Source organism: Prunus avium, chromosome 2 (genome assembly GCF_965620075.1).
Source record: "Prunus avium chromosome 2, drPruAviu1.hap1.1, whole genome shotgun sequence".
Classification (NCBI taxonomy): Eukaryota; Viridiplantae; Streptophyta; class Magnoliopsida; order Rosales; family Rosaceae; genus Prunus; species Prunus avium.
The window spans coordinates 37,624,061-37,764,278 of NC_142285.1; the positions used below are offsets into that span (position 1 = coordinate 37,624,061).

At 38.4% G+C, this 140,218-nt stretch overlaps 14 protein-coding genes, 1 long non-coding RNA gene and 1 pseudogene across 25 annotated transcripts; 9 read left to right on the forward strand and 7 right to left on the reverse strand.

Moving 5' to 3' along the window:
• The first annotated feature begins 4,562 nt into the window (after nt 1-4,562).
• On the forward strand, nt 4,563-10,366 carry LOC110767522 (phosphoglucosamine mutase family protein). Of its 3 annotated transcripts, XM_021971091.2 has the most exons (18): nt 4,563-4,732; nt 5,522-5,746; nt 6,010-6,076; nt 6,203-6,386; nt 6,808-6,860; nt 7,027-7,115; nt 7,303-7,539; nt 7,801-7,865; nt 8,005-8,065; nt 8,150-8,267; nt 8,341-8,422; nt 8,524-8,596; nt 8,669-8,730; nt 9,040-9,135; nt 9,305-9,459; nt 9,559-9,655; nt 9,760-9,837; nt 9,906-10,366. In XM_021971091.2, the coding sequence occupies exons 1-18, from the start codon at nt 4,726-4,728 to the stop codon at nt 10,014-10,016; spliced, it is 1,860 nt and encodes a 619-aa protein (XP_021826783.1). In that variant the 5' UTR covers nt 4,563-4,725; the 3' UTR covers nt 10,017-10,366. The 3 variants fall into 3 exon arrangements, with proteins under 3 accessions (XP_021826783.1, XP_021826799.1, XP_088103890.1); XM_021971107.2 differs by lacking the exon at nt 5,522-5,746 and having other exon boundaries at nt 4,568-4,732; XM_088247764.1 differs by lacking the exon at nt 4,563-4,732 and having other exon boundaries at nt 5,528-5,772.
• Nucleotides 10,367-10,600: 234 nt separating this feature from the next.
• LOC110767540 (Acyl-CoA N-acyltransferases (NAT) superfamily protein) lies at nt 10,601-13,361 on the reverse strand. Its single transcript, XM_021971117.2, has 3 exons — nt 13,084-13,361; nt 12,330-12,726; nt 10,601-11,156 (listed from the first exon to the last, which is right to left on the reverse strand). Exons 1-3 carry the CDS (start codon nt 13,277-13,279, stop codon nt 10,868-10,870), a joined length of 882 nt encoding a protein of 293 aa, XP_021826809.1. The 5' UTR covers nt 13,280-13,361; the 3' UTR covers nt 10,601-10,867.
• A 423-nt stretch (nt 13,362-13,784) lies between these two features.
• LOC110767785 (Zn-dependent exopeptidases superfamily protein) lies at nt 13,785-20,227 on the reverse strand. 2 transcript variants are annotated; one of them, XM_021971440.2, is made up of 13 exons: nt 19,804-20,227; nt 19,472-19,710; nt 19,021-19,177; nt 18,491-18,568; nt 17,768-17,842; nt 17,556-17,675; nt 17,032-17,196; nt 16,384-16,906; nt 16,092-16,248; nt 15,590-15,699; nt 15,266-15,378; nt 14,387-14,744; nt 13,785-14,255 (listed from the first exon to the last, which is right to left on the reverse strand). In XM_021971440.2, exons 1-13 carry the CDS (start codon nt 20,113-20,115, stop codon nt 13,927-13,929), a joined length of 2,736 nt encoding a protein of 911 aa, XP_021827132.2. In that variant the 5' UTR covers nt 20,116-20,227; the 3' UTR covers nt 13,785-13,926. The 2 variants fall into 2 exon arrangements, with proteins under 2 accessions (XP_021827132.2, XP_088103889.1); XM_088247763.1 differs by having other exon boundaries at nt 19,472-19,697; nt 19,804-19,945.
• A 956-nt stretch (nt 20,228-21,183) lies between these two features.
• Nucleotides 21,184-23,534, forward strand: LOC110767904 (CASP-like protein 5A1). The gene is made up of 3 exons (XM_021971572.2): nt 21,184-21,581; nt 22,129-22,261; nt 23,061-23,534. Exons 1-3 carry the CDS (start codon nt 21,358-21,360, stop codon nt 23,250-23,252), a joined length of 549 nt encoding a protein of 182 aa, XP_021827264.1. The 5' UTR covers nt 21,184-21,357; the 3' UTR covers nt 23,253-23,534.
• A 481-nt stretch (nt 23,535-24,015) lies between these two features.
• Nucleotides 24,016-28,499, forward strand: DCP2 (decapping 2). Of its 2 annotated transcripts, none has more exons than XM_021971677.2 (9): nt 24,016-24,173; nt 24,845-24,953; nt 25,259-25,410; nt 25,684-25,811; nt 26,068-26,163; nt 26,889-27,041; nt 27,437-27,540; nt 27,630-27,697; nt 28,064-28,499. In XM_021971677.2, exons 2-9 carry the CDS (start codon nt 24,874-24,876, stop codon nt 28,246-28,248), a joined length of 966 nt encoding a protein of 321 aa, XP_021827369.1. In that variant the 5' UTR covers nt 24,016-24,173; nt 24,845-24,873; the 3' UTR covers nt 28,249-28,499. The 2 variants fall into 2 exon arrangements, with proteins under 2 accessions (XP_021827369.1, XP_021827373.1); XM_021971681.2 differs by lacking the exon at nt 24,016-24,173 and adding an exon at nt 24,190-24,345.
• A 4,952-nt stretch (nt 28,500-33,451) lies between these two features.
• Nucleotides 33,452-36,733, forward strand: LOC110767366 (putative aquaporin PIP2-5). The gene is made up of 4 exons (XM_021970894.2): nt 33,452-33,912; nt 34,129-34,424; nt 36,015-36,155; nt 36,266-36,733. The coding sequence occupies exons 1-4, from the start codon at nt 33,606-33,608 to the stop codon at nt 36,383-36,385; spliced, it is 864 nt and encodes a 287-aa protein (XP_021826586.1). The 5' UTR covers nt 33,452-33,605; the 3' UTR covers nt 36,386-36,733.
• A 4,047-nt stretch (nt 36,734-40,780) lies between these two features.
• On the forward strand, nt 40,781-43,043 carry LOC110767442 (uncharacterized). Its single transcript, XM_021970984.2, has 2 exons — nt 40,781-41,270; nt 42,854-43,043. The coding sequence occupies exons 1-2, from the start codon at nt 40,979-40,981 to the stop codon at nt 42,886-42,888; spliced, it is 327 nt and encodes a 108-aa protein (XP_021826676.2). The 5' UTR covers nt 40,781-40,978; the 3' UTR covers nt 42,889-43,043.
• A 363-nt stretch (nt 43,044-43,406) lies between these two features.
• On the forward strand, nt 43,407-44,833 carry LOC110767729 (caffeoylshikimate esterase). Its single transcript, XM_021971361.2, has one exon. The coding sequence runs from the start codon at nt 43,677-43,679 to the stop codon at nt 44,676-44,678; it is 1,002 nt and encodes a 333-aa protein (XP_021827053.1). The 5' UTR covers nt 43,407-43,676; the 3' UTR covers nt 44,679-44,833.
• A 138-nt stretch (nt 44,834-44,971) lies between these two features.
• LOC110767717 (WPP domain associated protein) lies at nt 44,972-48,780 on the forward strand. The gene is made up of 4 exons (XM_021971350.2): nt 44,972-47,756; nt 47,844-47,970; nt 48,071-48,172; nt 48,317-48,780. Exons 1-4 carry the CDS (start codon nt 45,142-45,144, stop codon nt 48,380-48,382), a joined length of 2,910 nt encoding a protein of 969 aa, XP_021827042.2. The 5' UTR covers nt 44,972-45,141; the 3' UTR covers nt 48,383-48,780.
• Nucleotides 48,781-49,555: 775 nt separating this feature from the next.
• LOC110767426 (uncharacterized) lies at nt 49,556-52,478 on the reverse strand. 2 transcript variants are annotated; one of them, XM_021970965.2, is made up of 8 exons: nt 52,301-52,478; nt 51,951-52,188; nt 51,448-51,838; nt 51,074-51,211; nt 50,814-50,973; nt 50,576-50,729; nt 50,152-50,292; nt 49,556-50,019 (listed from the first exon to the last, which is right to left on the reverse strand). In XM_021970965.2, the coding sequence occupies exons 1-8, from the start codon at nt 52,459-52,461 to the stop codon at nt 49,825-49,827; spliced, it is 1,578 nt and encodes a 525-aa protein (XP_021826657.1). In that variant the 5' UTR covers nt 52,462-52,478; the 3' UTR covers nt 49,556-49,824. The 2 variants fall into 2 exon arrangements, with proteins under 2 accessions (XP_021826657.1, XP_021826665.1); XM_021970973.2 differs by having other exon boundaries at nt 51,951-52,185; nt 52,301-52,476.
• A 14,268-nt stretch (nt 52,479-66,746) lies between these two features.
• Nucleotides 66,747-68,228, reverse strand: LOC148296979 (uncharacterized). Its single transcript, XR_015833386.1, has 2 exons — nt 66,933-68,228; nt 66,747-66,855 (listed from the first exon to the last, which is right to left on the reverse strand). It is a non-coding gene; the product is annotated as an uncharacterized LOC148296979 (long non-coding RNA).
• A 5,984-nt stretch (nt 68,229-74,212) lies between these two features.
• Nucleotides 74,213-75,405, reverse strand: LOC110767624 (putative cysteine protease RD19D; annotated as a pseudogene). The gene is made up of 3 exons (XR_015834032.1): nt 74,988-75,405; nt 74,692-74,815; nt 74,213-74,574 (listed from the first exon to the last, which is right to left on the reverse strand). The product of XR_015834032.1 is annotated as a putative cysteine protease RD19D (transcript).
• A 22,697-nt stretch (nt 75,406-98,102) lies between these two features.
• LOC110767549 (patatin-like protein 6) lies at nt 98,103-104,382 on the forward strand. Its single transcript, XM_021971128.2, has 3 exons — nt 98,103-99,651; nt 101,274-101,569; nt 103,440-104,382. The coding sequence occupies exons 1-2, from the start codon at nt 98,521-98,523 to the stop codon at nt 101,541-101,543; spliced, it is 1,401 nt and encodes a 466-aa protein (XP_021826820.1). The 5' UTR covers nt 98,103-98,520; the 3' UTR covers nt 101,544-101,569; nt 103,440-104,382.
• Nucleotides 104,383-109,275: 4,893 nt separating this feature from the next.
• On the reverse strand, nt 109,276-116,013 carry EMB1144 (chorismate synthase, putative / 5-enolpyruvylshikimate-3-phosphate phospholyase). The gene is made up of 13 exons (XM_021971140.2): nt 115,585-116,013; nt 114,875-115,025; nt 114,414-114,490; nt 114,226-114,284; nt 113,889-113,972; nt 113,707-113,799; nt 112,753-112,833; nt 111,952-112,083; nt 111,738-111,840; nt 111,513-111,607; nt 111,341-111,406; nt 109,898-109,982; nt 109,276-109,698 (listed from the first exon to the last, which is right to left on the reverse strand). The coding sequence occupies exons 1-13, from the start codon at nt 115,730-115,732 to the stop codon at nt 109,541-109,543; spliced, it is 1,332 nt and encodes a 443-aa protein (XP_021826832.1). The 5' UTR covers nt 115,733-116,013; the 3' UTR covers nt 109,276-109,540.
• A 978-nt stretch (nt 116,014-116,991) lies between these two features.
• Nucleotides 116,992-125,360, reverse strand: EMB1997 (para-aminobenzoate (PABA) synthase family protein). 5 transcript variants are annotated; one of them, XM_021971588.2, is made up of 14 exons: nt 124,749-125,360; nt 123,604-123,896; nt 123,064-123,195; nt 122,529-122,596; nt 121,989-122,053; nt 121,729-121,795; nt 120,724-120,984; nt 120,510-120,644; nt 120,048-120,365; nt 119,657-119,736; nt 119,343-119,445; nt 119,000-119,082; nt 117,815-118,432; nt 116,992-117,660 (listed from the first exon to the last, which is right to left on the reverse strand). In XM_021971588.2, exons 1-14 carry the CDS (start codon nt 124,820-124,822, stop codon nt 117,180-117,182), a joined length of 2,778 nt encoding a protein of 925 aa, XP_021827280.2. In that variant the 5' UTR covers nt 124,823-125,360; the 3' UTR covers nt 116,992-117,179. The 5 variants fall into 5 exon arrangements, with proteins under 5 accessions (XP_021827280.2, XP_021827274.2, XP_021827284.2 ...); XM_021971582.2 differs by having other exon boundaries at nt 120,048-120,376; nt 120,510-120,636; nt 124,749-125,358; XM_021971592.2 differs by having other exon boundaries at nt 120,048-120,376; nt 120,510-120,636; nt 123,604-123,993; nt 124,623-125,358.
• A 5,330-nt stretch (nt 125,361-130,690) lies between these two features.
• LOC110767604 (putative serine/threonine-protein kinase) lies at nt 130,691-133,407 on the forward strand. Its single transcript, XM_088248685.1, has 5 exons — nt 130,691-130,757; nt 130,951-131,277; nt 131,512-131,752; nt 131,869-132,019; nt 133,060-133,407. The coding sequence occupies exons 1-5, from the start codon at nt 130,691-130,693 to the stop codon at nt 133,405-133,407; spliced, it is 1,134 nt and encodes a 377-aa protein (XP_088104811.1).
• The last annotated feature ends 6,811 nt before the right edge of the window (nt 133,408-140,218 follow it).

A 140,218-nucleotide genomic window follows, 5' to 3' on the forward strand; every position in this document is an offset into this window, starting at 1 on the left:
TGGTGACCAATGTATAAAATGCATATATTATATTGTAAAATTAATAGCATATATTATTATTATTAAACTTACTTACACATATACTATAATGTACATATATACATGTATATACACATAAATATATCATATATGTATATATATATATATATATATATATATATATATGTATATATATACATACACATATATACATATGTAATATATATAATATACATATACATATATACATGTATATTATTATTATAATATACCCATATACACATATACATATTAATATTATAATAATAGCATACGTGTATATATGTAATATATATTATAATATAATATACATATATTATACATATATTATATATATAATATAGCATACGTGTATATATAATCAGTTATTCTCTTATCCGGATGTCCACACGTTATTATCGTGCGGATCCTATTGTAAACAGGCAGGAAAACAAAGAGGGGTAGTACAAAATACACTGCGTCCGCACGATAATAACGTCCGGATGTCCGCATAAGAGAATTTCTGTATATATAATATACATATATATATGTATATTATATATATACACGTATGCTATATTATATATATAAATGTATATACATGTATATATGTATATTACAATATATATAATATATTGTAAAATACATACATATATATATATATTATAAAATACATACATATATATATATGTATGTATTATACCCATGTATATATTATAATATACATATATACACCTATATACACATATATTATATATGTATAATGTATGTATATATATATATATATATATATATGTTATATATAAATATATAAAATATACATATATACATGGGTATAATACATATATATATATATGTATTTTATAATATAATATATATATATATATGTATTTTATAATATAATATATATATATATATATATATACATACATATGTTTATATTATTTATAATATACATATATACATGTATATACACATACATGTCACATATATTATAAAATACATATGTACACATACATAATATATGTATTTATACATATATACATATATACATATACATAGATAGTTTTGAAATAAAAAATAAAAAATCTAGTCCTAGTCCAAGCGTACACCAAACGCAGGATAAGTGTTATCCAACTTAGACCAAGCCAAGCCAAGCCAAGACAGTCCTTAAGCATAGTCCATGCCAAGACAGTCCCGTGTACCAAACGAGCCCTTAGAGTTTTATTTTTCTGGCTTTACACTCTAGGGTTTCGATGGCTAAAAAAGTTTCACATGACCTAAAATTATAGGCTTTTTCTTAAAAGAAAAAAACAAAAGAAAATCTTGGCTTTTTATTTATTACCTTAACCTTTTATTCATCCACAAAGGGCAAGTTCTGCAAGAAAACCATTTGGTGAGGGGGTGGGGTGGGGATTCCTTGTGCCTCACTGCAAGGGGTGTAGCTGAATTGCCCTAACAAGAATATGCTTGAGAGGATGATGTTTCCCAAGTTCTCGTTATCAAATAGCATAAAAGATTAATAGTGTTTTAAAAATAAATAAATAAACTGTCATTTTTTTCATTGTAGAAGTTTTCCTAGGTGCTATATTCTACCAAAATAACGTGACAGACCTCTGCCCGACTCGCTATGATTTGTTTTGAATGTATCATGAGATAGAATTCTATGATTTTATAGCATTAGTTTTGTCATTATTGTTCCTCCCTAAGTTTACTTGGTAGAGATTTGAATTTCTTATTTAGTTTAAGGCACCTAAAACACGCTTGATGATCCGTTGATTCGCTCAAAATAGATGAATGTAGCAAAGTCAATGGCATATGCATCTTTTTGTTCATAATGTGCACTTATGAACAAATAGATGAATGTAGTAGAGTTATTATAGTGTACTTTTACTACTTGTTCAATTTCTAAGTAACCAGACTACCAGACCTAAACCTTAATTAGCCAACCTCAGTCCTCCCTCTTCTGATGTCGACCACTTGGGTATATTCCAATTCAGTTCACCACAAACAAGACTCCTTTGTAAATTGTTTATGGTATTATTATCTTCAAGACTTCAACCAGAATATGTGGTTAGATTAAAGGGTTAAGAAAGAAACTTTGTCATTCTTTCTCTTCGTATAAGTTTTTCATGGTGCTTTTTTTTGTGTCTAATTTCTAGGTGCTATATTCTACCAAAACAATGTGATGGGCCTTTGCCAGAGTAGCTATGATTTGTTTTGAATGTATCATGGGATATAATTCTATGATTTATAGCATTAGTTTTGTAATTATTGTCCCTTCCTAAGTTTACTTGGTAGAGATTTGAATTTCGTATTTGGTTCTAGCTAGGAACCTAAATACGCACGCTCTAAACGGATGAATTTCGTATTGTTTATAAGATAACATTACATATATAGTTATTATAATTATGGTTCAATTTGAAAGCTTAACCTAGATTAGTATCTACTTAAACGGATGACTATCATACCTAAATCTAGTATGGGCAGTGAGTCTTTCTCCTTGCATCCAAGTTCAAATTCCCTTATTGTAGATTAGAGTAATTTACAGTAATTTAGATTATTACTTATATTTAATAATAAAATATAATTAAAAAAACCTTTATCTTGGGCAGAAGAGTCAAAACATCTAATTGGAACAATTAATTAGCATAAGATTTTTTTGTTCTAAATGATTGGGTTAGCCAACAGCCACAGAGCAGCCCTCGAGCTAGGCCCTCATTTCATTGAACTTTATTTTGGGTCGAAAACTCATTTCATGGATTAACCCAACCTCAGTCCTCTCCTCTTCTGATGTCCACCACTTGGGTATATTCGATTTCAGTTCACCACTTGTTTATGGTCTTATTATTATAGACGACACCTTTAGAAGATAGAGTGGATAACTCTGCATTCAAGACTTCAACCAGAATATGTGGTTAAATTTAAAAACCTACGTTTTAGCATTGAAACATGACAAAAGGTTTTTCTAGACATAGTTTGTCCTCTTTCCAACAAGTAATGTTATCGTAAGCATGGTCTTAAATATCGATAATATCCCCGATATTATCCCGATAATATCTGATTTTTGGGGGTCCGATATTTTAACAACTAACCATATAGTTATCGTCAATATATCGATATTATCCCGATATTATCCCGATAATATCGGAAAGATATTTTCAACACTTTTATGAATGATTTGGTTAATATATCGAGATATTATCGATAATATCCCGATATGAAACTCAAAAAATGTAGAGAACTGAAGTAGCTCATTGAACTGATTTGGGTACTCTACGGAAAGCATGTCTCCTAGAGTAATACAAAAGTAGCTCATTGAGCTAATAAACAAAGCATGTCTAGCCGACAGAATGCTCACATGCTTTTACAAAATGGATAAAATATAAAACTTAGCTTTGGATTCCTGGCTTGGTTTACAAAAAAATGGATAAAATATAAAACTCACCAACGTTTTTTCAACTTACATTACTTACCCTACCATTCAACCACTCACCTGCTTTTACTTACCCTACCATGGCAGTAGGCGGGCAGGACCAGGAATTGGTGCCATAGGGAAGAACTATACTCGTAGAGAAAGAGGCGAGGGGACATTGTCAAGTCAAGAAGATGACTCGTTATCTATAACTTCGGACTCTGTTGGAGTAGGAAGTAGTAACTATGGTTATACTCATAACCAACCATTTCCCTACCCTTCATATCCCATTCCTGTTGGGATGGAATCAAGTGACACATGGAAAGAATTCGAGACTCAATCTTCAAATGATTTTGCTTATGGACAACGTCAACCAATCTCGGATCCATATGGGTGGCATGTTAACAATTACATGGAAAACTATTTTGGGGATTTATCATTTGATGACTACTCTTCAAAATATACTTACTCTACACATAGAGATGATGAAGATAGTGAAAATTTTGAACTTCATAGGAACTCTATGTGGTACTAAGTCACTCATGTATCTTACCATGCAATGTATAAAGTGTAAAATATTGTAGTAATTCATTATATATAAATGATTATGGTGTGTTTAATCTTCTTTCATTAATTACTACATATTTCTACACTTACGGTGTTTGTCAGCTCGCTATATAATCAACTTAAATAAATTAAATCCATCATGCAATGCATGTCCTTCCAATTTTTTGTGATAAACTAATAGATAATTGACTAAATAAACATCCTACAAAGTTTCAATAAAAATTTCCAAGTTTTTCTTACAATTTCCGTGGTTTTTATTCAATTTTTTCCGATACCGATAATATCCCGATATTTCCTGCGATATTTCCGTGTTTTTTGACTTCCGATACTTCCGATACCTCCGATATTTAAGACCATGATCGTAAGGAGGTTGTAGCTTAAATATGGTTGTATTTATCGTGCACCCGAGATTCTAAGTTCAATTCTCCTCTTTAATTATCACTTGTATAAAAAATAAATAATCTTATCTAGACACCAACGTTTATTTTTCTTTTTCGGTACATAAAACACCAACTTTATTTCAAGTTAAGGAGATTGTTGGTGGTGGATAGTGTGTTGTTGAAAGAAAAACAATAAAATAATTGACGGGAACTTGTAGGCAAATAAAGTACAACAAAATAAAACGTAATAGCCAGCTGGCGGTGGCCAAATATATGCATTCACCAACTCTTCCACGGTGTTCTGCTTGTATCCATCGGCTTCTTCGCCTACCTCTCTGAACGAGCGAGCGCAGTTTGGGTTATGAAATGGAAGGTGAAAGTTTTGCTTCTTTCTGTGAAATTTCAACTAATATCCATTGTCATAACTTTCCCATTTCATAAATATATCTTCTTTTTTAAAGCTCTTCTTTGCTCTGTGGCTTTGCTTTACGACAGTGACGATTTTGATTCATGATCAATTCACTTCTTTCTGGATGTACGTAATTAGACAATATAAAGTTGGGTCCTTTAGGAATTAAGTTGCCAATTGATAGTTTGAAGTTCAATCCTAGCAGCTAGATTATTGAACATAAACCTGGTGATTGGTTTTTTTTTTCTTTTCATAAATTTGAATCTGAAGTTGGTTTCGATTAATGCTTAATGAGTAGAATTAGAATATTGATAAAAGAAAACAAAAGCAGGCATTCAATAGTTATTTTAAGTTGTGAACTGTGTTTGACAATTCATTTAAACTTCAAAGAAGATGATGGCAATTCAAACTCTCCTATTCCAAATGTTAGTGCTCCTATACTGTGATTCAGAATACCAAATATTGCAGTTCATCGTATTGATAAAGAACTAATTTTAATGAAATTTGGAGATGTGTTTCAAGGCTCAAAGAAACCTTTAATGCGTTATTTGTCTGTCATTTATGTGGTAGTCATATGCTAGACCCTAAATTTGCATCAAAGGATTGGAGATTGCTGTCTTATAGTCTGAAATGATGAATAACAAACAGCTATTTACACTCACGGGGAAAAAATGCAAGAGAAATAACATAATAAACTACCTTGATTAATATTATGACCGTGAAAACTGATAAAATTGTAAAACTTCTATGCAGCAATGTCAGGGAAGATTATCGAAAATGTTTCTGTGTCACAGTGCTACCAACTAAGTAGGAAGTTCAACACCCATTATCAAAGGGACAACTTTGCCCCTTTTATGCGCAACATGCTTCCCTTCCAGCGAGGGAAGTTAGCATGGACTGCCATTCCTTCCATGCAATTGCGCAACTTCTCAAAATACCAGAGCAGTTTTGTAAACCGAAGAACTGTTCACTGCAACGGTCTGTTCTAGACTCTCATTATCAAGGTTGATATCAGATGCAAAATTAGTGTTCTAGACTTCCTTAGAGTACTTACTCTTGTATTTTATGCTCATCATAAAAAAAATCATTTCTTTGGCATTGGGGGCATTTTTATTTAGTTGTTTTGACAGCCCAGGTTGCAAGTGAAATTTTTTATTTTTGGATCTCTTACCAACTTTCCCATTATGGTTCTATAATTGTTACCTTTTAGATTATTATATGCATTTGGGATTTTCTTGCAGCTGCTCCATCTACCGCTGCGGTGCCAAATCTTGACAAAGTTGATTTTCTGAAGCTTCAAAATGGAAGGTGACAATTGATGCCACCTACAGTGTTCTTCCAATTAAAAAATTTCTAACTTTCTGGGCACATCACAGCTTTAATAATTATTGATCTGATATATATTTCTTTGTGCACTGATGTTCTCATACACAGTGATATTCGAGGTGTTGCTGTTGCTGGTGTTGAAGGAGAACCACTCAATCTGACTGAACCTGTTTCAGAAGCAATAGCGGCTGGTTTTGCTGCATGGCTATTGGAAAAGAAAAAAGCTGATGGCTCACGACGTTTGAGCATTTCTGTTGGCCATGATTCTCGAATATCTGCGAAAAAGTTAGAGGCATGTCCTAAATTTGGATAAGATTTTAGCAATAAATTTGTAAACTTAAACATGACAACTATTGTTTAAATTGGAAAAACAAAGAGAAAATAGATGTTGGGAACTTGAAATTGCAGGTTCATTAGAAGAGGACCCATATGAAAGTAAAAATCTCTTGTTTGTTATGTTCATCAAGCATAGTTGTCCTGTTTAGGTCAAAATGGGTGTACCGAAATTTAGTTTCTGTTTAGCAACCTGTCTCATATTTAGTTTCTGATAACTTTCAATGTTGTACGAAATTTAACAGAATTAGACTTTTGGAAAGATACTTTACTGGCCTCTATGTGCTAAATATTTCAAAAACATATCTGGAAATTCTTACTGATAACCATTTTTATTTAAGTATTGACCATTTGGTTCAATTTGATTAATTATTTTCCAGGATGCAATTTCACGAGGAATTGCTGGTGCCGGTCTGGATGTTGTTCAATATGGGTAGGTGATGAATTTCTATTATTTTATATTGTTGATAAACTCTATTACATCTGCAAAAGTAATGACTATTTGGATTGAAAGTCATGTTGCATGAAGATGGCTTATGTATGACCAGTTAAGTGTTGATTGCTCCGGATATTGATCAAAACTGTTTTCCATTATGTAGACTGGCATCCACACCAGCAATGTTTAATAGCACAATTACTGAAGATGATGCTTTCTTATGTCCTGTCGATGGATCTATTATGATAACAGGTACGGTACACATGTTCATGAGCAAACTATGTGATATCATGCCACTTAGAGTTCCAGTCTTGTTGTTTCTCCATAATGAGATATTGCAGGAGCAAGTTCTGGCATACTTTTGGAGATTTGATTTTTTCTTTTCTATAAGTTTGGATTCCCCTGATGTAAAGTCTAATATATTGTATTGTTTCAACAGCAAGTCATTTGCCTTACAACAGGAATGGGTTCAAATTTTTCACAAATGCTGGAGGGCTCGGGAAAGCTGACATTAAAAACATCTTAGAGCGTGCTGCAGATTTATATAATAAATTTACAGCAGAAGGGTTGACGAATTCAAAAGGAAAAGCACTTGCGTCCGTAAAGAGAGTTGATTACATGAATGTATATACATCTGATCTTGTAAAGGCAGTTCGCAAAGCTGCAGGAAATATAGGTACCAAGTCTATGAAATCGTGATTTTGGTAGAAATATTGTGCAGATCATCTCTTCATCCCTAACATGAAGTGTGATGTTGGTTATACTTGACTTGTTTGTTCAGTATCCAACACCCTTAGCTCCTGCATCTATAGAAATTATGTTACAATTAATATTTTATTAGGATTCTTCCATTTAATTTTCTGTGATCACCACTTTCATTGTCCTTTCATTTAAAAGACTGTCCTTTCAATTGTTTTGTGCTGTTATATAATCTCAGAGAAGCCACTGGAAGGGTTCCATATTGTAGTTGATGCAGGGAATGGAGCAGGAGGATTTTTTGCTGTAAGTGTTCTTATTTTGGATATTGATTTTTTACTTCATGGCTGTAACACTCTACTGATAGCCATTTATACGGCTACCATAGTAAAAGGGAGCTAACTCCCTATCAAGTTGATCAAGTGTATTATTTCAATGATATCAGGCAAAAGTGCTTGAACCTCTTGGGGCAGTCACTTCTGGTAGTCAGTTCTTGGAGCCAGATGGTAATATTGATTATTGAACGCTGGAATATTTAAGTTGTTTATTCAGGGATCGGAATTTTTTTTTAAAGTTTGTTCTTGGTTCAGGTATGTTCCCAAATCATATTCCAAACCCAGAGGACAAAACAGCAATGAAAGCTATCACCCAAGCAGTCATTGATAACAAGGCTGATTTGGGGATCATATTTGATACAGACGTCGATAGGTAGTGTTTCTACTGACCCAGAAAACCTTTTTACTCTATTTGGTTGCCTCTTTCTGATAAGTGTTTCTTTTAGATCCGCTGCTGTGGATTCAACCGGCCTTGAGTTCAATCGTAATCGTCTCATTGCCTTAATGTCTGCCATTGTTCTTGAGGAAGTAAGATATGTCTTCTTATTTTCATCAAGGCTCTTGTATTTCAATATGACATTTTATCTATTTCCTCTATTTATGACTTTTTTTTGGGTTATTTTTCCTAGCATCCTGGAACAACTATTGTTACAGATAGTGTGACTTCAGATGGTCTTACCACATTTATTGAGAAGAAGCTTGGTATGAGGAAAACTGAAAATGGTATACTTCTCTTATTGTATTGAATGACTGATAATTAGCAATTTCGTGTAGGGGGGAAGCACCATCGTTTCAAAAGAGGCTACAAGAATGTCATTGATGAAGCTATTCGTTTGGTGAGAAGACTGTCTAGTTATCTTGTTCACACCATTTATGATTTATAAAAACCAATAAGGAATAGAAGAAGACCTTGCATCCAACTCCCAGACATGTTCTTTCAAATATTCATTTTTTATTTTGTTTCTGTTCCTTTTGATCTTTGCATAGTATTTTCCTTATGCATATTGTTTTCTTTATTCTAAACATGCATGTAAAATAAACTGTTATATCTCACCTTTCTTTCTAGCGAGCATTGTGTTAATAGTTCTTGTCTGATTGTGTATTCTTTTTTGCTTTTCAACTGAAGTATAAGATATTGATTACAGAACTCTGTCGGTGAGGAATCTCATCTGGCTATTGAGACTAGTGGCCATGGAGCTCTCAAGGAAAACCATTGGCTTGATGATGGTGCATACCTCATGGTAAGCAATTAATGTAAAACTATAGTAGGGCCTCCTTTACACGTTGGATTGATTGACATACAATCCCATGTGATCTATGAAATTTGCTCATAAATCTTTGTCTTTTCTGGTGGGGTTTGTTGCTACTGCTCCTGCTGTTTGAATTTACCCTCTATGGCATTATGTGCAGGTCAAAATTTTAAATAAAATTGCTTCAGCCCGAGCTTCAGGGCAGACTGGTGGCAGCAAAGTTTTGACAGGTCTTTTAGAAGGTCTTCAGGAACCAGCTTTTTCAGTGGAATTGAGATTAAAGATAAATCAAAGTCATCAAGATCTTAAAGGAGGGTATGCTACTAAATATGAGACTTTCTTTGAAGAGTTTGTTCTGTGCGTCTATGTGCATGGTTATTTGCTTTGTAATTGCTGATAAATTGATGCTTCTAGATCTTTCCGAGACTATGGAGAAGCAGTATTGAAACATTTGGAGAACTATATTGACTCGGATCCAAAGCTTCAAAAAGCACCTGTTAACTATGAAGGGGTAAGTTTCTTTATGGTTAATGTTGACTTTATTGCGACCGTTTCCATTTTGGTTAGTACTTGGTATATTTCACTCATGCTCCCCCAACTTACTCTTGGAAACAGGTCCGAGTTTCCGGCTATGGTGGTTGGTTTCTTCTTAGACTCTCACTTCATGATCCTGTACTTCCCCTCAACATAGAGGTAGGCATAGCTCATCACTTGCTATCATTTCTAAATGTACTGCAACTAATACAATTTTTACACTGCAGGCACCAAGCAACAATGACGCTGTGTTACTTGGAAATGTTGTGCGAGCTGCTCTGAAGGAGTTCCCAGCTTTGGATACATCTGCTTTAGACAAATTTGTCCAAGCATCATAAACTTTAGGTCTATTCAAGTTGGAAATCCTTCGGCATCTTCATGGCTCGAGATGTACTTCCTTTTGTACGGGCGTTCTGCAACTTTGGCATTGGTTGTTACTTGTTAGGCACCACAGAATCTTGAAGACATTTGTCCACGAATGGTACTAGAACCCACTGTACAAAAATTGAGTTTACCTTACTTTTAGGTTTTGAGTTATAAACACGTAAATAAAGTGGAATTCTAAGTGGCATCTAGTGAGATTTGCTATCTGCTTGCCCATGGTAATAAGCTGCAATTTTGATTTGGTTTCAATACGAGTCTTGAGACATTACTCTATGTTTAGTGATCATGGCCTCTTTTTTCTTTATTCTCTACTTTTCAGATTTTGAGTACTAGAAACCTCTTTTTAGTACCATGGTTGTCCTTGGTTTTGGTTTGAAATCTCGTCCCCGTTGCCAAGGGTTGAAGAAAACTAATTATTTTTTATTATAAGAAAAACTGCAATTTTGTGGCCATCGTTAGGAAGATCATTTGGTGCATATAAAACCAGTCGTGTAATAGATGATTTTGGAGGGTGGTAGAAGTATATCTTCACAACATATGAAGAATGGGGGCAGGGGTGCCCATACCTGCCCCACCAAATATAATCTTCCCGAACTTGTTGCCAGGGCTTTACAAATTAGCGTTGATCCAACAAAAAATACAAAGTTATTGACAGAGTGCAATGCCACTAGACTTTTAGCCACACCCTTTTGCTTCCATAATTTATATACAACCTATGCTCAAACATCCTATTTCTTTTTTGTTCTTCCTTTCGGCGTGCCTTTCTTGTCCGTCTTATTAGTTCTTCGCGTGTTCTGAAAATAGTCTAAGTAGCAGCCTTGGTGTTCAGAAGCTTCATCATGAAGTTGAACCTAACATCCGGAGCAGTCTTTGGCTGGGGCCAGTTTGCTCCTTCAGGCACCTTAATGCTTCTGAAACCCTGGCCTTTGTACAGCTTTATAGCCCCAGGATTGTTTAAGTCACAGTGCAACGCAATGGCACGGCAATCCCAGCTCCTGGCTTGAGCTTCTGCCTTTGCTATTAGCCTCTTAGCTATGCCTCTTCGTCGAAATCTCTCCCGGACAGCAACATTTGATACGTATGCAACTCCAGTCCTGCAATTAAAACATCCATACATTTGTGTAAATAAGAATATATGCTAGATGAACCTAGTTTCAGAAATATATATTGACCTCAAATGAAACTTGCCATACTTTATAATGAACATTTAAAGTCAACGAGTAAAGGGGTTGTTTTCAACTAAAATTGAACTCTCATATGTTACGACTGAATCACATGCTTAGCTCTCTCTTTTATTTTTGAGGCCGATGGTTGTTCTAGGCAATTGGGGTTAGCCACCCCCTTATCACTTCCAAAGTATCAGATGATCAGAGAGTTCTTCCCACTCTCAGCAACTAGCTTTCTGACAGTCTGGAAGTATAACTCAATACGTATGCACACACAAGAGAATAATATTTGAGCTGCATCCCACTCTCAGCAACTAGCTTTCTGACAGTCTGGAAGTATAACTCAATACGTATGCACACACAAGAGAATAATATTTGAGCTGCAGCAGCTGATGCACTGAAGTGAACCGGACACAGCCATACATAAATGGATATGGAAGGAAACAGGGTGGGGGTGAGGTAGAGCTTGGCTTGCCATCCCATCCTGATACCTTTTCTTATTTCTCTCTAATATTCTCAACGCATCTCTAATATTCTCTCTATGCCCGCATCAAAATATCTTATTAGCACACATAACATTACAATATAGCATAAACACCATAAATCAAAAGGAAAAGCAAAATGGAAGACTAAGCATAAAAATATTCATATATTTATATTTATAAGACTACTCTAGGTTCCAGTGAATATTTTGGAGTAGAGCCTCTGTTTGACAGTGAGTAACATCCATAAAACGGGCAAGCTGAAGATCCTGGGTTTGAACCTCAGTAATGGGAGGGGACTAGTATTGGAGGTAAAAAGAAGTATGGGGAACCAAATACTTCCAATGCAAGGACTTGACTTCGTCCAGCTGACGAAAGCTATCTGTGGTTCCAGACTAATCAGTGAAGAACACAACAGATGAATAATCTAACCAAAGTTGAAGATCTTGTTCTTTCCGCTTTTAACTAATAATTGTTTGATATTACAGGTCAGAAAGTTATTTCACTTACACAAGGTCAAGAAAAATGTATTTTCATCAGCTTCATCTTACTTGCAAACTAGATGGCTGCACGAGCTTTAAATGGTAAAGAAAACCTCTTGAAAGTGCAATGAACTCACCTTCTTTGCCGGAGAGGTCCTTTTCTAGGAAGAAAATCAGCAACAGTATCCACTGTCAATATCCCAGCCACATACCTCCTATTGAGACTGAACTTCCCATCAAAACCACCAATCTTGAAATCTTCACTCCCAAAGAGAAAAGTCTCATCAACAGAGTTGCCAATGACAGCAACGAGACAAGTCCTTTTGCAACCATTTGGCAAAGAAAATCCGGCTAGCATCGCTACCAGCCGGTCAATCCGCAGAACAAAATCTAAAGGGAAAGAATATTCAGGGAAGAAAGAGCTGCAGTGAGTCTCAGCCACCTCCCAACAGTCCTCTAACCTGGCCTCCCGGACAACAATCTCGGGAGACACTGTTGGAAATAAATCAGCCACTTGACTGGCTCTGCATACTCCTACAAGCAAAAACAAGAATTATCCAAATGGGATTTCAATACCCAAATTCCAATTTGAGTATATAATGGACAATCATTCAGCTCCACTATTTCTTACTATAAAAAGATCATTTTTTTTCCCTGCTCTAGACCTCTGTAAAATTGCCATAAGAAATCAGAAAAACCCAAAAGGAAAATGAAATCCAATCCTGATGATCATTCATATGTACATGTGTCTGCAACCCCATAGAGAAGTCAACACAACCAAAATTGACAAAAAACCCAAAACTGCCAACAATAGTTCACATAAACCAACATAGTCTTACATAGAAATTGAAGTATATATGTAAAAAAAGACAGAAACTTGGGTGTACCCACCAGATTTGGAGAAGGAAAGAAAAGAGAAATCATCATCCTCAGTGGAGGTGGAGGCAGGAACCCTAGAAGAAGTAGAAGTAGAAGTAAGAGGAAGTGGGTTTGGTCTCTTTAGGTTGAGACTATTGAGAAAGGTGGTTTTGGAGGAGCTGTTTATGGAGGTTGTGGATACTGATATTCCCAACGGTATGGTCCGCATTTCTTGGACTCTGTGTTTTGTGTCTCTCTCCCTATCAGCAATCGCAGATTCTTTCTTTTCGGGTGTTTGTTTCAGTTATAAGACTTCTGAGGGGCACCACTGTTGTTGACGCCAAAATTAACCAAGTTACCGAACCTTCCCTCCACACGTGTGCTGTGTGGGAAATGAATCTCTGCTTCTTTCATTTCACTTCGGGTAAAAGTTAAAACCCATGTGTTTTTTTACTTCGTTTTGGTAAGCGGATAAAATCCATGTTCTGTGGTGTAAGTTTAAGCCTGTAAATGGTGAAGATATTGTTGTATCATAAGAATGTTTGCAGGTTTCACATGCAAATCTTGGATGCGAACAGGTAATGCCTGTACTCGGACAAAAAAAAACAGGTAATGCCTGTACTCGGACAAAAAAAAACAGGTAATGTCTGTAAGGAAACCAAAGGTTTTAATGGCATTTGGATGATTGTGTATTTGGAGCATCATAGAATTCACCATCTCTTTGCCACCAACTATATTAAAAACCCATATCATTCAATAAATAAATAAACTTGTGTGGCTGCTTATACATAATTCATTTTCTTTACTTGAATCTGAAAGTTCCTATGTAATTGGAAGTTTGTAAGTTACATTCCTGGGGTATGAGATTCAACGGACCTAAAAGTTAACAGGAAGGTTACTTAAAAATGAAAAGGTGGTGGGGGACGTGGACTTGCCGAACAGTGAACACCAAGGAGGAAGCTTAGAAAGAACTCTGTCAACTTTAGGAGTTACTATGTCCATATCAGTTCTTAACTTTAGAAGGGGAGTGCCCTCCTCTCTCTTCCCTTCCACCTTGTGATCCAACCGAGTAGAGTTTTTCATCCAGAAGAGTGTCAGACCGAACTTCGTTGGTGCATTCTTTCCCCCGGAAAACTGCATAATGTGCCACCCATCTACACTGCTCATGTCACCATCCAAAACCAATTCCTCTGAGCTTCCTGCATCTGAGGTTATAAAAACTTGAGAGCGCTAAAACAAGAGGGAAGTATAAAACTAAGTGGTACAAAACTGAACTCTTCAGCTTAGCACTCCATTACAAACACGAGTATCAAAATTGCGAGATAAAATAATGTACCTTCGAATGTGAAATCTTCTATTTCATCAGCATTGATAGCAAGAGTCCATCGTGTCGAACCTTTTGTATCAATTAAAACTTGTGTTATTCTTTCACCACCACGAGTATCGCTATCGACGTGCATTATGGGAACATCTGATTCACTCCACCCACTGTCAGTGTCATCAAAGGTCCAGCAACTGTATTTGACTGAAAATGTTACCAGATCAACAACTTTATCTCTACCGCATCTGAAACCTTCATTGATTTGCTCAACCTCCTTTGTCAATTTCCCGGGGGTAGAAGAAAACAGAGACACATATGATCTAGGATCTTGTTTTTCATCGAAGCTTCTTGTCATATCTACAACATGAACAACCTGAGAACAATAAAGTATTTATAAATGAATGGTTGCACAGACATAAACTCACATACCGAGGGTAATCGCTAGAAAGCTCCAACACCCTAAAATATGTTGTGTAATCAAACCAGCAGTATCGACCTCATTTTTCAATTTGGGAGCTATTAATGACAATCAAAACCACTAAAATTGTCTTCACTGAAAACAATCAAAAGCACTAAAACTGTGTTCATTGAAAAGTATATTGCCTTACCCGACAACTGTTTGGGTTTTCTGTTATTGAAACCCATTGTGAAAAGTTTATTTGCATTGGTCATGCATTTTTCGTTTTCTACAAACACTGAAGATGAAAGCCTCAGCTCAATATATTTTAATTTATGTATCTTAATTTCTTTTAAAAAGAGACCGAGACTTTGTCAGAACGGAGTCATCTCCAATTAACAGGACAAACAAAATAATCCCAACTAGACTTTTTCATTAACATCATGAGTTACACCGAGGAAAACAGCTTTATGAGCTAGGTCGTAACAGAAACATACATTTACAGCTCTGGATGTGTCTTTGGTAAATGGTGGAACGATACCCAATGATACAACAGCAAGTGAGAGGCCAAACAGCAAGCAAGTTGAAAGCACAATTGATTTCTTGGCACCTAGAGAGAAATTGCGACAAATCATACTAGTTAATTTAAATATAAAACAAGGCGGTGAATTTATCTCCTCAAAAGTAATTCAATATAAAATGGCACTATACACTCGACTCGAGAGCTCAACTAAACTGTAAAAACCCAACTTATTTAATTCAATATATTGCACCATCCACTTGAGAGTTCAACTACAATGTAAAAGGAGATAAACAGAAACCTGGAAGATGAATATATGAAAGGAGATAGACCAAAGTCAGGCACATGACAGCAGCAACATAAATGGCAACTATAACATTCCCCAGCCAGTCAGGAGTGCCACCTGGGTTCCTGTAAGCAAATACAAGGAAGGTACATAGTTACTTTTCCAAACGTATGGAGAATTAAGCAAAAGCACTTCAATTTTCAAAGTTGGTATGGAGAGATCACACTGAGGAAAAACAAAAACTGAGGATGTCAGCTCGCTGAATGTGCAAAAACCTACAAAGAATTGCTTACACAAACAGACCATGGAATTCCATCATACACAAGGTATCTGATGACACCATGAGTTGTGGCTCCGCAGGCTTTCATAATAACCATTGTTTCATTTCCAAATATATATCAAGTGGCATGGACTGTAAAATTGTCCAAAAATACTTCTCACAAACGTGACTTCGAATAAATCCACTTCTTAAGAGTTATATCATGCTTGTGGATTACTAGAGAACCACAAAATTTACCTGTCAAGTCGAACCACAGTCCCAATTATCGTTCCAGCCAGCCGAATAAATCCGCCAGCAGAAATTAATATTGGTACAGCTAATCCTATCAGCAGGGTTGCAAGTTTGAGTGGCTTGGGAAATCGAGCTGGAGTTAGAGTCGCCTCAAGAAAGCCATCTGAATAGTAGTGTACAAATAGTAGTGTACAAAATTAGTTGAAAGCAAATCCTAAACGAACAAACATGCTTCTCATCAAACACATGGTTAAATTGAATATGGGTCAAGCTAAGATGGCAGTGAATATAAACTCACATGCGAATGCTGGTGGAACCAACCAAAAAAGAGCCAAATAAGACGATCCAATTTTGTAATAGGTTCCCAAAATGAGGAGAATGAGCCACTGAAGAGATCCAGATTTATAGAGCCATCTTTCAGCCTCTGATTTAATCAAATCAGCTTGAATAACAGGTGAGATCTGTTTCTTCTTGGCGTATACATTTGACAAATGCGTGTGCAGAACAAGATAACCCAAATATTGACCGGTTAATGCCCCAAGAAGAGCAGGAGCGGCAAATAACCCGACTACCAGCCATGGGTTTGCAACATATGGCACTGGTGAAGAAGATATTAGGGGTATAATGAAAGCAGCAAGAACAGAGAAACTCAATGCAAATATCCACATAAGGATAACACTCAAACATGACAAGGCCAATGAAATTGCAGCAGGATAACCACCCATAAGCAACGATGTAGTCCATATTAGAAGTGATTGAGCTATCACTGACTTATGAAGCATATTTGCAAAGCGTTGGCGATAGACAACCATATACGTTCCCTAGGATTTCCACAAGGGTTAGAATCACATTGCAAACTTGAACTATTAAGGTCTCAGGAGGCCGCATGATTGAAACCAAAACCATCTAAGCAAAGAAACAAAGAAAAAGAAAGTAAAGAAAATACCAAAATGTCAAAATATACAGCAGTGCTCTGGCCCTTATTATCCTCTTCTACCATTGTATTGACTTTTGGAAGATGAGAGGATGCAGCAATCTTAAGCAGAAAAGCAAGCATATTTTCTCCAAGATGTTGAAGAGATCCTAATTTAAGAAGCTCTAATTTGTCATTCTGCAAGATAAGAAAAATATAGAGAGTAAACAATGAATTCAACTTGGAAAACCAACTTAAGTCCCAGTGCCTTTCCCTATTGGCAGGTTGTTAGTCGGTGTCCATTTTTGCAAGCAATACTCTTGGTTAACATTAATAATTAAATACATGGAACCTTAAACCCATTCCCGTCTTCAAAAGCAGATAAAGCTACATGTAGGACATGTGGGCTAAGCACTAACTAACGTACTAATTCCTTACTGTAAATCTCACACGTCTAATGAGAATAGACTTGGGATCTCCTTTTTAAAATATGAAATGCAAAAAGAACTTTTCCAGATATTCCAAAAAATAGGGGCAAAAGGGAAGATAAATAAAACCTTTGTATGGTATACTGCAGTATTATCAGCGTAAGCAAAGTCAAGCCCTGAAAGACCAGCAACCTCTCTGTATACTTGGAAATCTGTTGCAGATTTTATGGCTCCAGAAGAAAATATATCCTGCAGCACTAAAGTCACTGAGATTTGAGTATTTTTCCCAAGTACATACACATAAAAACTATATAAAAAATATCAAAAAAATAATTACAAACCTGTGCTAAAATTTGGCCAGATGGGTATTTTGCTACTGCGGCAAAAGTCTCGATAGGCCAAGGATCAGGACCAGCCTATCAGATGAAGAAATATTCATAAGGGAAAAATTAAGCTTAAACACATTTTGATATGTATGACTCACTTCAAAAGAATAAGAAGAGACAGATTTAAAGTAAAAAGATCACATCAGTCATTTACAATACTTCTTTGAAAGTAGAGTACGCTATAAACTCCTAGTAATAGGACAACCACAAGGGAACGATCTGATCAATTCCATAACATGATGAAGAAGCACTTTGAAATTTACACTGCATGAAAAATGTTAGACGCAGCCTAACACGGTTATAGGTAATTGTGTTTAAATTGCCAATACCAAGGCACTTGCTGACATCGAAATTGAAAACCAAGTTTAAGTTACAAGCCCCTATTTTCTCTATTAGGTTCTCAGATACATGGAAGGCACAAATCAACAAGAGAACCCAACTTAGACACGGTGATAGTATAATTTTATATGTATAATGTCATGAAACTAGAAAAAATTGCAATTTCATCATGTCCTACAGTTTGTGGAACTAGAAAAATCTGACACCTTAACACGCCCCAACTGATACAGCTTCTATGGAGGTCATTTACCTAGAATATACAGTATCAAGCACATATAATCATATCTCATAGGACATGTAAAATTGCAACAATAAGTGAATTCTCATTACAAACCTTACCTGAAATATGCCAGACTTCCCTCCAATACCCATGGCCTCCAAATCAATAGCCAGACGAATCGATTTACTCCATGGATGCTGCACCAATAAAGTCAGAAAGAAATGTGTAAGAGATAAGTTTTAAAAAAGACAATTTTCCAGAACAGACAGAGATACAACATATTTACACAGAGTAAAACTGCTTACTGAAAAAAAATATATATATATGCTTACTGAACTTTATAATTTAGATCTTCTGTATCTTAGAAACTGATGCATGAACTAAACAACTTTTTCACTGTGTGCTTGTGTGTTTCTGTGTTTCTTAGAATACAAGTAGATGATCAATTTTAATCATTCAAAGAGAGATTTAAGTCTCGCATATGACTAAAATTTCACAATCAAACAACATTAGGCATCTTACACTAGAAAATGGAATAGAATGATTGTATAACCTCATCATATAAAGTATTTGGCTATAGCATAGAACAATCCCGCTCGGCTGCTGAAGCTGAGAGAGAGAGAGAGAGAGAGAGTGTGTCCATATTTACCTGAGTTATAAAGCTATGAGCACCATTTAGACCCTCCTCCTCCCCAGTATTAAACAAAAATATAACAGCATGCTTAAATCCATGAGCCCACTGGGAAATTCCACGAGCAAGTTCCAACATGACAGCTACACAAGAACTGCAATCTCCAGCCCCTCCCCTGAAACGTGTATGATAATTTCCTCCAAGTGTCAAATAAAGACTCTAAGACTTGTAATTGTGGGAGCTTAAAGGGTATGCCATCAAATTCAGCTAGTGAAAGTATGCTCAAAGGCCATGACTTGAACCTAAAACTTACAACCTATATTGAATTGAAAATCCAACAAACCATGTAGTTCTTATTCACACAATTTGCCAACATGGTATTTCAGCTTGCAACAAAGTTCATCACTTTGATATGGAAAAACCAAAAAAGCAATGTAATTTGAGATTCAATAAGATGAAGAGAGCATACGTTGAGAAGACAGTGTCAATGTGAGAAGATACCAGAATGGCATTATCTACTGCTTCCGGTGCATACTTTGGCAAAATTCTTATAATTATGTGATTTAGATCCGAATAAACAAGTGTTCTGCCCTTAAACAAGCCACCAGCCATACGATTTGCTCCTGATTTGGCAGTGAACGAGTCCACTTCGACATCAACCTCCCAGTGAGCAGTTTTCTTGATCTTCTCAGCTTCTGCCAAAACATACTGTGGTGAAAACCCATGTTAAACCCAAGATTGATTTTTTTTTCACAATAATGCAATAATTATGGAATTCATGAGGCAATAAGAACTAAGAACCTGGAGAGCTAGATGAAGAGCATCAGAGCCAACAGAGTGAGGACCCAATTGGGTCAACGCCTTGACGTGTTCCAGTGCAGAAAACTCAGAAAAGCCTCTCTTTCCTGCCTGCTCAGCTGTCAGAGGCGCAGGCAGGCTCTCGAACTGGTAATGAAAAACACCCCAAGAGCCGTAGGCGATGGCCAAGAACAAGGTGAGCCAAACAAAGGGTGATCTCTGAGGCCTCTGTGCAACCCATGAAGGGGCAATTGGTTCTTCACTCACTTCTGGTTTGGTGGTCGCTGCTGACGTGCTCTGGGGCCTCCGTCGCATTGTGAACTCTCGTCCAAATATCTAGAATTTTTGTGATTGGAACTTGAATGCAGTCTGTACTCTGTACTCGACAATACTCTGTATAAATCTAAAAGTCAGCTATCCTTTTTTTATTCGAATGTGACACGCTTTAAGTGGACCGGATTTTAATCCTTATAAGATCAGAATTCGATGTAATTAATTAGTGAAATATGAACTATGATATCAATTTCATAATTTGATTATGATTTGTATTCTATGATTTTCAACTATATTTTTCTTTTCAATCCAACTCCTCATCAATTCAATTACTTTTCATCCGATTACGAATTAATAAATATATCATCAATATGCCTTTTATAAGAGTGATAAAGAATAGGGAGAATGGAGCACTCATCTCCTCAGTTGCATATTTGAGTTAAAAAAAGAAACTCTTAATTGAGCCTTTTTTTGGGTTTAAATTAACTCCTATTTCTCCTGCAATTCCTTGCTCAAAGAAGAAAAAAAAGTTATTACAAGGTAAAATTAATTTGACTGGATGATAATGATATGATTTTTTTTGTATAGTTTTATACATACTATTAATGATGTATTCCATATGAACTTACATATTAATGGATGTTTGGTGTAGAGTACTCGCCTAATCCTCTAGGATTTTGTCCCGTTTTTTGTACTTGTTACCCTTTTGTCCTCATTAATAAAACACTATCGCTCTTGTGTTTCAAAAGACAAATTACTTTATATTGATCTAATTTATAGGGAGGAAATTCAAACTTGAATGCAAAGGACACTCTGACCTTATTTGTAATTTGTATATAATTGATATTGACAACATTTTAATCGTGTCTAGGTCTATAAAGGGACAAACTTTTAATTTAATGGTAATTGGATATGAATTGATATGTTGAATATATCCATATATAGGACTGCTAGGTTAGAACTCTCTCTTTAGGGCTGCTTCTACAGAATAAGCACTTTTATTAATGTTTTTTGAAATTGGTATTAAAAATTCAAGTGAATTCTAGAAATTGATTCATAAATGTGCTTCTCTAAAAAAAAGCACTTTTATAGCCAACGTAATTTAAAAGAAAAACACTCTCTTTCATTTGTCAAATAGCTTTAAACCCTTCCACAAGCAAGCAGAGTAAAACAAGACGCAGAAAAAGGAGGACGCTTGTAAACCCAGTCGTCTCTGCGTCCTGTCTGAAACGATAAAGGAGTGAGCTTTGGCTACTCTGAAGACTGAACAATTAAAAGCAAAATATGGTGAACGCCACTTGCCCTTCTGTGCACCCAGTAGAAGCGCCACCGCCGCAGACCCATGGAGAGCCCCAAAACCCGATGCCTCAGGGAAGAATGAACGACATACCGGGCATGCCGGGTACACGTGGAGGCCTGACCTTGCGCCTCAACCAGTTCGTCTTCGCACTCGTCGCCGGCTGCGTCATGGCTTCCACCCATGCAACCTCCACATACACCATCTTGCGGTATCTATCGATCTCTCTGGTTCTATTCGATTTTAAATATGTAATTTTTACTGGGTTCTCCTGCTTCTGTCATATGATGCATTGATTTTGCTCCTGCCATGGATTTTCCTTGTTTTGCTTCATTGTGTTTGTTGTGATCTTCTTTGGTTTGCTGCTTTGGAGTGTGGGATTTCTGCCAAATGCTAAATTGCTTGTTGTTGTGGATTTAATGCATTATGTTCGTTTTTACAAATATTGAAGCACTTTTTTCTTGAGAGATGGGTGATTTACAGTTCAATCAAACACACCACAACTCCTGTCAAAACGCTTTGATTCATGAAAAGAAAGAAAGGAGGAATTAGTATACATTAATTCTCTGTTATGTCTAATGTTTTTGAAGCCACCAGTTCCTTTAATTACACTTTTTTCTGCCGCTGAAAATATCTTCATGATGCCCGGGGAAGTAATATTATGCTGTTTTAGTTTTAAATGGGGAGTGGAATCACTTGATTCTCTGTTCTCTGTTTTCGTAGAATAACATGTCCATGGTTGGTGTTTGGTGTTTCAGCTACTTTGTTAATGCTGTCAGCTTGCAATGCTTATGGAGCCTTTCTCTTGGCTTCGTTGATTTATATGCCATTTTAGTAAAGCGCAGATTGCGAAATCCCAAAGTTGTCAGCGTGTTTGCCGTTGGTGATGGGGTAAGAAACAGTTCCTTTGGAGTTTTAACAAATTAAGCTTCTATTATGAAAAGGAGAGGAAGCCATGGTTGAGTGGCTTATGAAACCATGGAAAATTTCTGATACTCACTACTGTAATGTTGTCTTGTCTCTACTTTTTTCCAAATTATATTCGATGCTATATATATTGGAATTGGATCATGGAAATCATTTTCATCCAAATGGAAGTTAGGGACTATTTTTAGTCGTCTATGATCGTGTTATCTAGTATCGAAGAAAGTCAAAATATACTTTTCGTTTTAAAATGCAGGCTTTACCAGCTTCTGCATCAAATTGAATGGAACTAGTTAAGTTATTTTCCAGGCATCAAAAGTCTTTGTGCATGGATATAGATGTTCAGTTATGGTTTTTCAGGTCACTAGTGCATCTGGGAGGCACCTTGTAGAAGAATAAGCTTAACAAGTGCTAGACTAAATTTCTGATGGTATGATTCAAAGGTCCGTTGAATGTGAGAGAGGGATACTATTTGATAGCCTTTCTAACTAATTATTATGTGTAAACCTAGCATTACTTCTGAGAATTGATATCGTAGTTTCGAATGGATGACAAGTTTAATGGGGTCAACTCCTTTTGTTTGGGAAAGGTAAGAGGGAAATGATTTCCATGTTCTTTCTTTCGGCCTAGAAATGATATCTCTGGTCAGAAGGGGCCATATAGCTATGGCTTTAGGAACTATTGAGCCAATGACAAATGCATAGGCACTGGCTGTTTGCATATTTGTATCAACTCATTTCTTACATTTTCTTAATCCTAACTGCAGATCAGTTCCACAATCACATTTGCCGCAGCTTCTGCATCTGCTGGTATCTCAGTCCTCGACAGCAATGATTTTCACTCTTGTATACGCGATCGTTGCACAAGGTATCAGGCATCTATAGCTATGGCCTTTCTGAGTTGGTTTGCTGTTTCATCATCATTTGTTCTGAACTTCTGGACGTTGGCATCCAAGTGAAGTCATTGAAGGTTCAAAGGGATTTTTCCCATTAGGTTTTTGGCAGAATTTCTTAAGGTGGTCTTTGATGAAGTGCCTAAGGAAGCTCATAAATTATATACGCATGATAGATTTACCATATGGAATTATATCTTTTGCACACCATAATTAGTTTTACATACATGACTCTGCTGAACGTATTGCTTTTAAAGTTATTTCAGATCAAATTTAATACAGAAGAATGTCAAGCTTGTTTACATACATGTCAAGCTTTTCAAGAAGATTATGAACCCAACAGAGTCATGAGCCACCTAAGACAATCAAGTTATAAACGATTGTTCAACACGAACACGACATGATTATTGTATGCGTAACGTTACATGACAAGTATAATCTGTTTATTAATCAGACAAGTGCAATCTATTTGTTAATCAGATTGAATTGGTGATGTTTGTGTTTAACATGAATAACTTGTTTACAACTCAACACGATTAACTGTAAAGAATAATATGCCCGCCCTACAATAAAATCTTGTTTTTAGTTTTTCTTTTAATTGTAAAGAATAAACTCATTTTTTTATGTCGAATAAAGAATACACAGTTGGTCCATCATAAAAATGGGATGATTCACTATAAACAAATAATGATGATAGAAGAATATAAAAAATAAAAATAAAAAAATATTTTTTTTATTTGTCATTGCAGCCCTTAGCCATGATTGAAATATGAAGGGAGGGAAGTTGAAGGTGGCTTCTTCATTTTTAAAAGGATAAATTTAGTTTTAAAAATTACAAAAATATTAGACAATAAAAATGGGGACATAATAAAGTGTAGTCTTTTGGGCTTTACCACTCCCACAGTTTCCAGCTTCAGAAATCTTCTTCAAGTCCCTCGCAGAAACTTAACAATTGAGACCAGAAGTCCCTCGAAGAAACTGAGCAAGGTATAATCTTTTTTCCTTGAATGCCCTTAATCTCTCTCTGTTCGATTTGGGTTCGTTTACTGGAGCGAGATCTCGACCACTGTAACGTCCACGTTTCGTAAGCACTGGGCTGGTGGTGTAGAAGTTTCTTACGATTCTGAGAGACGGGAATTCTAGGTTGAGTGGCTTTGAGGTGATTAAACTGTCGAAGAGACTTCCAATTGCATATATTTTGCCAAGTCGATTTGATGATAAAGAAATTGATTGAATCTTGGTTGTATAAATCAGCTTCACTTGGCTTAGCTTACTTAGGTGATTGTACTGAAATCTAGGGCTCTGGGCAGTACAAATGTTGTTTCTCATTACGAAAATTGATCTCCAGTATTATAATTGTTCAATTTGGTCTATAATTGTATGATGAATGCATGAAAAGGCTAATTGGTTTATACCCAAGAAAAAAAATAACTGCCAGTATTTTCATAAATGTCACGAGGGAGTGTTTCTAGAGATGGTAAACATGGGTGTTGGTGCATTTTTTCAAACAATTCTTATTTACTGAAGCAAATATGAAGCATGCCTAATGCACATCAGCCATCACTAGTATCTTCAATTAAGGGCGCTTTTACTATTTAGAAACTTGGAGCATTGCCTGGTTTACTCACATTTACATTTGGTTTGCTTGTGACTATCAGAAACCAAACAGGGATCAAACAGGGAAGCCATGTCTGGCCTCCCTCGGTCCTCCAGTGCTCCGCTGAAGAACGGTCTTCCTCCCCAAGAACTGCTGGACGACCTCTGCAGGTGTGCAACAATAGATGCCCTTTTCCTATTTAGTTATTGTCTTCCTCTTCTCTTCTCTCTTTGTAGTGCTGAATCATAGGTCGAATAAGTGATTATAAGCTTATTTTTGAAAGTATGTGGACTGTGTAATTTATAATGCAATAAGCTTTTCATTTATACATCTCTATATCATTTTCTTAATACAAGATCTATTATCTAATCACCAATTTCTTCCTCTCTGCCTCCTGTTGCTTACAATTTATCTTTGTTATTCTGACTCCATTTGATATGGATCTGAATCTTTTTCTCTACCAATTTCCTTGCAGTCGGTTTGTTCTCAATGTTCCAAAAGAAGACCTGCAATCATTTGAGAGGATTTTATTTCTCGTGGAGTATGCTCATTGGTTTTATGAGGACAACTCGGTGGAGAAAAATCCATCGCTGAAGTCATTTAACTTGAAGGAATTCACTTCCTTATGTATCCTGTGCAGTCTATTAATGCTATCAGAGTCAAAATTTCGCTTCATGTTTTTTATATGTCACCACACTAAACCAAAAACATTCTATTCCTGGATTTCTTGTAGGACTTGCATAATTTCTCATAATACTCTGGAAGTATTTTTTGTACATGACATCATATTGTTTATTTCATTCAGTCTCTCATACCCCCTTATCCATGCTTATCTATTTGTTATTCCCCTGGTACTCCTTCATTCATTGGTACATCCTTATTTTCCTTAATATATTGCAGTGTTTAACAGCTGTGATGTTCTTAAACCTTATGTTGCCCATATAGATGACATATTTAAGGACTTCACTTCGTACAAGGTTAAGGTTCCTGTAACTGGAGCCATTATTTTGGATGAAACCTATGAAAGGGTGAGGATTTTTGTCAATGATTCTATAACTCCAAAATTTGACCTTTTTTAAAGACAAAATGAGTTTTCATAGGATACTCTCCTAATATGGTAAACCATTTGCTATTTTCAAACATGACTACTGGTTGATATCATAAGTTCTTGTTATGAGCATGCACAAACTTGTGTGTGAGGTGAAAATTTGGTCAACTATTGGAGCTTTCTTGAAGCAGTCTGATTTTTTCACTTGTACTAATTTACATTTGTCCAATTGACAGTGCCTACTCGTGAAGGGATGGAAAGGATCAAGCTGGAGTTTCCCACGTGGAAAAAAGAATAAAGATGAGGAAGACCATGCATGTGCCATCCGAGAAGTAAGATTATTTCTTATGGAGTTTTCTTTCTTAATCCAGTTCAATTTTTCTTCCTGATATTTACAGTGAGATTTCACAGCCCTCTCCAGTGAAGTTGACAATATTGTAAATGATTTTTTTAGCTCTCTAAGTTCTTATTTAGGTGCGTAATAATTGTTATACAGATAATAGATGATATATCTCTACATTTCTCTATGCCACTGTTGATGTGTCATGAAGGTAGAGGTGGGTGGTGTGTGCACAACTAATACGTTCAATGTTGCGTATATGCGCATGCATATCCATGTTCATCTTCTTGACATAATGAGATCTCCTTCTGTTAGTCAGAGCTGACAAAATAAACTACATGTGATATGGCTTGGGGATTTATATCATTCAATAACAATGTTCTTGTTGTATACTTTTGTGACACATTAGGAGCTTGTATGGGACAGGAAATTTTTTAGAACCCAACTTTTCCCCTAACTCTCTCACCTGTAGTAGGACCGATGATGTGGTGGGACTCACTCTTTGCGATAGATTTGGGGAAAGGATTGAGAGAATAGTTGGGTTTCACATAATCATCCTACGGTTATTGCGTATTTTACTAGGAAAGTTACTGGATGAATGAAACTTTACACCAGTAGGTCTTGTTGCATCATTTTTTTCCCCTCTGAAGGCGTGCACAACCTAGACAGATCTCCCCCTTCTATTATAAATAACCTGGTTTTTTGTTGTGAACACAGGTCCTTGAAGAAACAGGTTTTGATGTGACAAAACTACTTAACAAAGATGATTACATTGAAGCCGTATTTGGACAGCAAAGGGTGCGGCTCTACATTATTGCTGGTGTGAGGGAGGATACTGCCTTTGCACCACTCACCAAAAAGGAGATCAGTGTATGGGGTTTATAATGCATCAATGTTTATCTACGCTTTTTTTGTGTGCATAGATTTTACATTTCTTGGTGTAATTTATTCAAAGGGAAAACCAGTTGTAGTTTTAATTGTAGGTTATACTTTGGGGATAAGATATTGATCACTCAAAATATGGTATACCATCATGGTGGTCTGGATTTTTGAAATTTGTATTCCTAACATTTTCATAGAGAGTTTGTAGAACAACTTGCAGAGTTTTGTCTCCTAATTAAAATTTTAATTTGTTTTCTTTTTATTGGCTCTGTGACCTCTAAGTTTTTAATAAATGTCATCATCATCGTTAGATAGACTACATAACTCTTGTATCCTGCACGTTATCATAGGTTAAGCGCACAGCTTTTGTTATCTGTTTGCAGGAAATCGCATGGCACCGACTGGATGACCTTCAGCCTGCAAGTAATGATGTGATATCTCGTGGTATCACTGGCCTCAAGCTTTACATGGTGTCCCCTTTTCTAGCGTAAGTTTTCTTGGTATATAAATTTAATTACTTTCTGAAGTGTTTCAACATTTTTTATAATGTCTAATAGGACCAATTTCTTCCTACAGATCATTGAAATCCTGGATTTTAGCACATCAGTCCGCAATTGCTCCAAGAACTGATATGCCACTGAAAGGTTCTTTCCCTCCCTTTGAATTCTTTTGGTAGCCTATAAGCTTCAGGCATATATTAAAGTCGTGGGATAAAAAAAGAAAAAAGAAAGATGAATGATACAAAAGCTTGGAGAAACCAAAGCATATGAACATGAATAGTTTGCAAATGGATCGTGGTTTTCTTATCCATATAGGATACAATAGCAGTGGTATATTTTAGTATACAGTTTGTCATAGTTGAGCACCTAAATTGAATGCTCTGATGTTTCCATGATATGCACGTTTACATTTTTGTTTTGATGGTGAGTTGTCTTTGATCTTTATAAAAGCCCGGATTTGTCGGAAAAAATTTCGGCTTCCCTGATGAACTTTGTTCTCATCTTCCTTAGGAATCAGTATGTGGAAAGCAAAGAACAGCTTGATAGGGAGTAGCAACATGATAGTGGAGAGCCAATCAACTAAACCCGAACCTGATGTTCATCCTCCTGACACAGGACTTGGCAAGAGTTTCAGAAACTTCAGGTTTGACATTGCTCCAATCTTTCAAGCCATTGAAGCTGGTTTCCGTGCTTAAGCGCAACTTGCTTCTTGTAAAGTGGTTTAAATTCACATAGCTGGGTTTCCCCATTTCTCATGTATTACTAAATACTATAGAGTTGCGCTCATGTCAGATGTACATCATTTGGGTTAGGTTTTCAGTTGTGGGTTTATGTATATTTTGTATAGAAACCCACGTGTTTTGAAGGACAGAATTTTCAGTTGAAAATTGGATCAGAGATTCAGAGACAGATGGATGAATGAGAAAACCAGATTTCTGAAGCAAAATGATTTGTGCTCTTTCACTATGACAGATTGGTCTTCTGCTTTGTCTTCTAGAAACATTACATCTGTGAATGGTGTTCACTTAAACCAGTCTACTGCTTTCTGAATTACATTAGCCATTAGATAGAAAACCGACCATAATAGCCTTTTTGTTTACCTCCATAATGAAGGTGCCGACAATTGTGAAAATTTATATCGTTCTGTAGATATGCATTTCTGTATACGTTTGAACTTTGAAATGAGCTTTTTATGTGCTTGTTTATGATGTGATCCATGTGGTGATAAATACAAGCGACTGGTTTTTTTATTTTTTTATTTTTTTTTATTTTTTTATTTTTTATTTATAAATTTAAATTATTTATTTATCTGTGGCATACATTCTCCTTGGACTACTTTTTGAATGGTTTATTCAGCTGCTTTGGAGTTGCGGTGTTGGCCATGTGGCTCATGTTCTTCCTGTACACTATATTTCCTTTTTGGATTTGCTTTTACCTCAATTTCGACCAAGTTCTTGGCTTTTTCATCGAACAAGATTTATCTGAGATTTCCTTTCCCATTCATTTTTTGTCTGGGTTTGATCCTCTTGTTATGTAGAATTGACTGCAGATGTCATCATCTGCATTATGGACCCAACATACTTGAACATGCTCATAAGGCAGCCCCATAGCAATAACGTGCTAGCCTCACTCACTATGGTTCACGTAATGAGAGAGACAAAATGACTCATGGGACTCTCCAATAGAAGTCTATCGATCCATTTTCCGGATGATTCAAAGCAGAATAAAATGAGTACATGAATTGCAAAACCCGTGCTACATAGGATTAATTAATGAAGTTTGACATTATTCGCTAGTGTTAGTCCAAGGATTAGACTGTCAAGAAAGCTCTTTCTAATTCTTTGGCCACCACAAAGAAAGATGACCTAGAATAATCTACAAGAGGTCCAAAAATTTATGTTCGCTTATTAATATTAGTGGGGCAAATCACAGTCCTTCCTATTAGTTGATGCCCCACCATGCATGAAGAGTGCAGCTTTTTTGGACTCTGTATAGGCATGAATTATTATGTGTACGGTTCCTTTGATGATTTTGAAGATGCCTATTTGGCTTTGCTTTGCTTTCTTGACAAGGGACTTAATTTGTGTTGCAAATTTATCTGAATTTTCGATGCATCCCACCTTTTTCTTTTCTCCTTCTTCTTTTTCAAATGTTGGCTTCAAATTTATTGAGGTTTCTTTCCCTAGTGCTATAGACTTTTGTCAAAATAGCTAAAAAGACGTACCTAGTATTTTTCTTATGGCTTTGCAAGAGCCGTTAGTCATTATCTGTAAAATCATTGATTGATTTTAGACCTAATTGCAATAATTAATACAGTCCTGATCTCTTGGACCACATGAGTCCAAGAGATTATGGTCACCCACCGTTGGATATTAATCTAATGGTTCAAAAAAATTTCTTAAAAGGAGTGTAAGAGTAAGCGAACCATTAAATTTATATCCAACGGTGAGTGACCACAAATCTCTTGAACCCCTTTAATCCAAGAGATCAGGACTGATAATTAATATGTAAAAGTCCAGACAAAACAAGATCAATTGAAGCATAAAAACTTGTATGAAAAGAGAATAACACTATTCTTCTATTTTCAACCAATCACAAACTGACACGTTAAAAAGTTATCTCACGTTATTCCGTATTTCTCCAATTGAAGGGGTGTGAAATCTCATTAAAAATCCAACGGCCCATAAATCAACTTGAATTATTTTATTAGGAAAACTAACCGTCCAATTCCCGAGCAATGACGAAATAAAACTAAAATCGGACGGCTGATGGGATATGTCTGGCCACGTGGTCAGACGACCTTCTTCCTCTCACTGTCTTTAAACGAAAAAAATTAAATAACAAAGGAAAAATAATTTGGACTGTGCCGTCTTGTACAGGAATAACGGGAAAACCGGTGGGCCCTCATCCGTGGCATGCTTTGATTCGTTTGGCTACTAGCTTGAAGAAAACTGGTGCGGTCGACGGGGATGGTCGGTCAGTCCATCATCACATCATAAACGTGGTTTTTGTGCTCTTTTGATTTTATCAGGAAAATTATCAACAAATTTTAAAAATAAAAATTATTTATGCATCCCTTAATCTTTGACTCTCAACTCAATTTTAATTAAAATATTTTTATATTTGTTTTTTTTATTTTATAGAAATATATATATTTGTTCTGCAATTGATGTTATTGACAGCTTGAATGAACATGATTTTTTGACCAAACCAAACAAAAGAGAATCAATTTAAATCATTGAGCCTACTACAATATCTCTCTAAGAAATGAAAAGAAATAAAATTATTGGCTTTAAGTCATGTCTCTTCGTTTTTCTCTTTTGGGCTTCAATCATGTCGTTGGTGGTGGGGGGGTGCTTCTCCTTCACTTCACATTCATCACCAGCTTCATTCTTTTCAATCTTGTCATTTTTCCTTTACAGTCTTTTTCCTAATCCTTCGATTACTCTCTTCCTTTAAAGTAAGAGCACGTTGGCTTTAAAATTGTACTTAAAGAGAAAAACTTATACACTTCTATTGCATTATCCGCTCATACACCTGTTATTAACGTTTGCTTAGGTGTAATGTAATGGCATGTGTGCTGGAGGTTGAGGCTATCTGAAATTGCTTCGCTGGCCGACCGCCCAATGACATATGGCTTGATCTGATTTGTTCCTCTATGGGTGTCTGTCTCTGATTCGTATTCGAATCCACATAACGTAAGCATTGTCTGCTAATCATAATCAATAAATAATCATGGAGGAAAGGATAATGGTTAATTAGTGTGACACTGTGAGAGGCCAAAAAGGTCTGCGGCTCTCATCGCTGTGCTCATTTCTTTAAACACTGAGAAAAAACGTCATCAACCCTTTTTTTTAATTTTTTGTTAACGCCGTTTTATTAAATTAGCGTTTTCTATTTCTGGTAACATGGAATATTAGTCCCATTACCAACCCACTTTGTGGAGCCGAATAATTTAATAAATAAATTGTGGAAACAAAGTTAAAATAATGTGCGAGGAAAGGAGGTGCTCTTTTAATAAATTTTTACTTTAATTTTTTATCATTTATAGTTTCTTTCATATGGCGTAAATAAAATTTTCCAAAATTTATCCCCAACGGTCATGAAATGTCGTTTTCTCATTGAATACGATATTTCAATCTACCATCATAGTTGGCAATTGGTAATGTCTTGTTCTATGTCTCGAAACACACATCTTCCTCCCACCCATATTACAAGAGAATTTTGAGTTAATTTCCTTTCCTATATTAGAGAAAAAGCATAAGATTTTTATTTTATGTGTGTACAAAAGATGAATCTACATAAAACATTTCATGTATTTATTTTCTTTGATTTTGTCATCGTGTATAATATGGTGAAAGAAACAAAAACAAAAAGTGCATGAAATGGTAAAATCAAAGTCTTTCAAACGTTACGAGAAGTTTTTGAAAGTAAAATTTACTAGTATATGTCCATCCATACAAATTATAACACGTAAAAAGTCTAAAAATTGAGTTTAAGATATTGGTAATATAAGACGTATTATAATTTAAATGGAGAAAAACCTTTCATATATCATGTTCCCACATGGATAAATAAACAAAATCTTTAGGATTGAATGAATAATAATTAATTATGAGGTGCTTTTTTTTTCGGTGGGGGAGAGAATTATTATATGATGAACTGGAAAGTGACGTGGTATGCCGTGTGTTTGTGTGCCTCTTAGCCCAACCCAACCCAATATCCAGCAGTAAGCCTAAAGCAAAAGAATGGGACCCACTCTCCCGCTGCTATGCCGTGTGTTTTATTAACGTTGAAGAACCGCCAAGCCATCTCCAACCATCCATTTGTCGGCCTAACTTAGCCGATTTCGCGGTGAAGCAAGACGACCATCCAGCGGCCCATCACCACGTGATCGGCTTCTGGACGTGTGGCTCACAGCCCCCCACGTGTCACTCCATTTCGAAGCTTATTTTGACCATCGACAAATATTTATTTACGTGCGTTTTTGGTCGTGCGTGGGGGTGGGCCGTCTGCGCCCAGCAGCAGCAGAGTCCGAAGGACAACAACAGTGCTGTCTGCAGCGTCGGCTGTCAAATACAAGGACTACTGTTGGGTTTTGGCCCGTTGCGAGTCACTACTACTCACTGAGTCATTTTGAACGCGCTGCACGCCCTCTTGCCAAAAAAATTCTCTTTATCATCATTGAATTCTGAATCATGCATGTCTTTCTTTTTCCATTTCTGATTCGAATAAAAGCATTACACATAAAATAAAGGATTTTGAAAGGTAATATTCATATTTCCTGCAAATTACTGAACATAATTCATCAAAAACACAAAAAAAAAAAAAAAACTGTTATTTATAAAAATGTAAGAATTCCTACTTGAAAATATTTTCCTAAAATAAATAGTAGTGATAAACAAGGTTCATAACTTTTTTTGTCCTTTTCGCTAGCTATAATGGCATATGAGGTGCCTTTTATTTATTTATCAATATAGTATTTAGACCCCAAAAAACATGTAACATAAGAAACCTCACACCAAGTCACAATTTAAGACGACAATTAACTTGATAAATAGTCTATGTTTCACCGTTTAACATCGTAAGTATCTTACATTGCTAAATAGTATCGGAAGCTTAAAATTTCATCATCTTGAAAAATGATGTTTTGGGGGGAGGAGAGATTTCGAAAGCAACATTTCTTATATCTTTAAGAAGAAAAATCTTAGATTGTGGTAAGTGAGTGGGAAGCACAAGAAAGAGAGAGGTGAAGTAAGTGGGAGGTCAGGTGGCCCCAGTAAAAAGTCAGGCCACATAGTCGGTGAAAGCCAAAGAACACACTAAAATAGTAGGTGGGTTCTGTCCAGAAATTTCAAATTGCAGTAATTAATCCTAATCCCTCACCCATATATACCCCCTTCTCCTCACTCTCTCACACACCAACACCCTCCCCTCTCTCTCTCTCTCTCTCTAGAAATTTCAAAAGCAAAGACTCTGTTTTTCTTTAGCCTCAGCTCCCCTGCTTCTCTGTTTCTCCCAAACTCTCTGAAGCTTTAGCTAATTAAGCTTAATGGCCAAGGACGTTGAAGTTGCAGAGAGAGGCTCTTTCTCAGCCAAGGACTACCATGACCCACCTCCTGCACCACTCTTCGATGCAGTGGAGCTCACCAAATGGTCCTTTTACAGAGCTCTCATAGCTGAGTTCATAGCCACTCTTCTTTTCCTCTATGTCACTGTGCTTACTGTGATTGGGTACAAGAGCCAGTCAGATACAACTGCCAATGGTGACGCTTGTGGTGGGGTTGGGATTCTGGGTATTGCTTGGGCCTTTGGGGGCATGATCTTTGTCCTTGTTTACTGCACTGCTGGGATTTCAGGTCAGTTTTCGTTTCTAAGTTCATCATTTTGCTTCTAAGTACAGAAATAAGCTAAAAAGCTGAACTCTTTGCTGTGCGTTTTGTGTGATTTTGTTTGTTTATGTAGAAATTAACTAAAAAGCTGATATCTTTGATGCGGCTTTTGTGTGGTTTCGCTTGTATATACACAAATTAATTAAAAAGCTGATGTCTTTGATGTGGGTTTTGTGTGAACAGGAGGTCACATTAATCCTGCAGTGACATTTGGGCTGTTCTTGGCTCGCAAGGTGTCGCTGGTCAGAGCTGTTTTGTACATGGTGGCTCAGTCTTTGGGGGCTATAGCCGGTGTTGCTTTGGTCAAGGCTTTCCAGGAGAGCTACTACACCAAGTATGGCGGTGGAGCCAATGAGCTCAGTAAAGGCTACAGCAAAGGAGTTGGGTTGGGTGCTGAGATTATTGGGACCTTTGTGCTGGTTTACACTGTGTTCTCTGCTACTGACCCCAAGAGGAGTGCTAGAGACTCCCATGTTCCGGTACATACCTTTCTTTCATCACCATTTGCTATTTCTTTTCTCTGATAGCTTCTCTGGTTTTTGCTACAAAATGGTAATTAGACAAAAGAAAATAAAAAAAAACAGGGTGGCTGAGAAAAGAAGAGAGAGAAATTAGTGTAGTAGTGTTATATGGTTTAGTTTTGTAGAACACTTTTTCTGCTATGTAGATCTATAAACATGTTTCTGGGATTTTCATTTTTGTTTTGATATAAATTTATTTTTTAACTCATTTTAATTTGGAGAACATAGTTATTTGTGTAAGAGAATTGAGAAAACTTGGTCACATGTTTTAGTTTTTGAGATTTAAAATTCCTTCTGAAAATGCATTATTTATGAGATGTATTATTGCATAGGAAAACAGAGTACCTTTGTGTTCTTGAGTTGAGTGCATTATTGAATTTGTATTTTTATGTTGGACTGTATTATTGAATTGACTTGGTACAAAGACTTTAAGCTTCATTGAATGTCGAGCCTGTATTTGCTTTAACATCTTGTGATAAAATATACCCTCATTAAAAAAATACACACTATTACACGGTACAATAGTAATTATATGATTTGATTCATATATAGATGATAGTCTAAATTATTCTAATTCGGTATAAAATCATAAATAAGCTCTACCAAGGATTGCCAAGCATTTGGTACTGAGTTTCCTCTTACGTTTTTAGTAACAAAACGTACCAGAAGTAGGACCAAACTGAAGGCGAACACACTCTCTTCATAAACTGGACTAATCAACACATGTGATTTTCTTAATTTTATATACTGTGTAAATCAAAATAACGTTGTATACTTGTGTTTTCGGTCCTTAATACATATATAAATGATAGTGCCCTTGAAATGATTATAAAAACCAAAATTTCTTTAAAGGGAAATCCGTGAAAGAAAAGTAACATTTCTAAACACCAACATGTCCCTAATGTCTTGACCAAAAAAAAAAAACCATGTCCCTAATGAGTAGGTTCATATCGTGCGCTGCCCAAGTGGTTTTTGTGGCTAGAATTTTAGGGCAACACAATAGATGCCAAGGGGAGGTCACCTAATTTTGTTTGCTTTCAACAAGTTGATTCTACTTTTTCAGTTTCTTCTGCCCACCTTTTGGCCTTTCCATTCATCTTGACGTGCTCTGCCCTCTCAAGATGGTCTTACCTTAACGTCAAACTGTGGGTTCTTCCTACTATTCCTGTAAAGTAAAACGTCTTTTGAGTGCCATTTGAGGACCATTTAGGTATTATCTTAATAGTTAAAGTTAGATCAGTGTCTTAATTTGTTTCCTGTATCACAAAGACAAAGTTCAGAATAGTTTCCACATGATATGCTGAGTCACATTTATGAATGAAAGGTTGTCGAGTTTTGTTTTTATTTAGCTCACGGGGAAGGTCCTTTGGTACTGTTTTAGTCCATTTTCTGTTCCAAGTGTGTTGTTGCTGATTTTGGTATTGTAGATTTGACTGTAAGAATAGACATCCATCCACTCAGAATTTGTTTTTATGAATATGAAATGAGAAAAATAATATTATAGTTTATGAAGCTGATAAAATTGTACTCTGCTGTGAATTTTTAAAGGTTTTGGCTCCACTGCCAATTGGGTTTGCTGTGTTCATTGTTCACTTGGCCACAATCCCAATCACTGGCACTGGCATCAACCCTGCTAGGAGTCTTGGAGCTGCTGTCATCTACAACAAAGACAAGGCTTGGGATGACCAAGTATGTATATAATATTTAATCACTTTTATTTATTATTATTATTTTTCTAATTTTAGTTTTGTGATATTGTATCTTATGTGTAAACTTTTCCTCCATCTTTTTGTTTGCAGTGGATTTTTTGGGTTGGACCCTTCATTGGTGCAGCCATTGCAGCCTTCTACCACCAATTCATCTTGAGAGCAGGAGCTGTCAAAGCCCTTGGATCATTCAGGAGCAACCCCCATGTTTGAATATTTTCAGAGACGCCATGAATTGAAGTTGCTTCCTTTGTCATGGTTAGGGTGGGAAACAATGGAAGAAGGCATCATGGGATTTGAAAAAGAATAAGTTACAATGGCTAGTATTTATTATTTGTGCTTTTATAACGGCTAGTATTTATTATATGTGCTTTTAGCTTATGCTTGTGTATGAAGGTTTCTTTTTCTCCTCTCTCTCAATTTCCTTTAGAAAGAGGGGCTGAGAGGGTCATTAAGTTGTAGATACAGTCAGGTTGAAAAGGAGGAGCTTTTTGTACCCCTTACTGCTTCTCCAAACACTTGCCTTTGAATTTACTTCAATGTCATTTTCATTTCCATCTCTCCTCCTTTCTTCTTTGTACCCATCATGCTTTCAAGAAAAGTTCATACTATTTGGTCACTTCTGCTTGCTGTATAATGTCTCAATGAGCTTGCACAAAAAAATAATTTGCACCCAAAAAAAGAAGGTAAATATAATAATAACACCACCAACAGGACCTTGACTTGCAAACTGATGATCTCAAGTTCAAATTCCATAGCACCTTCATAGTCTGTGTGAGGAAGCTCATTGTAGTTTAGATTATCGCTTGTATTAAAAAAATTAAAATCATATATATACAGATTATAATAACAACTCAATATATAATCAGATAAACAATTACGTTTGAGATGTGTGCGAAGCATAAGCTTGCAAATCATTGGGAGCCTAATACTTCCCACATGGACTCTCTCTCTGCTCCATTTGTCAGTTGGCCCAAAATACTAGACCTCGCAGGCTTCTCTTTCCTTCTACACTCTACTACTTTCAACCCTTATCCCAACAACACAATCAAAATCCCATATCTGTCTCAATCTCTCCGCAAATTGTGCCTAACTATTCTAAGTTTTTATATAATGATAACTTATTAGACAAGACAATATATTTTTTCTATGTATGTGACAACAATGAGAGTATATGAGAATTTAGTAGCTTATGGAACCTCGATAACATGAATGTGGGGATCCTTTAATATTTTATTGCTCAAATAAGAATACTTATTTAAGCTATATTTTTTTGGAAACAATATGCTTTGTCTAAGTTCAATTGATAGATGTGAGGGCTTGTAATTCAGTGTGATTGATCAGTTAGTTACCGTAATTTTTTTTTCTTCCTATTTTTAGATATAAGCAAGGTCTAAAATATCGATAATATCGACGAAATATTGAGGATATTATCGTTTTTTCGGGTCTAGGATATTTTGGAACATATCCATACACATATCGTATAATTGTCGATAATATCGGAAAATATCGATGTCAATAATTTCTCACACACTTCAACAACATTTGACCAAAATATCGCGATAATATCGATAAATATCGAAAATATCGCTATATTAGGGAAGAAAAAAAAAAGCAACACTCACGCAAAGAAGATTACTCGTTATCTATAGCTTCAGACTCTGTTGGAGTGGGAAGTAGTAACTATGGTTATACTCAAAACTAACCCTTTTTCCTACCCTCCATATCTCATGCCTTTTGGGATGGAATCAAGCGGCTCATGGAAAGAATATGAGACCCAATCTTCAAATGATTTTGCTTATGGACAACGCCAACCAATCTCGGATCCATATGGGAGGCATGTTAACGACTACATGCAAAACTATTTTGGAGATTTATCATTTGATGACTACTCTTCACAATACACTTACTCTACACATAGAGATAATGAAGGCAATAAAAAAATTGAACCTCATAGAAACTCTATGTGGTACTAAGTCACTTATGTATCTTACCATGCAATGTATAAAATGTAAAATATTGTAGTAAATCATTATAAATAAATGATTATGGTGTGTTTAATCATCTTTCATTAATTACCACATATTTTCTACACTCGTAGTTTTTGTCAACTCGCTATATAATCAACTTAAATCAGTTAAACTCACCATGCAATGAATTTCCTTCTAATTTTTTTTGTGATAAACTAATAGATAATTGACTAAATAAATATCCTCCAAAGTTTCAATAAAATTTTTCAAGTTTTTCTTACAATTTCCGTGGTTTTTATTCAAATTTTACCGATATCAATAGTTTCTCGATATTTCCATTGAAATTTCCGTGGTTTTAGACCACTGATATTTCCAAAACCATCGATATTTTAGACCTTGGATATAAGTAATATGAGTGATGAGGGCATTGAGCACACTGATGTTTACTTATCACGGGTATTGAAATTCTTGACTTTTATGCGTTTTCAAACATATAATGAATAAAAATTTATGCATTTACTAACTCATAATGAATCAAAATTTATGCGAATTTTATGTTAAAATCTAGCTATAATCAAATAATCTCAAAATTAGGAATGAGATCAACTACTCCCATTCCTTGATTTCCCTCTCTAATTTTCCTGATTCATGATTTCCCCCAATCATGGTAAATAAACATAATCGGAGTTGGTTCGATCATGGTAAGTAAACATAATCGGGAGTTGTTCGAACCAGTCAAGTCTAAGGAGGGACGCACCTATCAGCTATTTTTGCCTCCGAAGTGCAAAACCAAAGTGGGTCATATGGCCCATATCTTCCATCTCGTATGCAGCTGGAAAAGGCTGGAACCCAACAAGTTTGAACATGGCCTAAGTAGCTAGAAGAAGACAGTTTTCTGGGTCAAGCGAGCTATAGGCTAAGGCTATAGCTAGCTGAAAATATCCTATCCTATCCTAACCTAACCTGATCTCACCCACTTCGAGTTCGAGTTGCCATTGGATCTCTTGCGAGAGACTTGGCTACAATCCAAGAGCTCTTCCTCAAAAGGACAAACAATGACATCGAAGATAAGACATGTATGCCGTTATTCACACCACCCTTTAGATAAAAGATTAGCCAAAATGCCAAAATTCTCATTCTTTGTGGTAAGAATCTATGGCTGAAACGTACCAGAAACATCTGCTATGTGCATATATGTATATACGTTTTCTATATTACGATTAGCTACGCTTATGGATAGTTCATTTTTGACCTAATCGAGTGACCATCTAGACACAAAATTGGTTGTCCGCAAATACATCCCACCGTATATAAATAAATGGTCACATTAATAGACATACCTATTCCAATGACCATATTTTATAAGCAATGGTGCAGTGGTGTGCACGCTTCTATGATTGCTTCTAATAGCACGGCATGCATATTATCTATACTTCAAAGTCAAGCAACAGCTACCACTTCCTCTTCATCAGTCCTAATAAAAAACCCATTTCAGCAACTAAGATATCTACACTTCAATTTTTTCCAACAAATTAAGGGTGAACAATATATCACTCTCTATCATATATGGCACCCATCACCACCCTTGTCTCCTTCATTCTCACTCATTTTGGGTTTCTCTTGAGCCCTTGGACACCCGCATTCCACAGTTTCAGGTCTGAAAATCCTCCCGTTGATCTCTACCCTCCTCCCGTTGGTCTCTTCCCCTTGGCTTATGGTTTTGCAACCATCATGTAATCTTCTTCAGCTACCTGCATTCTTGTTCGAGATTAATGTTCATATATATGCTCGAAGTTCCACCTGGGTATGTTCAAGTTCAAGTTCAAGTTCGAAGAAGGCTAGTCTTTTGGTTTTGGAGCTGCGATGGCATGGTGTTTTGAACTTGTGATTTAGGCAAATATCAATTGCTTAGCATGTAAATGTATTATATATGCACCATATATCCTTATATTTTCACAAATTAAGCTAATCGGTCTCCGTTGTCTGTAATACATTTCAGCCTAAGTTTTACTGTAGTAGTGTTGTTTAATTTAACTTTGAAGATATGTTGATTCCAAGTTTGACAATTGTGAGTTTAGAACGACTATCTGCTTTAAGCATAGAAGAGGATGGAGTTGCCTAGAAGAAAAGCAATTAGAGCATAACTACTACACACCCACCCTCTAGCATGTGTCAACATTCATCACCCTCTATTTTTTTTTTTTTTTTGAGGAAATTTTGTATTGAAAGGGGCGATAATATACTAAACTCACACACACTACACAGATGTTAGGACTCGAACCCAGAACCTTGTGTGAGGGAGCAATTACTCCAAACCACTACACTAGTGGGTCATTTGCCTTCGCCCTCAAACTTTACTTGTGACGAACATATGCATTTATCTAACAAACTAAAGTCATTGCACATCACTACACACCATCCTCAAGCCTCATTCACTCCATAATTCATTTGTTAAAGAAAAATTTTCATTTGACAATGACGAGAGTGACTCAACACCTAACGCGTGAACAATTAAATGGATGAATCATTGAACCCCTCCCACAACCCCCTCATTATAGAATTATATTCTCAGGAACCCAACCACAACTTCAACTCCAACTAGCCCAACCCAAAACATCCACATGCCATACCCAATAAACCCACAACTTCAAAGTAATTGAGTTAAATCAAATAGAAACAATCTTAATCAAAGAATTGAAAAAACAGAGCCCATGTCTTCTCACGCACAAAGCTGCCGTTCGAAGAGGAACTTACGTCCCTCTTCTTCTTGTTAAAATAGTCTTCTCCATTCTCTCGTCTCTTGACCATCACCGCGCGAAAAAAGAGATAGAAAGAGATGCATCTATGGCCCTCAGCGACGATCAGAGACTCCTTCAAGCTTGCTTATCTGAGAAAACTCGAATGGAACCTCCAGAGAATGAAAAGGGAAAAAGAATCATCAGCTTCAGTCAATCAGAAGCTGTTAGATAGCCAAGAAGGCGGAGTCCAACAGTCGAATAGCCAAGAAGGTGAAGTCAATGGCAAAATGGCCGAAGTGCCCAATCCAAAAGCGCATGGAGTGGTCCTTGGACTTTGCAGAGAGATCCTCATGCTTCTCTCCTGTTGCTTCTGTTGTTTCTGCTGTGGAGGTAATTCATTTCATCTCAAACCCTTGTACTTTCACATGCTTTTGTTTCAAAATTTTTGTTTGAAATGAAGTTATATGATATGGGTTTTCAGTATATGCGCCATTGGTTTGTAGAGTTTTTGCTAAATTTTGGAGACCGGTGTTTTAACACGTCTCTGAAAAATTGGGTTAAATTCTTTAGCAATCAAATTTGTAACTTGTAATAATCTTTGGTTAGGGACTTTAATGTGACATTCTCTTCGTTATGTGCTGTGTGAGAAAAATGGGTATTTGAATCATTTTTCCCTATCACATAGGGGATTTGATTTGGGGAATGGAACTACCTTGCTTGCGTTATAACTAAAATGTATTGCAGATTCAAGCAGTGCTCTTATGGTTTGATTTCTAGTTTGAATAGGAGATGCTGCTGGAATTCTCTCATACCTTTTCATGTAGTTTAATCATTAGGTGATTGGTGAAATACCCAGTAAGATCAAAGGCCAATCTACTAGTTCTAGGAATTTATCAGTTGGACAGTTCTGCCTGCTTTTGTGAGCCTGTAAGAGGTGGGGGTTGCAGTTTGACAAGGATTCTTGTGTCTGGTAAGGAAAAAGAGAAAAAGAGTAGTTTGTTTGCTTGTACGGAGAGATGGTTAATAAGGTGAACAATGAGATTTCGTTAATGAACAGACCAGTTAAATATTCACATCCAAAGATTCATTCAGGATGGCATGTGCAGCTGATTATGCTTGAACATGGGAAGTATCTATAATTGTCTTGTTGAGCTGAGAATGGGGAGAATCCATTCAGGAACTTTTGAATTAAATAAATTGGAAATATTTGAACATAGAACTCTGCCCACTGCTTCACTACCTGAATCATGGTCCTGGACCAAGAACCATCTTAGGTATTAGCCTACTAGAATAGATTGGATTTCTGTTTAGATATGAATCTTAGGGTGCTTGTGCCCAAGAAAGTGGAAGGCTATCCATATATTCTCATGAAACTTGTTGCCGTTCCCATTAATCTATGCTCTAAAGCATGTCTGCATATATGCAAAGATTGAATACCCAAGATGCCTCTACTTTGATATGGTCTGTCTAGTGTGTAGTGATATATCTTTGGTGCTGTTGGAAAACAAAATGAATGATATATGATAGGATGTTGTAAATGAAACAGGCAAAAGTAGTTCTGAAAGGCTGTAATGATTGGAGCATCATAAGCATGCTTCTCTAAGTCTGCATGTCATGGAAAGACTGCTTTGTAGGTGGAGGGTTTTCTGTGAAGATATCGTAGAATTGGCAGAGTTGTGACAGCGAGCCAGTGTTAATCAGTTTCATGCTGATAATATACTAGAGGATGATCTCTTTAGCTAATATAATCATACACCCATTACATTCGGGTTGGTGATGTCTTCTTATGCCCACTTTTATTCCCAGCAGTTGTCTTTGAGATCATACACTAATGTGTTTCCGTTTGCCTATACATGTCTCTTCATCTTACAACAGGCACTGTTAAGTCATATTTTCTTATTTCTCATTATTAAGTAATGACTTGATGAGAAAAAATTGGTCATGATTCTGATATGAGGGTTTTCTTGTTTCAGCTTGTGCAGAGGAAGATGCTGATCTTGTCTTCTGATGACAAGAATTTAGGAATTGAATTTCAAGGACAATATTATGTAGCCTTTTTGTGTGTGTGTGTTTAGTCTGATATGTACAGTCTACATTAATAGAATGTTAATCTTCATTGTTCAGACAGAGATGATTCAAAGGAAAATTTAGTTCTTGTTTCAAGTATGGTGTAGTATGTCTGGACTTGTATATTGATGGGTGGATGCCTAATTACCCTGCTCCTCACTCATTTGATTGCTTGATTGAGCTCAAACATAACCCTAGGGGTCATGGGTTCAATTCTCATTACTGTGAGATTGGGTGCAGTCCACTCTAGACTCTACCTACCACCTCTCTCTCTCTCTCTCTCTCTCTCCCTCAGAAGACAAGAGTATAAATGGGCGGTAAGTACAAAGTTTTTAAAGCTCATTCATTGTAATGATAAAAGCAACACATATCAAGCTTTGTGAAAAGGGCAACTATTTTAGAGGCTATTGATTATAATAAAAAAGAAAAAAGAAAAAGGGCAACTAGTTTTTCGAGCTCGTTTTCGTTCATGGTAATGGTAGAGGGGCTGGTCTTGATTTATAGACAGACGCAGAGATGAAAGAGGTGGGGTATTGGGTTGGTTGTTTGGTCCACTTGCAATTTGCATGCCACCCTCATTAATATCCATCCCAACTAGCAACTACCAAAACCACCCAAACCAAAGCAGCAATAAGTAACTCCAACGACTTCCCCCAACGCTCTCGCTCTTTTCCAGGGTCTTTGGATACTCTCACCACCCGGCGCATTTTACCAAACCATTCTTACAAAATGGCGCACCCAATTGCGGAGGCGAACGACCAAAGCCCCTTCGGCTCTTTGACCCCTGACGCCTTCTATTCCCGCCACAAAGTCTCTCACGCCTCCGAGTACATCACGAATCCCAGAGGCCTCAAGCTCTTCACCCAGTGGTGGACCCCACTCCCTCCCACTCCTGTCCTCGGAACCCTAGCCATCGTCCACGGCTTCACCGGCGAGACCAGCTGGTTCGTCCAGCTCACCGCCGTCCACTTCGCCAAGTCCGGCTTCGCCGTCTGCGCCATCGACCACCAGGGCCATGGCTTCTCCGATGGCCTCGTCGCCCACATTCCCGACATCAACCCCGTCGTCGACGACTGCATCTCCTTCTTCGACTCCTTCCGCGCCCGCCACGCGCCCCCCAACCTCCCCGCCTTCCTCTACGCCGAGTCCCTCGGCGGCGCGATCGCCCTACTCATCACGCTCCGACAAGGGAGTGGCGCGTGGAACGGCCTTATCCTCAACGGCGCCATGTGCGGGATCAGCGCCAAGATCAAGCCGCCGTGGCCGCTCGAGCACCTGCTCTTCCTCGTCGCGGCGGTGATCCCGACGTGGCGCGTGGTTCCGACGCGGGGGTCGCTGCCGGACCTGTCGTTCAAGGTGGAGTGGAAGCGGAGGCTGGCGCTGGCGAGCCCGAGGAGGACGGTGGCGAGGCCGCGGGCGGCGACGGCGCTTGAGCTGCTGAGGGTGTGCAAGGAGCTTCAGGCGAGGTTCGAGGAGGTGGAGGTACCGCTGCTGATCGTCCACGGCGGCGACGACCTCGTCTGCGACCCCGCGTGCGCCGAAGAGCTCTACGGGCGCGCGTCGAGCAAGGACAAGACGCTGAGGATCCGCGAGGGCATGTGGCACCAGCTGGTTGGTGAAACCCAGGAGGACGTCGACTTGGTGTTCGGCGAAATGGTGGCGTGGCTTCGTACTCGAGCTGAACGGGCCTCCACCGCCGCCGCCGCCGCGGCGAATGGTGGTGCTGCCTAGTCTAGTCTATAGGGGTTAGTAAGTTTTTAGTGATGTGATCACTGTGTTAAGTTAAACTTAGTTGGAACAGAGAGGAAGAAGCAGCATAAGCAGCCAATGGAAGCATGCCATGTCACTTGGAAGTTTAAATAAAAATGATTAATTTAAATGTGTGACATATTCTTAAATTGTTCAACCAGCCACCCTTATGATTCATACCAAAAAATAAATAAAAATAAAAAATGCAATTTTCCAAACTTAAAAGATTATGAATATGAGAATAAAAATTGAAGAGAATGAAAATGATACCTTAGAATAGGTCATCATATCATACAACAAATAACCCACATTTCTTGGGCAATTATGAGAAAATAGAGATTGGTTTCTGCTAGTAATTCTTTGTTTCCACCATAGAAAATGAGATTCTTGTTTTGCTTTTTATTTGTTGTTGCTTGTTGATTGAAACATACCAAACTGAGAAACTATGGATTCGACCATGATGTGGATCGTGCACCAAGCAATGAACAATGCGCATGAAAAGATGCAGAGCAAAGAAGGTGTTCTTCAGCGCTTGAATGAGATATCCAGATTCTATGAGTTGGCTGTCATGCAGCTGGAAGGGTGTTTGAAGTTTGTTCGGCTAGAGACCGACAGCTGCATTCTTGAGAGCAGCCACGAGCAGGTGCTGACAGACTTGACCGAGATTCGAAACCGCCTTCAAGGGCGCCTCAAGGAGTCTGAGATGGCAATCATGGCCAAGGATAGAGAATTGGCTTCGCTACGTTCCAGCGCCGCGAATCTCAAGCTTGAAAGAAGAACGAAGAGTGAGCCTGTTGAAGAATACATTTTTAGTAATAGGATGGGTGGGGATGATGAGAAGGAGGATGATGATGATAGAGATAATGAACTTTTTTGCGAGTTGAAGAATTCAGTGGATCAGCAGGTTTTGAATATCAGACAGAAGCTTCAGCCTAATTACAGGTTCAAAGATAAGGAAGGAAATTCGGAAGTTGTTGAAGGGATCAACAACAAAAGGATAGAGCAGATGGGTTCAGACATGGGGATTTTGAAGGAAACTTTGGATCTTGCTTTTGGGAAAATGCAGAATGCCATTTTCAGGTCTGAGGTTGGGCCAATTGAGCAGCAATGGAGATGGGATGTTGAGAAAGACACAATGTCTGCTTTGCTTCAAGGGTTCATGAATGATTTCCAAGAAACTGTTGAAGCACAAGTGTGGAAGGAAAAGGAGCACGTTTGTCTTGGCTTGAAGGAGTACTGGTATGATTTGATGGATGAGGTTGCGAACTTGCGCTGTGAACTAGATTCTGTCGTCGGTGAGAATGAGGTGGTGCAAGTGAAGAGTACTGATCCATTGCAAACAAGCCTTGGAGGCAAAGTTTCAAACAGAACAAATGAAAAGCATTCACCGGAAGATTTTAGTCATGGAAAGCCTGAAAATCAGCTGTCTTTAAAGGCTGAAGAGGTTATGCAAGAAGTTCATGAAGAGGAAAGGGGAGAGGATGGAGGCCACTTTGTTTCCAAGATGATAAAGAATCATGAATCCATCATCCGGAAGAAAAGTGCAGAGGTAGAAGAGCTGAATTTGCTGAAGAGAGAAATTCTTCGACAGAAAGGGAATTTGTCTAGCAGGAGAGAAGAGATTGGGATGCAAGAAAACAGCTTGAAAAGAAGGGTCCAGGAAATTATTTTAAAACTAGACAAATTAAGAGATTGGGATGTTAAGCTTAATGAAACTTTTGGTAATTATGAGTTTGATGAGGAAGAAACTCTTTCAGAGGAGAGGTTCCTGAAATCTGATGCAAATCATATTGACAATTTGGAACTTGATACTTTGGAAGATGTATGGGAGAAGATGGATAAAGTACCTTATGCAGTAAATGAAGAGCTACAAAATGAAGGGAGCAGGCTGAAACAAGACCAAGAAGAAGAAAATTTGAAAGCTGTGATAATGGAAAGGACCTATGTTACTCTTCTTGAAAGTTTAATAAAAGAGAATCACATTGAATTACATGATTTTGAGTTAGAGAACCTGATTTGGAAGGACATATGTAATGTTCTCCTTACAGAAGTGGTCAATCAATGGAAGGAGAATATTGAAGGTAACAACATTGAATCTCGAACCAGAGAAGAGATATATTGCACCGTCCTCCACGAGGCAATCAAGGATTATAGCTCAAATGGTAACTTTGCATTAGTAGAGTGTCAGGATTTGAGGGTTGAAAATAATTCTTTGGAAGACTCAGCATTCTCAGACAAGTTTTGTTACTTGGAAGGAACAATAAGAGAGGATGTATGCTGGACCCTTTTGCATGAAATGCTCAAGGAGTGGAATGAATGTATATATGGTTGTGAAACTGAGAGCCTTCTTAGAGAAGAGGTAGACTGGCTTATTTGTAATGAGACAATCAAAGATTTTGTAAAAACTGCCGGTGATCCATTGGCTCGATATCAAGATTTTGTTACCAGAGAGTTTCTTCAGACCACAGAAAGTTTTGTGAGGGAGGATATCTGTAGGGTTTTCATCAGAGAAACGATCAAGGAATGGAAGATGGAGAGTCTCAGTAGGGAAGAAATTTTTCAATTTGTCATGGTTGAGGTATTGAGAGATGCATTTGACCTGTTTAGAGAAGCTGATTCTGGGACTCAGGACAAATTCCCAAAAGGCATGCTCTTTGCTAACAAGTTACAGAATGATAGACAGGTCGGTGCAGAGGAGAATTTGAATGAAAAGATAGGTATGGAGGAAGATCTGATGTCAAGTGAAAGTTCTAAAGAGTTGTTAACTAAATTGCACACTTTCAGTTCGGTGAGCAGCAAGCTAGCAAGTAAGGCTCTAGGAAGTGAGTTAGGATCTAGTTTAGACATCGTAGTTGGCGGTTTACAAAAGGTTTATGATCAAGTGAGTCCTGCAGTAGGTTCTGCACATAGCAGTGAGCCGTCTTATTGCCAACCAAAAGCAAACAAAGAGGTTCAATTGAACCCATCTGATTCTGTGTTTACACCTTTCCTCAGATTTCAAGAAGCGTTGGTGGACCTTGAGCACTCAACAAAAGAAAAGTTAGAAATAAACTTCTTGAGGTATTGGTCTATATACAGATAATTTCTCACCAAAGCTCAGATTGTACTTCTGTAAACTAAGCAGACTGCACCCCTACTCCTTTACAGATTGGACAAGATGAGGGATGGTATAAATATACTTGTTGAACATGTTTCCACCTTGAGAAAAAAAGAATCACTTTATAGGAACGCTTTTACTAGGAGATGTCAAGATCTGTGGAAGGCTGAGACTGAGGTTATGCGCTGCAACGATAACTTTTTGGCTTTGATTTGTTTGTGAACTAATCATGTTGAGTTTATATGTTGGTTGGAATTTTGATGTGTGTCATTTGTAGGTGGATCTTCTGGGTGATCAAGTGGATGTTATTGTAGGCCTTCTTGAGAAAATTTACCCCATATTGTGTCATCATTCGCCGGTTCTGCAGCAGTATTTTGAGGTAAGCAATGTTTTCTTTTCACATTTCTCGTGTCAAGGTGCTGTGTTTAGCGATGCTTAATCCTTTCTGTCGTACGCAACCTTCTGTTTTACTCTGAAATGTGAATTGTTTATCGTAGTTTATAGTTACTCGATTTTCTTGCAGGTCTCAGACATCTTACAGTTGATCAAGAAAGAACTAACTGGAGCTGTCAATACATCCAAAAATTGACATGTGCATGAAACCATCTTCTGCCTATCATTTTTTTATTTTGTATTGAAGAAAAAGATAAAATGTGCTTACAGAAATGGATCTAGTCTGTTATCAATGTTGTTTTAGCTGAGGCAAAATAAATGAAGTCAACCAAACAAACAGAAACACAAGACTGCAGGAGAAGACAAGTGGGAAAGCAACAAGGAAAAAAGAAGAAAACAAAAAAGGAAAAAGCATTCCTCAATAGGCTGGCGAACTATACTATGTTTTGAGAAGCCCAGAGAGCAAACCAAAACTAAGCTGGCAATTAGCTCTCGTCATTGATTTTATCTTGAAGCTTTCGAAAGGTTTGTTTGCCGTCTAGTTCTTGTCTTTTTCTGTTTAAGTGAAGGATAAACGGCTATACATTGTGCATATATAAACATGCATTTCAAGTTCTTGATTGTTTATGCATCATCAAAAGCTCTCATGGCCACACTGCTTCACCTATGTTCCTGTTCTGTTCTAGTTTTGGTCCTCTTTGTTAACTTCGTGACCTCTTATAACCACGTTAGTCTCACACCAGCGGGCGCACCTGCACCCAATGAACCACCACCATCACCTTCACCACCATCACCATCACCAACATCGCCACCACCACCACCACCATCGCCACCACCACCATCACCTTCAACACCACCGCCACCACCACCATCACCTTCACCACCTCCCAATAAGAAAGGGTCTTCAGGAGGACTAAGTGGTGGGCAGAAGGCAGGGATAGTGTTTGGAGTGCTGATAGGGGCAGGGCTGATTGGGTTTGGCGGATTCGTGTACAAGAAACGTAAGGATAACATGAGAAGAGGGCGCTTTGGAGCTGCAGCCAGGACAACCTTTCTTTGATTTTGACACATCTTTATGATTAATTAGAAACTGAAATAGGAGAGGAAATGAAGAGACCATGAATGAATCTACATTTGTTAATTCAAGTTTTGTCTTGTTTTATGTCTTCAGTATTGGGTTTTTGATTTGATTGTTCTTTAATATTGTAAAACTAGCATGTCCAATAAGATTTGAAATTCGTTTTGTGTTTATTAAGGTGTTCTTGAACTGCGAATGTTATAAAAGACAGTTCTCATTAACATGTAACAACACTTGTTGGGCAAATTAATCTGACAGAAATCCTTATTGGATTTAATTACAATCATGATATCATTAACAGAAATGAATCTATAGAAACCAAAATGAATAACAATCTAAACGACAAGAACCAAACTTAATTGTCCCTACTTTACTTGCAATTTCCAGTTTCTCTGTTCAAAAGTTGATAGCTACATGAATTGTAAAAAAGCTATTGATTACACGATATCCTTAAATTTTAGTTAGCTACAACTTGGTATTGGTTCTAGCTAGCTGAATAATAGATCCATAAGGCCTCATGAATCTAAAGAATCATGTTGTTGTTTAAGTTTATGTCCCTGCTAGGAATGAAATGTGAGGATATCCTGCAGGATTTGCTCAGCTACTATTGCGCAAGCGAATAGTCCTACCCCAAGAAGTACAGGCCTTGCTCTTGATAAAGTCTTTTGCTCACCATTTTCACATTCTTTATTGTGCATTGCCCAAGCCATTGCTGGTGGCAGAACTCCATATAGCATTGTCATACAGTAGCCTCCCTAGTCCACATAAAAGTCAGTCAAACAGAAAAGAAAAACCCAGCATTTAAGGTTTGCATTATTATAAGCTATTGCCTGCTTAATTTTCTCTGCAAGTGGTTCAACTGTTAATCCCTCCTCCTTTATACTTACAGCAATGTCTGTGGCAGTGGAGAATGCATCTGGAACGCTAGTTGACACGATAAGAGATGGACCAACAACCATTGCCACTGCTGTGAAGCTAACTTTATTCCTTCCCCACCATTTTCTCAGCTCAAAGGAGATGTTTGGTTTCTGCCAGGGTTAAGTAGCATATAAGTTAGTGCTGCTATTCCTAGAGACATGCTTCAACCTGTGAATTAGGTGGAGACTTGAAATGTAGAGAATATATTTCCTTGTATTAAACAAATTACACAGTCCCTATTTATACAAATACAGGAAGTCTACTTAAGGTAGGAAATAATATAGACATGAATACAATCTGATTTACAGCAGGAAAGCTAATTGCCAGGAGAAGATTGTGAAGTTGACTTTTGTGTGTGCTAGGAAAGGAAAGATGCATTAACATCAAAGCTACCTGGAGTGTTTGTGTGAGGGGAGAATTCCATGATAGGTTATTAAGCTGTTCCTTGAAAAATTCAGAGAAGCCTAGAAGGGTCCCAATTAGTGATGTTCCAACTGCAAAGAGTGAGAAAGCTTCTACCATATATGAAACCCCACTCCATCTCACCCTAAACCAAGTTGTGTCAAAACATGATCATGTTTCCATGAATAGAACTATGTTCAATTGACTCAGTCTGCAGATATTGGGTTACCTCATAAGCAATTCAACAGGGTCAACAACTTGATCAGCATGGGCAGAGAGGCCAAGTGCAATTGCATCCCAAACAAGCAATGCCAGCAATGGAACAAGACCACCAAGAAATACCGAAATCCTTAAGCGTGTGAGATCACCGCCCAAATAAGCACAAAGAACTGCAAAGAGAGTCAAATATAATATGACATTGGAGGTTCCAAATTGTCTATACTGCTCAAGAAGGGCAAGTTTAATTCATCGAATAATGCACTCCTTTACCAGGTGCAAGGTCATGATACACCAAAGAAAAGATTATCACAGGTATTGTAGCCGGGACTTTGCCCCAGTCTCCAGTTCCCTCTAGTCCTGACCATCCTCCAAACATAACTGCCAGCACCTCTATTGCTAGTAGTAAACCTGTGAATCAAATTTTTGTGCAGTTTGAGAGTTTGATATCGCCCTGCTGAGAAAACCTGCCGCATTATCCCTCTAAAACTATGCAAGAAATGTTTTCCAATGTCAATCCTGACTTTTCACATCAATTTCCAAGGTTGAAAAAGTATAAAAAAGTAACACAATCATGTGATTTATGAATGTCAAATGTGTTGGGCAGAGTTACAACAAAATCTCGAAAATAGTTTAGGAAATGGTACCTATCATGGAAGCAGTGAGCAGTTGGTTAACTTGATCAGTAGCTCGAGTCCCGCCTATGGCAATGAGCAGAGTAAAAAGTGAAGTAAAAAAGAAGCCTGAAACTGGAGCTGGGAGATTGATCAAATGGAAGAGGATCTCTCCAGACTTGGAACTATAAGCAATGACCGAAGTATAGCCCAAGAAAATATAAATCACAGCGACTAAAGTTCCACCCCATTCTCCTAGAGTCTCTTGTGCCATAGTCCTAATGGAAATGACCTCCAATTCATTCTCTCTGTCTCCCTTCCCCTGCTTCCTCCTCATGCTTACATTGATTTCAACAAGCAAAAGTGCCTCAATTAGGAGAAACCCCCAACATACCACGATGGATATTGAACTTGGAAGCAATCCCTACCATGATGTAAAGAAATAACCAAAAAAAAATATAAGGGGGGTTTGCATGTTTAATTTTTGTCATTAGAAACATCTAAGAAGTGAAAGCAGCTGAGAGATAGGTAATTACTGCTGGAGATGCTTTTTCTGGGAGTGCAAGGATCCCTGAGCCTATACTAGTACCAATGATCAAAGCAATTGCCCCAGCAATAGTTCCTTTCTTCCTGGGCTCCTTGACAGGACCTGTCTTTGCCTTCTTTGCAGAAGCCTTTTGAGCAAGCAATGACTTGTGCTGCTGCAACTGTTGGTGAGAGGAACAAACATGGTAGCTGCAGCTGCTCCTGCTCCCGCTACAGCTACTGCTACTGCTAAGAGAAAGAGAACATATATTTTAAAGCAAAACATTTGAAAGGAAGAGAATGGAGCTGTATAAAGAAGAAGAAGAGAATCAATGGAAATTGCATCACATATGCATCATACATCTTGAGTTGTATATGTATGAAATCACTTGGGTTGTTTTGGTGAACACTTCCTGCCCAGGATTGATTTGTGTTTGGGTTTATGTGGCTTCTTCTGGGATGGAAGGAGGTCATCCATTTTGAGTCCATAAGTGTGTGGTGTGGGTGCGAGAGAATGATCATGTTGATTTTAGATGGAAGTGGACTATATAAATTGAGGTTTAAGTTTCCCAATAATCTTGGAAGTGGACCCTATTAGAATAGAACATGATTAGTCATTCTATACACTAGAACTTCTAATAAAGCAAGGGAAAAAGTGGGGTCCACAGGAAGATATTTTGATCTAGGACTACTACAAAAAAAGGGTGGTGCTAGAGGCACCAACTTTGGGGACCAACTTGCTCACCAACTCTCTAATAGAGGTGGAGCCCGCCAATACAACGGGTCCCACGCTCTATTAGAGAGTTGGTGAGCAAGTTGGTGCCCAAAGTTGGTGCCTCTAGCATTTTCCTTAAATACCCCTAGTATTTTGAATTTTGTTTTTTTGTATGTTAACGAAAAACATTTATCAAAATTCATAATACTTCAATTCTTGTGTTTCAGGGTTCACCTTGTCTAGGGCTCAAGTTTAAGTTTCGCACACTTTTAAATTCAGACGTAGTCCATTCCCACGCGATTAGGGTTTTTGGCGACTCAAGTCCAGCAGCTAGGGTTTTGCTGGTTTCTCTTGCACACGTCCAGTCTTGGCATGATTGTTTCTTGCTTCTAAGGCGCCTCTGGATGCTTATGAGCAACGGCGTCGGCATGCTCGTTACTTTTCTGGGATTGGTTTTGCGCTTTGTGACTGCTTTTAGTCGAAACATAGAGTGGATTATGGAGGCCATGGACGATATCGTTCAAGAATTCACCAATAATTTGGCAATCTCTGAGTCTGAGGCTTTTGAGAATGTAGGAGCAGAGGAGTTAGCTTCTCTAAAGGCTGCTCGCTTCCTTTTGGTTGGGCATTTACTCACAGCCAAGCCTTTCCATAAGGAGGCTTCATTTGGTACTATGAAGAATATACCAATCCAATCTGGAAGGGTTATTGGAGGAAGGCGAATGATTGAATTTTCTTTTATCTTCCTACCTTTGTACATAAATAAGCGATTTACTAGGGTTACTGTGAAATCCTCTTCTACTGCTATTAACCATCCTTTTGAAGATCCACAAAAGCGTATGTTCCCCAATTTTAATTGCAAACCAAGTAACTTGTCATTCGTGACGTTGAATAGTCTCCATATACCATTTTTGCCTGTAGGAATTAAAAGCACTGGAGGAGAACGATCACAACTTGACATTTTAGTCAATTGTTTCTTATAATTCTTTGCTCCACGATGCCATGACATGCAAACAAGACTTGCTCACAAATAGTCAGTTGGAGATATTAATCTCTCTAAAATTAAGCCCTAAAGATTGTGACACAGTCCTACCCAATCTAAAAACAAAAGGCAAAAAAAAAAGAAAAAAAAAGAAATTAGAGAGATATAACAGTGAAGGAGGTGGTTTCCAATGAAAATTAAACTGAATAAATAAAAATATATAAATTAAAGAGCTTGATACAACCATGCCGGAACAACTATAAAAAAAAACTGGATTCATTTGATCCTTGGTGATTTCAAACACTTTATGTGAAGATAAAAACATTAGAACCCAAAACACACAAGCTCATCATCTTTTTTTAATCTGGAAATATTTGTATTGTTGAGATGCAACATACAAGAATCATGCACAACATGAATGATTAATAAAAAATATTAATAATCTATTCAAACTTAGAAACAAACGTGTAATACCAACAAAAAAGCTTAGCAAGGATTTGGAAAGCCGTTTCCAACAAGAATTAGGAAATATTATATGTATTTTAGGAAAGAATTAGGAAATGTCATATATTATTTTAGGAAAGAATAAGAATTAGGCCAAAGGAAAGCCAACCCGCGTTACTGATATATTAATTTGTCATCTCTCATCTGCCAGAAAAGTGTGAAAGGCAAAGATGGGTTGTGAGAAATGATAGAAAAATATGAAAGGCAAAGATGGCTTGATTGAGTATCGAAAGATAGGGAAAAGTTGCCAAGGTAAAATGCGGTATTTGCAAGAGGGTCTTCTTTAACCTCTTGCAGAGGCCAAGACCCTCTTGATAGGGAAAAGTTGCCAAGGTAATCTGAATACCGTGCTCTTGCTCATGCCTGCGCTGAATCATCTTGGCTCTGTTCTCTGTTACATGAACTCGGCGTTCGACTGCATTTCCCAGTTCTCATGCATTGTGACAATCTCAGCACAACTTATATGGCGGCAAACCCGGTATTTCATGCTCGTACTCGCCACATTGAACTTGACTACCACTTTGTTCGCGAGAAGGTAGCCCTTGGGAGTCATCAAGTCTGCTTCATCCCCTCTGTTGATCAACCTGCGGATCTTCTCACTAAACAACTTCACAAGCCACGCCATCATCACTTATGTTCCAAACTTGTTCGTCCAAGGCCGCTCAGTTTGCGGGGGGGGGGGGGTGGGGGGGGGGGGGGGGGGGGTGGGGGGGTTAAACCACACGCACTTATCAAGGAAGAAGAATTTGAAACGGATTATTCTCAATCACAATAGTTGACTTCCTCTCCAAATATTTTGTATTTCCAACAAGAATTAGGAAATATTATATATATTTTAGGAAAGAATTAGGGAATGTCATATATTTTAATTCGTCATTTCTCATCTGCCAGAAAAGTGTGAAAGGCAAAGATGGCTTGTGAGAAATGATAGAATAGTGTGAAAGGCAAAGATGGCTTGGTTGAGTATCAAAAGATAGGAAAAAGTTGCCAAGTTAAAATGCAATGTCTGCAACCAAGGTGGTTAGTGTGAGTGGTTCGACACTCTCATTCCTTAAGAGAGGTCAGGGGTTCGATCCCTGCTCTCGTACGGAGTCACCACTTTGGCCAACACTTTACCCCTTACGGGCCGACCCGGTGTGAGTGGGGATTAGTCTGGGTTGTGGTTAAGGCTTAAAGGTGTCACCCATAGTTGGGGCCTATCCAGGACCACCTCATGGTTCATACCAAAAAAAAAAAAAAATTGCAATGTCTGCAAGAGGGTCTTCTTTAGCCTCTTGCAGAGGCCAAGACCCTCTTGCATACCCCGCACCTCAACTTAGCAACTTTTCCGTGCCTTATATTTTGGTGTTCAATAACTCTTATTAAGAGAGCCCAACTTGGGAGTTTCATAACAAGTACAACTAGAACCTCAAAGGCCCATATAGGTTGGACTTCAAGTCTACACATTATCTATTGAGTTTGAAGATATTTATAAAGGATTAAATACCTGAAGTTTATTCTTGCAGTCGATGTGAGACTCCAAGTAGAAATAGGACTGCAACTTCTCTCTCCACTCTTTTCTTGATTTCTACTTGGTTACTCCTCCATCACTTCTCCTCTCTCTTCCATTTCTTCCTCTCTAATCCATGAATGCCAACCTTCATTTTCTTTCTTACTTAAAACTCTTCAGATCAAACCATCAATATCCACTGAATACAACCCAAATTTTTATGAGCAGAGTTATGATACTCAATTTGTGATCTCTTACTCTGCCTCTGCTTCTAGCCCTTAAATGTTTTCCTTTGTATTCTACTTGTTCATTGCTTCATTGCTAATAGTTTCAAAGGTCATATTTACAGATCACTCCACCTATTGCTTTTCTGGATCCTATTTGAGAACACCGGACTAAGGCAACATTTATGTTAGGCAACCGCCATGTTCTTGATAGTAAAGGTCACTCAATGCAGTTTCCGTTATAGTTGTTAATGCACATAATTGCATAATTGTCTGTAACAATTATGCTGTCACCATTCTGTAACTCCTACACCACTAATGCCTGTAATCATGTTGTAATAATTGTCCGTTACTTTTATACTGTAATCAGATTGTATAAAACCCATGTAATGGTCCTTATTTTATATATGAAAAAGAGCCTGTTTCTTCATGGTATCTAGAGCCTACATTTTTCTGTAAAAATTTTCTGCTTCTCTCCCTTTTCATGGCGTCCTCCAACCCCTCCTCCTCTTCGGCTGGTGTTCTCTCCTTCCCCAATTTCTCTACTCTTGTCTCCACCAAACTCTCCGAAACCAATTACCTTATATGGGAAAGTCAAGTCCAACCCTATCTTATTGGGCAAAATTTTTGGCGCTTCATCGATGGTTCTCACCCATGCCCTCCTGCTATTCTCACCTCCACCAAAGACAAAGCTGTTGACGATGGTCTCAATTTCGTGGGCTCCGTTCCTAACCCAGAATATCTTACCTGGTATCAAACCGATCAATCTCTTATCAGTATTCTTCGTTCCACTCTCACCGAGCCGGTTCTTGCTCAAGTTGTTGGTCTCACCACTTCCCAGGCAGTCTGGGACTGTCTTCGTCAACACTTTTCTCAACAATCTCTTGCTATGCCACCCAGCTCAAGTTTCAACTTCTCTCCAGCACCAAGGGGACTAAGACCGTCTCTGAATACCTTGCTCTTGCCAATAGCTTATCTGATCAGTTGGCTGCCATTCGTAACCCCGTTTCGTCTGATGATTTGGTTAGCTATGTCATCTGTGGCTTAGGTCCCGACTACGCCATGCTCATCACCGCTATTATGCAATTTCCCCCCTCCCCACCTTTGCTGATCTTCGGGCTCGTCTTCTCGCCTTCGATGCCCAACAATCCCTTACCACACTTCTGGCTCCTCCACCGTCGCCGCAAGCGTTTTACTCTGCTCAACCCCAGGCTCACCGTTCCAACCACCATCATGGTCCCCGTGGCACCCGCCATGGTTCACAGTCTCCACGCTTCGGATCCTCCTCTAGTGGGTCCACTCGTGCTTCTCTTCCAGGCTCCGGTCAGTCACATCACCGCTCATACCGTCCCTCCCAGCCCAACTCTAGCATCTTGGGGCCTCCTCCATCCTCACGTCCTCTTCAATGTTGGAATTGCCAACAATTTGGCCATATTGCTGCTCGGTGCCCCATGTCTTCCCGAAATGCTGACTTCTCCCCTCCTTTTGCTGGCATGCACATCTCTCAACCCTCTGATCCTAATTGGTACTTGGACTCTGGTGCCACCAATCACATGACCCATGACGCTCGTCCTCTGACAAATGTCTCCAACACTTCTGATCAGGTTCTCATTGGTAACGGTGCCTCCCTTCACATTACTCATTCCGGTAATGTCAAATTTTCCTCTGGCTCCTTTGATTTTCATTTATCCGATGTTCTTCTTGTTCCCTCCCTTCACAAAAATCTTCTTTCTATTGCTCAATTCACTCACGATTATCCTGTTAGCATTACCTTCGTTTCTTGGGGATATATTATTCGTCACTTACACACAGGTGTTATTCTCTTTCAGGGCCGATGTAGGGATGGCCTTTATCCAGTCTTGCCCTCTCTTGCATCCAAGTTTGTGTCTTGCTCCAAGTCCGCTTTTTCCTCCACCGTCTCGTCGTCTCTTTGGCATTGCCGGTTGGGTCATCCGTCCAATAAAGTGCTTCGCACCTTAGTCTCTCAGTCCTTGTTAGGTTCTCATTTAAAATTATCCCAAAATTCATGTAGCCATTGTGCCTTAGCAAAATCAGTTCGTCTCCCTTTTTCATCTCATGAACATTGGTCTTGTGAACCCTTTCAATTAATACATTCAGATGTTTGGATGTCTCCTGTTGCTTCCATTTCCGGTTTCCGTTATTATGTCCTTTTTACTGATGATTTTACTCGTTTCTCATGGATTTTTCCTATGCGACTTAAATCGGAAGTATTTAATCATTTTTCTACCTTTTGTCTCCTATGTTGAAACTCAATTTTCGTTAACCGTTAAACAATTTCAAAGTGATGGGGGCAAAGAATTTGATAATGGCGTTTTCAAACAATTTTGTGCTTCCAAAGGCATCATTCACCGCTTTTCATGTCCACATACACCCTAACAAAATGGCCTAGCGGAACGAAAACATCGTCATATTGCTGACATGGGGCGTACTTTACTTCTTACTGCTCATCTTCCTCACTCCTTTTGGGTTGAGGCTTTTTGCACCGCTGTTTACTTAATTAATCGTCTTCCTACCCCGCTTCTCAAATGGGAAACACCTTATCAACGGTTGTTTCGTAAAGACCCGGATTATTCTTTTATCCGCACATCTGGGTGTGCATGTTATCCTTATCTTGGTGCTTATGTTTCTAACAAGTTACAACCAAGTTCGCTTGCTTGTGTTTTTCTTGGATACAGTGCTAATTATCGTGGGTATCGCTGCTTTCACCCTCCCACCGGGCGTGTCTATACTTCTCGACATGTTGTCTTCCACGAGCATACATTTCCCTACATTGCCCTTGCACTCTTGACAACCCCTGCCATTGATTTGGTTTGTGTTCCTGTTCTCACAAGTTCAGATATGCTCAATAGGCATCATGCCTCTCACCTGGACACTGGGCCCATGCCCCATACGGAACCCAATCTGTCCTTAACCAATCAGGCCCATACGAAAACTCCAGCTCATGTTGCCATCTTAACCCCTTCGTCTCGTGCCTCTCCTTCTACTCAAGCCGACATCATTTCCTCGCCTCCCCAATCAGCGCCTGCTCTGGCACCACCACCAGTCCCGACATCAGCACCTGTTCTGGGTGAGATGGCACCAGCCCAGCCTCCACAATCCGCTTCTGATCTGGCATCTGCACTAGCCATCGCCCCCCAACCTCTTCCCGTTCAACCACAACCATCAGCGCCTGCTCTGGCTCCAACATCGGCTGCCAACCCCCAGCATCTTCCCGTACAGCCCACGCAACATTCCTCCACTCGCACTAGCCCTGTTCACACACGGTCAAAATCTGGGATCTTCAAACCCAAATTTCGCTCCAATTTCTCGGTTCGCTATCCTATTCCTTCTGCGTATACTGCTTTGGTTGATTCTGACCTTGAACCTACATGCTACTCTCAGGCTTCTCGATTTTCTCATTGGCGACAGGCTATGCATAATGAGTTTAATGCCCTCCTTAAGCAGGGTACTTGGTCCTTGGTTCCATTGCCTCCATCTGCTCATGTTGTCGGTTGTAAGTGGGTTTTCAAAATCAAACGCCACTCTGATGGCATTATTGAACGTTACAAGGCCCGTTTGGTGGCCAAGGGTTATCATCAGCCAACCCGGAATTGACTATTTTGACACCTACAGCCCTGTTGTGAAACCCACCACCATTCGCACTGTCCTCAGTATTGCAATCTCCTCTGGTTGGCCTCTTCGCCAATTAGACGTCAAAAATGTGTTTCTTCATGGCACACTTTCTGAGGAAGTCTATATGCAGCAGCCCCCTGGCTTTACTGATTCAACTCGTCCTCAGCATGTCTGCAAGCTCCACAAAGCCCTCTATGGCCTCAAACAAGCTCCTCGTGCATGGTTTCAGCGCCTCAGTTCTTTTCTCCTTCGTTATGGATTCATCCAGAGCCGGGCAGACTCCTCTATGTTTATTTTCTGGGGCAATTCTCACATGATGATTTTACTTCTTTATGTCGACGACATTGTTCTCACCGGCAGCAGTCCTTCCTCTCTTTTGGATTTTATCCGTATCTTGGGTATCGAATTTGATCTCACAGATCTTGGGCAACTCAATTATTTTCTTGGCATGGAGGTGACTTATTTGTCAGAGTGTGTTCATCTCACCCAAAACAAATACACCCTTGATTTACTCAAACGCAGTAACCTATTGGAATGCAAGCCGTGCTCCACCCCCATGGCCTCCAAAGGCTCCCTATCCCGTACCACCGGCCTTCCTCTGTCTGACCCCTCCATTTATCGGCAACTGGTTGGCACTCTTCAATACTTGACTCTCACTCGCCCTGACATTGCATATGCGGTTCAGTCTGTGTCTCAGTTCATGGGCTCCCCCACTGATCTTCACATGGAGGCTGTAAAACGTATCCTTCGATACCTCAAGGGCACTCTTAGTCATGGCTTGCCACTTCGTCGATCCACCGCTTCCTCCATTCTTGTTGCCTACTCGGATGCTGACTGGGCGGGTTGCCCCGATACCCGTCGCTCAACAACTGGCTATTGCATGTTCTTAGGGGCAAATTTAATCTCATGGAGCGCCAAGAAACAGCGTACAGTTTCACGCTCTAGTGCCAAGGCGGAATACCATGCACTCGCCTATGCATGTGCTGACACCATTTGGATACAAGGTCTCCTTCACGAATTACACTTCCCGCTCCTCCGGCCGGTTCTCCTCAACTGTGACAATCTCTCTGCGACTTACATGGCTACCAACCCTGTTTTCTATGCTCGCACGAAACATGTTGCTCTTGATTATCACTTTGTTCGGGAACGCGTTGCCTCCGGCAGCCACAGAGTTTCATTCATTCCTTCTGTTGATCAACTCGCTGATGTCTTCACCAAAGGTCTTCCTACGGATCGCTTTACCCGCCTGGTATCCAAACTTGTCTCGCCTCCGCTGCCAAGTTTGCGGGGGAGTGTTAGGCAACCACCATGTTCTTGACAGTAAAGGTCACTCAATGCAGTTTCCGTTATAGTTGTTAATGCACATAATTGCATAATTGTCTGTAACAATTATGCTGTCACCATTCTGTAACTCCTACACCACTAATGCCTGTAATCATGTTGTAATAATTGTCTGTTTACTTTTATACTGTAATCAGATTGTATAAAACCCATGTAATGGTCCTTATTTTATATATGAAAAAGAGCCTGTTTCTTCAATTTATACTTCTTTTTAAAGCGGGGAGAGTAAATGAGTGGGTTGTCACTGAGAAACTGGGAGATGCTCTCAAGACAAACTTAGGTGCAAAAAAAGCTCCCAGGAAACCTCGATTAAGGATTGGAGAAAGGTAAAGTTTTGTCACCCAAGGATTTGATGACTTTTTACTTCCTTCTGATAGCATTTGATGCCACAAGATCTTGTCAAAACTCAAAACTAGTCTTTGGCACCTTTGTACTTTCTCACCTAAGGATCAGGATCATGATCACTGGGTCTAATTTACTGTGTTTGAACTTGACATGGACTGTAATTTAGATCATTGGATAAGGTTATTTATTGATGAAACAACATGGTGTGAGTAGTTTATAAGCACTAGCAAATCAATAAAAGAATAGTGGAACACTAAAATGATGGTTTGTTAGAGACTGCCTAATTAACAACCACATATATATATGTGTGTGAAACCAAAAAACGAATTAAGCTAATATTAGATAAATACGCATGGTGCAGCCACCTATATATATATATATATATATCATATATGCATGGTGCAGCCACATGCAATCGATCCATGTCTTCTTCACTAAAATTGCCAAAAACCTAATTAATTTGAGCATTCGTTACCGGTTTGCACAATGTGACAAGACCAACCCCCTCAACAAAGTTTTATCATAGGATTATAAATCCTATGATTTAGATGGGGTTGAAAGGTTAGGTAGGTAGAGTTCAGTAGGTTTAATTTTCTTTTTATAACTGACTTTTTTTCTTTTTAAAAAAAAATAAATATTATTACCATCTTATTTGTTGGGCTTTGATGTAGAAAGGGGTAAACAAAAGGCCCAAAGGAAAGCCAAGATTTTGAAGCCAATTTGGGCCTTAGTCTATAGTTGGGCCATTTACATTAATTTGATTCGACAAGGGTCATACATTAATTTGTTTGAGTTGGTTGTGGTCGTGCGTACTTAATGGCAAATAGCAACAATGCATTTGAGCTACCTCTATCGACACTCCTCTTCCTCTTCTTGCACTCCACGTTTTGAGAGCATAAAGATTATTATGTTATATATATTTAGTCTCTTCCATTCGCAAATTGCTGGCTGCGTAATGGTCAATATATAACTGCCAACCCAGCATACACATATGATGTAATTAATTAAAAATGAACATTTTTACGGGTGAATAATTGAGTGAGAAAGATGGTGGTGATGGATGAGGTGGATGTCCACGGCGATTGTGGTGGTGAGGTGGAGTGTAGGCGGTGCCGGTGAGAGCTCGATATTGGTGGGTGGTGGTGTTGGGTGTTGGGCAGGGGCGGCCCTTGGGTGGTGCAAGTGGCGCCACCGCACAGGGCCTCCGATTCTTGAGGCCCCAAAAAAACAAATTCTTTATATTGTATATATTAATATTATAAGAATTGTATATATAGTATAGCGTGCAAAATACTTGCACAAGAGTGTGTCTGGTGGAGTTGGCTCCAGCGCATGTTCACTTATTGGAAGTGCCAGAGTTCAATTCTCGCTGAAGTCAGTCCATTTGGCTTTTTTTATATTATTTTTGCTTTATAACCACAAACTTTACATAATTATTACTAGCCTCTCTGCACGCGCTTCAGTGCCTGCGAGAGGCTTTTTTTAAAAAAAATTTAAATTTATTTTAGAATTAAAAAAGATAATGGGTAGTTGTGTTCCATAAAAATAGGATCCATTATCAGATTTTTATTTTTTTAAATATGAAAAAGTGTGAATTTACCATATTATCCTCATTTAATTAATAATTTCAATTCTTAATGTTTGCATTAAACAAGGGCATTTTCTGGTATTTTGAATGTTTCACCATTCTCTGCCTTTTACTTTATATATATAGATAAATATAAATTAAAAAAAAACAGAAAGCCTTTTAAAGAAAAAAAGGGAAACATCGAAGCTAACAACAAGAAGAGTATATATATTCCCCAAACACTTTTTACTTCAAAACCAAAAACACTTCATGGTTTTTCTTTCTCTTAAACTCTGATTTTCTGGTAAAGTAATCATCATCATTCATCAATCTTGCTTTTGGTTCTTTTTTCAATCCTTTGACCATTTTTGTTATTCTTTCAATTTCAGGAATTTTAACACCAAAAAGAGAAATTCATAATTCCTAAATTCATAAAGACCACTCAAAATCAAATAGTTAGGCTACTCTTTAATTTGTGATTGCCAATTTTTTTTTTCCTATTAACCATAGATTGCTTATTTGAGGTAGCAAGGGACCTTATAGGGGCAGGCACAAGGAGCTTATTTTTGTACCAAACATTTAAATTTATCAAATGGACACATTTAAATTTTATGAATTTGATTTCTAATTGTCATTACATATTTATTGATGGTAACTTTTAGTTATAAAAAAATTGTTTATAACATTAAGTTATGGTAATTTTTTTATTTTTTTTTATAGTATTTTTGTATTAGATTATGTGGGGCCCCAATTTAAGTTTCGCACAGGGCCCTCAAAATCGCGTGTTGAGTGTTGAGTGTTTGGGCGCGTGAGTTTTGTTTGTTTGAGGTGCTAGCGTATCAGAAAGGGAATAGGAGAAAGAAGAAAAAAGAAAGCCGTATTTATGTAGTGAAAAAAGGAAGACTAGTCTTGACTCGTGGATGGCCAGAAAGTTGGATGATTTTTGTTTGGTATGGTGGTGTGGGCTTAGGGTTTTTGATTAAAGATACAAGTAGGTACGTTTCTCTCTCAAGTAGCAACAATGTATTAATTTGAGCTAGCTCTATCGACACTCCTCTTCATCTTCTTGCACTCCACGTTTTGAGAGCATAAAGATTATTATGCTATATATATTCAGTTTGGAATAGCAAAGAACATATTAATTCATGGCTACGATTTGCATGGTGAGTACTTGACATTTCAATGGAAGTTCTTGCTTTAATTTGGGTTGGGTTCTCTTCCATTCGCAAATTGCTGGCTGCGTTGCCAACCCAGCATACATATATGATGTAATTAATGAAAAAGGAAAGTTTTTACCGGCAAATGAGTGAGAAAGATGGTGGTGGTGGCAGAGGCGGATCCAAGAATTTTTCAAGAGAGAGGCAATAATGATTTTGGTATTGCCAAGGACTGAATAAAAAAAACATATTATGAAATGAACTAGACCCTTAGATAATTTTAGGGTTAATTAGCACGGTAAAATAAATTTAAAAATAATAATAAAAACATATTATCATAGTAAAAATATTAGATCAACAAACAAGTTGTGTCAATCAAGTCCTAATTAAACAAAAACTCTAATATTCAAATTGTGATGTGAGAGCTTACTGAAAGGATTCTTCTTCTTTGGTTTTTTTTTTGGACAGACGGGCTTCTTCAAATTGGGAGCGTATGCCTTTTGGTATTATATTATTATAATATTTATTATAACAACCAAGTAATTGAAGCAAAATAATGAATCTTGAAACTGCTGTTATCTAGGTTGCACCAAAACCGAAGAGTTTGATTTTTATAAAACAATTTCATTGAAACACGCGTTTTATTAAACATGAACAAAGGACGATGTCGTTTGTGAAAATTAAAAAAGGGGTTGTCTTCTTCATTCGTGAACCAGAGCCTCCATAAGCAACACGACTCTGCAACTCCTCTGCAACACAGCGCATGCCTCAATCGTGTAACTTGCCAAACGAATGGTGCCTTGATGCGATTTCAGGAGGCCTCAGATCAACGCACTTCATGAGGTGCGCCTTGATAGCATCTTTTAAAACGCTAGAGAGCAAAGGGGCAAATCTAGCACCTCCATGGTTTTTTCCGGCGACGGGAGGTGCAACTGCACCTCCTTGCACCTCTGTAGGTCCGCCACTGGGTGGTGGTGAGGTGGGCTTAGGCGGGGATGGTGGTGGTGAGTGTGCATAGGCGGTGCCGTTTGGTATGAGAGATATTGGTGGTGGGTGTTGAGTGTTGAGTGTTGGGCATGTGGGTTTTGTTTGTTTGGTGTGCAAGCATATCATAAATGGAATAGGACGAAGAAGAAAAAGACATCCATATATAGGTAGAGAAAAAAAGAAGAAAAATAAAAGATCGGTCTTGGACTCGTGTTTGGATGGCAAGAAAGTTGGAAAAATTGCATGAAAATCCAGAGGAAAACAAAAGTTAGCAAGAATTAAACCAATTAAAAAGCAAGCAGCGAGCAATATCTTACCTAAGTTTTTGTTTGTGGGTTCGTCGCTCTTCTGGTTAGCCATTATAACAAAAGAAAGAAAATGATACTGTACTTATTTAGTTCACTCCAATACCTTACTTAAGTTATGATATTTAACTTAATAAAAAAAGTTTCTAGTATTATTTGTACCTATCTAGTGCAAGAAAGGGTAAAAATTAATATTTTGCTCTAACACCCAATCCCACCGAGCATCACGAATTTTATTTATAGTAGCACATCATGCAAAACTGGTTGTTTATTATCTCAGACCTTGTGTTCATATATTTTGTGTTTTCTAGACGTGACGAAGAGACTTTTGCAGACCCCACACTTCAGCTTGGCAACTTTGCCATGCCTAACCTTCTGATGCTCAATCAACGTCTCTTTGCCATTCATAGTCTTTTGGCAGATCTTGCATTGTTTCTTGTCCAGAGTTTTTGTAGATTTCTTGGATGGGTTTGGGTTTGGGGTTGGTTCTAGAGATCAACGGATTTGTTCTGGAGATTAGCCATGGAGGAGAGAAGAAATAGTAATGAAGGGTTTTGGTTGGTTGGTTTAAGTGAGTGAGTGAGTACAGTGAAAGAAATGACGAACCAATATATCATGGAGGAGAGAAGAAATAAAACGTTGGTCGTTTCGAAGAGGAGATGTTCGTTCTTAAGACATGACGCCGTTTTTTCTCATTTCAACTTAGTCCATAATCAAATACATGACGCCGTTTCGAAGAGGAACTTGTCCCGAATTGATTATGGACACGACGTTTTGAATAGAAACTTGTCACGAATTGATTATGGACATGTCGTTTCGAAGAAGAACTTGTTCTGAAATGATTATGGACACGATGCCGTTTCCAAGAGGAACTTCTCCCGAAATGATTATAGACATGACGTCATTTCGAAGAGGAACTTGTCCCGAATTGATTATAGACATGACGTTTCGAAGAGAAACTTGTCCCGAATTGATTATGGACACGACGTTTCGAAGAGGAACTTGTTCCGAATTGATTATGGACACGTCGTTTCGAAGAGGAACTTGTCCCGAATTGATTATGGACACGTCGCTTCGAAGAGGAACTTGTCCCGAATTGATTATGGATATGTCGTTTCGAAAAGGAACTTGTCCCCAATTGATTATGGACACAACGTTTCGAAGAGGAACTTGTCCCGAATTGATTATGGACACATCGTTTCGAAGAGGAGCTTGTCCCGAATTGATTATGGACACGACGTTTCGAAGAGAAACTTGTCCCGAATTGATTATGGACACTACGTTTCAAAGAGGAACTTTTCCCAAATTGATTATGGACATGACGTTTCGAAGAGAAACTTGTCCCGAATTAATTATGGACACTACGTTTCAAAGAGGAACTTGTCCCGAATTGATTATGGAGACAACGTTTCGAAGAGAAACTTGTCCCAAAAGTCTCCCTCATCCATCTAGCTCTAAGTAGTAAACCAGACCACCGGAGCTTTCTCATTCGGCCAAAAGTCACCATCAACCGATATGAAATATCTCATGGAAAGTCCTAAAAATTAAACCAACTATAGCAAAGATCAAATATAACAGTTTTATAAACGTCAAAAAGTAAACCAGACCGCCGAAGCTTGCTTTTCCGGCCAAAAGTCACCATAATCCATCTAGCTTTAGGGGTGGCACTGCAATTTACAAGCAACAATATCAGATCACCATAATATTTAACACTTGGATATATTTGAAATTAATAAAATCTTACCTCCTCATTCTTTTTCTTCTTGTGATCAGCCAGATCTGGAAGAGAGACAAAGAGACTCTTGCATACCCCACACTTCAGCTTGGCAACTTTACCATGCCTAACCTTCTGATGCTCAATCAACGCCTCTTTGCCATTCACAGATTTCTGGCAGATGTTGCATTGTTTCTTGTATATAGTTTCGGTAGATTTCTTGGATGAGGTTGGGTTTGGGTTTGTTCTAGAGATCAACGGGTTGGTTCTGGAGATCAGTCACGGAGGAGAGAAGAAATAGTAATGAAGGGTTTTAGTTGGTTGGTTTGAGTGAATGAGTGAGTACAGTGAGAGAAATGACGAAACAATATATCATGGAGGAGAGAAGAAATAAAACGTTAGTCGTTTCGAAGAGGAGATGTTCGTTCTTAAGACACGATGCCGTTTCTTCTCATTTCACCTTAGTCCATAATCAAATACATGACGCCGTTTCGAAGAGGAATTTGTTCCGAATTGATTATGGACACGTAGTTTCAAAGAGGAACTTGTCCTGAAATGATTATGGACACGACGTCATTTCCAAGAGGAACTTCTCCCGAATTGATCAAGGAGACAACGCCATTTCGAAGAGGAAGTTGTCCCTAGTTGATTATGGACACGACGTTTCGAAGAGAAACTTGTCCCGAATTGATTATGGACACGTCATTTCGAAGAGGAACTTGTCCCGAATTGATTATGGACACGACATTTCGAAGAGGAACTTGTCCCGAATTGATTATGGACATGTCGTTTCAAAGAGGAGCTTGTCCCGAATTGATTACGGACATGACACCGTTTCGAAGAGGAAGTTGTCCCGAATCGATTATGGACACGGCGTTTCGAAGAAAAACTTGTCCCGAATTGATTTTTTCTCATCCTATACTTGAAATTACATTTGAAACTAAATAGTAAACTCTTACCTCCCTGTTCTTGTTTTTCTTGTGATCAGCAAGATCTGGCAGAGAGACAAACAGACCCTTGCAAACACCGCATTTTAGCTTCGCCACTTTTTCATGCCTGGCCTTATGGTGCAAAATCAGCCCCTCCTTACCCTTGACTGATTTATGGCACAGGTTACATTTCCTTTTTTCAACAGTAGTTTTGGCCTTGGATGGGGTTGGGTTTGGAGTCTGGAGATCAGCAGCAGGCGGGTTTTCCTGGGGTTGATCCATGGAGGAGAGGAGAGAAGAAATAGGAGAAATGTGACATATGGGTTTTCCTTGGGTTTTCCTGTTGAGCAAGCAACTCTCTCTTATGTCAGTATATAAAATATTTTTAGAGCAAACAACTCTCTCTTATATCAGTATATAAGAGAATGGACCAGGCCACTTTTTGTTGCTGGAAACAGCAACAGAACGAGGTCGTTTCGTTGAATCGGAAACAGCATTTTGTTGAAAAAGGAAAATGGACCAGGCCACTTTTTGTTGCTGGAAACAGCATTTTGGAAACGTCATTTCGAAGAGGAACTTCTCCCGAATTGATCAAGGAGACAACGTTGTTTCGAAGAGGAAGTTGTCCCTAGTTGATTATGGACACGACGTTTCGAAGAGAAACTTGTCCCGAATTGATTATGGACACGTCATTTCGAAGAGGAACTTGTCCCGAATTGATTATGGACACGACGTTTCAAAGAGGAACTTGTCCCGAATTGATTATGGACATGTCGTTTCAAAGAGGAGCTTGTCCCGAATTGATTACGAACATGACACCGTTTCGAAGAGGAAGTTGTCCCGAATTGATTATGGACACGGCGTTTCGAAGAAAAACTTGTCCCGAATTGATTTTTTCTCATCCTATACTTGAAATTATATTTGAAACTAAATAGTAAACTCTTACCTCCCTGTTCTTGTTTTTCTTGTGATCAGCAAGATCTGGCAGAGAGACAAACAGACCCTTGCAAACACCGCATTTTAGCTTCGCCACTTTTCCATGCCTGGCCTTATGGTGCAAAATCAGCCCCTCCTTGCCCTTGACTGATTTCTGGCACAGGTTACATTTTCTTTTTTCAACAGTAGTTTTGGCCTTGGATGGGGTTGGGTTTGGAGTCTGGAGATCAGCAGCAGGGGGGTTTTCCTGGGGTTGATCCATGGAGGAGAGGAGAGAAGAAATAGGAGAAATGTGACCTATGGGTTTTCCTTGGGTTTTCCTGTTGAGCAAGCAACTCTCTCTTATGTCAGTATATAAAATATTTTTAGAGCAAACAACTCTCTCTTATATCAGTATATAAGAGAATGGACCAGGCCACTTTTTGTTGCTGGAAACAGCAACAGAACGAGGTCGTTTCGTTGAATCGGAAACAGCATTTTGTTGAAAAAAGAAAATGGACCAGGCCACTTTTTGTTGCTGGAAACAGCATTTTGGAAACGTCATTTCCAAGAGGAACTTCTCCCGAATTGATCAAGGAGACAACGCCGTTTCGAAGAGGAAGTTGTCCCTAGTTGATTATGGACACGACGTTTCGAAGAGAAACTTGTCCCGAATTGATTATGGACACGTCATTTCGAAGAGGAACTTGTCCCGAATTGATTATGGACACGACGTTTCAAAGAGGAACTTGTCCCGAATTGATTATGGACATGTCGTTTCAAAGAGAAGCTTGTCCCGAATTGATTACGGACATGACACCGTTTCGAAGAGGAAGTTGTCCCGAATTGATTATGGACACGGCGTTTCGAAGAAAAACTTGTCCCGAATTGATTTTTTCTCATCCTATACTTGAAATTACATTTGAAACTAAATAGTAAACTCTTACCTCCATGTTCTTGTTTTTCTTGTGATCAGCAAGATCTGGCAGAGAGACAAACAGACCCTTGCAAACACCGCATTTTAGCTTCACCACTTTTCCATGCCTGGCCTTATGGTGCAAAATCAGCCCCTCCTTGCCCTTGACTGATTTCTGGCACAGGTTACATTTCCTTTTTTCAACAGTAGTTTTGGCCTTGGATGGGGTTGGGTTTGGAGTCTGGAGATCAGCAGCAGGGGGGTTTTCCTGGGGTTGACCCATGGAGGAGAGGAGAGAAGAAATAGGAAAAATGTGACCTATGGGTTTTCCTTGGGTTTTCCTTTTGAGCAAGCAACTCTCTCTTATGTCAGTATATAAAATATTTTTAGAGCAAGCAACTCTCTTTTATATCAGTATATAAGAGAATGGACCAGGCCACTTTTTGTTGCTGGAAACAGCAACAAAACGACGTCGTTTCGTTGAATTGGAAACAACATTTTGTTGAAAAAAGAAAATGGACCAGGCCACTTTTTGTTGCTGAAAACAGCATTTTGGAAACGTCATTTCCAAGAGGAACTTCTCCCGAATTGATCAAGGATACAACGCCGTTTCGAAGAGGAAGTTGTCCCTAGTTGATTATGGACACGACGTTTCGAAGAGAAACTTGTCCCGAATTGATTATGGACACGTCATTTCGAAGAGGAACTTGTCCCGAATTGATTATGGACACGACGTTTCAAAGAGGAACTTGTCCCGAATTGATTATGGACATGTCGTTTCAAAGAGGAGCTTGTCCCGAATTGATTACGGACATGACACCGTTTCGAAAAGGAAGTTGTCCCGAATCGATTATGGACACGGCGTTTCGAAGAAAAACTTGTCCCGAATTGATTTTTTCTCATCCTATACTTGAAATTACATTTGAAACTAAATAGTAAACTCTTACCTCCCTGTTCTTGTTTTTCTTGTGATCAGCAAGATCTGGCAGAGAGACAAACAGACCCTTGCAAACACCGCATTTTAGCTTCGCCACTTTTCCATGCCTGGCCTTATGGTGCAAAATCAGTCCCTCCTTGCCCTTGACTGATTTCTGGCACAGGTTACATTTTCTTTTTTCAACAGTAGTTTTGGCCTTGGATGGGGTTGGGTTTGGAGTCTGGAGATCAGCAGCAGGGGGGTTTTCCTGGGGTTGATCCATGGAGGAGAGGAGAAAAGAAATAGGAGAAATGTGACCTATGGGTTTTCCTTGGGTTTTCCTTTTGAGCAAGCAACTCTCTCTTATGTCAGTATATAAAATATTTTTAGAGCAAGCAACTCTCTTTTATATCAGTATATAAGAGAATGGACCAGGCCACTTTTTGTTGCTGGAAACAGCAACAAAACGAGGTCGTTTCGTTGAATCGGAAACAACATTTTGTTGAAAAAAGAAAATGGACCAGGCCACTTTTTGTTGCTGGAAACAGCATTTTTGGCCCCCCCCCCCCTTGGCTGCATTGCTGGAAATGCTTTAAGGCCTAGCTTACTTTTGTTGGCCTGTATATTTGGCCTTTGATCAAGAGTCAAGAAAAAGGTACTCAAGCCCAGTCCATAATTATAATTGGTTTTTTTAATAGAAATTTTTAAGTATAAATTAAAAATAGTTCATCACTATTGCCCAATAAAAAAGCGCCTATGCTTGCATACCAGAGGTAGAATCGGAGTATCAAGTTCGAACTTTAGTGGCATCTTAGTTATGTGTGTTTGTGAGAAATCCCCTCCTCTGTAATTTAAACAATCGCTTATACTAAAAAATAATAATTCATAATTATCACTGAATTGTATTTATATTTATTTTTAGGGGTAAACTGCCGAATTGCCCCCTGAACTTGTACATAATTATCAATTTACCCCCTGACCTTTTTTTTAGTGAATTAAGGACTCAAACTAAATTTTATTCTCAATTTCCCCCATTCCGTCTAATTTCTCAACATTTCATTAAATTTTCTGTTAACTCATTAAAAATATATTTCTTTTTTTTTTTTGGAAATAAAAAACAAACAAAAAGAGATCCCCACCTCTCTCTTTCGCACCAGCCATCCTCCCCTCCTCCTTAACCTAAAACCACTCAACCCTAAAATCTTGACAACCCCCAATTCCCTCATCCAACAACAAAAAACCATCGCTCTGGGAAAAACTCAATCGCTCAAACATCAAGGAATTTTGCTCCAGCTTCAAGTTCAGATTCCTTGATTTGTTGCAAACCACTTCCTAGGCCTCCACTGTATATGTTTCTTGCAATTGAGAAACTTCTGACATTTTCTCTCTTCATCTCCGTTTCACCATCAAGCTTCAAAGGTTGTGGCACTGAAGTTGAGCTATTAACCTTGTTCTTGTAAGCAATTGCTGGCTTAACAAATTCCTACAAAAACCCAGAAAATAAAAGCAAAAAGCAGGTAAAAAACCTAATAAGCAGATGGGCAATCTAGGTAATCAAATTCATCTGAATTTGCCCTCCTCCTCTCTCTCTTCTTCACCAAGCCCACTGCCAGTTCCTCCTCTCGACACTGCCTAGCTCCTCCACCATGCCTAGATTTGCCATGGCCACTGCCCAACTGCACCCTTCTCTCTTACACTGAGTCTGAAGCGGCCATGGAAATAGATCGGGAGGGCTAGCTAGCTCTAGCCAGCCGCCACCACGCTTCTCACTCTCCTCGATGACCACCACCAAATCGTAGCACCGTTGGTGGGTGCAAAGTGCTAGCAAAGGTGGATATGGCTGGGGAAGGCACGAATGAGTCTTGTATAGCAGAGAAAGAGAGAGGACAGAAGGGGAGAGACAGAGGTGAAGAGGGTAGGGTGGGTGGGTCCCACTTCTTTGTTTATAAAATATATATTTTTCATTTTTTATGTATTTTATTTTATTTAAAAGTATTTAATTATTTTTAACATATGAAATGACCAATTTGCCCTCATATTTAATGGCAAATTGGATGAAATGTTGATGATTTAGACGGCAGGGGGAACATTGATAATAAAATTTAATTCGAGTCCTTAATTCGCTAAAAAAAAGGTCAGGGGGTAAATTGATAGTTATGTACAAGTTCAGGGGGCAATTCAGCAGTTTACCCTATTTTTAGTGATAACTGATAAGTCAGTTTGTCCCTCTTGTATTGGCTGGGAATCAAATCTCATGATTTTTTGCTAATTTTAATCCATTTTCGCAAAGTTGCTTGTTTATGGCATAGACCTAACTGAGGTTAAATTTTTAGTTTAGACTCTTGAGAGTGATCAACCGCGGTGGCCGTGTTTTATTCCTTACATGTCCATATGAAATAAAAACTCCTATAAGAAGATTGCATTTTCTCCCATTAAATTACATATACTTCTGACCCGAAAAATTATATGTAGGATACATAAACCATATCATGCCATCACCTATGGGAAGAGAATTTATTCAATTTTGGGTGTTGTGATTGATAGGAGAAAGAGAAGAGAACGATAGATTTTAGGGGGAGACGTTCAGAGAAAGGAGGGTAAAAAAGATGAAGAAGAACCGTTACTCCAGTTAGGGTTTTTTTTTCATTTTTTTAAATTGAATTTTTATTTTAAGGATAATGGGTCAAGTTTAATAGCTTTAAATTAAGTTTTAATAAAAGTCAAGCAAATCATGGCAGAGATAATCTGAGAAGAGGATTCGGATTCGTTAATTTGGAGATAATATCAGTGTTGCTAGTATTCGGTTACTAACCCATCTCTTTGAAATTTGACAAGTTGTACATGAGTTGGTGCACATAGAACTTGAGGCTAGTGGCCTTCTAGCGGTCTCTCACTCATTTATCTATCATTCAACTTGTACATGACTTGGTGCAGGCAGATAGTACTTGAGGCTAGTGGCCTTCTAGTGGTCTTTCACTCATTTATCTATCATTCTAATAGAACAACGCTATCGGCCTCACTTCATTATTGATGATTGGTAGCTCCGGTGGGGAGTTCTCTCGGTTAAACCACATTTCATTGATGGAACATTACCATATCATCACAAACCACAAGTATTGCTCTTTACTTTTCACTTTGATTTGCTATTCCAACCACTAGATCTTGTGCAGAATTCTAGATTACCATTCATTTGTGTGGCCATTGTTTAGCCAACATGCATATGCATCTTACCAAGTTCCTTTTCTTCTAGCCGACATCTTCTCCACAATTAAGACCCACATCTCACAATTTTGAAAATGTATATCTTCTTTTGGTATATCTAAGTTGTTTGATACGTACACTTACAGCTGCTCCGGTATTTGTTAAGGGATCATGAATACCAAGGGAATAGGCTCTCACTTTTGAGTTTGGTATCAAGATTATATCATAATGTTGAAGGGAATAGGCTCTCACTCTAGGTTTCCAGTGGCAACAAACAATGTTTATCATTTTCATCATGCACTCTATTAATTCATAGATCTTCGACATTGGCATCACCATCTCTCTTCAAACAAAAAAACAAAAGCAGAAGCTGTTCAGTTTTCTCTCTCCATAATCTTAACCAAAAGGTACAAGAAACTAAGGGGTAAATATGTATAGGAAAATTAAACACACAAGTTTAACCAAAAGAGCTGCAAACACGTCTCTGTCTCTTATAGTTTTAGCCTTGTAGCTAGGCGGGACGAGTACGGGTCACAACTGCAGAGACCATTGAGTTCATGCCACACATGGCATGGCCTCGGCTGCAATTTGGTCCTCATCAATTGGGATGGTGCTAAAATTGGCAACTTTTACAGCCACCTTGTCCGGATTAAATTTGCATTCGCCCCGTCTTCCGGTGTATGGGTATGTGCTCTCCTCCTCCAACCCTCCCGCTTCAATCAGATATTCGTAGGCATTTGTCATAAGCCCGCCACCGCACCCACTGTCGCACGCGGTCTTGTCTTTCGCATCGCACTTCAAATTGAAATTTAAACAAATTATTTAACTAGATTCGATGAACATCGTCATAAATGTAAATTTGAAACAAGTAATTAAACACCATTATAATTTAGAGGTTAATTAATTAATTACCGTGCTATCGCAGTCCACAAGCTGTTGCTCACTGAGACTAATTAAGAAGCTTCCCTGTTGCAATAAAATTGGCTCCTTCAATTGCTCATGTAGTGCTGAAGGCCCAGCACGACCCACACCCACCCTGCAAAATTAAAATGAAATAATCATATCCATGACCAAGTCTCGTGACACAAAATATATATATATTTTGGACAGCTTCATGAGGATTATTTGTGGGATTTTTTCAAATTATTCCTGGAGAGATAAAAGAAACAAAAAAAGGATTAGGTAATAAAATGTTAATAGTGATTTACCTGCATCTTGACCTCAGTAACAGCTCCTTTCTCTCTCCAATCAAAATTCTCAGGCAAATCACCAACATCCATAACCGGCGGAGCACTATCCGTGGACAGCCGTCGGATCAAGGGCCTGGTATTCGGCGGCTCTGATCATGTTCTTGGCGAAGATCCCGAGGCGGTACATGTACTCCTTTCGAGTCAAATACTTCTTCCCGTATTTCTCGATGAACATCTGGAAGCTTCTCTCTGTCCCCAGCAGAGGGCGGTGATTGTCTGTGACTTGGTGTATGATTGGGTCCTGTGCGGCGTCGTGGACAGCGAAAGAGAGGGTGCTTATAAGTGCGCAGGTTAAGACTGCAACGGCACTCACGGAGCATTTTAGAGTTGGAGGTAGAACTGCTCCTCCGGCCATCTTTGATTTCTTAGGTTGGCCCGCTAGCTTAATTAAAGCTAGCTATCCCTTGTTCTTGGCTGTGCTTTTATACTTGGAGCTCATATTTTGTGATTGACCGTTTTGACCCTGAGAAAGATAAATATATGTTGCTCGTGAGGGGTAATTTTGTAAATGTAATAAACGGTTACAGGCGCTGCTGTTGCATTGGGGACGTTTGTGTTGTTGCATGCATGCAAACACGTGGAGGTCTCTGCGCAAGCATGCTACTTTGTGTAGCTTCTTAATTGGTTGGTGCTCACGAAGAGGCCCTAGCCCTGAACAGGCCCAAAGCAAAGTTAACAGCAACTTCTCCATTAGGCCTAGCAAGCAAGACCTTGAGCATTAGGCTCAACCCAATACCTCAAATCCAATTTAAAAGCCATTAGCTTCTTTGCAATCATATTTTTCATTAGCTCAAAATAGTAACGTTTATTAACTATATCTATACCTGTCAATGGATCTTTCATAATATACAAAAAATAGACTCTGATTGTTTTTACTCGTGATAATATAATCATCAAATATGTCCAAATATCTATTAAAGGTTTACTCGTGATAATATAATGATGCTTTAAAGTGGAGTGATAACTATATCTATACCTGTCAATGGATCGGATTTTAATTCGAATGCGTATATAACATATGTCCTGATTTAATGTACGTATATTCGGCAAACCTTTAATAGTTAAGTAATATCATATAGTAATTTGAATATTTCAAAAGTTAAAACAATTATAATTTTTTACTTATTTAAAACTTCTCTACTAAACAAAAAATACTTATTGGTAAAAATAACACTATTAATGGTTGATGAATAAAAGTATATAAAATACCTTATCATTTTAATACCTTATCATTTTAAAAATATTTTACTCAAACTATGCTATATATGTAATATGCTGCAATTAGTTTTGATTAACATGTTTTGAAAAAAATCAGCTATGTATGTTGCAATACCAAATGGGTTTCATGAGATTGCCTTGCTTCTTTGATGTTACTTGGACTAGTTTTATATGTGTCCTTTTAAAATATATATATATATATATATATATATATATATATATATATATATATATATATATATGTATATATATAATTTTATAGTTGCAACAATTCCATTAATAAAAGGACATTACAACAATATTGTCCCACAAAGAGCTCTTGTAAATAATAAACACAACTATTGCAAGACAATGAGCAAAAATAATTTTACATCTTGAAAACCCAGCTCACCAGGAACTGAAAAATATAAGAGGATTCATAAAGCCTCGCCATCGTCTAACCCGGGACGTACACCCTCACAACACTCGACGGAAAGCCACTCCCCCACCCCTGGAACGCCGAGCACCTTCGCCAGTATTATCCATAGCAATGTACCCCCGAGACTAAGCGCTCGGTGTCTATAAAGTACCCCCGAGACTAAGCGCTCGGTGCCTATCAAGTTTTAGTTATATTTCCTTTATTGTGCATAGTTGTGATTTCCGATCGGCTCCGCTCACACGTCTATTCACACACAAACCCTCAACACAAATTAAAACACATAACAAACAGAATGTATTAAAACATATTAAAGAAACACGAGTTACTAAAACACTTCAAATTACAAAGTCTGAAAAAGTAAATAAATAAAATAAAATAAAATAAATAAATAAAATAAAAAATCCACGAATGCAAACAAAGTCGATCGGGACCAAAAGTTACGAAAGTTACAAAAGAAAAAACAAAAGGCTAAGTCCGGTTCATGGCGGCCCTCTCCCAAGTCATGCCTCGGCATCCGGCTCCTGGGCCACAGTCTCAGTCGCCACCACGGTCTTGGCTACACGGTCAGGCTCTGGCTGATTAGGACTAGGATTGCTCGGACCAGTCGTATCGTCCTCCTCAATCAGGTCCTCCAAACCGAACTGAAAGTCCGGAAAGCGCTTCTGGATCTTCTCTAACAGATCTAAACCACCCGAGAGCCTTATCTCGCTTGCCAGCTCCACCCCCGCGGCTGACTCCAAGAAACGCTTCACGTCCTCCATTTGGGGTTGACAGGCATTCTCCAGCGCCTTTTGTAGCCGCAGGTTCTCGTCCTTCAAACGAGCGTTCCCCACCTTCAAAGCCCCTACCTCCTTGACTAGATCCGCCTTCTCCACCTGGGCCAACCCGAGCGCTCGCACGGCCTTGACCCTCTTCTTTTCACTTTCCTCGACCGCCACTTTTGCTCGGTCAACCGCCTCCTTGACGTCAGCGTCCCTCTTCCCCGCCTCCTCACGGACCCGTCTCAACTCGGCCACCCTTGCCACATCCTTCTCTTGATGTATCATAACACAGCGGACCGCGCCGAAATGCGAAAACAGAGCCTGCACTGACAGCAACCCCGTTAGACACCAAACCAATTTACAAAACCAAGAGTCAGCACGACTTACGCTATGCTCAAAGGCCATCGTCAAAGGCCATCGAAAACAGAGCCTTACGCTCTGCTCAAAGGCCATCGTCGTCGATGTGGCTTAAGTACTCTCGGTCCCAGCCAGGCCCTCCCACGACATCTCTCCCGACAGCACTAGTTTGTTGGTGCCAAGGAAGTCCTTCAGCCGAACGGGGTGAATGATCGGCGGCGGTGGCACCACCCCCTCTTCCACTTCCACTCGCGCCCTCTTAGCCGTCGTCGGACTCTCCCCCTCACCAATCGGCCTTTTTCCCCTATCCTGCCCTCGAGGGCGGAGCTGTGACTGGGCTTCGGCTCGGGCAGCTGGCACAGCGGAACCTTCGCCCTCATTTCGCGCCCGGGCGGGCGGCACCAGCCTCGTCGCGCCCGAGGCGACGACGCCACTCCCTTTCCTCAGCAGCTTTTCCAACAATTGACGGGCCTTCGAGTCATTCCTGTCAATCCCCATTGCTGCACAACACGCTCAGTACCCAAAACAAAAAAAACAAAAAAAACCCCCAAGAGCTTCACCTTCTGGGATCGGGTCTAAAAGACCGGACTGTCTCAACGAGCCAACGGACAAAAGCTCGGCCGCGTCGCGATCCTTCGGTGGAAGCACTCGGATCACCTCCAACTGTCCGTCCTCGTCCGCCGATAGCTCACCGCCTTCCCAGTCCACTGAAACCATAGAGCAATTTCCGTCAGCGCGGACCAAGGCAGGGCAGTGCCCTAGTAAAAAAAAAGAAAAAAAAAAGAAAAAAAAGAAAAAAGGGGTCGCCCACCACAAAAACGCAAAGCCCCACCTTTCTCCCTAAACCGCCTCGCCACCAGAGCCCTCGGCCTCTCCACCCCCGCAGCCACCTCCCAGCACCCCGTCGCAAAGAACCAGTGATCCTTCCACGATTTCTGAGAGGTTGGGTTGTTCTCTAGCAACTTCCCCTGCAGCGCCTGCAGGTAGAAGAAGTCGGCCTGCTTCGGGCTCTTCCTCAACCCAAAACAACACCTCAGAATGTTCGTGCTCGGTTCAATGTTATGGTGCCGTTTCCATAGCACGAACATCGAAAAAATCATCCTCAGCAAATTCGGGTTCATCTGATGCGGGGCGACTCCGAGGAAGGCCATCCACCTCTGCACAAATGGGTGCAGGGGCAACCGAAGCCCGTTCTTGAACATCTCCCAGTGTAACGTCACTCAGCCTCTCGGCGGTCGGCTCGGACGGTCGTCCTCCTGCGGTAAGGCAAAAACGACGTCTTTCTGGACGTCGTATTCTCACCGAATCTTCTCCAAATTATCATGGGTCATTCGGCTCGGCACCCTGTCCGCCGACCACTCCTCCTCGTAGAAATACGGGTGCACGGGCACCCTCAGCCTGTACGAACACATCGGCTCTCCTGAACCCCGCACGCTGCAGATTTCCAAGGGCACTCCGTCCAAATCCACCCGGGGCCGATCAGGATCCTCGACCCTTTCTCCCCTGGCCTCGGAACGCTCGGCATCTGGATCCCCCTCCAAACCCCCTTCCATCAACACCTCATCCCCAGTCCCTGAGCCCTCGGCCTCCTCTGAGGAACTTGACACCTCCACCACCGGGGGCACCACCCCAGAGCCCGCCACCGTCCCCCGCCCTGGTCTATCTCCCAGCCGATGCCAGGAATCATCCAAAGACCTAAAATTTACGCTACAACTACTGGACCCACTCTCGCTGGACCCCACATACGCCATTTTTTCCCCCTTTTTCTTTGTATCCAACCTCCCCGCCATAAAACCACAAAAAACAGGGAAAATAGACCTCTCACCTGGCTCAGACGATCCCCTCGCACAGCTCCTGTTCTCCTGGCTTCCTTCCCTCGCACGCACCAACTCAGCTCCTCCACTAAACCTAGAAAAGCACCACGAAAGCTCGAAGGTTCAAAATAAGCGAAAATGGTAACTTTCCCCCACGCCCCGTATTTATAGGCCAGCCCCGTCCCTTCTAGCCATCCGATCCCCAAGGCACCCTCCCTCAAATCACGACACGTGCTGAAATCCTGTCGTCTTCCATCAACTGACGCGACCCCAAACGTCTCACCTTCTCCGCTTTCCCCAGAAAACCCATCATCACACCAGCAATTAATGGCACGCCCCCCCGAGCACTTGACACCTATCCACGCCGTTCAGCATTCCTAAGGCACGATACCCCTTCCCTAGGGAGTTGGGGGACTAACCCATAACAATATGCCAAACCGACCGTCGTCACTCGGCCCCCGACCGACCGCCATCACTCGGCCCCAAACAGACCAACAGAGGGCCAAGCGCATCAACTGGCACGTTCTGATTGGGCGGATGCGAATACCCGGCAACTCCCCACCCAAGGAGACATGCCTAGGGAGTTGGGGGACTTGTTGACGCTCGGTACATGCCGAGCTCCTCCAACCAATAGAATGTCGACACGTGGCCCTCATTTGACACCTACACAAACCCATCAAACCAAGAGACCCCCTCTGACTACCGACCCGCCTGACCTCGTAACACGCGCCCTGTCCCCTCAGAAGCCAGGTGTTGGCCATGCAGACCCCCTCTTCCCCAGATGGGACAGGCGCCGTTTTGGGCAGAAAAGGCTACTTCTGTCTGCCCGCCCCTAATGGAAGTGAAAGGAGTCACCCTCAGCAGGAAGACAGAGTGAATCCCGGCCATATCCCTCTGACAGATCTGATGTGATGTAAGCGACTCGGCTCCGAGTTGCGATGGTCGGCTTGTAAATCATATTGCCCTCCATCTCCCTATAAATAGAAGGGGAAGTTTTTGTATAGGGGTATGGTGCATTATTCAACCATAATAAACAAACTCTCATTACTTCAGCTTTATCCCATCACTGTAAAAGCGGGATCAAACAGAAATACTAAACATTTAACCAACTATTTGATAAAGCTGAGTAGTAAACTAGAGACCACCACCGGAGCTTAGCCAAATGTGATCACCACCAAGCGGCAAAGATCAAACCAAATATAGCAAAAGCAGTTTGATAAAGCTAAGTAGTAAACCAGAGACCACCACCGGAGCTTAGCCAAATGTCACCATCAAGCCGGCAAAGATCAAACCAAATATAGCAAAAAGTAAAAACCAACTATAACAGTTTCATAAACCTAAGTAGTAGCCAAAACCTAAGTGACTAAACCAGACCCTGAGACCCACCCGAGCTTGCTCTTCTTCAGGCCAAAAGTCACCCGTCTCTAGGGGCGGCACTGCATTTACATGCCACCATATCAGATCTTTCTCATCCCATACTAATTAAAATTAGATAAATATGCAATTATTTAATAAACCCTTACCTCAATCTTCTTCTTCTCCTTGTGATATGCCAGATCTGGACCAAAGAGGAATATCTTCTTGCAGACACCACAAGTGAGCTTGGCATCTTTGCCATGAACCTTCTTCTGATGGTGTTTCAGCCCCTCTTTTCCCTTCACTATCTTTGGGCAGATGTTGCATTGCCTTTTGTCAAGTATTTTGGCCTTAGGCTTGGATGAGGTTGAGACCCACCGGAGCTTGCTCTTCTTCCGGCCAAAAGTCACCCATGTTTAGGGGCGGCACTGCAGTTTACATGCCGCCATATCAGATCTTTCTCATCCCATACTAATTAAAATTAGATAAATATGCAATTATTTAATAAACCCTTACCTCAATCTTCTTCTTCTCCTTGTGATATGCCAGATCTGGACCAGAGAGGAATATCATCTTGCAGACACCACAAGTGAGCTTGGCATCTTTGCCATGAACCTTCTTCTGATGGTGTTTCAGCCCCTCTTTTCCCTTCACTATCATTAGGCAGATGTTGCATTGCCTTTTGTCAAGTATTTTGGCCTTAGGCTTGGATGGGGTTGAGACCCACCGGAGCTTGCTCTTCTTCCGGCCAAAAGTCACCCATCTCTAGGGGCGGCACTGCAGTTTACATGCCACCATATCAGATCTTTCTCATCCCATACTAATTAAAATTAGATAAATATGCAATTATTTAATAAACCCTTACCTCAATCTTCTTCTTCTCCTTGTGATATGCCAGATCTGGACCAGAGAGGAATATCTTCTTGCAGACATCACAAGTGAGCTTGGCATCTTCGCCATGAACCTTCTTCTGATGGTGTTTCAGCCCCTTTTTTCCCTTCACTATCTTTAGGCAGATGTTGCATTGCCTTTTATCAAGTATTTTGGCCTTAGGCTTGGATGGGGTTGAGACCCACCGAAGCTTGCTCTTCTTCCGGCCAAAAGTCACCCATCTCTAGGGGCGGCACTGCAGTTTACATGCCACCATATCAGATCTTTCTCATCCCATACTAATTAAAATTAGATAAATATGCAATTATTTAATAAACCCTTACCTCAATCTTCTTCTTCTCCTTGTGATATGCCAGATCTGGACCAGAGAGGAATATCTTCTTGCAGGCATCACAAGTGAGCTTGGCACCTTTGCCATGAACCTTCTTCTGATGGTGTTTCAGCCCCTCTTTTCCCTTCACTATCTTTGGGCAGATGTTGCATTGCCTTTTGTCAAGTATTTTGGCCTTAGGCTTGGATGGGGTTGAGACCCACCGGAGCTTGCTCTTCTTCCGGCCAAAAGTCACCCATCTCTAGGGGCGGCACTGCAGTTTACATGCCACCATATCAGATTTTTCTCATCCCATACTAATTAAAATTAGATAAATATGCAATTATTTAATAAACCCTTACCTCAATTTTCTTCTTCTCCTTGTGATATGCCAGATCTGGACCAGAGAGGAATATCTTCTTGCAGACACCACAAGTGAGCTTGGCATATTTGCCATGAACTTTCTTCTGATGGTGTTTCAGCCTCTCTTTTCCTTTCACTATCTTTGGGCAGATGTTGCATTGCCTTTTGTCAAGTATTTTGGCCTTAGGCTTGGATGGGGTTGAGACCCACCGGAGCTTGCTCTTCTTCCGGCCAAAAGTCACCCATCTCTAGGGGCGGCACTGCAGTTTACATGCCACCATATCAGATCTTTCTCATCCCATACTAATTAAAATTAGATAAATATGCAATTATTTAATAAACCCTTACCTCAATCTTCTTCTTCTCCTTGTGATATGCTAGATCTGGACTAGAGAGGAATATCTTCTTGCAGACACCACAAGTGAGCTTGGCATCTTTGCCATGAACCTTCTTCTGATGGTGTTTCCGCCCCTCTTTTCCCTTCACTATCTTTGGGCAGATGTTGCATTGGCTTTTGTCAAGTATTTTGGCCTTAGGCTTGGATGGGGTTGAGACCCACCGGAGCTTGCTCTTCTTCCGGCCAAAAGTCACCCATCTTTAGGGGCGGCACTGCAGTTTACATGCCGCCATATCAGATCTTTCTCATCCCATACTAATTAAAATTAGATAAATATGCAATTATTTAATAAACCCTTACCTCAATCTTCTTCTTCTCCTTGTGATATGCCAGATCTGGACCAGAGAGGAATATCTTCTTCCAGACACCACAAGTGAGCTTGGCATCTTCGCCATGAACCTTCTTCTGTTGGTGTTTCAGCCCCTCTTTTCCCTTCACTATCTTTGGGCAGATGTTGCATTGCCTTTTGTCAAGTATTTTGGCCTTAGGCTTGGATGGGGTTGAGACCCACCTGAGCTTGCTCTTCTTCCGGCCAAAAGTCACCCATCTCTAGGGGCGGCACTGCAGTTTACATGCCACCATATCAGATCTTTCTCATCCCATACTAATTAAAATTAGATAAATATGCAATTAGTTAAATAAACTCTTACCTCAATCTTCTTCTTCTCCTTGTGATATGCCAGATCTGGACCAGGGAGGAATATCTTCTTGCAGACACCACAAGTGAGCTTGGCATCTTTGCCATGAACCTTCTTCTGATGGTGTTTCAGCCCCTCTTTTCCCTTCACTTTCTTTGGGCAGATGTTGCATTACCTTTTGTCAAGTATTTTGGCCTTAGGCTTAGATGGGGTTGAGACCCACCGGAGCTTGCTCTTCTTCCGGCCAAAAGTCACCCATCTCTAGGGGCGGCACTGCAGTTTACATGCCACCATATCAGATCTTTCTCATCCCATACTAATTAAAATTAGATAAATATGCAATTATTTAATAAACCCTTACCTCAATCTTCTTCTTCTCCTTGTGATATGCCAGATCTGGACCAGAGAGGAATATCTTCTTGCAGACACCACAAGTGAGCTTGGCATCTTTGCCATGAACCTTCTTCTGATGGTGTTTCAGCCCCTCTTTTCCCTTCACTATCTTTGGGCAGATGTTGCATTGCCTTTTGTCAAGTATTTTGGCCTTAGGCTTGGATAGGGTTGAGACCCACCGGAGCTTGGTTTTTCTTCCGGCCAAAAGTCACCCATCTATAGGGGCGGCACTGCAGTTTACATGAAGCCATATCAGATCTTTCTCATCCCATACTAATTAAAATTAGATAAATATGCAATTATTTAATAAACCCTTACCTCAATCTTCTTCTTCTCCTTGTGATATGCCAGATCTGGACCAGAGAGGAATATCTTCTTGCAGACACCACAAGTGAGCTTGGCATCTTTGCCATGAACCTTCTTCTGTTGGTGTTTCAGCCCCTCTTTTCCCTTCACTATCTTTGGGCAGATGTTGCATTGCCTTTTGTCAAGTATTTTGGCCTTAGGCTTGGATGGGGTTGAGACTAGGCCTGGAAAAAAAGCCCGGGCCCGATGGGCTGGCCCGAACCCAGCCCTATTTTTTAATGCATGGGCTTACCCGGCCCGAAGTAATGGGCGGGCTTGGCCCGGCCCGAAGTAATGGGCGGGCTTGGCCCGGCCCGAAGTAATGGGCGGGCTTGGCCCGGCCCGAAGTCTAATGAGTAGGGCTTGGGCTTCATTTTTAAGCCCTTTAAAAGCCCGGCCCGGCCCGATTATAATTATTTTATTTAATTAATATAGTTATATTATATATAATATTAATAGTTTGAAAAGGCCCGTTACTTTGTCTCATATCTCCCCAACACCTTCATTTTTTAAGAGCATGCTTTGTCTCATATCTCATCTCTCCTCCCAACACCTTCTTTTTTTATTGTTTTCCCTTCTTCTTCCTTCCGTTACTTTCCATCTCTCCCTCTCTCTTTCTATTTTTCCTCCTTCTTCCTCTGTTAGTCTCTGCAATTTTTTTTCTCTTCTCCCTCTTTTGCGTCATCTTCCATATCTCTCTCTTTTTTCTATTTTTTTCCATCGCTCTCTTCTCTTCCTTCGTCTCCTTCTTCCCGCTCTTGAAAGGAAGAAAGATAAAGTGGAGGAGGCTGGGAAGGAAGAAAAAGAAAGAGTAAGTGGGGGTGGGTGTCTATTTCTGTCCCACATCGACTTCACACATCAACACAATTATTTTTTCCTTTATAAATAGCTTGGCAGGGTCAGTCATTTGTATATGGGCCTTCCATTTGAAGTTCTTGCTAGATTGCCGAAATCCTCATTTGGATTATTGGATTTTAGCATAAATCTTAGTTGAGATTTTTGATAAATGCCTTGGCATTTATAGTCTCTAAATATTATATTGATTTGAAGATTTATTATTGTTTTCGGATTGGAATTGTGTCTTAATAATGTTATATATATATATATATAGACAAGGGCCATATAGGCCCGTCTTGAAAGCCCGAAATAGTTTGGCCCGTGGGCAGGGCCTGGGCTTTGCATATTTCATAGTAGGCTGGCCCGGCCCGGCCCGATAGTTGTCTAGGGCCAAAAAAGCCCGTGAAAGATAGGGCTTGGGCTCACACTTCTTAGGGCCTAGTTGAGACCCACCGGAGCTTGCTCTTCTTCCGGCCAAAAGTCACCCATCTCTAGGGGCGGCACTACAGTTTACATGCCACCATATCAGATCTTTCTTATCCCATATAAATATGCAATTATTTAATAAACCCTTACCTCAATCTTCTTCTTCTCCTTGTGATATGCCAGATCTGGACCAGAGAGGAATATCTTCTTGCAGACACCACAAGTGAGCTTGGCATCTTTGCCATGAACCTTCTTCTGATGGTGTTTCAGCCCCTCTTTTCCCTTCACTATCTTTGGGCAGATGTTGCATTGCCTTTTGTCAAGTATTTTGGCCTTAGGCTTGGATGGGGTTGGGGTTGAGGGTGGGTTCTGGTTGTGGAGATCACTGGGTGGGTTCTGGCGTTGATCAGCCATGGAGAAGGAGGAGAGAAGAAATTGAAATGAGAGAAGAAATTGAAATGAGGTCAGTGAGAGAAATGAGAAATGACCAACCTTGTTTCCTTAAGAATCTGGATTTTCTTTTTCTTTTTCCAATTTAATTGAGTGGAATTAAGCCCAAAGAAAAGCCTTTTCAAGCTAGTTTGGGCCTTAGTGGTGGGCATGTCCACCACTACCTTTGGTAGGCACATTAGTTCACTCTAATACCTTCCGACCAAAAAAAAAAACAAAAAAAAGTTCACTCTAATACCTTACCCATATATATAATATGGGGGGATGGGTTGGAGATAAATATGAAAAGGACCAGAGCCTTATGGGTAGCAATTTGAGGGATTGTGATAATCAACAAGAGGGAGGGAAGAAAGGGTGCAAGCAGAGAGTAAAAGGGAGAATTGAACTCATAAATAGTAGGCAAAGGAGAGGGAGGGGTTGGCTACTAGCTTTAAGCTTACTCAACCTTTGTTTTCTTGTCTCTCATACTCACTTCAATTCCACGCAACCGTATGCTCACTCACTAGAGGCTAAACCACATTTGTATTCGACACACGTGCACCCAATATTACACCCTTTTTTGAATTCGGAAATAGGTTAACACTCGTTGGGCGTTTGAGTTTAAATTAATTCAAATTGAGTTTAAGCAATTAATTATGAAATTCACCTTTCTACAAGGGACTAGCACATCACAATATGAATGACATATGTTTCTCGAAACCGAATCTCTAGAAGCAAGCTTATTTCTATGATCATTGGATAGGTTATTTTGTTGAATTGAAATCTTGTATGGTATGCTTGATGAAACGACATGGCATGGGAGTAGTGTTGTGCGGAAGCGTCAACCAACTGTGAGTGAAAAATAAACAACAACTTGGCAAGAGATAAAAAAACATAACAAAACAACACCAACAAGAACACCAAGATTTATACTGGTTCGGCAATGCCTACATCCAATTTGGAGATGACGGAGTATTCCACTATAATCAAATGAGAGAATACAATAGTGTTTAACACTCAGAAACCCAAGCCCCAAATATACCCAAGCTCACACACTCAAGAATATAAAGGGAATACAAATTGAGTACAAATTGAAAAGGGAAAAATAACCAATGGCAGAAACAAATGTTTTGCTGCCCAACTCTTATTTTTCCTTTCTCACTTTTCTCTCTCAGATTTTGGTGCGGCTCTGCTCACTCTCTTCTGCAGCACTTGCTTCCTCCCCATTTTATAAACCCATGCAGCAGCTTACCCAAGAAGCAGCCGCATGCTTAAGGAAGCCACAATAAATGGCTGGTGCAAATGGTCTCCCTAGGAAGGCACCATTAATGTCAAAGCACCCAAAAATGTGCATCCAATCTTTTGCTTTCCCATTGTCCATTGTCTGACAATCAACCAACCACCATATTAAATAGCTTAAAGCAACATTGCACATGGGTGCAATCTTGAGCCAAAAGTCAAATAGTCAACAATCTCCACCTTGACTCAAAATTGCACCAAATCATCTTAGTAATACTCCCAATGGTCGTCTCCCAATCCCCCACGGGGCAATCAACAGTTTTGACAAATGCCAATCAAGTCTAAGCAGTGCTTAAACTTGAGCAACGAAACTGGCTTTGTCAACATATTCGCAGGATTGTCGGCGGTCCCAATCTTCTGAAGAAGAATATCTCTCTCGTCAATAATCTCACGAACAAAATGGAACCTCACGTCAATGTGTTTCGTACGTGCATGATGAACTTGATTCTTTGCTAAATAAATAGCACTCTGACTGTCACAATGAACATCCACATGGTCCTGTTGGACCCCCAAGTCATCAAGCAACCCTTGAAGCCAGATGGCTTCCTTAATACCTTCTATTACTGCCATGTATTCCGCCTCAGTAGTCGACAAGGCAACTGTGGATTGCAGAATCGACCTCCAACTCACTGGACCTCCAGCAATAGTGAATACAAAACCAATAGTGGACCTACGCTTGTCCAAATCACCTGCGTAATCAGAATCCACATATCCAACAACACATTGACCAATAACTTTATCCTGCTAAAACAATAAACCAACATCAACAGTACCCAGAATATACCGTAGAATCCATTTCACAGCTTGCCAATTCCTGGATTATGCATATATCTACTGACGATACTAACAGCTTGTGAAATATCAGGCCTAATACACACCATAGGATACATCAAACTACCAATAGCACTCGCATATGGAATTTGAGCTATGTAATGACTCTCTTCACCATTTTTAGGAGACATAGAAGCACTAAGTTTGAAATGAGGGGCAAGAGGTGTACTAACCGGTTTTGAATTTTCATTCATCCCGAAACGCTGTAGCACCTTCTTCAAATACTGCTTCTGACACAGACTAATCTTGCCCTTCACTCTATCTCTTTCAATTTCCATACCTAGTATCTTCCAAGCTTCTCCCAAGTCCTTCATCTCAAATTTATTACTCAGTTGAGTCTTCAACCTTTCAATCTCCACTTTGCTCTTACATGCTATCAACATATCATCAACATATAAAAGCAGATAAATGAAGGTTCCATCTTGTAGCTTGCGAAAGTATACACAATGATCATAGTGACTTCTTGTGTACTTTTGCCCGATCATAAACCTATCAAATCGCTTGTACCATTGTCTTGGAGACTGCTTCAAGCCATACAATGATTTCTGCAATTTGCAAACCCAATTTTCCTTGCCAGCAACCTTAAAACCTTCTGGCTGAGACATATAAATCTCTTCTTCCAAATCACCATGTAAGAACGCAGTCTTGACATCAAGTTGGGCCAACTCAAGGTCAAACTGTACAACCAAAGCCAACATAATACGAATAGAAGAATGTTTTACTACAGGAGAAAATACCTCATTGTAGTCAATGCCTTCCTTCTGAGTATAGCCTTTAGCTACCAATCTGGCTTTGAATCTTACATTGTCTTTTCCCAAAGATTCCATCTTCTTGGCATACACCCATTTACAACCAATTGCTTTCTTCCCCTTTGGTAACTGAACCAGCTTCCAAGTCTCATTTTTATGAAGAGATTTCATCTCTTCATCCATAGATTTCTTCCACTCAACACTTTCTGAACTTCTGACAGCTTCTTTGTAGGCGGATGGAATATCATCTTCAATAACGGGAAGTGCATATGCCACAATATCAGTAAACCGAGCAGGCTTCTGAATTTCCCTTCTCGATCTTCTGTTTGCAATGTAATCTTGTTGCTGTTGAGGCTCTTGGGTAGGTGCCTCCTCTTCATCATCCTTGTCTTCATCATCAGTATCAACTGTAGGACTAATGTCTGTAACATCAGACCTTACTGGAACAACTAGAGTCTTCAATAACTCCACCTGCTTTGAACTACTCATGGTCTTGGTTGCTTCAATTTCACCTTCATGCTTGTTCTGATTAACCATAGCAGCCTCATCAAAAGTCACATCTCTGCTTACAACAAATTTCTTCTCATCTTGACACCAGAGACGGTATCCCTTCACACCGGCGCTAAAGCCTATAAATAGAGCTTTCTTTGCTCTTGGATCCAACTTGCTTTCCCTAACATGATAGTAAGCAGGACAACCAAATATGTGTAAATACTTGTAATCAGTACAAGGTTTACCAGACCATACCTCCATGGGCGTTCTGCCCTCGTTCGCAGCAGCCGGCAACCGATTAATAAGATGACTTGCATAAGTAATCGCCTTAGCCCAAAACGCCTTGACTAAACCAGCATTAGACAACATACACCGGACTTTCTCAAGCAAAGTACGGTTCATGTGCTCCGCCACCCCATTTTGTTGCGGTGTCTCCCTAACCGTGAAGTGCCTCACAATACCCTCATCTTGACAAACTTTCAAGAAAGAAGGATCAGACTTATATTCACCCCCATTGTCTAATCTGAGAGTCTTGATCTTTCGACCGCTTTGCGTTTCAATCATCTTTTTCCACTTCAGGAATATCTTCAAGACTTCATCTTTACGCTTCATGGTGTACACCCATATTCTTCTAGAGAAGTCATTAACAAAGGAGACAAAATAATGGCTACCTCCCCAAGATGCATTCTTGGAAGGCCCCCAAACATCAGTGTGAACATAATCTAGAATGCCTTTAGTGTGGTGAATAGCGGTGCCAAATTTCACTCTAGTTTGCTTACCTAGCACACAGTGTTCACAGAATTCCAATTTGCATGCCTTCGCACCTTTCAATAAGCCTTGCTTCACCAATCCTTGCAACGCTTTTTCACCAGCATGCCCAAGACGCATATGCCATAACCTCGTGATGTCTGTGCTATCTGCGTCAGCAGCTTCAGTGACAGCTGCTCCACCAATAACTGTACTCCCCTGCAAGAAATACAAGTTATTTCGTCTTGTACCTTTCATCACCACCAGTGCCCCGTACACAGCTTTAAGAACTCCACCCTCCATGGTGATCTTGAGACCCTTGGATTCCAAAGCGCCCAATGAGATGAGATTCTTCTTCATATCCGGTACATACCGAACATCACTTAATTCTCTGACTGTTCCATCATGCATCTTCAAACAGATTTTGCCTATCCCTTGTGTTTTGCAGGCATTATTATTGCCCATCAAAACAACTCCACCATCCAGCTCCTCGAAGCTAGAAAACCATTCCCGAATGGGACACATATGATAGGTGCAACTTGAATCCAAAATCCACTCATCGGAGTGACCATCAGCAGATGAACTAGCCCAAGCAAACTCGAAATCATCATCTCCAGATTTTGCAACATTTACTTCAGAACTCGCTTTCTCCTTCTCTTTGTTCTTCAATTTGGGGCAGTCTTTCTTCCAATGACCCTTTTGGCGACAAAAGGCACATTCATCTTTAGCAGGAAACTTCCCTCGTGACTTTGAACGAGATTTTCCCCGCTTCCCAGATTTTCTTTCCTCTGTTCGACCCCTTGCAACAAGTGCCTCGGTTTGTGAATTTTGAGTCTTCAATTCCTTCTTACGACACTCATGATTCACCAATGCCGCAGACACCTCCTCAAGTTTCACCTCGGATTTTCCATACAACAAGGTAGTTGTCAAATGATCATAATCATCAGGCAATGAATTTAACAAACATAGTGCTTTATCCTCGTCAGGAATTTTCACATCAAGGTTTGCTAAATCAGCAAGTATTTTATTATAATCATTGAGGTGTTCGTGCATAGAAATACTTGGACGATACTGAAATCGGAAGAGTCGCTTCTTCAAGAAGAGCCGATTTCCTACGCTCTTGGTCACATACTTCTCCTCCAATTTCGTCCAAAACTCCTTAGCAGAAGTTTCCTTCATATACGGGTATTTCAACTCCTTATCAAGGAATGATCGAATAGTGGCACAAGCATAAAGATTAATTCGCGTCCACTGCTTGTCATCAATATCTTCTGGTTTATCCTCCAGAACCATATCCAACTCTTGTTGATACAACACATCCATAACTTCACATTGCCACATACCAAAATTATTAGAGCCATTGAATTTATCAACCTCTAACCTTGTAGTAGCGATAGGATGTCTATTGGATGTAGGTGCCGATGAAGACGATGTCGACTCCTTCTCCTTCACAGATTCATCTTTATCTCCAGCCATCTACTCGGCACTATTCACAAATACGGCACTGTTCACAGGTACAATGTTGTTCACAGATACTGTAGCAGTTCACTGTTCACGGGAACTGTAGCACCGGCACTATTCACCATTGTAGCACAGCACTATTCACGCCACTGTAGCTCCAGCAAATTTTTCACTCCTACGAAACCCCAGTTGAAAACTGGAGCTCTGATACCACTTGTTGTGCGGAAGCGTCAACCAACTGTGAGTGAAAAATAAACAACTTGGCAAGAGATAAAAAAACATAACAAAACAACACCAACAAGAACACCAAGATTTATACTGGTTCGGCAATGCCTACATCCAGTTTGGAGACGACGGAGTATTCCACTATAATCAAATGAGAGAATACAATAGTGTTTAACACTCAAACCCAAGCCCCAAATATACCCAAGCTCACACACTCAAGAATATAAAGGGAATACAAATTGAGTACAAATTGAAAAGGGAAAAATAACCAATGGCAGCAACAAATATTTTGCTGCCCAACTCTTATTTTTCCTCTCTCACTTTTCTCTCTCAGATTTTGGTGCGGCTCTGCTCACTCTCTTCTGCAGCACTTGCTTCCTCCCCATTTTATAAACCCATGCAGCAGCTTACCCAAGAAGCAACCGCATGCCTAAGGAAGCCACAATAAATGGCTGGTGCAAATGATCTCCCTAGGACGGCACCATTAATGTCAAAGCACCCAAAAATGTGCAGCCAATCTTTTGCTTTCCCATTGTCCATTGTCTGACAATCAACCAACCACCATATTAAATAGCCGAAAGCAACATTGCACATGGGTGCAATCTTAAGCCAAAAGTCAAATAGTCAACAAGTAGTTTATAAGCACTAGTAGCAAAGAAATAAACGAATAGTGGAACACTAAAATGATGGTTTGTTAGAGGTTTTTAATCGATCATATTCCAATATTCATATTGGTGTGTGTTCAATTCAATCAATCAACGTTCCGCTTCTTATCTCTAAACAATCACAAGACATAATCGAACTGCCTAATCAACAACAACCTATATATGTGAAACCAAATAATGATGTAAGCTAATATTAGATAAAAATTGTCAGCCCTTCGACACATAAAAAGGGACCATAAGCTAATCAATCAATCTAATGTTCAATCCAGGCTTTTGGGGCAACATTTACATAAACAAATAGTGCTTCCAAGTGTGCTTGTATTTTAAATTGAAACACAAACGTCTTTAGAACCAGCGGAATGAAACAAAGATTGAAAAAACCTGTTGAATTCACCCCAAATCTCATTCTCACCAGTTAACCACTCCCCAATTCCTCCTCCAAGGTAGCAATTTTCAATTTGTTGTTGTTTTGATTCCTATGTTTATTCCACTGAATGATTCCAGGCAAACTCAAGAACATCTGTAAAAGCATCTAACTTAAAAACGCCTCTTTTTATCCTTTTGCCATTTATATACCTCTCAAAAATACCAATCTTATCTTATGAGACTCTTGCATTCTATAAAGCAGCAATGTCCAATAGCTCATGTATGTTAGACATGAGCAATAAAACACTGTGGACAACAGAGGGCCAATGGAAGCAATTACACACGAACAAGCCACCAACGGGTTGCCTGTCGGAGGCTCCCAGCACTCGAATTGTGAGTGAGAATAGAAAAGATAGCTTTTGTGGCATTGACTGAAAGTTGGGTTGAGAAAGATGAACTTCTTTTCCTGTGTGGTTTCCTTTTCGTCTTTTGCTTAAAGAATAAAGATATTTGGTATTATCTTTTTATGGATCGTGCCAAATATCTTTAAGTGACAACAAAGTAAAAAGAAATACAAGAAGCTTTTTACAACTGAGACGTTGGCACGATCCATATTGCTGGTTTATGGGCTTTCTTCATCTGTGTCTTAACCCATGTGCTATACGAATTTGAAAAGCTTTGTGTCTCGACGTTATACACGCCATAATCATGAGGTACACAAGGTCGATTTGGTCCTAAATCAATGCTCGCAAAATCATGATCATGGTTCAAGTATATGCAATTCGGCTGACATCCTGAAAGCTCTGAAGCCAACACATATATTGTAGAGTTATCACCCGCAAAAAGAGAAATACCACCTAAAGTGTCTTTCTCAATCCACTTACACTCTTTCAAATCCAATTCAAAAACTTTGATTTTCCCTGCCACACGTTTGTTACGCTCATAATCAAAATAATATGTTATGTGGACCATCAAAAATTTTCCCTCATTTAAAGCCACAAGATATCTTGTGGTATTACCTATTCGTTTGATGCCCTTTGCAACCACATTTACATTCGGGGTTAGAGCGAGTAGTAACATCAAAAGATAACAATCTGCTCCAGTTATCAACAGCATAACATTTGTCTTCAACAAAAACAACTTCTTCAATCAAGGTATGCCTTCCATCGGCATAAATCCATGTTCTCTCTTTACCAAGTCTAATGAAAGCCAATTGCCCGAACCCCTCATATATGACTGCAACAATACAATCGGCTGAATTTAATATGGGATCTGCTGAAATTGAGGCCTTGAACACAAAATGGTTACTTATGTTAGCCCATTTGTGTTTATTAAAATTTGGAGGGTTTATTGGAGGAAGGCGAATGATTGAATTTTCTTTCATCCTCGTACCTTTGTACCTAAGGAAGGGATTTGTTAGGGTTACTGTGAAATCCTTTTCTACTGCTATTAACCATCCTTTTGAAGACCCACAAAAGCGCCTCTTCCCCAATTTTAATTGTGAACCTAATAACCTGTCATCCATGACATTGAATGGTCTACATATACCATTTTTGCCGGTAGGAATTAAGAACATTGGAGGAGAACGATCACAACTTGATATTTTAGCCAATTGTTCCTTGTAATTCTTTGCTCCACCATACCATGACTTTCAAACAAGACTTGCCCGCAAATAGTCAGTTGGAGAGATTAATCTCTGTAAAACTAAGTCCAAAAGATTGTGACACAGGCTTGCCCAATCTAAAAACAAAAGGCATAAAAAATAAAAAAAAATAAAAAGTAATTAGAGAGAGAACGATGAAGGAGGTGGTTTCCAGTGAAAATTAAAATATATAAATTAAAGATAAATTAAAGAGCTTGATACAACCCTGCCGGAACACCAAAAAAAAAAAAATAGATGCATTTGAGGTCCTTGGTAATTTCAAACACTTTATGAGAAGATAAAAATTTTAGGAAAGAATTAGGAAATATCATATATATTTTAGGAAAGAATAGGAATTAAGCCCAAAGAAAGCCAGTTTGGGCCTTAGTCTTCAGTTTTGTCATTTCAATTAAATTGATAGGCACATTAATCCTTTAAGAAGGGATATTTTCGTTGAAATCTTGTATGATATGCTTGATGAAACGACATGGTGGGGGTAGTTTATAAGCACTAGCAAAGCACTTGATGAATATACAATTATCAATGCATTAGTGTAAAAATACATTACAATAAGAAATTCAAGAAATATAATAGCTAACTATATTGAAAAGATAACCAAGAATTATTAGGACGTAACTTCCACGATAGACTTAAGCAATAATATATGTAGCGGAGAGACTAACCCATTGCATTGGCAAATAGTTGACAGAGTTGTTGTTCACATAGCTAAAATCATATAGAAATCATTTAAAAAGAAATGCAATCAGAGTAAAGAATATCTCGACTTGGAGACCAGCCAAATTATACTTGCACTAGGCATCATGTAAAAATTGTTTTATTTTATTGTAGCAATTAGTAGCATTCCATTCAAAACTATAATTTTATTTTCTCGCTTTGAGAGAAGTTGAGAGAGTGGCTAGCGTCGGTTATAGTAGTGGCTGCTTCGTTCAATAATTCAGGGTTGCAATGATTTTCCTTCCCTTCTGAGCCCTGCACTGCATCTATAAGAACCTGTTCTCTTTTTATGTGGGACTTAGCCAGTGCCCCCATTGAGGAAAGAATAAGAATTAGGCCCAAATGAAAGCCAACCCCTGTTACTGATTTTCAAGCCTGCTTGGGCCTTCGTCTTCCGTTGGGCCATAATGTCATTGTGTGGTGTACGGTATGAATTTAACCCTAGCAAAATAACATGAGATTGGGATATATATAATATGGGGGGATGAGTTGGAGATAAATATGAAAAGGACCAGAGCCTTATGGGTAGCAATTTGAGGGATTGTTGTGACTATCAACAAGAGAGAGGGAGGGAGGGAGGGAGGGAGGGAGGGAGGGAGCAAATGCAATGCCATTGCAAGCAGAGAGTAAAAGTGGAGGGAGGGGCTAGCTAGCAGCTTTGAACTTCTACATACTTTGTGCTTCTTGCCCCCCTTTGAATGAATACTCACTTCAATTTCATGTCCTGATAGTCCTATTCTCACTCACTAGAGGCCAAACCACATTTGTATTTGACACATGTGCACTCATTACATCTGTTTATCAATTCGGAAATAGATTAACGTTCGTTGGCGTTTGAATTTAAATTAAATTCAAATTGAGTAATTATGAAACTCATCCTTCTACATGGACTAGCACAACACAATATAGGTTTGTTTTGTTGAACTGTGAAATCTTGTACGGTATGCTTGATGAGACTACATGGTGGGTGTAGTTTATAAGCAAAGCAATAAAGATTAGTGGAACACTAAAACGATGGTTTGTGAATTTTTAGAGGTTTTTCAAATCAATCTTTTCCAATTCATCAATCAATCAACCTTCCCTTTCTTATCTCTAAACAATCTCAAAACTCTTTTGAGGAGGAGAGGCATAGTGAAACTGCCTAATCAACAACCACACTAATGTGAAACTAAGTAATTAAATTAAGCTAATTAGATATATAATTGTCAACTCTTTGACAAATTAAAACGGCCCACCATGCCTACCTAAGCCAATCAATCAATCTATTAATCTTCAAATCAGGCTTTTGGCCCAACAATTCCATAAACAAATTACTTTTCTTTTTTTTATACCTCAACACAAAAAACAGTCAATTTGCCCCGCATTTTTCTGCGTTGAATTGATTCACCTTCCTAAGGTTTACAGTTTCATTAACCAACTTGACTTTTTGAACGTGTGCTTGTATTGTATTTAAAAACACTGCCTTTTAAAAATATATATATAAATAAAATAAATAAATAAATAATAATCTTTTGTGACATAATTTAAAATTTACATGTTCTAGTCTCTAGACATAGATAAGGAGACACGACAGGAGAATGATAAAAAGTCAGATGCAAATTTGAAGAGAGTAAACAATGGGTTAAAATGGAAATCTGGCATTATTTTGTTTATTGGTTTGGTCGTTTGCATTGAATATAAATAAAAATGGAACATGTACATAATAAACGTGGATTAGGTCAATTAGCTAGAATCATGAGCGCACTCTTTTAGACCCGAATTTGAGTCCCTCACTTCATAAACTAGAACTAAACTATCATATAATACTCTAAAACTATTATAACACAAGGTTTAAATTGAGAAAAAGGATTGACAAATTCCCTCCTTCTCTAATAACACCATTACAGAAGCAACCAAGACCTATAATTAGGACATGACAGAGATTGAAAGAATAATTGCAATAAATTTGGCTACACCTACACGGCTGCTTCTTCTTCCTACAGATTTTTCTGGATAATTTCTTTTTAATTTTTTTATTGGTGGCAAAAAAATCCCAGAGGATTGTGGCATAACTAAAGGGACAACACCTACATGGGCTACACTAGGTGACTCAGTCAACTCCCCTCCACCAATGTGTCACCAAAATCATCTACATCTCAAATGACACCAAAAAAACAAAAACAAAAACAAGTACTCTCTGTATTTTGTTATTAATTAATTGCTATTGGCCAACAAATGTTATCCACTATATCCATTTTTATTTTTATTTATTTATTTATTACAATGACAGTTGTAAAATTCACCTTTCACCTATGAGAGCCGAGAAAGAGTCCAAACCCAACCGGCAGGCAGAGCTCACTGTTCCAGGCCAATTGACCCAACACCCGGGGCCCACCCTTACACGTCACCACGTAAGACCGCAAATATGGGCCCCACCACTTAGCCGTATCTAGTCTAATCAGGGTCAAATTCGTCATTACCAAAGGTTCTAATTTAGACCAGAGAGCAACAGAAGAAGAGGGCGGACTGGTACATGCAGTAGTAGTAGTGCTTCTCCATTCTCTCACCGACGGATGTGGCGCGCTGGGCCCCACGCGGTAACGACAAAGGCGCGAAATATAGAAATTTTTTGCTCTCTTGACCCCTTAAATTGACCGTTGATCACGGACGAATAGCAAGCGCCCACTCCTGACCGTCGGATCGAGCGAGGAGGGTAAACCAACGGCCTCACCCGTCGGTGTACCCATTGGGTAAACAGTGTAAAAGACAAAAAGTTGATAACCATTAACCGGGGTTAAACTCGGTTAAAACTAGAAAAACGACGTCGTTTACTGTCGTTCAGTTAATGTCAGAGAAAAAGAGAGAGAGAGAGAGAGCGAGTGGTATTTTTTAATTTATAAAATAAAAGGGTATATAAGAAACAGACATGCTCTGCAGAGAGTCTGTGTGTTTGCCTGTTCCTCCTCTTCTTCTTCCTCTGCGTTCTTCATAGCCTTTCTATCTATCTATCTTTCTTTCTTTCTTTCTCGGGTTTTGGTGTGCGTTTGGTTTGGTTGGTTGGTTTTGTTGGTTGAGCTTTTCATGCTACTCCTCTCTGTGCGTTTAGCTCGCTTTGGTGGCGTGCTCTGTTAAAAGAAAACAGACTGGACCTCCAAAACGAATCCGTTTCTCTCTTTCCCTCTTTTTCTTTCTCGGAGACTAAAATGAGAGTTGAAATTCCTTTTGTCTAACCTATATATAAGCATTTTTGTGTTTTCATGGATATTATCGAAACCAAGTGAGGACTCTCTGTGTGTGTGTTTGGTGGCCGAAATTTTAATCCGAAATTTTGTATTTGGGGGGAAAAGATGACTTCGACTCGGTCCGAAATGCAAGAGCCGAGCATCGACACCGATAAGCTCAGCTACGAGATTTTCTCCATATTGGAGAGCAAGTTCCTCTTCGGCTACGATGATCAGAAGCTCTGGGTCCCCAAGCAGGTCTCTCCGTCTCCGCCCCCCTCCGACCCCAAACTCGAAACCCAGCCCCAATCCGAAACCCCCGTTTCGGCAATCAAGAACCAGAGGGGCAAAATCTGCATACTCAGCATCGACGGCGGAGGAGGCATGCGGGGGATTCTCTCTGGCAAGGCCCTCGCGTATCTCGAGCACGCGCTCAAGCTCAAATCCGGCAATCCCGAAGCCAGAATCGCTGATTACTTCGACGTTGCCACCGGCGCCGGCATCGGAGGCATCTTTGCCGCCATGCTCTTCGCCAGCAGAGACCAGGCCAGGCCTATGTTCAAGGCCGACGACACGTGGCGCTTCCTCGCTGATCACGGCAAAAGCTTCGTCAACAACCGCTCCTCCTCCGCTGGTTCGGGCGGGTTCCTCCGGCGGTTCTTCCGAGGTTCTGGTTCGGGTTCCGGTTTGAGCGCCACGGCCGGTTTGGAAAAAGCGATGAAAGAGGCCTTCGCCGATAACGATCGAACCCTGACTCTAAAAGACACGCTCAAGCCGGTTTTAATCCCCTGCTACGACCTCTCCAGTACGGCGCCATTTTTGTTCTCCCGCGCCGACGCCCTTGAAACCGACAGCTACGACTTCCGCCTCTGGGAGGTCTGCCGCGCCACGTCAGCCGAGCCGGGAGTCTTCGAGCCGGTTCAAATGCGGTCGGTAAACAACCAGACCCGGTGCCTCGCCGTGGACGGCGGATTGGCCATGAGCAATCCGGCGGCGGCGGCGATCACGCACGTGCTGCACAACAAGCAGGAGTTTCCGTTCGTGCGAGGGGTCGAGGACATAATGGTCCTTTCCATAGGGACCGGCCAGTTTCTAGAAGAAGCAAGGTACGAGTACGAGCAGGTGAAGAGGTGGAGGGCAAAGGAATGGGCTCGGCCCATGGCCAAAATCGCCGGCGACGGGTCAGCGGACCTGGTGGACCAGTCCGTCGCCATGGCGTTTGGTCAGTGCGGAAGCAGTAACTACGTGCGCATTCAGGTACGTGTACGCTAGGCCGTTGCTAACGTGCGCACCGTGCGCAATTAATTAAATTTGTGTATTTTTTTGTTGGCATGGAGTTAATTTTTGGGTTTGGTTGTTTTTTGCCGTTTCTGGGGCAAGTGCAACCGTGCAACGAGACACTGTTACTAGTTAGCCAGGCTGGTACTGTTCAGAAATACGATGTAAAATGTGTACATACTACACACGTATTGACAGTACTAACTTGCGCTGGGGGTGTGGGTTTCGATTTCATGCAATTAAATGCGGGTGTTTTGTAACGTAAAAACATTTGGCCTGGTGTGGTGTGGAGTGGGGGGGCATTGCTAGTTTTTTTTTATAGCTTGCTCTATGCTGCAAAGTGCACAGACCAAGTGAAGCAAAATGGGGGACCTTGGGTTTTTTGTTTCCCTGGTTGAATTGATTGCACGTGATTATGCGTTGGGTTTGGCTGTGAGCCTGTGAGCCTGTGAGCCTGTGAGCTCTGATTTTGTTTTCTCAATTAATTTTGGGACCGAGAGAAGGAATGGAGATTCTGGTTGGTCCGGCGCAGGTTAGCTGATTAGGACTTTCTGTCTTTTACACAAACTAGGCCTAAAGCCTAGAGTTGACGGGTTGTCTTAGTAAATTGGTTTGGGTTCTTGGCTTTGAAGTTTTGCTTTTCCTTTGCAGTTTTGGTCCCACTGCATTGCATTCTATTGATTTCACTGATAAATTAAAGACTTTCTCTTCTTTATTTCTTTGCTGGATTTCAATTTGATACCTTTGAAGTTTGCTTCTTGAGGCAGGCTCAAAAATGATATTTCTTTATTCACTCTTTTCTTTGTTCTTAGCTATTAGCCTTTGGTTTGCCCCCTGGTGTGGAAACTTGGAAACCATGACCTGTATTTTTTTTAAAAAGAGGGTAATGCCCATTATTGTCTTACCAATCTTCTTTTCAAAGGAAGTAGCTATTGATTGTGGATTCCTGACCCTGTAATATTGCAGCAATTAGTAATTAGATGGAAATGGTTGGATAGCTGGGGTATGGAGTTGCTAGGAGTGGTCACAAATTGCTTGATCTTAATAAACAAGCATCCTATAATTTAGAGGTCTAGCCCTTATTACTTGGACAATTTTTATGTACTGTCAAAGTACCAGAACTTACTGCTCTGATTTTCCTGTTGCAGTACATATCTTTGGCTGAGGCTCTTAAAATTTTAATATCTGTAGAAAAAATGTGGGGTTATACCTTTAATCTGACTGTGGTTGTTTCTCTCCATTTTAGCAAAATGAATACTATTCTAATCTATTTTCCTACTCTTGGATAAAAGGTTACTATCATTGACCCACAACTTTTTGTCATTTTCTGTGTTCTCTTACGGTTTATTTTATCTCTGAGGTGGTCCTAAATTAGAGCTGTCACCCAAATCCCAATGGTTTCAGCTGTTAGGTAAAAAAAAAATATATTTATTAGAAATATATCCTATAATTTTGGATCTTTCCCAATTTGTGGGTTGCTTGGTTTGAATATGACCTGTGACTAATATGCATGGCTGTTTATAAATCCTTGGGTTCTGAATCAATATGCTAACTGGAAATTAGTTTTTGAACATAGCTAATAATTGGATGGTGTTTATCAGGCAAATGGGACAAGCTTGGGACGGTGCGGGCCAAATGTAGATACAGACCCAAGTCCCAACAACGTGAAGATGCTGGTAGGAGCGGCAGAGGAAATGCTGAAACAGAAGAATGTTGAATCAGTACTCTTTGGTGGTAAGAGAATTGGTGAGCAGAGCAATTTCGAGAAGCTCGATTGGTTTGCCGGAGAACTGGTTTTGGAGCATCAGAGGAGGAGTTGCAGAATAGCTCCCACTGTTGCCTTCAAGCAAGCTGCTGCCAAAACCACTTAGCCTACTACCTCCAACAAAACCAAAAGGTATGTGCTTTCTGTTATGTTTAAACCTCACTCATCTTCTATACTACGTTCATACCTCAGAAATTTGGAGAAAAAGAAAACAACTTTTCTTGTCAAAACAATGTTTCCCTTTTAATCATTAAACTAGAGTGAAATTATGTCCATTGAAATTAAGAACATACCATGTCCTTTGTTTTTTTCGATTCGTACAACATTGTACAAGCGGCACTCATGTATTAAATTTGAGTTTGACGCATTCTGACTAAACATGTCTGTGCATCCCTGTAGTTTTCTATGATCTTTGTAGTTGTTTTAAATTAATCCTCAAATTTAGGTTAGATATCCTGTCAGTGCTATGATTAGTTGTCAGAAGTTTATTAAAATTCAAATGGAGAAAGTGTTAGGCACAAATGTTATGTTATGTTATCATGCAGGCATGGTATAAGAAATTAATAAAGATATGTTGTTGGTGGTGAAGCCTTCATACTATTTTAAATTCAAGAATTTGTTGAAACTTACATAGCATGAGTTATTTAATCATATGGGGGGTTCCACTAATAATGGTTACATGTCATCTTATTGTTTGATTTTATTAAATACAACCTGTTATCATGATGGCATGCATTCAACTACTGTTTCTAAGACTTTCTCCTTCCAATATGGTGGCATTGATTAATTAGGTGTCATGAGTTGTAGTCACGAGCAGAGCAGGCATTGAAATTTCTTAATCTCTGTTTCTCCGTGGGCTGGTCTTGTCATTTTCTTCCTCCTTTATAACAACCAGTTTGTTGTTGTTTAACAAACAACAAAAAAAAATTACACCAAAAAAAAGAAGAAGGTAAAACTAGATGATTGCTTATAGCCCCATCTGTTGTCGGCCTACCGACACTTAGTTTGGAATATATTTAAGGACATTTTGGATATTTTTAGCGAACAAACATGAGGAAAAGGCATGGAGGGGTGTTGTGGTCATTTAGAAGAGAATCAAATCCTTGTGGTCCTAAAGGCAATTCCGTAGTCCGGAAAAATGGTTCTCCTTGTGAGAGCATGCATGTTTCTTTTGAATATCAGGGGCAAAATTTTATTGCTTTGCTTTTATGGCATTGGCCTACAGAATCACACATGCCTATTTGAGCGAAGACCACGTCCACACTATCTAGCTATTAGCTCATTTGGAACTGAAACATTCATCTTTTTAAAATTACTTAGATGCCTTGCTTGAAATAAGCAGCATATTCCTTCAAATAATCAAGTCTCTGATTTATGTCTCTCATGCACCATTATCTGTACACGTAGTAGTGCCTTGCGGTCCATGATTTTTTAAATGCTCTAGGAGAAGTGTCTTTTCTTGAAACACAGAGGAAATTTTGTTTGGTGTGCACAAATCACTGGGGCCATGCTGAGGCCCTTGTTTAATCATCCTTAAAGACCTATATGTTAGGTAAAAGCCTAGTGAATAGAATTGTAGGTACATACAAGGAGTCTTATACATAAAAGAAAAAAAATTGTGTTGGATGGTTTCCTGTCCACAAGAAGCTGGATAGAAGCTGGATGCATCATCCATTATAATAGATTGGATTAAAGAGTGTTTAGAGCTTGTGACCAGATAGAGACTGGCACAGTGGCACTTACACTTCCTTCCCAACTAACTTTTCAACAGACATGGGGTAAACCTGGAAAAGCCAAAGGGGTCAAATTTCTAAAGTTTTACATTCTCTTTTTGTTCAAACCATTTTCTCTCATTGTAGTTCTAATCTTACTATTACTTCTTCAAAATTTCAAATCATACATGTAGATTACAAGTTCTTTCATTTATCTTCCTCAGCTCAAATGTACGTTTTTACTTGTAGCTTGAAATATAACAGCAAATTATTTTCCCCAAATTTTGCAGGTGAATAGACAGACATCAAAGGAAGGGAAATCCAAAAAACCAAAAAAAGAAAAAAAAAGAAAAAAAACAAAACAAAACAAAAAGAGGAAAAGCGAAGTAATGTAGCAAACAGCTTTACTTTTGTAAGTGGAGATAGTAAGAGAAGAGGAGGGATTGTGGGGGTCATTGGATTGAGTGAAAAGGACTAGTAGTTTGTAAAAAGGGTTGAAGATATAATGGGATTCTTTGCCTGCCAGAGGACATGCATTGTGGTCTCCACTCTAACCTTTCTACAATGGCAAGGAACCAAGGGTGGTAGAAAAAAGCAAAAGCGAGATCAAAAAGCTTTTGAGGTCAAACAAACAAGAATCAGATGTTCAGGTGTGAATCTATTGATTTCAGATTGAGTAGTCAGGGGGTGGGAAGAGAACTGTTTCCATATTTCTTCCCCTACCCTTTTTCAGTTTTATATGTTTCAATTTTCCCCCAAATGGGTTGTCCAATATCCGTCTTTTCATCCTCACTCTCAAGAAACTTGAGAAGGTGGGTGGGTAGGTGGTGGTGGGCTAGCTAAAGCTTATGATGAAAACCCAGAATTAAAAAATTAGCCAAAGCTATTTGTTTGTCTTTGGCTTTTAGCTTTTAGCTTTTTACCTCTTCAATATTTTTTCTTTTGAATATAGAATGTTTGTAGTGGTGGCAGAAGAGTTTTTCAGAGTGTGGGCTATCTTTTTCAAGCAACTGACCATTTCTCTCCAGAGTGGGGGCCTTCATATTAGGGGCTAGTTCTTGGAGCCTTTCTAGAGGTAGAAGAAAAGTAGTCTTTTTTTGTTTTTCCATGTTGAAGTGTATAATATAGGATTTTGGGTCCTCTATTTGAAGTTCCATGATTTGTTTAAAGAGAATTCCAACTTCTTTTTGTACATGCTTGTAATTTGAGAGATTGGTGGTGGGTGTTCTCTTCTCTCTTGGCTGCAGTTTCACTTTTTCTCGAGTGTAGCTTTCATGCGTTCGGCTTTTTCGTTGCCTGTTATTGACTATTGAAACTTTTCCTACAAATGAGGTGTCTGCGCATGACTTGTATCTTCATGTACAAGGGTCAGCGCGGCTGCTGCACAACAAATCAATGAAAATTCACTGTTTTTTCATAAAAAAGAATGATTCTATTAAGACACTCAAATATTCACCACCACGCCCAGTCCACATCAGAATGCTCCCCATTCAAAATCCATGGATCATAATCCTAAAATATATGATTGTGGAGCAGATATGGGCTTTTAGTTAGAGTGGATGTGTTTCCCATTCTGCATCCGAGTTCAAATCCCCCTTCTCGTAGTTTAGATTAGAATAGAATATTGCTTGTATAAAAAATATATATATGATTGTGGATAAAAATGTATGAACAGTCATTCTTCAAATAGACTTGTAGCTTTTAAATAGTTTTCCAAACTATAGATCTATTAGATGTGGAGCCAGTTGTTTAATCAAATGGCCAAAAAGCAAACAATGACAGGAGAAAAAATAATGCTTGCCACTTTATCATGAGTCACGACCAAGTAAGCCAAAATGTGTAAGGGGTTTCCTCGATTGGAAAAAGTTTGCTTGTTTTATTATTTATGCATGCCACGGGGACAATGGCTAATGCTTGCTCATTCCATGCCTTGTCCAAATCTTTTTCAGAACAAAAAAAAATGATGTCCAATGGCATGCCAAGAAAATTACTACTTGCCCATGATTACTTTACCTGGGGGTAAATAATTGCTTGTTGGTAGCTTCTACTGCCCTCTTTTACCACTGCCTTTTTAGTGTGGTGGGTATCTTATCACTGTGGTCATAATGGGTTTTCACAACTTGCAAAGGATTTATGTTGAAGCAAGCAAAGCATCCAATCCAATCCCAAATTCAAGCGCAATTAGTAGTACAAATTGAAGCAAAAAGGTGAATCAGAGCAAGATTACTCCGCATAAGCAGGCTTTTACTTTTGTGAAGATTGACCTAATCATGGTTCATGACCCACCAAATTAAGTTTCACCTCCTAAACCTAAAAACCAACAAAATTAGTTGGTTTCTTTATGCATGTGGTTGGTAAGTTGGTAGTGGCTGCCTCCTCCCCTTTTGCGTTTTGGGTGGGTAATATATTCATCAAAGTGCATTTTCCCTAACCTACTACTACCCTAGGCCTATGGTAAAACATCCTTTCCGCCCTATTCATCAAAGTGAAACCCTCTTTTCATCTCACTTTTCCTTTTCCACAACTTTTTTTTTCCCTCCATTTCCGGCCTATTCATCAAGCTCAAACTAAAATAACAAACAATGAATAAAAAAGAATGAAAAGGGTTGATGAATATATATATATATATATATACATATTATAGGGCCAAGTCATTTCTTAAACATTTGGTGCAATGTCCTTTTTTTTCCAATCAAAATACAAAGTACACTAGATGTTTCCTTTTTGTCACCTTCTTCTCAGCTCTTTCTTCCCTCTAGTATTGTGTTCTTTTTCTCTTCTTTTCTTGTTTTCTTCTTTTCTATTCGGGATTGGTTGGTAACCCATCTTTGATGTGCTCTTTCTCCTTTTGCCAAATATTGTAATTTATGTTTGGTGTTCTATCTTATACATGCATGATGATGATGAATTGCTCTCCCTCTCTCTCTCATGCATGCATAATATAATCCTGAAAGCCTTGAATTAGTGGACAATATAATACTAACTAATAATGGAATTTGCTTATAATTGAGCTTTCTAATTGGCATCAATTATTAGAGCCTGATCTCATTCCCTATAGAGACATATCATATTTTAATGACAAGATGATGTGATCCAGGCTCCTGCTTTTTTATCATCATCCTTTCCTTAATGCCTTTTGCTTACCTAATAATTATAAACCCTATGTGTCTTTAGTGATTTGATTAATTTAAAAAGATATATGTTAACTGAAGATGAGAACCACCATAACTTGACCTAGAACAATATTGTTATCCGGCTCATAATCTCACGACAACAACAAATTAATTACACTATATAAACATGAGAAACATGTGGTTGTGGTCGTACCTAGAAGATAGATGTGTTGTATCTTCCTCTTAATTAGGTATACATCGTAGTTGCTAATTAATGGTATATAATTTTTGATTCAGTGGTGTTTCTCTTTCCGACGTTGGGAAATGGCCAACGTTCAAATCCCCCTCCTTCAATAATATTAATCACAAAAGAAAAAGATGTCATAAAATATTCTAAGTTTGTGTTGTGTCGTCGGTCGATGATCAAGACTTGTGACAAAAAAAATAATCAAGGAGCTAGCTAGAATTAGAACCATAATATATCCAAATTATATATATATTGATGTATTTGGCGTATACGTCAGTACCGCTAAAAATTTATGTTAGACAATTATATATCATCATTATTTAGTTGATGAAACAAACACGTCAGTTCAATAATAATTAAGGCACTAATATCTCAAATTTATTTTGAAAAAGAAGCTTAGAATAGACTCTGACCTTACGTATATTGGAGATAAGCCCTAATTAAATGAAAGATAAGACACTACAATATGTAGGGATGCATGCATTTTCTCCGTGTCCAGTATACAAAGTTCTAAAAGACGGAATTAAACACAGAACTTCGGTTGCAGGATTACTCGTTAGATAAAACGTGACAGCTATTTTTCTTTTTTCTTTTCAAAGAATATTTGTTCTTTTATTACGCAAGTCTAGTCTCACATTCAATTGAAACCCAAAATGCACTCTCAAAACTGAAAAGAGTAGATTCTCTTAAACCTCTTTCACGTAACTTATTACATAATATCTAATTTAGCTTTACATATGCTTTGCATGCTTGAACAGTCAGATTCAGAGAGCATATATATGATATATGGTTGAAAACTTGAAAGGGATCTTACCACTTAGGCAGAATGACTCCACTACAAGAGCTAAAGCAGCTCAATCTCTTTTACCAAAATCAGAAATTTGACACCACCTACAGAAAATAATAGCATCTGTCGGTAGTCATATAAAAAAAATTAAAAAGGCTATATATATAAGCAATATAATTTCATTTTTTCCCTACCATAGGTCAAATTTTACCTGTTTCCAAATCCTGCTAAAGGTAAATAATATTCTTTATTGTCGGGTTCTTTCGGCCTTCCTTTTTGGTGTTTTTTTTATCTTCTTAAGAAAAAAAAATTGATTTACTACTTTGTTTTTTCAAATGTGAAATAGCTTGCCTAGATGCCATTGTTTAGTCACCTATCTAGCACCATCTTTGGTTGCCCATTTTCTGCAACCATGGATGACCAAGCTTTTTAGAGGAATCTGCTTTAAGCTATAAGCTTATAGCTTTTGAACATCTCATCCCCTTTTTCACCTAATTAATAATTTTGTATGGAGAAAGATTCACATTATGGACTAGAATGTGAAGGTGACGACAACTAGTAGAAAACAAATTGTCGATGGTGCTGATGATCTTAAAATAGTGGTTTGTGATCACCCATGCTGCTTCTTGATTCTCATCTTTATGATTTAATCCATATATCTATATAGACAATGTACATATTATATTTGCTGCTTTATGCATTCCTTTTCGTAACACCCCATGTCTGCAAAGTCTTATTTTAAAGACGAAACATCTTATTATAAACAAAAATGGTTTTGTAGATCAAATTAGGTGGTTAACCAGTCTATTGGGATGGTAAGCGAAATTGACAACAACAATAATCATTTGGGATTTTCCTATTATTATACAATGGTTGCAGACACGTTGTTAGCATGGGGTTAAGAAAAGTTTGAAAAGAATAATAAAGCAGACACCCCGGCATAAACTACACCCATTAAGTATATATAATACTGTATTTGATGTCATAGTGTTCTTTCATTTCACTTTCGAAATCGGTTGTGAGCAGTTTTCAGTTGACAGGTTTTTCACTGGGATTTGAGTGGGCATATGTAACTATCGGCAAAAACGCTAGCACGAGTGTGATGGGTACTTTTCCAAATGAAAATGAAAGATAACAGAATTTGTATCTATATATATAAAGTAAAAGGCAGAGAATGGTGAAACATTCAAAATACCAAAAAATGTCCTTGGTTAATGCAAATATTAAGAATTGAAATTATTAATTAAATGGGGATAATATGGTAAATTCACACTTTTTCATATTTAAAAAAATTAAAATTAAAAGAAAATAAGATAATGGATCCTATTTTTATGGAACACAACTACCCATTATCTTTTTTAATTCTAAAATAAATTTAATTTTTTTTTAAAAAAGCCTCTCGCAGGCGCGGAAGCGCATGCAGAGAGGCTAGTATTACTAAAGGGTGAACCAAGTAAACAGCAAGAAAAAGTAGGAGGTGAAGATGGTATCATTAAATAAAATAAGAATATCAGCTTTGGTATGTGATATATATAATATGGCTGATTCAATCTGATAACAGTAAAAGTTAGCTAAGAGTTTGTTAATGTTGGCACATGTGGTTCGCATGTCACGGCTGTAATTAGTTAGTTTACGGCTGTAATTAGTTAGTTTGTTAAGCATTAGTCATCGGCTAAACATCTGATATAAAACACTATGTCGCTGTAATTGTTCATACGATTGAAAATCTAAAAAAGGAAATTCTCTCTTATTTCATGAGTTCTTCAATATTCATCTTCTTCCTTCAGCCTCAATTCTTCTTCCTTTATACTGTTAACACAATCCAAAGAATGAATATGTGGGTTAAAAACAAATCTCAATGTCTTGTGAATCTTGGAAGTTTAGGAGCCGCACTTTCATTTGGAATGAACAAGTCTTGATTCAATTTCAAAATCTTGGAAATTCTCAAACGAAACAAAGCAACTAATTATTCACAACCATAAACAAAACAAATATTTGTAACATTTATTGGCTTAAAATTATTGATACAAATAGAATAGTTGAAGTTAGCTCATCTTGGGCAAAAAAGAAAGTGGTTGACAACATATATTCTAGTGTCTCACCACAATGGTAAACCAATGTCAACACATCCTCTATATTAGTCACAACTCAAACAGGAAAAGAAAAGAATGCCTTCTTGGACTCCCACACAGCACGTTTTATGATAATGAATTACACTGAATGATACAGAAAGTTTGTCAACTTTCAACTGTGCAGAGCAGCTTCCTCAGCTGCTTCAACTTCTGTTACGCGCAGAGGTTCTTGTAGCTCGGGATTGATAGGAAACATATGACACTGTGCATAATGTGCCATTAGTTGGTCCACAAGCGCAAGGGCTATCGTAGCTTCCACCATCGGCACCGCTGCACCATTCCACCAAACAAAACTTGTAAGACCATTCAAGACCAAAATCACATTTATCAAGGACTTGTCCCGTTTTTTATTAACCAATTATAATCTAATAGCATAAAAGAAAAAACAGGTTCCAAAATCGCTATGATGCAGGCAGTTAAAATTAGAAAAGGATTGCTTTATGACAGTATACATATCATTCAGACATACCTCGAGGAACAACACAAGGATCATGGCGACCTCGAGCTATAAGTTCTATCTCATTTTTATCTCTAGTCACTGTATTCTGCTTCTTCTGCACAAATATCCCAAAACCATGACAGTTTTGTCAGTTAATTACAAATTTTTTTCACAAAATTACATACATAAAAGAATGACCTGAATTTGGCTCAAAATTATCCTCTTGACTAAACCAAGATAGCATTAACAGGATAACTGCCAAGAGTTTGCTTTGGACATAACTATCCCTTTTTTATTTAATTGAAAACCCTAAAATTTAAGGGTAAAAGGAGAATATTCTAAGCAATATTAGTGGCACAAAAAGCATGAGATACAGATGGTTGCCATAAAATTGCTTTAAATAATGAGAATAAGATGATATGCTAAATGTGCAAAAGAAAAAACCACATTAAACTTGTATTCAAAAGTCCTATAAGCCCAAAATTGCAAGTAAAAACAGAAGAGCTAATTTTATCATCTAAGTCAAGCACAAGTTGTTAACTAGCTTTGCACCTAAAGTTGAATACTTTCAAAATTACTGAGCATATACACAATAGGAATAAAACCGAGCTATAATATAGATGATGAACATGTGGCCAGGGGAATCAATAGTCCATTAAAATTAGTACTCTAATGGCCCAAAACATGATTTATCACACATTAGTAACAGAAAATGAATCAAGAAGTGAGCAGTGCCAGCTGAAAATAGCGGACTAGTACTCCAGTGTCACAGTTTAGAGATAGATAGAGAGAGAGAGAGAGAGAGAGAGAGAGGTGGGTCTATGTTAGACTTACTGAAATAGTAGCTGTTGGCCTGAAAGCTATTCTCCCTACCATAGGTCAAATTTTACCTGTTTCCAAATCCTTGCTAAAGGTAAATAATATTCTTTACTGTCGGGTTCTTTCGGTTTTTGGTGTGTTTTTTTTTCCTTCTTAAGAAAAAAAAATTGAGTTACTTCTTTTTTTCAAATGTGAAATAGCATGCCTAGATGCAATTGTTTAGTCACCTATCTAGCACAATGTTTGGTTGCCATGGCAAATTAAAGTTTAGTTTGTTTTATCCAACCATTGATGACCAAGCTTTTTAGAGGAATCTGCTTTAAGCTATAAGCATATAGCTTTTGAACATCTATATAAGATGATATGCTAAATATGCTTGTACCTAAAGTTGTATACTTTCTAAATTACTGAGCATATACACAATAGGAATAAAACAAGACAAGTCCTTGATAATGGACATGTGGCCAGGGGAATCAATAGTCCTTTAAAATTATTTCTCTAATGGGCCAAAACATGATTTATCACACATTAGTAACAGAAAATGACTCATGAAGTGAGCAGTGCCAGCTGAAAATAGTGGACTAGTATTCCAGTGTCATAGTTATGAGAGAGAGGAGGGAGAGAGAGAGAGAGGTTGGTCGATGTTAGACTTACTGAAATAGTAGCTGTGGGCTTGAAAGCTATTCTCATGTTTATGATTTCCCCATTGGATATTCCTCCCTAATTGCCAGCAAATACAATCTCAGTGTACCAGACATGCTCAAGAAAAATATTTACCAACTTATTCTACATTTAGAAGTAACAAATTGAAATCTAGAATAAATACCTGTGTCCCACCAGAGCGATTTGTTTTTGTCCTGATTTTTCCTTGTTCATCCAAATAGAATTCATCGTTGTGTTCACTCCCGGTTAAAAAGGTACCTGCCAGGTATTTGTGAACAGTAAGATCTTACTGAAAATATAGTGGGAGGAAAAAGAAAAACAATGACCATAAGATTTCTAGCAATCATTCTCTAGTCACCAAAAGTATCATAAGTTTGTGAATCTTAACCTGCAAATCCACTTCCAAATTCAAAACCCTTTGTTGCAGGTAATGACAAAACAGCTTTAGCAAATTCAGCTTCAAGTTTGTCAAAGACTGGTGAACCAAGCCCCTGAGATACAACTGCATTGTCAATACTCCATAACACAGAGAGAGAGAGAGAGAGAGAGAGAGAGAGAGAGAGAGAGAGAGAGAGAGAGAGAGAGAGAGAGAGAGATTTTACAGGTGGGCAGTTCCTAACGATGCACGTGACAACACCACCAATGGATTCCCCTTTCACCCTAACAGCATCAATGGCAGCAATCATCTTCTCTGCATATTCAGCGTCTGGGCACCTAACAATGTTACTCTCCACCTGACAATATTTCAATAAAAATAATAGTACAGTTAATGAGCATGTAGAATGGCCAAAAAAGGAGGAGCATCATACGGGCGGGCACCACTGATTAAGTCAATTTTTTATGAATAATAAAAGTTAAATTCTGTGTCAAAAAGTACTTCAAAAATCCATATGATTGAGAAGATTGAATGTGTAAAATTGAAAAAGAGTAAGCTACATGGAAATACTTGGGTTCCTTTGAAATTTATAAAACCAATTTACATCTAAGATTCTCCGAGAACTTGAAACCTCAAGTAACAACTCCATTGAATTATTGAGTTTTCTTACTGTTCCATCAGGTACTAAGGGGAATGTAGAGCTTTGTATGGCCAGTTACAGGTCAAAAACCAATTAGGAAAACCATATTTATGAAGAGGGTAATTTTCGTTTCACATTTGGGTGTGGTACTATTGTAGCCAATAATAACTCATGAAATGTTACTGGATGTGACAACCACAGATAAAACATATAATTGGAGAGTAAGAACAGTATCATTGTCTCAGAAATTATGCTACAAAATTAGGTACTCAAGAGTCCTAAATCATTCAGATATTTAGTCTGCATATTGAATGTTGTTCCTTGTAGCTGACATGCATTGTGCAGTGCTTATTATACAAAAATTTAAATTAATATCCATAATCCCACCTGATCAAGTGCCAATGTATAATGATTAACTGACTCCTCTGGAAGCACAACCTTATGAACTTGTGAAACATAAGCAAGAACCTGTAGATGTTACAAACATAAGGGAAAAGGTTTAGAAATTATGAAAAGAAAAAGAAATAAGTGCAGATAATATTATATGTACAGGCTGTATCTTATGAGATTATGAATGGCAAGATTGGCCAGAGATGTTCTGAAACTTTTTCAATTAACATAAATAGCTCCAAATTCCAATTACTTATTCACTATGATTTGAGGACACAGACATTAATGTCATGTACTGTCACAGACATGGTGCGTACGGCAAGTCCACTTCCAAAAATCTAGACATGTGGACATGCCAATACATGTGTATTTTTATTTATTTATTTAGAAATGTCATCTATTCTTGATATTCTTGAGCATATCTTTACTTGTAAAAGAAGCATATTGCCACAGAAAATTATGAAAATAATAGTCGCGATTCATTTTCTAGAAAAAAAAAATCCTAAGATCTTGATTTATAGGCAAATTAATATATATATTTTCCTAGGCGTCCAAAGCGTGTTCAACATGGGTGGACACTAGTCTTGTGTCCTTAGATGTCAAAGAGAGCAAAATTTTATGAAAGAAGCATCCTCAAAATCATAAGTTTCTCAATAACAAGTAATAGCAAGTTAAGACTACCTCTCAATTTTGAATTTAATAGTCAAATTAAAACTTCTCTTAGCCTGATAAATTCACAGTTCTTCAAGGTAAATCAACTTCAATAAATAAGCAGCAACACAATGATTAAACAAACTAGAGTCTCAGGATCATGGGGGAAAGTTATATGCATTAGCAAATGTGTCAGCATCATGTTTAAGAAACAAAATCCCGGGGAGAAAGTTTCCCCACCTCGCACCAAAACACGCACGCACACACCTACAAACAGAAGTACACACACACCACACACACCTCAGTTCCTGAGAAGGCCTTAAGGATTTTCTTGGCAACAGCCCCTGCAGCAACTCTTCCTATTGTTTCTCTAGCTGAAGATCTACCACCACCCTTCAATAACAAACTAGGTTAAGATCTACATATCTGCAATTCCAAACAAGTAATTGTGAACCTTTAATTATTAAGCTTAAAGATGGTACCTGCACTGATCTGACACCATACTTCAGGTCATAAGTTCGATCTGCATGTGAAGGCCTATAAGCTATTGACATTTCGTCATAATCCTAAAAACCACCAACATAATTATTGGAAAACTTTCTATGCACGATAAACAATATCTTCAGTATAACAATGCTCCACTGAACAAGTGATTGACTTGTAAAAAACATAAATGTGATTGTCAATTTAAATTCTCCTATAAATGACGAATCAGTAAAAATCACAAGAAAAAAAAAACACATTGCAAAGAAATATCAGTTTTTTAGCCCTTCCATTTTCTTTCCTCTTCATATATTCCCTCTAGCACTAGATACTTACACGTCCTCTCTGATCAGTATTGGGTACAAGCACAAGAATTGGGGTCCCAGTAGTCACTCCTGCAGTTAATTATAAAATCATTTAGAGTGCACACAAATGTGTTGAGAAGTAATTTCCTAGCTGAAGAGGAAACTACAAAAGGAACCCTGAAAAAAGCACATTGAACAAAAATTCCAAAAAGATCTAACCTTCATGAACTCCAGAAAGTATTCGGCATGTGTCAGTTTCCTTCCTAGGAGTAGTAATCCGACTTTGACCTGGCCTCCTGACAACCCATGAAAAGTTCGCATCAAAACAAATCAGAAACCAACAATAATAAAGGAAGCTTTCCGTGATTATCACAGGGAACACATTGTACTAATATCAACAATATAAACAGTCTATATATCCAAGGAAACTAACTGTGTCAGCATACAATGAGCCTGGATCAAAATACCTCAGAGACTTTAAGATGAACATGAACATGAAAACATAGTAGTAAAATAACATTCAATTGAACATGAAAGCGTACTAGTAAAATTAGATTCAATTGAACATGAAATGGGAAATATCAATCGTTACAAATTCAACAATGCAAGTTAGGAGAGTCTTCCAGCTCCCCGAAAAACTTTAAAATGAGCATGACAAGGGCAAGCCCTGTATCAAATACCTTCTGTCCAGGTCGCCCTGCAAATCAGCTTCAGAGAGGGGCATCCTAGGAGGACATCCATCGATTACACAACCAACACCACCACCATGTGATTCTCCAAAAGTTGTTACACGAAAGAAATTTCCGTAAGTATTGCCGGCTGCCTGCACCTCTGAAATTCAACATCAAAAAATTTCAGAATTGGAAGTCCTAGCTTACTACAATCCCTTACATTATATAAACTCCCATGTTATTTTAAAACTTGCATTAGAAAAGTACTAATTTTTTCTTCTAATCCCGTTATCAATTGGACTGAGTGATAACAGGGGTACTTAGTTTTTACAACTTTTGACCAAAAACAAAGTTTTTACAAATAGGGTAGTGCTTGCAGAAGCTACTTAAAGTCGCCGCAATCCCAATGACTAAATAATCTTTTAAAAGAATGAACCATGCTTATTGCATAAAAGAAATTCACTGGAAAGTATAGGGATTTATAACCTTAAGCAGACAATTAATTCAAGAGCTACATTGCACATAACAAACTTCTCACACATTGGACAGAGGAAGCAAAGAGTAGACTTGACCACTTAACACACAGCATTTACAGCCTTCAATGATGTAGCTAAACAATTTTAAGCAATTGAACATATGCAGAAATATGGAACTTGTACAGTGATTTGTATTAGAAGCAAAAGCAAATGAATTGAACAATCAGAGAGAGAGAGACTTACGGAGCTTCCTGAGAGTACGAGGGCGGATCAAAAACTGTACTGAGGGGGACGATAGATTTCGAAGATCCGAGGAGATAGAGCACAACCCAGAAAGCCCATCGGTCCTTGAAGCTCCGAGAAATGGTTTGGATGAGAGAGACGAAGCCATCTCAATTGAACTCACTGAGCCTCAGCCCACCAACCACAACACCCAGGAAGAAGAGAGAAGAAAAAGATGGAAGCTTTGAAGAAACTATAGAAAAAAAGTGGGTGCTTTGGATTTGGTTTGAGTAAAGAATCAGGTGGTCGAATTTAGATGCAATAGAAGTTAGAACCCACCAACTCCCTTCACCTACCCACCACTGCCACCACCACACCTTCGAGCTTTCAATTTATTTATTTTTCTTTGTTTGGTGGCTTGCTACTTATAGCCAATCGTACAAGTGTGGTGCGGGTAGGAGACTGGGAGATACAAATGAGAAAGGAAGATAATCGTAAAACATTCAAATACCAAAATACTTAAAATAAAAAATAAAATAAGATTATGGGTTCTGTTTTCTTAGGACACAATTACAACTCATTTCTCTTTTTTGGAACTTAAATTGAATTACTAATATTTAAAGATAAAAAATTTAAATAAAAAAATCCCAATTGGCACATAAGGGGCTAGAAGTAAATTAAATGGATTTTGCTAAAACACAGTCGTGTATTTGTTGAGTTGACGGTTCTTTATTGTTGATGCATTGTAGTTGGGAATTGTCCTGCTCAAAATTTTTTAGAAATAAAATAAGGTGATGTGTTCAAGTTATTTTAACAAATATATACAGAACTATAGAGTCAAAATATTTAAAAGCATCTATCAAGTAAATTTTGAAGCAGTTGATTGACACATGGAGTGTGCTGCCTAATTGAAGAGTGGCATTTCTATGGATTGACCATCAGGGTCTCGTCGTGTTTTGAGTGAAAATCATGAAAAACATGGGGTGTGCTGCCTTGTACGCGTATTCTTTATTAACTCAACTCAATTTTTCGGGACCACCCATGTGGATGATTGCTAAGCATTGATCGCTGAGAGCTCCCCATGCATCAATGATTGAGAATCACCTACTCGTGTTTGAAGGACTGATCTAAGCGTTCCTTGAATAATATATAAACTAAAACTAGTCACATGATTATAAAGATTGACACAAAATACTCATTACTCAAATCTCAGAGGCCTTTTGTCTTTTCTATTTATTTATTTTTATATTTTTTGCTTCATTATTTATCTTCTTTTGTCTGGTACCTGTGCTGGTTGACAAGGTAGGTGGTGGTGGTCAGGGTGAAATGTGAGGGGTGGTTAGGCTAATCAGACATTCCTCTATTATGTTTGACTTTGCCATGGAGTTGCATACAGACAGTCTGCCAACAAGTCAAATTGGAATGAGATTATAATTAAGAAGCATCCTTTTATTGTTTTCACAAATGAATCATGAATTCAATGGTAACTAAAACCAAAGCTATATATTGCCTGCCGTTTTCCACAGGGCCTGTATGAGTTTCTTCTTTGACACTACAAACAATCATAACAGGGGAAAAAAATGTGAAAATAGAGTGCAAAATATGTCAATCCCTTCCTACAGAAACTCCATGACAGCTTTTGCTGGAGCCTGTGTTTTCAAAACCATTTCGTCATACTCATCTTCAGGATTTGATAAAGCAATAATGGCTCCTCCTGCTCCTATTGAAGCTTCACCCTCGTGTATAACAACAGTTCTAATAACTATATTCAGATCAAATGTCTGGTTGTATGAGAAGAACCCAATGGAGCCGGAGTAAATTCCCCGTGAACTGTTTTCAATTGAATCAAGAAGTTCCATTGATCTCAGTTTCGGTGCACCTGTCATTGAACCACCTGGAAATGCGGCTCTCACGCAGTCAACTGCAGTTACATCCGACCGCTTCTTCCCACGAATTGTGCTCACCATAGTATGGACAGTAGCATATGATTCCACATCCATAAGATGGGGCACATGAACAGAGCCAGGCTCACACACACGACCAAGGTCGTTTCTTAGAAGATCAACAATCATCAGATTTTCAGCTTGATCCTTTTCACTGTAGAGAGATGGCAGAGTGCTCAAAGTCAGAATAAATTTAGCCAATACAAGAAAACTAAGATCCTGATAACAGCTCTTTCACTTGACCAAATTGTCATTTATAGTAACGTGGTTTTAATCTCCTGTAAAAAAAGAGAAGAGATTCATTTTACCTGTATTGTAGCTGTAGTTTGTGTTGTTCATCTTCCTCCAGTGTTGCACCACGAGCTACAGTACCCTTAATGGGCTTTGCTTCCAGTATACCATTTCTATCCAACCGTAGAAACCGCTCTGGTGAAGAACAGCAGATGCATAGGTTTTCCTTTGCAAAATTAAGCCAGGCAGCATATGGTGCTGGGTTTTTCTCTCTAAGGTGAAGGTAAAGTCCCAATGAGTCCATTTCCCCGATTCTTTTTCTCATCTGAGTCGTGAGACATAATTCATAGCTTTCACCATCTTTAATGTATTCCATACACTTGTCAACATCTTTTATATACTCCTCCCTTGATTTATCAGCAAGGAAACTTGCTTGACATTGTGAAGATGTTAAAGCCTGTAAATTTGGCTCCTCTCCCTCCGTAGTAGCAGAAGTTTTTAAGCTGAGAAGCTTCTGTTCTGTATCATCCAACCATGGTGTCTTACTTGTGCATCCTTCATCTATAGACAGTACATAAACATCGTTGGAGCAGTGATCAATAACTACAAGATTATCAGCAAAGAAAAAGCAAGCATCTGGAGTCCCGGATTTGTGGCGATTAGATAATGCTCCACATTCAACTTTAAGGCTATATCTGCATTACATGAAATCAGTGAATGCTCAGCTAACTTAAGACACATATAAGAAGAAGAACTATTTTTGGCTAGTGACAGACATTCAATCCAAGCATATAAATATGAAAAAGCAGGAACCGAAGGGAGAGAGATGATGAATTCTTATGACGGAACAGCAATCAGGAATCAGGATAGCTAAAAAGTAAAGAGATGTCTACTATTCAACTGATTATCTTCGGAGTCAATCAATCCATATTGGGATGACAGTCCTTCATTATCTTCAGGGTCAAGTATCCCATATTGGGAGATGACAGTCCTTTACTACTGAAGCATGAGCTCCAACTTTTTTTTAATTTTTTTTTGACAGAGTATAAAACTTCTTTAGGGAATGATCCATGCTCTATGCCTTGATGAAACATTGGTAGAGTTTGACGGCACCAATCATGCTTTTACAAGAGACCAACTTTCTGAGAAACTGATTTTCCACAAGCTAAATTAACAAGACTCAATCCATACACTGAGGAGTAGTGGATAAGAAGGAAAAGATTGTCCAAGAATGTTACATTCAAATAAACTTAACTGCATACCCCATGTAGCCAATATATCCACCATGAAAGTCAAATGGAAGTCCTTCATAATCCTTTTCATCATAGCAAAATGACAGGAGCTCCTGAAACACAGATCAAGCAGCAAATATTACTTCAAGCTTGGATACTGAACATAGTAACATAATCACAAACAAAATTATTTCCAAATGAACAGAAGAAAGTTTATGGCCATTGAGATGATCTCTATATTAAGTATAACACATGTAAAAACATAGAAGCCCAAATATATCAAGAACAGAAATAAAAGGAGATAAGGGCATTTGAGAAGCTATCATCCGCACACACAAGAAGATTACAACACAACCTGTAATTTCACTAATACCTTTTTCAAAAAGTCAAGAAAACCTTCTTCCAAAAATGTGCTTTTGGTAGAGCCTTGAGCATCCTCAACAGATAGAAAACCTCTGCCTTTCAAAGTCATATCACTGAAAAACACAGTATATATAACTTAGAAATACTCATAAAAGCTTTATTCTAAAAAAAATTATGATTAGTTTTATATGAAAACATTATGAATAACAAGGTAGTTATGTGATGATACTTATATGTTCAAACTTGAAGCCTCGGTTAAACAAATATTCATACAAAACTACAAATTTGATGCTAAAATTTTCCCAAATCAGTGTTCACTCAAACCTTCTATCAGACAATTTAAAGGTCAATTGCTTCCAAAGAGTTCCACCTTTTCCTCCCATAAATGAAAAGCGTGCTCTTCTCTGAACATTCAAGAAAACAAAGAAAATAAGCACCATAAAAGTAAAGACTATGATAATGCCAAATGTTTCAACTAAAACCTTCACCAAGAACTATGAGAGAAGGAAAACTCATGCTAAGAGTTGTAACTAGCAATCAGAAGCAAGTGAAACTTACCAAACAACTTATAAAACGAGATGGGGAAAAATTATCAATCTTAAGATGGGCATATGCATGGCAATTAAAATGTAAAATCCAACGCCACACAAGAAAGTATAAGAAGTAATATTGAGTTGTTTAATTGGAAAGAGAAATCACTGAACAATCAACAAACCTTTTCTATTGATGAACTGTCCAACCAAAAGGTGTTTTCAGCTTTATGATGTCCATAAAGTTCACAAAATATATTTTTGGCTCCACCAACCTGACCAGCCAAGTTCTTAAATCTCTTCCATTTGAGCTTCAGATATTTAACACCATTGCTTGGATGCAAAAGGTTAACCATATCGACCATACCAGAACAACTTCTATTACCTTCACTGTTCTTTAATAAGTTACTTCTAAAAGCCTTCCTATATAGTTGACCATCTGCATTATTTACCAGTTGCCTATGTCTAGGAACTTCTGTGAACAGTCGACTAACATGGGGAATCTGCACGCATGCTAAAAGAGGTTTATTGGTCAGTTGAAATTAGAGGCAGTTTATTCTAAGAAAATTATAATAGTTGTAAAATATATAGAACCACAAGGAAGAAGAAGGATAAACAAGTAATTCTAGAAAAGAGCCCCAGTTTACCTGTATAATCAAAATTCCGTTCTTGGAGGAAGGATGCCCTCGAACTCCGCCAGTACTCCTCTGTGATCTCTCTAAAATTCTTGAATATCTGCCTTCCATGACAGGTTGCAATACTCTCTGGATGGAACTGTAAGGCTTAACACATAAAGTCAAAAGGGTATTGCACCGAAAACCAGAGCCCAACAATCACAAATGCAATGAACATGCAACACACCTGCAAACCATAATGAGGCCTTGTAGAATGCATAATGCCCATGAGAACCTTTTCGCTCTGCAGTTTGCCAGAATGGCTGAACGGAGAATAACTTCCATTTTTCAATTTTGTTGAAAAAGATCCAGCAGCAAACTCTGAGGGAACATCAGACTTGTGGGTTTCAAGAAAAGAAAGTGCATCCACGGAGGAAGTCCATGCTATAGGAATGAGTTCATCTGGAAGTGATTCAACATCTACAACAAGCGAATGGTACCGCACCACCTGCAATTAGGTATAGTCCATAGTTAAGAATAACTATCAGAATCACCCTAAAGGTCCATGGTAGCTGCAGCATGCACTTGCTGCAAAACCAAATTAAAACATTAAAGTTCCAAGAAATCATCTTTGACCTTCTGTAATTTTAAATTTTTTCTTTTTCTTTTTTGTGGCAAGTGTAGATATAATATTTGAAATTTCAAGAATGACTGACTTCGGTTCTACATAAAAAGATCAGATCTAGCAAGTATGTGACTTAGATAATATTAATCATTATTCAAGTAAATGGTTGCAATCTCAAGTTCGCATGAAAATTATAATCTTAATAAAGTTTAAAAATTATTGCCCCTTTACAAGTTAATTACCATCACATTTTCATCCAACAAGTAAAGTTTTTACTGTCATAATATACAGAATAGAATCATCTACATGAAAAGTCAGAATTCTCGATCGCCTATTGTTTAGAAGCAAACTGAAAGTGAACTAGACACTGGCAATGTTCTTTATTTTTATTTTTTCTAGGATGTGAGTAACTTTAGCAAGATATGAAAAATCAGAGAAACTGATCAGTGTCATAGAGATTCCTTGATATATTTGACATCTTCCAAGGATAACCTTTCCATGGTATGGTAAAACGAATTACAAAGGTTGCAATAAACCAAAGAGATTTCAGTATAAGACAACTAAGTTTCTTATTATTCTTTTGTTACAAGCATTAATTTCAACTTCAAACTTTAAGAGAAGACTGACCTTGAATCCTGAGTTGTGGCCAGAAGGGATGTCATTGAAAAGTCTGCACCCATTGTGCTCAATTTCGCTGTATTGAGGAAAAAAGGAGAGTACAAAGTTAATAGAAGGAGAACTTATGGGGAAACCAAACAATCACAATAGCAAAGCTTCAATCCAAAATCTTTTTAATTGTAAAGCATATCTCACATTAATAATTATAAAATTAGGAGAGAAAATAAACACCCATGAAAACCAAATCTTGTTATAATATACAACTATACCTCAACCGTCCATGGACTGGTTCAGATGCGTGGACAACTTTAGAACCGTGCACATAAGCTAAAGCCTGTTTCATCAAAGTCATCCAGGAGAAGGGTGAAAACCAAGTCACATTAAGAGAACTATCATTCTTGATGAGAGAGGCTGCACATTCTGATATCACCTTCTTATTAAGGCCAAGATTACATGCTATTTACGTGAAATACACTACATAATGCAAAGATTCATATATGCAGATATAAATCTATAAATACAACTGTCTACATGCTGCACCAGAACAAGCCAAATAAATACATGTATTTATTTATATTAAGCATATTGTGCGTGTGTGTATTCACGTATGTAGTACGTATATTCCTCTTTTTGGCATGAAACTTTGTATATAAGATTCTTAGAACAATGTGTCAAAATCACTGCCTGTAGATACCATTTTAAGGGTAGCCTGTAATTCTCCATAAAAATATCATTATGAATGTAACTAGGAATTTTAACTTAAGCATCTAGGCTACATCAGAAGGGAAAAAAAGTATAAAGCAAAATACCTGATGTCCAAGACAAACACCCAAAATAGGGATATCCCAGCAGTCAAGCAGCACCTGAAGACATATTCCTGACAGATTCAAATAGTTTCCAAATGAAATTATCAAAATAAACTTAACACCTAAAGCAGAGGGCAAAAAAGAGCTGCAAACACTAGTCTAGAGAGCTGATTTTTTTTCCAATTAAAACTTCATTCAAAAACGGCAACAGAATGCAATGGAAGTCATCTATAAGTATACCAGAGTAAATCACTCAAGAGGAGAACAAAATGTGTGTGCTTGTACATAATCCAAAAGGTTGAAAACTCTTGAGAGTGAAGCCTATCTAATTAGCTCTGCAGAATAAAGGCTATCTAAATAAGACTTCATGAATCTATTTTTGGCCAAGATACAATTAGAAGTAACAAGTAATGCAAAAAGAAGATGGTGGCTTAAATATCATAACTCTACTTCTAGTCAATACTTCTTTCTGCTGTATATCGTGACGATAAGGATGGAACTAGAATAGAAAAGATAAATTTATTTTTCTCCCTCTCACCTATGTCCGCTGGGCATGTTGGGGAACCAGGTCCAGGTGATATAACAACATTATCAAATGCATTTTCTTCATACAAGTAATAGCAGATGTCTTTCCATGTCAATTCATCATTTCGAACCACCACAGGAGGCACTGGCACAATCAGAAGCTGAAATGTCAGAACCAAGTCAAAATTAAATTTTCAATAAAACACATCTGTATAAACCGTCAGTCAACTCTATTGCTCTCTTATGGCCCAGCCCTATTTATCTATCAATATGGTTTCATGAAGAAATATACCACTTTATCTAGCCAAGGCAGAAATTTTCCCATATAAGAAGCAATGTCCAGTTGTCTTTATGGCTATATTGGTAGCATGACTCACATGCTTTAATACTTTTAAGTGTACTTCACCAGGGGATAATCAGCCAACACTTCAGTATGCAGACATTACATTTTATTATTCCTTAGCAGGTTATAGACGAAGAAAACATTATAGCCCTGGGAAATAATGAGTGGCATACATGGAGGAGATAGAGGGGGAGGAAGAGAAAAGCGTACACCCATTAATGACAGACAGCTCCTGGTATATGTTGTATGTGTAGCTGTCATAGTTGTCAATCAACAATGTCCTCACAAATTCCAGCTTCTGACCAGGTTCCTGCAGGTGTTTCTTTCCCACATAGGATCCTTTTAAAGGCTGAGGCATCAAATTGCTAGACATCACCAGCTTTCTAGCATCATGATTAGATGCTCGATTTTTGTCCTTGTTATTGAAATTATCAACTTTCACAAAAAGTTCAGACTCTAGCATATTCTTGTTTGTGCATGGTAGCCCCTCAACAAAAGGATATCTGAGCTCAGAAGAAGACGAACACAAAGTGAAATTCATTTTTGTTACTTAGGATAGAGATTGTCAAAAGTTGTACACAAGCGCCCAAAACAGAGCTTCTGCAGCACAGAAATGTACACAGTTAGATGTGCCACCTACAGTTCAATATGCCATGCAAAGCAATATGGTATTTAAGTCTCTTTCTATACACCTATATGAATTTACTAATGTGGTCATTCCAGCATGACTACATAAATCACCACCCTTAAGTACGCAATAGCATTACCACTTCAGTCCATGTGTGTTATGTGTAATATATATTAACTACGATTGGATTTTTGCAATAAAGACATCCACATCTGTTTACTATAATTAGTAATGGGTTAGTTCTAGACTTTGCACTGCAATCCATAGAACAATACAAAACAGGAACTTTTGAGGTGCAGGGCCTACAGAAGATACATGCTGATACTAACTATGCTTTAAATGAGGAAATGGGTTCACTCAATTCCTCAACCAAGTATAAATATATTCACTTTGGCACTTCATCACTATGCTACAGAATTAGCTAATAGACTGAAACATAAGATAAACTACAACAGCTACCAGCTGAAATTACTTGAAACAACCAAAATGTCAAATCTTAATCCATAATCATATAAAATATTTCAAAATCCCACACTGAAAAGCATAAAACTTGCGGACAGAACAAAAAGAAAATAAAGGATAAGAAAAGTGAGAAGCGAACCTCAGAATCAGAGGAAGCAGCTGAGACGTGTGAAGCTTGTTGGGTTATTTATAGCTTTATAAATAGAAGAGATGAGAGAGAGAGAGAGAGAGAGAGAGAGAGAGAGAGAGAGAGAGAGAGGCATACGTTGTGGTGGGTTGGTATTGAATGGGCCATGGTTGGTGGTGGTGGAGGTTTGAGGAGAGACGAAGACTGCCCATGGAAACTTGGAAATGGAAAGACGGATGCGGGACCCACCATAACCCGATACGGACAGAAGCAGTCGAGCCCAGAATCAAGATTCATACTTTAGAGGAATCCTGGGCCGCATATCGCGGGTTGCTTGGTCCTCCTACCTTTCGAGTTCAAGACTTCAAAGGGTGCAGAGCAAACCGGGAACGGATCCGCTGTCCCCAAATTGTGTGTCCCTCATATCCCCCAATAATTTGTTGACACATGTCATCTCAATTAACAGAGTGTCAACTTTTTTATTTGGCAATTTTCTTTAGGAAAAAAAAAAAAAAGCCAAACCAAAACGCTCGTCACAAACTTAACAGGCTCATCTTCATCGACACCGCAAATTGTGATTGCTTCCCTTCTGATTAGTGCAATTCTGCATTGCAAGAGAACGGAAACAGAGCCGTTGAAATAGGTGTGGCAATCTTTGAGTGCAAGGTCCCCTTTGCATAAGGCAATTGCGTTCACTTTGTTGGGGGCTTGTCCCAGAGAAAAACCACGGTTGGTTTGGTTGGTTTGGGTGTTGGAAGGGAAAGAGGAGAGGAGGCCCCAAATTGGAGGGTGAAGAAGACTCGCGTGTATTAAGTTAAATGACATATGTCAACAAATTATTGGAGAGACATGGAGGGGCACACAATTTGAGGACAGCAGATCCGCTCCCAGTAAATACTATTTTGTTTCATTTATCATAATTTTTGGACTGTCGCCATTTTATTTTACTTTTACTTTTATATTTTAAAGATGATTAGGATTGGACTGTACTTCATTAGTATTTTTGTGCAAAAATTAATATGTGAGATTCTCTTTAGTTTAGATTTCGACATGACATTGACCGTCCCCTTATTATAATGTTCGCATATAAAAGTTCAATCTATTTTCTTAACTAATTAAAAGCATTTACTCATGACCAATGAGAATTCGTTGAATTGGTAAGAATCATTCTCTCCGTTATCAAGGCCTAGATTCGAGTCCTACTGCTAACAATCCCTCTTAGTAGGTAATCTCTAAAAATCAAAAAAGAAGCTAAGATCCCCTTTGTAGGTTCTCAAAGAGGCCTTGGTGGTATGCCTTTATCCTGGGATGAGGTAGCCTCCCCTCCCCCTAAACCTTTTTTTCACCAAAACATAAATTTTTACTCGTGCACTTGAGATCATAGGTTCAATTCTCCAATATCACTTGTATAACCAAAAAAAAAAATGTTGAAATATATTCTAATTTTTAAATCCTCCATCTTCTTTTATAACAAATGAACAAATATTACATGCGTGAGTTATGCCAATTAACAAGAAGCAGCTTTGTTTTATTATTTTTGAATAAGTTTGTCACTCAAATGTATGAGCCACATATTTAGTTTCACTAAAATTATGGAGAGCAAGAGAAGAATGCCTTAACTCAATCTTCAAGGCGTATTTTTGCTCACCACTTTAACTATGTGTGTACTCTCACCACCCAACTCATAACTTGACATATGTCCATACCTATAACCCTGGTTAACTATTTGTTTTTAAATATTTTAAAGTATTTAAAACTAAAAAATAAAACAAAATAATAACAAATAATATTTAAAAACAAAGAAAAAAAGTATATGTCTCCTTCTCTACCTCACCCTTCCTGACCTCCAGAGAAATGAGAGAGGGGAAGGATGGTTTCAAGATACCAAGAATCTACAAATTCCAAACACTTCAACATCTCAAATTTAAAGGATATTCCACACAGTGGCGGAGCCACCCCTAGGCCTCGAGTGGCCCTAGCCCCCCCTATATTTTGATATCTCTTCTATTATATTATATATAACACATAGAATTTGTAACAAACAACTTATAATTTAAGTTAAAACTTCCACTAAAAAAAATTAGACATGACTAAATTAGAAATATTTAGCTCTAAACATGTAATTATTGAATACTTATGTGTTTTATATACTTGTATTTTATACTTCGGTCCCCTTAACTTTACAATTCTAGCTCTATCTCCGAGTCCACATCCGAAGCCGGAAAGGCGACAACGGTGACGAACAAGAAGCCACCGTGTCCAACGACGACGCTAGGGTTAGGGTTTCTCGGCTTGTTGCATAATAGAGACGACGATGGCAAAACCACCAACGAATTAGAAACTATGACAAACATGTCTTTTTTCCTTTTCCATTTAATATATATTTCTAATTGTTGAGGGTGAACAAGGTGAGGGAGGGAATGGTGGCTGGGGTTGTTGAGGGAGGTGGCTATAGAAAATAGGGCCTCTAGGTTGGGATGGTTCGGGATAGAGGGAGAGAGAAGGAGAGAGTTTTTTATTTTTTATTTTTATATTTTATTAATTTTAAATACTTTAAAAGATTTAGAAACAAATAGTTAACTATGGCTTGGCTATAGGTTTGGACAGATGTCAAGTCATGAATTGGGTGGTGAGGGTACACATATAATTAAAGTGGTGAACAAAAATACTCCTCAATCGTTCTAACTTAACAAAGATACTAATTAGTTGGTATCCGAACAATTAGGTGATATATCGAACATATAAAATCAAGTTTTGTATGGTCTGTTTCTTTTATAAGAAGTTAGATGCAGATTCGGGATTATATATTTGGGGGATGCTTTCAAAAGAAATTAATCTTAATCTGCCCATATATATGTATCTCGCCATATTTCCAATGTAGTTTTCCAAAGGGAAAGGGGGCTTGTTAAAAACAAAGGTCCAAATGCCTGAAGCAATCCCGCAGTTAGAATTAGTAAAGCTCATATCAAGTTTGCTGGCCCTTTCTGAAACCCTATGCCAAGCTTGGAAACTACAATTTATTTATATATTTTTGTCGGCAGCTTGGAAACTACATTGGAATATTGTGAATATTCATATAAATATTGTGAATTTATCCATCTTATAACACTATAAACTAAAACTTGGTTTTGTTATAATCATCATTGCTGACGGAAATTCTATCCAATATTTTACCGTAGTATTATAAATGACGTACAAAAACGGGCATTCGTGTCTCATTTTGCCACAAAATTAAATTAATACATTTAGAAGAAGAAGAAGAAAGGAGATGGCGGCCACAAACTTCACAAGGTCAAGATTAATTATATGATCTCCTTCTCAAGGTTAATTCAACCAATAATTACATAATTTTGTAAGTTCAAGAATCGACAGCTCCGCAACAGGGAATAAATTTGTGGAGTTTGACCAATAACTTGATTCATAATGGGTTACTAATTTTCATTACGTGGATAAAGTGATACTGGAATACGATCACATGATATAATTAATTCACGTGTTATAATATAGATAAATGATATAATTTTTTTTACTTTTATGATGAATTATATATAACACGTGAATAAATTAAATTATATAATTATATTTCAGTAACACATTATAATTACTCATAAAATAAAAGGCTTCATACATATATGAGCATCAGCTAAGGCGGCTCTCATGCATGCATTTATATATAATATATGCAACAGGTTCCACGAAATGATGTTTTATGGAAAATTTGACCTGGACTAGACAAATTTAATTTCTTAGTTGCATGCGCAGAAAAGTGGTACAAAGGTTTATTAGATCAATAGAATATTCGATTGAGATATAATCAAGCTAGTTCTATATACATTTCAGTTGCCATCTGACTGAGTCTTGGTTAATTTGTCTGAAATCAAAGTTGGGGGACTCGCTTGGACCTTGACCATGCATGCATATATATATATATATATATATATGGAAATTCTCTATGGAGACATTCAGATATTATTATTGTGCGATATTTTGTAATACTCTTCCCAAGGGCGGAATCAGAAATTTTTCAATAGGTGGGCTAGCTAAAGTTATTAGCTTAAAATCTAATGCTAAACTTTTTTTTTTACTTATAATTTCTATAGTTTTTTTAGAAACAAAAGTATACATTAAATCATATTAACCATGCACATGGGGTGACAACACAATGGAAAAGTGGGCCAAACTCTCCCCCTCCCCCCCAAGTGCACTCGAGTTCAATTCATGTAGGAGTAAATCTTGAGGCAACCCAATAATACTCCCCCTCCCTAGCGAATAACAAAAAATAAATCATATAAACCACGCTAGTTCATAGTTCCATTGACTAAAGTTATTAGCCATCAAATCCAATTTTGATACATATTATTTGACATCTCCAATGCTCTTAAGTTAGCAAAAAAATTAAATATAAGATGATTATAAACCTACAAGTTGAGTGGACAATGGGTTACTAGGCTATATTTGGATGTACTACTAATCTTTTATAGAGTTAAATCACATTAAAATACATACAATATTTGTAAATATTTTTTAAAGGCTACTTGGGCTAGAGCCCATGGTAGACTTGTTGCTAGTTCCGCCCGTGTTCCCTGTTTTCCTGCTTGTTTATTGTGCGTTCACTCTATATATATTCTTGATTTGTTGAATGGGGCAATTATTGCATTGCTCGTGAGTTGACTATTTTTATATTGTTTGATTAATGGTGGTGGAACATGTTGATGAGCAATAAACTAAACCCACGCCGGTCTATTTTACTTATTTGGATTTTGGTGAGTTAGTTTCTAAGTCTGAATTATCTAGTGTTCCAAATGTTTTAACTTGTAGTTTGAAGTTCCATTCATCCATTTACCAATGAACATCAAGAACAACTTATGTATGTAATATTGCCTTGTTTTGCTAGCCAATTAACAATGAGAAGGATTGTTCGATCTCTTCAATCTTATTAATCCAAACCTTTTCTGTATAAGAATGTATGCAAACTTTATATATAAATGTTCGGTTTTGGTTGAGAGTCTATGTTTACCCATATTTTATAATAGAGATTGATTTCATTAAAGATTTTATGTTAAGGAAAGTGGCTTGTAGCTGAAATGGTTAACAGTATTTACCTATGCACCCTAGGTCTTAAGTTTAATTCTCCTCTCCCTCAATATCGCTTGTATAAAAATTTAAAAAAATTATGTTAAGAGTTGGTTATTAAAGACTTCTAATCGCAGCCATCTGATTGTATGCATGTCATATTAAAAAATTATTTAATCCGTCAACATATCTAATGGATGGTTAATATTAGAACTCCTTAACTAATCGTTAACAAAAATCCTTATTAGAGAAACTTGTTAAGACCGTTGATTAGTTTGCTAGCCATGTGATTTAAATAAAATAATAATAAAAATAGACCATGTGATCATTTAACTTTAATGGGGTGAACATGGCTCATTTGGGCTGTCTTAATTTTTTTTATTTAATAAGAATAATGCTTTTCCTTCTAGATGGAGAAATCACTTAACCCTATTCACACACTCACTCGACTGTATGCAGTCACACACACACATACACAAAGTATTAGAGTCATAATCCCCATTTAATTTGTCTTATTTTTCAAGTCAAAGAGGCTAAAATCTGTCCTTTCATAAGGTTTTGGTTAAACAATTCAAAGACTTTAATTGTAGGCATTATTTATTCCAACGCTCCCTCCCCCTGCAGCCGCCCCACAATCTCTATGGAATTATAACTTAAATTATGTAAACAATAATATCATGGAAAGAGATCTAAGTGCTCCAAATTTTAGGACATCATTCTTTTCTTTTTTTCAATAATGTTTATTTGGTGACATCAACGATCCATTCCAAGAAGAAAGAACAATCTGTAGCAGTCAATGACTACTATTTTATTGATGTAAACACAATCTCACTTCTCTCCCTCTCATTTGGATTCGTAAGACAATTATATATATAAGTGCAACTTTCCTTCGAATCGAATACTTGGAACTTCAGAAGTGATTTTGTCTGCAAATTTGCTAAAATCAAACCCAGTTTGTTAAGGACACAGCATACATTTTCAGCTCAATTTTCCTGCAACCAGAAATCATGAAGTTCACTTTTCCCTGCTCAAAATGTTTCTCTTCACCTGGAATCGTCGATGATAACACACACGGTGAGCATATAATTTGTATATTTTCTGTAAAAATTTAGATTTTTTTTAATTTAAAAAAACCTTGTTCTAACTTTCATCATCAGCTAATCATAATCCAATTCCACTTTCTTATTTCTGTTTTCAACTTTTGGTTTCTTACCTGTAATGTACATGTATTGATATGGAAGTCTTGGCTATCTTCTCATTAAATTAGGTCTACAATTTCTTCAAAATGTCCATGCCTTCACGTACAAAGAATTGAAAGTCGCCACCAATGATTTCCATCCTTCCAATAAAATTGGTGAAGGTGGATTTGGATCTGTTTATAAGGGAAGACTTAACGACGGAGTAGATGTGGCTGTGAAAGTGCTTTCAGCTGAATCAAAGCAAGGAGACAGGGAGTTCATGTCTGAGCTAGCATCACTCTCCAACATTTGCCATCAAAACCTGGTCAAGATGCGCGGTGGCTGCATCGAAGGCCGCCGTCGAATTCTTGTTTATGATTACATGGAGCACAACAGCCTCGCTCACATGTTGCTAGGTAAAAATTGATATAAGCTACATTGTTTTCACTTTATATATGACAACAAAGAAATCTTCTCTTATTAGACAATCCGACATGTTATGTTGTCAGACTATCAATCTGCGCTTGATTATAGTAGGATTATATTTGAATGTGTGATCCAAATTAATAATCTGATAAAGTTGTTACATATCAATACACGATAGTCCAATAAAAATATGTAATCGATCACTTTGATTATTGTTGATTAAGCAGGTGAGGAGAAAATTAGGTCAAAATTGAATTGGAGGGTACGGCGAGAAATTTGTCTAGGAATTGCTAGGGGGCTTGCTTACATTCACGAGGAGGTAAAACCGCACATTGTGCACAGAGATATCAAAGCCAGCAACATACTTTTGGAGAAGAACTTTCATCCAAGAATCTCAGACTTTGGACTGTCAAAACTATTCCCAGAAAACATTACTCACATCAGTACACGAGTGGCTGGAACATTGTAAGTGAAACATGGCCAAGTTTGGCTCCAACCCAATAGATTCATTTTGCATGGTTTAATTTGATTGCTATTAATATTATTAATTGGTGAATATTGTTGTTGATGCATTAATTCAGAGGCTATCTTGCTCCGGAATATGCCATTTCTGGAAACCTAACCCGAAAGTCAGACGTATACAGTTTTGGAGTGTTGATTTTACAAATAGTCAGTGGAAGATCTGCAGTTGACTTTGATCTAGAACTTGGAGAACATTATCTTGTCCAAAAGGTAGGTGTCTAACTCTAATTATATGTGAAATTCCATCACATCTTAAGCTTGTTTGAGAAAGAAAAAGTCAATATATACAGCACATAAGTTGGACTTTTTCAATTTAAAACCGTTAAACATTTATATACGGTGTATTCATAATCGATTGATTAAATCATAAGAATTTTTGTAAGGGACTTATAGCTCAAATAAGTTATTCATGCAACTGACTCATATCTTTGAATCCACCACCCTCCTGAGTATTGCTTGTGTTAAAAACAAAATGAGGGTTTTTCTTAGGGATATTTGTAGAAATGTCACCTGAACTTATACATCAGTTTCAATTTGTCACCTTAAAGAAAAATTTAAGCAAAATGTCACCTTAAGTTTTCAAAATTCATAATTTGTCACCTGACTTTAACATCATCCAATTTTCCATCCATTTTGAAGGATATTTTAGTCTTTCCAAGAAAGAGGGTTTACATAGCTTTATATTTAAATTATATAAAATAGAGGGTTTATATATTGAAAAGACTAAAATATCCTTTAAAATGGATGGAAAATTAGATGATGTTAAAGTCAGGTGACAAATCATGGATTTTGAAAACTTAATGTGACATTTTGCTTAAATTTTTTTTTAAAGTGATAAATTGAAACTGATGTATAAATTTAGGTAACATTTCTACAAAAATCTCGTTTTTCTTATTACTAAATAAGATTAAATCCTCACCCATTTTTGAATGGATGAAAGTCTTGAGTCTCTTCACAACAACAGCTCAAGGGCCCCAACCATTATTTTAAAACTCTGTACATGACAACATTGAACTTGTAATCAACTTTGGTTTTCCGACAAGAAAGTGATACACAAGCATGCATACACATTAATCTGTCATCTCATTAACATATAAAATAAAAGTACGTGATACCTAAAACAACAAAACATAACCAAATTTGGATAAAATTAACCTAATTAATAATAAAGATATGTTAATTATAAATGCAATTAATAAATTAAAATGTGAATTAATAAATAAAGTAAGTGAGGCATGGATTGGATGCAGGCATGGGAAATGTACAAGAGCAAGAGGCTTGTGGATCTGGTGGACTCTAGACTTGAAGTTGATGGAAACTTTTCAGAAAAAGAAGCCATCGAGTTCTTAAAGTTGGGTCTGCTTTGCGTACAAGAGAAATGCAGCCTCCGGCCCCGCATGTCGACAGCCATTAAGCTCATGACGATGATGAACATGAAGGATGAGATGAACATGAATTTGTTTGTGAACGTGGAAATTTGTGAGCCAGGAGTTATTACTGATAAGATGGACCTAAAAATAGCCCACAGGACTGATAGAAGCTCACCACTTAGCATCTCCACCATGCCAAGCCCCCAACCTTACCCTTTCAGAATCTAAATTATTATTATTATTATTAATTAACGTAGAGTTAGAAGCCTAGCAACTACGGAAGTAGTGGTGCAAAATTTGTCATATAGTCATGAAGAATATCTATGATAATAAAATCTCACATTTCGTAACACGATATAATTAGGTATGTGAATTCAGGGGATTCCGAGCCTCTACATTTAGATCACACATTTTAGAACCAAAAAAGAAGAAATTTGTTCAAATTCCGGGTCTTACAACATAAACATCTTATATTGTGAGATAGCTGGAGAGATCATATACATTATTTCTCCCATATATGTGAAGCTAGATCATAGAATGTTTAATTTTTCAATTACTGTTAGCAATATATCAGTTCCATTAAAATGGTCATATGATATATTATTTCTCAGCTAGAATATCATTTGAAATTCAATCAGATATATTGGGAAAGAATCTATTCCTGAGACACTTGGAGTGTACAATCTATACATATAACCCAGAAGGTAGCTTAGGTGGGACCTCACTTACACTAGCTAGCTGGTACATATTCATGCACATCTGACTATATCTATGTCCTCAAGCAAAAAACTTTAAGCATATGAAGATTGAATGATTTATTTATTTAGAACAAATTAAGCTATGCCTCCCTGGGCTGGCCAATCGCAGGAGAATGTTGGGTGTGTGAAAATTGAGGAGGGCATGGGCATGGAGAGAGTGAACTTGAAATTTTAAAAATCCCACCCAGCAGTAAGTAATTGATTTCTATTTCCCAGGAGATCTCAAAGGTGGTCCATTTTCTTTGCCTGACGAAATGTCCTTTTTTGACCTGCTTTGACCGTATACTATATTCCCTGCTGGCCAATTGATGAAAAAAGAGAGTAAAAAAATTATTAAGTGAGAGAGAGACAGAGAGACCGAGAGACATAGAAGAGATGTGGTCCAGTCTGCTTGTAGCGTATGAGATTCCTAATAGCCATTATGATGATCATCCTCCTGCTGCTGCCCTAAACACTTTTGCTTTTCTTTTCTTGAAGCCCTGCCCAGTCGTACGGTTCTGTATCACTCTAGATCTCTGATTCTCTAGCTACCTATATGTTCATACTTTATATAGAGATGAAGATACCAACTACCAAGCCACACAAGTTTAGTCTCCGATAACTTGGGCCGCGTTACAAGAACTTTACTCTCGGAGAACTTGGGCCGGGCTACACTTGAGTCCGACTAATTAAGATTGTAGAGTTGAGCAAATCATGAGCTAGCAGCTCTACAATCTTGGCCAAACTGTTTGCTCCCTACAATCTTAGTGGGGCTACAGTCCGGCTCATATACCCCGAGACTAAAGTTCCAAGGCAATTTTATGATAGAGAGAGAGGGCGAATGGGGAAATGGGCAAAATGATATGATATGTGCTATAAGATACATAGCAGCAAGCAGGCAGATGAGACTAAATACATATTCTCTAAACGTCCGTTGTATAGCAGCTGCTAGCTGTACGCATGCAGGACAAGGAATAATATGATCAAATTGTCTAGGAACTAGGAAAATCAAAATCTTATTTATTTATTTACTGATGATAAGGCAAACATTCTTTTATTTTTTTATTTTTTTATTTTTTTGGTTTCTTTGCCTTCTCACTTCCTTTTTTATCTGAAGCCCTTGAATTGAACTTGTCCCTCAAATCAAATCAAAGATCTAGCTTCATTCTTTTATTTGGTAATGTAATCTAACTAATCTAATCTCCAACAGGTCCAACACAACTCATTTTTTTATTATATATCTACACCCTGAAAAAAACAATAAAAAAACAAAAAACCTTTTTGGTTTTGATTTATAAACCAACGGCCTAAAACGAATGGGTTTTGTCCATTGTACGCAAGTGGGAAAATCACCATGTTAATTTGGAAGAAGAAGGTTTAAAACTGAGCAATCAGATGAACAAAACTTGAAGATAAAAACAAAACAGTTAAAAGAAAAACAATTAGCTCCTTTTTGGGGTGAGTCAACAAGATTAGGACCAGAGGTCATTAGAAGTGTCCATGAGATAAGCGTGGAACATGATGGATAGACATGGATGGATGGATGGATGGATGGATGGATGGATGGATGGATAGATGAATGGATGTCATGTCATGATGGGCAATATGTAAGGAAAGTTGTAACTTCCATGTTGTCAGGGACCAAGCGAGCTTCTTAACCAGCTGCTTCTAATTTTTACCGGAATTTGGGCCGAAGCCATAAGCCCTCGTTACATGTGTTTGGTGAAATGATGGAAAATACATGTGACAAGGAGTAAAATGCCAAATTTATATTTCAGAAGCCATAATTATTCTCTGCAAAAGTAAAGCATGTCATCACAGATATTCATACTTTCATAGAGAGAGAAAGAAGAGCCCTAACATCCATGTGAAGAAGAAGAAGATGATGATGATGAAGAAGGAAGAAGATGAAGTACCTTTTTCTCAGACACATTAGCTATCCTGCAAACATGGGAAATTACAATGCTGCCCAACATGACCATAATACCCCTGAAGACTGCAAAATTGGCATGTTGGGAAGAAAATATAGAACAAAATGAATGAATGAATGAATGTAAAAGTACTGAAACACATGTACACACAGGAACACATGGGTTTATATGCATGGCTCCTCATACGCCATCCACGGAGGCCATCGATGTTCGGTGGGACTCTGCAAATGGCATACAGGGAGCCAGGCACATATATACTTTGTATATCTATGCGCATGTTCATGCTATATATATAATATATACAAACGACATAGATCAATTGATGTAAAAGCTTATATATATCTCAAACTTACTAGCTAGGTTTGGACAATATATTCAAGTCTAAGACCTTATCTCACGCCAACCCAACATCCCACCTTTCATGAATTTAGTTAGGAGTGTGTTTGTGGATATATATATATATACATATACATATATACGCAGAGAGAGAGAGAGAGAAATATATATATATCTGTGATGTGAGAATGAATGGTTTTTGTTGATATGACATGGGATTGTGAGAGAGTGAACTAAGAATGCATGGATTTGAAGCAAATGAGATTTTGTTGAGCTAGCTAGTAGGTATCCTGGAGAAGCTTTGGCATGGCTATAGTGGGCAAGACAAGGGAAAGTGGAAGAGGGGTATAAAGAGTGGTAGAGAGAGAGAGGGGGGGGTTTATATTGAAGAGGGAGAGAGAAAGAGATAAAGAGGGAGAGAGAGAGAGAGAGGGAGGGAGAGAGAGACACACACAGAAGGGTAGAGTGATAAACGGGATAATGATGGGAGCTGGGTCATAATCAAAATGGAGCTTCAAAGCCCCACAGCTCAGACCCATTTGAATTGGCACAAAACAAGCAAACCAGTGACCTAAACTTAAGGGTTTCAAGAGATAGAGCCTAAATTTTTATTTTTTTTTGGGTGGGGTTAATTTTGTGTTGTGATTTTCAGAGTGAAAGAAGGAGGATGTGGGGTTGGATTTGCACCCCCAGCTATTGCCTCTAAATATAGGCACCAAGCCAGCCAAGAGAGAGAGAGAGAGAGAGAGAGAGAGAGAGAGAGAGAGAGAGAGAGAGAGAGAGAGAGAGAGAGAGAGAGAGAGAAAGAATTGGTTTGTTTGTGGGTTGAGTGAGTTGTGGGTTGGGTTAATAACCACGCAATTTCCTAAGCTCCATGGCCTTATGGTGTTTGAAATCTCCTTTTCTGGGTCGTAAAGCAGAGGTTGCTTTTCTCTTCTCTGAACCTCACTTTGTCTGGGAGTGCTTGGAACACTTGGATTCCCTCATCCCCCTCCTCTACTTTCTCTTCCCTTTAAATAAAAATACTAATAATTAAAGTGATCAAAAAGAGAAAAAGGAGAAAATACCACAATTTATCGATGCATCTTTTTCTTGTCTTTCTTTTCTTTTCTTTTTTTTTTTGTTTCCTTTTTGCTCCATCACTTCCTTCTTTTAATCTTTATCTTTCCTAGCTTTTTCCTCTTTCATGCCCTTCACACATAATTTATTACCAATTCATTATCTTATACTATTTTGCTTCACCAACATAGATTTGTACTTAGCCCCCCACTTCTTTGTTTTAGGTATTCAATTTAGAATAATCCATGACATATGTTTGCTAGCTATAGCTCTACCTAATTCCACTTTACTTCTGTCCATACAGGTTGCATCCCATAATCCCACTTAAAAAAACCCTTTTATTATTAATATTTATCTAAATCACATGTTATTAACTAATCAGAATATGTTAAAACTGAGCTCATACATACTTTAATAAATTAATTTTCTGATTAGATGAAACCTTTTTATCTCATATATATCTTATATATACCTACCTTGCCACCATGACATTTGATTTTGATAGCAAATAATTAATTCTCTCTCTCTCTCCCTCTCTCGCTCTCTTCCTGTTCTTGTTGTTTTGCAATTGTGTAGATTTCAATTTTAACATGGGGTTAAGGGTTAGCACGGTGGAATGTCCTCATTTGCACAAGACCAAACGCCAAATTTCCCAATGATATTCTAACCTTATGCGATTTTTCTACGATTTGTCAATATCTAACAAGAATCTCTTTAGCTGTCCAAATTGGCCACCAACACAATAAATCTTAGGGTTGACATATAAAAGCAGAGGCCTTGTCAGAATATATGTTCTTGTATTTCTACTTTATGATCATCATCATTGATCTTAATTTTAATTATACACTAAAACCATTATCATTAATTTGTTTAATAAACCTCAATCAACAAGTAAAATCCGATGAATTTAACACCGACACGGGACGCATAGATATTCCAATTAATCTCACTAGGTTTAGGGTTAAGAACTGAGATCCGTAGCTCCAGCCTTGAAACTATATTACTGTAAACTATATAATTACATTAATGGAGCTTTGTATATGTTGCCCACAAATGGACGAACAACGATGCGACCTTTCAAAAGGACTAAGTGTTGAAAGAGGAAAGGATTTCCTTTTATTTGAAATTACCTGATATTACCATTGATGTAGATTGTAGATAAACATCATGAAGATGACCAAGAACAACAGCCATATGGTTTTCAAGAAAATAATAATCTTCCTGCAATTCTTTTTTCTTTTGTCTTTTTGAATTTGTGTGGAGGGCTCACAAATATAGTTAATTGAATTGAAAACCAAATAATTAGGATCAGTAGGCTAATTGGGAGGAGGAATTTTTCCACGAGGATAACGAGTCCTCATCAATAAACTCTGACAAAGATAAGATTTTGATTCTAAAGATCCAGTGAAACACATGATGGAAATTGAACTTTAATTTCTAGCAATCTCATTGGCTCTTTCTTGGAAACGTTATATTCATCCAAATAGATTCTTCTAGCGAAATTAAAAGTTGGAAAACTCTATTTAGCATATTTAATCTTCTCAATTTTTAACTAATTAATTACTTTTTCTGTATTCTTAGGGTCCAACCCAAACTGTGCTACATACAGATGATGAGCAACTATATGTAGCTAAAAGGGGACAGGGATTGACGCATTCACCTACAAAGCATCTGTGCATGACATTGACAATTTGACACCATCAAAGCATAATTCCAAAAGTAAAAGCAGATAACAGACAGATTGCAAAACATATTCACATCAGAAGACGATCGTAATCTCACACAGTAATTTCTGGGGTACAAAATCAAGAGACGAGAAAGAGTAATTGCATTTCCTTATAATTATTAGTACTCTTCCAAATTCCATCTATCTTTTTCAGATTATTGGTGACACCGGGCGGTCTTGCATCGATCGACCTTTATCAATTTACAAATCCTTTGAAATTAACATGAATTAGAGGATTATAACAATGTTTTATTACTAGATTGGAATATACATTAAGCAATAAGTACGTATCTTGTATTGTTTACTTAATAAAACCTGAAATCTGACCAATTGTCGCTCTGCCTGAAATACTAGAGAATTCAAAATTGGTAAAGCCAGCGAGATACATGAAATGGGGAAGATCAAAGCAGAAACTGTACCCCTTTCTAGTTACTACAGATGCTTCTTTCAGTATACAAGACCGCCACAAAAAGTTAAACCCTAGAGACAACGGTTAATGCACAACATGCCATTGGGAACACTAAACAAAACCATATAATAGTATTAGAACAATTAATAAAATATGTGTTAAAGAAACAAAGCTTTAAGGGACAAATCAAAAAGAATGCTAGCTAAGCTAGGGATGGCAAAATGCATATTCAAATGTTGTAGCTAGTAACTGGAGCACCCCCATTTGCCCACTGGCAATGTAACAAAAATGAATGTATTATTGACAGAGAGAGAGAGAGAGAGAGAGAGAGATGATAGTCAAAAAAGGAGAAGGTGGTGGGGTGATGAAGGACGGGGGGTGGGGAGAGCGATCTATCTTTCTATGTCTAGGAAAGGCTGCAAGAATTTTCTTCCTTTAAAGACTTTGATTTCCTTGTATGGAGAAGTTGGTAAACGAAGAAAAAGAAAAGAGGAAAAAGGAGAGCAAACCCATATATTAAAAATGGAAAGAAAAAAAACCCACTTTATCGTGTAGAGTGTTGGAAGCAACAAGTGTGGGAATCCTGGTGTCAGAAATATTGGGGCCTTTGGTTTTGTGCACTCATCAGACCCACAGGCCCCCTCCTTCCCTCCCTCCTTCACTCCTTTGCCTGCCTAGTCTCTGTTTTAATTGCTTGCCTCTTGCTGTTTGTATGTACTGTGTGTTTCTATTCGTCTCACGGTTAGATTCTACTCCAACCCTTTTCTTACAATTTCAATTTTCATACACATGCATGTAACCTTGCACAAAACCACACCATTCATATTGACAGTGGAGTTTT

Bases quoted from the DNA above. Each gene is read 5' to 3' on its own strand.
- LOC110767522 (XM_021971091.2), top strand. The intron at 5,747-6,009 runs GTCTGTTCTAGA...ATTTTCTTGCAG, and splicing joins AAGAACTGTTCACTGCAACG to CTGCTCCATCTACCGCTGCG. The intron at 8,066-8,149 runs GTAATATTGATT...TTCTTGGTTCAG, and splicing joins TCAGTTCTTGGAGCCAGATG to GTATGTTCCCAAATCATATT.
- LOC110767540 (XM_021971117.2), bottom strand. From the start codon at position 13,279: ATGCGGACCATACCGTTGGGAATATCAGTATCCACAACCTCCATAAAC. The intron at 12,727-13,083 runs GTGGGTACACCC...TTTTGCTTGTAG, and splicing joins TCTTTCCTTCTCCAAATCTG to GAGTATGCAGAGCCAGTCAA. The intron at 11,157-12,329 runs GTGAGTTCATTG...TTTTAATTGCAG, and splicing joins GGACCTCTCCGGCAAAGAAG to GACTGGAGTTGCATACGTAT.
- LOC110767785 (XM_021971440.2), bottom strand. From the start codon at position 20,115: ATGCGACGGAGGCCCCAGAGCACGTCAGCAGCGACCACCAAACCAGAA. The intron at 19,178-19,471 runs GTATGCTCTCTT...TACACGTTTCAG, and splicing joins ATTGACACTGTCTTCTCAAC to GGGAGGGGCTGGAGATTGCA. The intron at 18,569-19,020 runs GTAAATATGGAC...TTATTGGTGCAG, and splicing joins CTCATAGCTTTATAACTCAG to CATCCATGGAGTAAATCGAT.
- LOC110767904 (XM_021971572.2), top strand. From the start codon at position 21,358: ATGGTGAACGCCACTTGCCCTTCTGTGCACCCAGTAGAAGCGCCACCG. The intron at 21,582-22,128 runs GTATCTATCGAT...TTGGTGTTTCAG, and splicing joins TCCACATACACCATCTTGCG to CTACTTTGTTAATGCTGTCA. The intron at 22,262-23,060 runs GTAAGAAACAGT...TCCTAACTGCAG, and splicing joins TGTTTGCCGTTGGTGATGGG to ATCAGTTCCACAATCACATT.
- DCP2 (XM_021971677.2), top strand. From the start codon at position 24,874: ATGTCTGGCCTCCCTCGGTCCTCCAGTGCTCCGCTGAAGAACGGTCTT. The intron at 25,411-25,683 runs GTATCCTGTGCA...AATATATTGCAG, and splicing joins GAAGGAATTCACTTCCTTAT to TGTTTAACAGCTGTGATGTT. The intron at 25,812-26,067 runs GTGAGGATTTTT...TCCAATTGACAG, and splicing joins TGGATGAAACCTATGAAAGG to TGCCTACTCGTGAAGGGATG.
- LOC110767366 (XM_021970894.2), top strand. From the start codon at position 33,606: ATGGCCAAGGACGTTGAAGTTGCAGAGAGAGGCTCTTTCTCAGCCAAG. The intron at 33,913-34,128 runs GTCAGTTTTCGT...TTGTGTGAACAG, and splicing joins CTGCACTGCTGGGATTTCAG to GAGGTCACATTAATCCTGCA. The intron at 36,156-36,265 runs GTATGTATATAA...TTTTGTTTGCAG, and splicing joins ACAAGGCTTGGGATGACCAA to TGGATTTTTTGGGTTGGACC.
- LOC110767442 (XM_021970984.2), top strand. From the start codon at position 40,979: ATGCATCTATGGCCCTCAGCGACGATCAGAGACTCCTTCAAGCTTGCT. The intron at 41,271-42,853 runs GTAATTCATTTC...TTCTTGTTTCAG, and splicing joins CTGTTGTTTCTGCTGTGGAG to CTTGTGCAGAGGAAGATGCT.
- LOC110767729 (XM_021971361.2), top strand. From the start codon at position 43,677: ATGGCGCACCCAATTGCGGAGGCGAACGACCAAAGCCCCTTCGGCTCT.
- LOC110767717 (XM_021971350.2), top strand. From the start codon at position 45,142: ATGGATTCGACCATGATGTGGATCGTGCACCAAGCAATGAACAATGCG. The intron at 47,757-47,843 runs GTATTGGTCTAT...ACTCCTTTACAG, and splicing joins TTAGAAATAAACTTCTTGAG to ATTGGACAAGATGAGGGATG. The intron at 47,971-48,070 runs GTTATGCGCTGC...TGTCATTTGTAG, and splicing joins TGTGGAAGGCTGAGACTGAG to GTGGATCTTCTGGGTGATCA.
- LOC110767426 (XM_021970965.2), bottom strand. From the start codon at position 52,461: ATGATCATTCTCTCGCACCCACACCACACACTTATGGACTCAAAATGG. The intron at 51,212-51,447 runs GTACCATTTCCT...TTTGATTCACAG, and splicing joins GCTCACTGCTTCCATGATAG to GTTTACTACTAGCAATAGAG. The intron at 50,293-50,575 runs GTAGCTTTGATG...TAACCCTGGCAG, and splicing joins CCCTCACACAAACACTCCAG to AAACCAAACATCTCCTTTGA.
- LOC110767549 (XM_021971128.2), top strand. From the start codon at position 98,521: ATGACTTCGACTCGGTCCGAAATGCAAGAGCCGAGCATCGACACCGAT. The intron at 99,652-101,273 runs GTACGTGTACGC...GGTGTTTATCAG, and splicing joins GTAACTACGTGCGCATTCAG to GCAAATGGGACAAGCTTGGG.
- EMB1144 (XM_021971140.2), bottom strand. From the start codon at position 115,732: ATGGCTTCGTCTCTCTCATCCAAACCATTTCTCGGAGCTTCAAGGACC. The intron at 114,491-114,874 runs GTATTTGATACA...ATGGGTTGTCAG, and splicing joins CAGGGCGACCTGGACAGAAG to GAGGCCAGGTCAAAGTCGGA. The intron at 111,407-111,512 runs GTATTTATTCTA...GCTGGCAATTAG, and splicing joins ATCGCTCTGGTGGGACACAG to GGAGGAATATCCAATGGGGA.
- EMB1997 (XM_021971582.2), bottom strand. From the start codon at position 124,822: ATGGGCAGTCTTCGTCTCTCCTCAAACCTCCACCACCACCAACCATGG. The intron at 123,196-123,603 runs GTACGCTTTTCT...TGATTGTGCCAG, and splicing joins GCTGTCTGTCATTAATGGGT to TGCCTCCTGTGGTGGTTCGA. The intron at 122,597-123,063 runs GTGAGAGGGAGA...TGAATCTGTCAG, and splicing joins AACATGCCCAGCGGACATAG to GAATATGTCTTCAGGTGCTG.
- LOC110767604 (XM_088248685.1), top strand. From the start codon at position 130,691: ATGAAGTTCACTTTTCCCTGCTCAAAATGTTTCTCTTCACCTGGAATC. The intron at 131,278-131,511 runs GTAAAAATTGAT...TTGTTGATTAAG, and splicing joins CCTCGCTCACATGTTGCTAG to CAGGTGAGGAGAAAATTAGG. The intron at 131,753-131,868 runs GTAAGTGAAACA...GCATTAATTCAG, and splicing joins ACACGAGTGGCTGGAACATT to AGGCTATCTTGCTCCGGAAT.